Source organism: Staurois parvus, unplaced genomic scaffold, assembly GCF_062004578.1.
Source record: "Staurois parvus isolate SC_StPar_1 unplaced genomic scaffold, SC_StPar_1.0 ptg001275l, whole genome shotgun sequence".
Lineage (NCBI taxonomy): Eukaryota > Metazoa > Chordata > Amphibia > Anura > Ranidae > Staurois > Staurois parvus.
In genome coordinates, this window is record NW_028319071.1 from 310199 (window position 1) to 454377 (window position 144179).

Consider the following 144179-nt stretch of genomic DNA (forward strand, 5'->3'; position numbering starts at 1 on the left):
GGAAGACCCAGCCACGTTTCATCTTCAATGCCCTTGCTGATGGAAGAAGGTTTGCACTCAAAATCTCACGATACATGGCCCCATTCATTCTGTCCTGTACATGGATCAGTCATCCTGGTCCCTTTGCATAGAAACAGCCCCAAAGCATGATGTTGCCACCCCCATGCTTCACAGTAGGTATGGTGTTCTTTGGATGCAACTCAGCATTCTCTCTCCTCCAAACACGACGAGTTGTGTTTCTACCAAACAGTTCTATTTTGGTTTCATCTGACCATATGACATTCTCCCAGTCCTCTTCTGGATCATCCAAATGCTCTCTAGCAAACTTCAGACGGGCCCGGACATGTACTGGCTTAAGCAGGGGGACACGTCTGGCACTGCAGGAACTGAGTCCCTGGCGGCGTAGTGTGTTACTGATGGTAGCCTTTGTTACGTTCGTCCCAGCTCTCTGCAGGTCACTCACTAGGTCCCCCCGTGTGGTCCTGGGATTTTTGCTCACCGTTCTTGTGATCATTTTGACCCCACGGGGTGAGATCTTGCGTGGAGCCCCAGATCGAGGGAGATTATCAGTGGTCTTGTATGTCTTCCATTTTCTAATTATTGCTCCCACAGTTGATTTGTTCACACCAAGCTGCTTGCCTATTGCAGATTCAGTCTTCCCAGCCTGGTGCAGGTCTACAATTTTGTTTCTGGTGTCCTTCGACAGCTCTTTGGTCTTCACCATAGTGTAGTTTGGAGTGTGACTGTTTGAGGTTGTGGACAGGTGTCTTTTATACTGATAACAAATTCAAACATGTGCCATTGATACAGGTAATGAGTGCAGGACAGAGGAGCCTCTTAAAGAAGAAGGTACAGGTCTGTGAGAGCCAGAAATCTTGCTTGTTTGTAGGTGACCAAATACTTATTTTCCATCATAATTTGCAAATAAATTCTTTCCAAATCAGCCAATGTGATTGTCTGGATTTTTTTCTCATTTTGTCTCTCATAGTTGAGGTCTACCTATGATGCCAATTACAGGCCTCTCTCATCTTTTTAAGTGGGAGAACTTGCACAATTGGTGGCTGACTAAATACTTTTTTGCCCCACTGTATATACTGGAATATTATTTATTTAATATTTATTTATTCACACTTTTTATTATTGCAATTGGTAATGGAGCACGACACTATTTTTTATTTTATTCTCTATGACACAATGGTATGAGTATATGTAGAGTGTAAGCGAACCACATATTTTCTAAATTTTTACACAAAATGTTATTTTCACTATTGTATTAGTTTTTACACCATTTTTAGCATTGTTTATAATATTTCATTATTTATTAACACTATGTATACACCATAGTAGCTCACAAGACCCCACACTTTAGTAGTAGTTCATATAGGATGCTTTTAGCATTGCCTTAGAGTAGGAAAGTGTTCTTTACATTTCCAGCACTGGGAAACTCACACTCATATAGTCTTGAGGTCCCAGTGCTAGAAAAATAAGTACCACAGTCCTGTGCATTAGCATACCCATTGATATATTTTTACTCAGCCCACTGTATGGAGTCTTCAGAAATATGTGTGTCTTTTTTTGCAATGCCCATCCTCATTGTGAGCAGTACCACAGATATTCAGGCCCCATTCACACATAAGCGTTTTGTAGCTCAAAGCTCCAAAGACTTAGCATCCAAAATCTCATGTATTTCAAATGTGCCTGTTCACACATAGGAATAATTTGAGGTTTTTAGCTAGAATAAGAACATGATCTTCTTCTAAGCTACTTTCTTTAAATTTAAAACACTTTTGACCCCAGTAAATGGAAATGGAAACTGCTAACAAATTAGCAAACATGCACAAAAAATAGGTTAAAATGCACATATTGTGTGTTTCTCACCATAGTAACTAACTTACCAACCCTCAAGCCTCAGACGCCCACAAAACCGCCTGTGCAAATGTACAAAAAAAAAAAAAGCTGCAAAAGGACCAAAGATGTTTAGCTCAAGCATGATGCAGTTTAGGCATCTTGGGCATCTTTTTGTAAACATTTATAAAGTTGTAAAAAAACCTCATACTATCATTCTACATGTGAGAGATTGGATACAACAGCATTAGCATCTGTATACATCATAGAACACCATAGAAATAACTGACCTGCTAAAGTATGACCAAAGGTGAAGATAGAGTAGGAAATAGGTAACCTGTTTTAAGGCTTTTATTGCTATATGTGCCCCATCTAAGAGATTTCTCTTTACCCCCTGTCCTGTACACACAAATGGAAGTGAGAAAAAATGTTTCAAAAGTGAGAGAAATTCACTCCAAGAGAGTCATCACCAAAACATCTTTCCCCATTGGATGATTTCTACTCTATTCTTGTTCCGGTGACAAAAAAAAGTTTGGATTTCCCTGACTTTCAGTCCCGTGTCAATGGTCACCAAGAGAATTAGAAAGGGAAAAAAATCTCCCCTTTCAGACAGCTTTAAAAAAAACCCATGTGCTATTGTATCCAAAAACTGAAAAGGTTTTGCATTTAGTTACATTTTAAAGAATGCAAGTAGTTGTTGAATAATGCAATGGTAGGCATCTGGCAGCAGTAGCTTCAAAGCTATGGTGGTCAATGGAACACTGTTCAATGACCAACTGTAAATATTTCTTACAGGGATCTTCTCTAGAGTATCTCCAGTCCTCTGGAACTCCCTGCTCCGGTATATCCGGTCAGCTCCTACCATGTCCATCTTTAGGTGATCATTAAAAACTAATTTATGCAGGGAAGCCTACCACACCTCCACCTAAGAACTGTACTTGAGTCACCTTCCTCAGATCACCCCCTGCAGCAATTACCTTTTGTACCACCTCCCCCTCCCTTTAGATTGTAAGCTCCATGAGCAGGGTCCTCCTATTCTTTCTGTATTGAACTGTATTGTGCTTGTACTTCCCCCCTTATGTTGTAAAGCTGTGCGTAAACTGTTGGCTCTGTATAAATCCTGTATAATAATAATAATGATAGACACTTCAATAGCACCAAAGGTTTATTAGATCAAGACTGATAAAATCTACGAATTACAAATTTCAGTTTTTATTTGCTACAAAAGGGTAGTTTGGCTTTAAACTGTAACAATGTCTATCCTAGAATTTTTTTTATAGAGCTTTTGACATCCTTATTTCTCAGGCTGTAAATAAATGGGTTTATAGTCGGGTTAATGATGGTGAAGACTATACTGACGGTTCGATCATAGGTTGGTGAGTAGATGGACCGTGGCCGAAAGTACATGAATATTATTGTGCTGTAGAAGAGGATGACCATGGTGAGATGAGATGAACAAGTGGTGAAGGTCTTTCTACTTCCTTGGGTTGACTTTAGGGTCAACACTGCTTTGATGATAAGTACATAGGACCCAAGGATTAAAAGCACTGGAGTAAAGGTGACAATGGAACTTTCAATTAAGTCAGCTGTCTGCAAAATGATTGAAAAGTCAGAACAGGTTAAAGTGATTATGACGGGATAGTCACAAAAGAAGTGTTGGATTACCCAACCACAGAAGAGCTGAGAAGAAGCCAGCCAAATGCAGTATATAGAGTGGAGGCAAGCAATAATCCAAGAAAAAGACACAAAACAGATACATGCTGTCTTGTTCATCATCAAAGTGTACTGTAGGGGAAAACAAACTGCACAGTAGCGACCAAAGGCCATGATGGTCAACAAAAAACTATCCATGTTGGCCACTAATGTGAAGAGAAAAAGCTGGAAAAAACAGCTTTGGACAGAGATGTGGGTGTCTCCAGACAGGAGACCATACAAGGCCCTGGGGATGATAATGGAGGTAAAACATACATCCACAAAGGCAAGGTTCCTCATCAAGACATACTTTGGGGTGTGAAGTTGGTACTGTGACACAAAAAGCACAAAGATGAACAGATTTCCTGTAATGCAGAGGATATACGCAGTCAAGAAGAAGCAGAGGGCAGGCAAAAGAAGATGAGGCATATCAGAAAATCCCACCAGGACAAAACCAGAAAAAGTCTTATTTTCATGAAGCTCCATATGTATATTAACCAGTTATGTATATGATAAAAACACGTAGATTACTGGATGCAGCACATCTGAAGAAAGTGAAAATTTGTTTTAAAAAAACAAGTCAAATAGGCATAACACACAACTAACAAAATAAAGGGACTATGCAGACCAAAGCCGAATACAATGAAGGACAAGTCACACATATACAATACTTATTGGGCGACCCAATGGAGATAGCTATGTAAGCTATTGTGAGTGGCGTCACAATAGCCATAGCAATCCACATAGCTTTTATGGGGTCTGGGGGTGGATATGAGTCCCATTAAGGGAGCTGTATGGAAAAATTAAACATGGAAAATGTTTAAAAAGTACAAATCCAGTACTGTATTTTTAAGATTTGAAAAAGTTGCTGTTGACACTGACTCTGTACCTCTTGTGACTTTTCCAAACAAGGAGATCTGACATCAGACTTACAGGAGGAAACCGCAGAATCGTTGGCTCTAGTCACAAGTCCCCTTTATAGGCTATGCAGTAAGGGCAATGTGTTTAGCTGCCGCTGTAGTGTAGATTTATTGCCCTCTGATCAACTCGGCCAGCACTGAAATTAACTGCATATGTCTAAAGCAATCTTCTTCAGACTGTGAAAAGCCCAGTGACAAGATAGTTGTTTGCAGTTCTACAAAAAAAGAATTTTAGGAAGTTTTATTTTATTATGTAATAATATAAAATATTTTAAAAAATAAACTGCGCTAACAAAAAGTGAAGCAAATGTGGAAACATTTTTTTAAAAATGTGCTTTAATAGTTTTTCAAAAGCAAACATTATTCAAATATTGTATCCATATCTCCTAGGAGCGGGGCCCTCCGAACCCTCTTGTATTGAACAGTATTGTTGCTGTATTGTCTCCCGTTATATTGTAAAGCGCTGAGCAAACTGTTGGCGCTATATAAATCCTGTATAATAATAATAATAATAATAATAAATCCAGATAAATTAATAAAACGTCCAGGTGATAAGTCCTCTATAATATGTATAAATATAAAATCACAAGTCAGTTCTCCACCACCAAGACGTAGAGAGTGTAAGCTGGAACCACCACCAATGGAAAAGCCCTACCAACTATAAATGACCCTCTAAAAAGTAATTTATGATGAAACGCATAGGGAGGAGCTACATGCTGATGTCACCGCGTTCCAGTGATCCTGGAAATGAGGGTGGATTTGCAGTATATGCCGACCGGATAAAAATTTTTTTTATTGCGCAGCTATTTTAATGTTCATGTGAATGTAATACTTAGTTTAATGTTTTTAAGATTTTACACTCTGTGGGTTGTTTGCTTTCATATCTTCTCATGAGCACTGCTGATATGGTGATGGGAGGAGGATTTCTTTGAGGATACCTGATGTTTCAGAAGAGTACCAACAGGAGAGATGCATCCCTGGTGCTGTCTTTATCCATGAGCTCTATTGTATATTACTTATTTTTAGTTAGAGGGTCATTTATAGGTTGTAAGCCCGCATCTGTTCCATTGGTGGTGGTTCCAGCACGGACTTTCTACATCTTGGTGGTGGAGAACTGACTTTGGATTGTGCTTTTACGTTTATGCACATTACAGAGGACTTTATCACATGGACTTTTTGGTGAGTTATCTGAATTTTGGATACAATATTTGATTAACGTTTGTCTATTTTTGAAAGACTATTAGAGCGCATTTGAAAATAAAACAAATTTCCACATTTGCCCTACATTTTTTTGGCTCAGCTCATTTACTAACACTTATATTCTCTATGACAAATATCTGATAGTGGAGCTGTGGCTCTTTAATCATTTTAATTTCATACACAAACACAATTTTTTGTTTTGTTTCTGAATAATATAAAATATTGTGATGGTCATTATTATTATTATTGCTACTACAACTCTGCTGGACCACATCTTTCAGCACTTGCTTGGTGTGGGGTGGGAGAGCATAAAGTCCAGTAGTTTATCTGTGAGTAGTAGTTATCTGGAAAATGGCATTTATGATAAGATCATGACAGCAGGGAGGTTGCCTAGGAGGACCCCATCAAAATGTAGCCATTAGGCCCCATCAGCTGTATTCACACCCCTGGCTTCTGCATCTTATAAAGCGCTGAGCAAACTATTGGCGCTATATAAAGCCATAATAATAATATAAAGAACACTATGCAGCAATGGTTGAATACGGTATAGCATCTATTTACAGTGATGTGAAAAAGTATGTGCCCCGTACTGATTTTTTATTTTTTTGCATATTTGATGCACTTAAATGATTCTGTGCAATGTAGATGTAATGTGCAATGTAAAACATTCAGCAATTAATAAAGAATAATAAAAAAAGGCATAAATAAGAATAATAAAAAAAGGCATCAGGAAGTGGCAGTAGCATCTCCTAAAGGCCTATCAACCAACGCTATACCACCTTCTGAAGAGCAATCTACCACTGTTGTCCGTCTGAAAGAAACCTTTATGTTTTCATGTGGAAGCTTCATAATTCAGATGTTTACCTTTCATTGGCCTGGACAAAGTTCATATTGTCTGTAGCACTCTGTAATGTCAGTTCCCGTCCTCCAAGGACTGTACTGCAGTTGTATATGCAACATGTGGGAATGGGAACTGCTCAAAGCAATGTGTGAACCTCCACTGGTTTTATAGAACAGACGGGACACAGAGCTTCTTGTCACATCTGACAGTTGGAATCCTCAGAGACCTCAGCATCTCCCACATGGCACAATTATAGCTCAGAGCTGTCAGCTATGCAGGGAAGCTAAATCATTATTTGATTAGGAGAAGAGTGAGTCCTTGATCTAATACTCTCATATAAATCCTAGATTTAGGGATGAGGGTTGGGTTCATTGCTATCATGGGTCAAATTTCTTTGACCTAAACGTTTCAAAGTTTGCTGCCAGAAGTAATGAATAACCTGTAATGCAGCATATTGCCTTTGCCCCAGGTCATCTGAATTTCAAGAAGCAATATGTTGAAGGAGCGAATAACTCAGCCCCTTTTTTAAAAAATAACACTTGGGCTCATAGCAGCCTTATTGTCACGTACATTGGAACTATGAAGGGGGAACTGGCAATTCTGTTTAAGGAGAACATTTTTCTAATTTGAAATTGGTTCATGTCCCACATGGCAGTGCCCAGCTACCCATGCCTTTAATTGACAATAGCTGGATTAATAAACCTATAAATGGCCACAATTGCATAACAAGATGTGTCCCACATAGACTTCAATGGGGGGGTCACAAACCTCAAACTTAGAGCAAAATGATTTGTAACTTGAACTCCTGGCAGCTTCACTCATCCCTATTGATATTACCTAAGTGTAGCACTACTCCTGGAGGAGACACTTGTATTTTTGCCCAGGTTTCCCCTTACTTCACCCCGCAGCCAAGCACAGTGTATTTCTGCAACCAAATGCACACACATACTTGCTCGTTGTCTTCAATGACCAGTCTAGGACATGTTTGTTTTTGGAGTTTTGTTGTAACTGGGGATAGGCATAGGGGATTCAGAAGGATACTTCAAAATTAGAACTATTCACATTTTCCACCTGAACTCTCCTGCAGCTGAGCAGGCTCAGTTGCTCTTACAGGTTGTCCTAGCCCCTTGCCAGGCCCTCTGTTGGGGATTGGCCAGGATCCTCTAAGAGTACAGACCAGCCACTCCTCAAATCCACCCACTGCTTCTACATTTTTCTCCAAAGTTCTAGAACAGAGGGAAATTCCACAGGCCTGGTCTGCAGAGCCTCTCACCTCTGACCACAGTTTTACCCTGCTAGCTATTTCACCCAGGCTGCTACTCAGCCTTTATGACTAACAGTTGAGCTAGACCTCCCCCTAGCTAACTAGAAGAGTGCTACTCCTACATCCCTAAGCCTAACTCAGGCTATGTGCTGCCCTGGTACAATTGCAAAGGTAGAGTCCATGTAAATACAGAGCCTATCAGAAGTATTCTCCAGCAGTTGGTGTCTCCAGGGCAAGTTCTGATGACTTTACATCCAGGTAGCAGTGAACAACATTCTTCCGCTCCTCACGGGTGCTGTCCTCTGTCTGTCTACCTTATGGGCACTGGTCTGTTTGGGGACACTCTCAGCTCTCTCTCTGGCATATCACGGGCCCTAGGACCTCTCCATATGGAACAATGTCTGTCTGGATCACAGGATCAGTTGGTCAGACGCAGAGAAAAACCTGCCAACAGACCAAAGAACCGGTTAAGCACAGGGGCAGACTGACCATTTGGAAACTCGGGCATTGCCCGAGGCCCCGGGGTCAGAAGGGGGCCCCATGAGATGCCCCTGGTACCTTTTTCATAGGCTTTTTTGAGTTTGGGCAATGACACAGGGGCCCCATGATCCCTTATTGCCTGGGGGCCCCATGAGTTGTCAGTCCACCCCTGGTTAAGCATTAACTCCTAATGTAAATGGTATAAAGTGAGCGCTCCTAAGTAAGCAGCTATGGCACTAAAGGTAATCACAGTATACCCACAAGTAACAGATAAAAACAGAGTGCAGCGCTAAAAAATAATAAATACAAACGAAAAAAGTCCGTAATAATTAAATAGATGTATATATTAACGAATCCCAAGGAATAGCTGGTAAAGCCCGGAGACAATGGAAAGAGTGCGCACTCACCGGACGCGCATGGGAAATGCGCATATAATAAATATCCCCTGGAATCTTATGGAAATGAAGAGAATAAGCTCCAACTCTGTAAATCATTCAGCCTGGAGATGTATGAGAAAAGTCCGGAGATCCCCTTTACAGATGGTATGGTAATCAGCCAGGATCCAGAGCTCCGTCCCTCCGGTGGTGGTAAACACACACTACAGGAATCCTGCAAATGGATTTAGCTCCCAAACAGGAACCAAAAAACAGGTGCCCATAGTGTAGTAATTCAAACCAATTTTAATGAATAAAAAATCAGGGTAAAATACAGGGTAGTAGGCTGTGTACAATGAATATATTACAGCAGAGTACGCAGCAAAAGGTACTGACCCTAAGTTAAAATGGCCGCCGGGCTATCTCGTGGCTCCGGGCGGGAGATGACGTCATGCTCTGTCGGTTCCTCCTAAGGCCTTTCGTGCCCAAGCACATCATCAGAGGGGATACCAACATGTTGGCCATTTTAACTTAGGGTCAGTACCTTTTGCTGCGTACTCTGCTGTAATATATTCATTGTACACAGCCTACTACCCTGTATTTTACCCTGATTTTTTATTCATTAAAATTGGTTTGAATTACTACACTATGGGCACCTGTTTTTTGGTTCCTGTTTGGGAGCTAAATCCATTTGCAGGATTCCTGTAGTGTGTGTTTACCACCACCGGAGGGACGGAGCTCTGGATCCTGGCTGATTACCATACCATCTGTAAAGGGGATCTCCGGACTTTTCTCATACATCTCCAGGCTGAATGATTTACAGAGTTGGAGCTTATTCTCTTCATTTCCATAAGATTCCAGGGGATATTTATTATATGCGCATTTCCCATGCGCGTCCGGTGAGTGCGCACTCTTTCCATTGTCTCCGGGCTTTACCAGCTATTCCTTGGGATTCGTTAATATATACATCTATTTAATTATTACGGACTTTTTTCGTTTGTATTTATTATTTTTTAGCGCTGCACTCTGTTTTTATAAGCATTAACTCCTACTCTCCCTTCCAGGACAGCACCTAACTGGGTTTTTTCAACCTGTAAAAGAGTTATAAACGAGCGCCCCTATAGGAAAATGAATAGCCGCTGAACATAAGGTAACCAAACACCCTAGAAAACCAGTATATCATAAAAATGCAGCGCTATGAGTAAATGAGGAACTGATACATATATCAATACAGTAAGTAAAGAAATTAGTCCATGCAGCAGTTAATAATGTGACTTCAAGTGCTCTCCTTTAATTCGTATTATCCTGATATTCAGGCGTTGTGCGGAATGGTGCAGAAGAAATGTGCACTCACCAGAACGCACAGATAAATGAGCGTTTGTTAAACATAAGTTCCCCTCTGGAACGTTAGGAAAAGGTCTGTAAGGCGATAACCTCCCTTCAGGATTCCTGGGTGTTCCTGTTTGTTCCCTCAGTAGGTGGCTTGCGGACTTCTCCTTACAGCACGCCCCTTGTCCAGTAGATGGATGAGTGGCTGAAAATTGATGCTCCCCAGGGGAGTCAAGACAAGGACATACCCATAGTGTAGTAGGTGATATATAAAATTTATTAGCATACCAAGCTATTCGGTGGTGTACAGCAGTAAGTGTAAACGAATTATGGACTAACCGTCCAGATTGAAAGATGGCCGCCGGAGCTCCACGATGCTCCGACGGCGTGACGTCATGGCGTTCTTGGCTCCTCCTACGCGTTTCGTGCACACGCACGTCGTCTGGGGGGAATTGCCAATGAACGCCGAGCCGTGCGTCGTCCTTATATATGCTAGGCGCATGCGCAATGCAACGGCGCCATGTTTTGGAGGTCTGAGCTACAGACAGCTGGATACTAGAATGGGCGCCATTTTTCGTTAGTTCTACTCGTTACATCCACTGTCATAACAACAGTGTATGTAATCGGCCAGCTGTCATTGTTGAATGTGCAAATATGGTTCCATGACACCCTCTGCTAAGTGTCTTGGAACCCAAAGACCAATTAGTATATACTCTAGTTAATATGGGAAACTAATTAAACAGGGTATAATGTCTTATATGTGGCACTAGCATATAAAACGCGACTAAGGATATACATATGGTACAAAAAATAATATATATAAAATTATGCAAAGTACAATATGTTAATAAAACATCTATAATGTATCCCATGTTATGCAATTAAAAAACATATAAGAACATTTTTAATAAAAAGTTAAGAGTAGTGCCTATAAGTGTACGTATAACCGATCCACAATTGGTATTAGTCTGTCACAATATCTGGCATATAAGTCTTGTTGGTACCAAGTTGAATATATATAGATAGAATAGAATAACAACATCCTACTCCACTCTATCCAAGTAACGATCAAAGTATATATAGTTCATAGACTTTTAACTGTTGTTAATAAAGCAATTTAAGTCAATATCTATATTATGACCTTTAGGGTATAGGGTCTGGAGCTCATATATCCAGCGTGTTTCAAGTTGTGAAACCCCTCGAAGTCTATTTATCCCCCTCCAGTGGGGTTGTATTATGTCTATTCCAACAAACCGTAAAGATGAAGGATCATTATTGTGTTTCCTTTTAAAATGATAAGATAGAGAGTGGTCTTTATACCCCTTTTTAATATTACTAACATGCTCTCTCAATCTGTCTCGTAAACGTCTGGTAGTGCGTCCCACATACTGGAGCTTACAAGAGCATTCAAGAAGATAAACCACATTTTTGCTGTAACACGTAATACATTTATCTATCTTATATGTTCTTCCTGTAGTGCATGAGGAGAAATCATATATTTTCTGTTTCCGTACATTATTAGTTTTGCAGATAACACACCTATTACATGGAAAGAAGCCTTTGATGTTTGGTGCAATAGAGATATTATTTGGGGGATTGATAACATTTGGTGCTAGTCGGTGTCTCAGCGCCATAGCTTTTTTATAGATCACTTCAGGTCTTTCTGGAAGGATTTTGGATAAGACAGGGTCTGCCAACAAAACATTCCAATTTTTGTTAATGATATGTTTAATGGCCCCATGTTGAATAGAGTATGTGGTTAGGAAAGGGCAAGACAATGATTTATTAGTCATCCTTTTATCTTCTAATAAAACAGATCTATTTACATTGGCCACTTGCTGGATAGTTTCATTAATTCTATGTTGGGGGTATCCTTTTTCCACAAACTTAGTTTTTAAAAAATCGGCCTGTGCATAATAAGTATCAAGTTCTGTACAATTCCTTCGAATTCTCGTAAACTGACCTTTCGGAATATTTGCTAGCCACGCTGGGTGATGGCAACTCTCCAGTGGGATGAAACTATTCCTGTCAGTTTTTTTGAAAAAGGACTTAGTGATAATCCTCCCATTATCATTTAATAGGGTCAGGTCCAGGAAGTGTATATCTGTAGTACTAAATATGTAGCTCAATTCAATATTAAGCGTGTTATCGTTAAGAGTTTTAAAAAAGTTATGTAGGGAATCCTCCTCCCCATTCCATAATAAAAACATGTCATCGATAAATCTTTTGTAAAATACTAATTCCGGCCACTCTCTGGCATAGATTAAAAATTCCTCCCAATAGGCCATAAAAAGATTTGCTAGGCTGGGGGCAAACTTAGCCCCCATTGCTACGCCTTTGGTTTGCACAAAGTAGTTGCGATCAAACCAAAAGTAGTTATTCCGCATAGCAAACTGCAGTAATGTTAAAATAAAGTTAATGTGTGGGGGAGATAAAGTGCTATATGTATCCAAAAAATATTTGGCAGCCTCTGACCCATCTTCATGTGCAATATTACTGTACAGGGATGTGACATCCGCTGTGACTAGGAAGGTCTTAGATGATATTCTAACGTCTTTGATGTCATTTAAAATATGCTTCGTGTCTTTTAGAAAAGCCGGAGTCTGTGTGACCAGTGGCTGCAGGAAATAATCTATATATTCCCCTACTTTAGAGAACAGTGACCCTATTCCACTGATAATAGGTCGTCCTGGTGGTTTGGTCGGGTTCTTATGTACCTTAGGGAGTATATAGAACACTGGAAGCCTAGGCGCTGATGGACATAGAAAATTCTTTTCTTTTTTGTTTATTATTCCATTCTCAAATCCCTTATTTATTAAGTTTTTCAATTCTTTTTTCAAAGTTAGTACTGGATTGCCCAATAGGCGAGTGTAGGTGGTAGTATCATTAAGGATTCTATAGGCTTCCTCCAGGTAATCAGATTTATTCAATATGACAACCCCTCCACCCTTATCAGCTGGTCTAATGACCAGGTCTTTCCTTTCTAAAAGGAGATCAATAGCTTTCGTATTATTTGTATCACAAATTTTCTTGATTTTTAAATTTTCCAGATCTTTTAGTACCAATTCCTTAAAAATGTTAACATATGATCTGGATTGAGGTGGAGGATTAAAAGTAGAGGCATTCTTTAATGTTGAAAAATTGGTAATACTATTCTGATTATTATTTAATGGGTTTGAATAGAAATGTCGTTTTAAAGAAAGCTGTCGTGAAAACTTATGTATGTCAATATAAGTTTGGAACTTGTTTAATTTTTGTTTAGGGGCAAATTTCAACCCCTTATCTAGAAGTTTTAATTCAGGTTGCGTGAGTGTTGTGTTACTTAAATTGAAGATGCCTTGACCAGCTATGTTTTCCTTTTCTTGCCTGTTTCTGTTGATCCTTTTGCCCCCCCTCCTCCCTCTACGGAGCCACTTCTTTTCCGAGACACCCCTTCCCCTAAAAAATATCCAAATATTTTTTGGATACATATAGCACTTTATCTCCCCCACACATTAACTTTATTTTAACATTACTGCAGTTTGCTATGCGGAATAACTACTTTTGGTTTGATCGCAACTACTTTGTGCAAACCAAAGGCGTAGCAATGGGGGCTAAGTTTGCCCCCAGCCTAGCAAATCTTTTTATGGCCTATTGGGAGGAATTTTTAATCTATGCCAGAGAGTGGCCGGAATTAGTATTTTACAAAAGATTTATCGATGACGTGTTTTTATTATGGAATGGGGAGGAGGATTCCCTACATAACTTTTTTAAAACTCTTAACGATAACACGCTTAATATTGAATTGAGCTACATATTTAGTACTACAGATATACACTTCCTGGACCTGACCCTATTAAATGATAATGGGAGGATTATCACTAAGTCCTTTTTCAAAAAAACTGACAGGAATAGTTTCATCCCACTGGAGAGTTGCCATCACCCAGCGTGGCTAGCAAATATTCCGAAAGGTCAGTTTACGAGAATTCGAAGGAATTGTACAGAACTTGATACTTATTATGCACAGGCCGATTTTTTAAAAACTAAGTTTGTGGAAAAAGGATACCCCCAACATAGAATTAATGAAACTATCCAGCAAGTGGCCAATGTAAATAGATCTGTTTTATTAGAAGATAAAAGGATGACTAATAAATCATTGTCTTGCCCTTTCCTAACCACATACTCTATTCAACATGGGGCCATTAAACATATCATTAACAAAAATTGGAATGTTTTGTTGGCAGACCCTGTCTTATCCAAAATCCTTCCAGAAAGACCTGAAGTGATCTATAAAAAAGCTATGGCGCTGAGACACCGACTAGCACCAAATGTTATCAATCCCCCAAATAATATCTCTATTGCACCAAACATCAAAGGCTTCTTTCCATGTAATAGGTGTGTTATCTGCAAAACTAATAATGTACGGAAACAGAAAATATATGATTTCTCCTCATGCACTACAGGAAGAACATATAAGATAGATAAATGTATTACGTGTTACAGCAAAAATGTGGTTTATCTTCTTGAATGCTCTTGTAAGCTCCAGTATGTGGGACGCACTACCAGACGTTTACGAGACAGATTGAGAGAGCATGTTAGTAATATTAAAAAGGGGTATAAAGACCACTCTCTATCTTATCATTTTAAAAGGAAACACAATAATGATCCTTCATCTTTACGGTTTGTTGGAATAGACATAATACAACCCCACTGGAGGGGGATAAATAGACTTCGAGGGGTTTCACAACTTGAAACACGCTGGATATATGAGCTCCAGACCCTATACCCTAAAGGTCATAATATAGATATTGACTTAAATTGCTTTATTAACAACAGTTAAAAGTCTATGAACTATATATACTTTGATCGTTACTTGGATAGAGTGGAGTAGGATGTTGTTATTCTATTCTATCTATATATATTCAACTTGGTACCAACAAGACTTATATGCCAGATATTGTGACAGACTAATACCAATTGTGGATCGGTTATACGTACACTTATAGGCACTACTCTTAACTTTTTATTAAAAATGTTCTTATATGTTTTTTAATTGCATAACATGGGATACATTATAGATGTTTTATTAACATATTGTACTTTGCATAATTTTATATATATTATTTTTTGTACCATATGTATATCCTTAGTCGCGTTTTATATGCTAGTGCCACATATAAGACATTATACCCTGTTTAATTAGTTTCCCATATTAACTAGAGTATATACTAATTGGTCTTTGGGTTCCAAGACACTTAGCAGAGGGTGTCATGGAACCATATTTGCACATTCAACAATGACAGCTGGCCGATTACATACACTGTTGTTATGACAGTGGATGTAACGAGTAGAACTAACGAAAAATGGCGCCCATTCTAGTATCCAGCTGTCTGTAGCTCAGACCTCCAAAACATGGCGCCGTTGCATTGCGCATGCGCCTAGCATATATAAGGACGACGCACGGCTCGGCGTTCATTGGCAATTCCCCCCAGACGACGTGCGTGTGCACGAAACGCGTAGGAGGAGCCAAGAACGCCGTGACGTCACGCCGTCGGAGCATCGTGGAGCTCCGGCGGCCATCTTTCAATCTGGACGGTTAGTCCATAATTCGTTTACACTTACTGCTGTACACCACCGAATAGCTTGGTATGCTAATAAATTTTATATATCACCTACTACACTATGGGTATGTCCTTGTCTTGACTCCCCTGGGGAGCATCAATTTTCAGCCACTCATCCATCTACTGGACAAGGGGCGTGCTGTAAGGAGAAGTCCGCAAGCCACCTACTGAGGGAACAAACAGGAACACCCAGGAATCCTGAAGGGAGGTTATCGCCTTACAGACCTTTTCCTAACGTTCCAGAGGGGAACTTATGTTTAACAAACGCTCATTTATCTGTGCGTTCTGGTGAGTGCACATTTCTTCTGCACCATTCCGCACAACGCCTGAATATCAGGATAATACGAATTAAAGGAGAGCACTTGAAGTCACATTATTAACTGCTGCATGGACTAATTTCTTTACTTACTGTATTGATATATGTATCAGTTCCTCATTTACTCATAGCGCTGCATTTTTATGATATACTGGGTTTTTTCAACCTGCTAACAAACTGATAGATGTTGGTGACACTTGCATAGGAATAGAAAAAGAAAAAATGAGAAGGGTGTAAAAGGAGTATTAAACACACAAAATACATAAACTAGAAATGTATGCCAGATGTTATATGTTACAGTCTAAGAGATGCTAAAAAAAAGACCCATGCCAATAATAACTGGAGGGTGTAGCAGTAGAGAGTATAGCTCATCGTGCTGTCTAGTGTGGCTAAATGAATGTGTTACATGCAAAACCGGAATACACTGTTTAAAATGTTGGATCACATTAACAAATGACAAAAAGGTTAATTACATAGCAAACAAGATACTATAACGATGCAAGGTAAGGCGTCTAAGTGTGGTCGCCCATTTCATGAAAATATTACGTCCACCCAGACCAGAAATCTCAGAATGTATCCTGCTAACCTTGTGATGTAAGGATCCAACTCTCAGTCTCCATTATTCTTTTATCTTCCCTCTTCCAATCTAAAATTGTTGGGCATTTTTTTCCTACTTCCAAAACCTGAAAGGACTGTGTGTCATGGAAGAGGTAATGGAGAAGAGTAAGAGTAGTTGTTTGTATTCATGGCAAAATAGATTCCCAAAACTGTTGAATCTTATTCCTAGTTCACCATACATGGAGTAATGATGCTTCTTGTACACATCCCCTCCGGCACCTAGAGGTTGTTCCTGGGAAAATAATTGTGAGCCAAGAGGGAGGTTTATTGGGATAAAAATGTATAGCTTTTTTCCTGTTTTAGAACTGATAGAGGAGACATGGGAAAGTCTGATAATCATATGTAATTGAAAAGGTATAAATTAATGTCCCAACTCTTTCTTCTATTCTGTAATGACGTATGGGATCTGGCTGTATGACTTGATAAAAGTCTGTACATTTGGAAGAGATGTCCTGTATCTGAGTTTGTGGCACACATACAGTATATGTTAACACACTGCATTGGACCAGATAGGTCTGAATGGACCCTCATAGTTTTGATCTTTGCAGGAAGTGCATGAACAAGAACAAATACATGGTAGGATTACAACTACATTATTTTATTAATAAAAACTACAAATTTAAAAAGGCTGAATGTTATTTTTTAATTAACATTAACATGCGAAAACTTATATAAGATTTTGTTGACTTGATTTACATCTACTTTAAATCCACACAGATACTTGTCAAAGTGCATTAGATCTTTTGTCCAATATTAATTAAAGTCCCAAGAACTTTTCAAACAAATCAACATAGGGTACAATGTATTATATTGTTGTAAAGATCACATAGCTGTACATTAAATAATAACTAAAAGAAATCTGCAAGCAGCATGACAAATATATTAATCCATGTTTTACAGATCCGTAATGAGTTCTTCTGATGGTGTTTTAAGAAGAAACCTTGCAAAATGTGAGATATATAGTATGGTCTTCATATAGACCCAAAACATCAGATATTTAAACTCTATGCCTCACAAATACAGTAGGTAGAGGTTACAGCAAATATTTTATGTTAGGAATTTTATTACAGCAGTTTTTACCTTTTTGTTTCTCAGGCTGTAAATAAACGGGTTCAGCATTGGTATAATGACGCTCTACTCCACACTGATAATCTGATCGTTGGTTGGTGAGTAGATGGAGCCTGGCCAAAAGTACATAAATATGACTGTGCTGTAGAAGAGGATGACCATGGTGAGGTGAGATGAGCACGTGGAGAAGGTTTTCCATCTCCCTCGGGATGACTGTAAACTCAACACTGCTTTGATGATGGGTATGTAGGACCCAAGGATGAAGAGAACCGGGCCAAAGATGACAATGGGACCTTCAATGAAGAGAACCTTCTAAAGAGTGTCTGATACTCCTGAACAGGCTAACATCATTATTACAGGAAAAGTGCAGCTGAGAAGAAGTCAGCATGGTATATAAAGTAGAGTGGAGACACATGAGGATCCAAGAGATAGCCACCAGGCAGATACAAGTTCTCTTGTTCATAATTTTCAGATAACGTAGAGGTAAACAAACTGCACAATATTGATCAAAAGCCATGATGGCCAACAAAAAACTGTCCATGTTGCCCACTGCCAGAAACAAAAATAGCTGGGTGAAGCATCCAGTGATGGAAATGTGATTGTCTCTAAAAAGAAAGCCATATAAGGCTCTGGGGATGATAACGGAGGTAAAAAATACATCCACAGAGGCAAGGTTCCCCATCAAAAGGAACATGGGGGTGTGAAGCTGAAGCTGTGATGTAACAAGTGTGAGGATAAAAAGGTATTTCCTGCAATTGAAAAGACATAAACAACCAAGAATAAGGAGAAGAGAGAAAGGAAAGATGAGGTGTGTCAGGAAACCCCAACAGGACAAAGCCAGAAAGAGTCTTATTTTCAGAAGGTACCATGTTTTTATAGGTCAATTATGAATAAAATGGGAAGGAGATCACACGGTGCAACTTGAGATTTTGTTTAAAAAATTTAAATTTTAAGCCATGGCGTATAACAAATGGTACCCAGATAATGCAAACCAAGACAAGATAAACTGAAGAACTAGTTACATGTACATTTGTTGAGTAGCGGGTGTGATGAAAGAGCAAAATTAATCAATTAAGTATGTGTAAAATTTGTTTTTGTTTAATATTGCAAACATACAGCTTGCTAATAAAAACATATTTACATATATACAAAAATAAAATTAATTTATATATATATATATATATATATATATAAACAAAAATAATACAAACAAGCTTACATCACACCTTTGTCCAGACACCCAGCCGACACCTGTCCTTCTCAAGACGCTGAGTCTTCCCAACCTCACCCAGAATGTTGTATACCACCACCTCAACAGGAAGGACTTTTTTCCAAGTGGAAACCTGACACCGTGCATTCCACGTGAAGTAACGGACTACTAAGCTAACTAGAAAAAGTGTCCCAAAATCATAATTCCAGTGCGTTTGAAAGGCTCTGTAAGACCACCCTGCGTAACTCAAGCAGGAAAGAAAAGGGATACCCAGAGCCCCACCCACCCGCTTATAGACATCTATATTGAAGGGGCACTGAAGCAAGAAATGGTCCATCATCTCCTCCACCTCACCACACTCAACTCTTGGACAACCGCGGTTCTCCGCAGAGCGATGATGCTTCAGGTTGCTCTTCACATACAGTCTGCCATGGAACAATCACCAGGCCAAATCCCAAAACTTTAAAGGGATTCTCTCCGGATTTATCAAACGCAGACTCTCCCTCATAACAGGACCTGGGAAATCCCTCAAGGCCAGTGACTTGCTAAAGGCAGATTTAACAACCCTCCTCTCCAGTATCTTCCTAGGAAGAGACTTAATTTCCTCATCCATCACTCCCCACTACCGAAGCATTTTCAGACACGGGGAAACATAAGCTGGGAGCTTACCATGTCGGACCCTCAGACATTTCACTGGCCCACCATTCTCCTAGCTTTGAAGAAAAGGCCTAAACCAAGACTGAAAAATACCAACCATCCCAGGTGGCTCCTTTGCCAGCATACAACTGAAATTATGTTTCATAAACATCAGAGAAAAGAAAACCACTGGGTTGACCATACTTAGGCCACCCATTCGCTTGGGATGGTAGGTTACAGAACACTTAGCTGCTTACCCAACTTGCAAGGCCGTAATCACCAAATTTGATGCCTAAAACTTTAATTTCCTGTCGGGGCTCTGGGAGGTCTGGTAGCTCGAAGCCTTTGCCTTCCTCTCCCATGCAGAAGACTGCACTCTTATCCTGATCGATCTTTGAGTCAGATGCCTCAGCATACTGTTCCATCACCGAGATCACCTCCTCCGCCTCCTCTGTCCCAGAGATGAAAACAGACACATCATCAGCATAGGCCACAACCCTCAGTGGAGGCTCACAATTAAATATGTGTAAATCCTTTATCTGTATTTCAGTATGTTTGGCACTATGCCTCACTGTATAGTTTTCTTTTTTTTTTTCTGTGAATCTTTTGCAGTTTATTACTTAAGGATTTAGCCAGTAGCTGCAATTTATGTTAAGCAATAAGCCTGCAATAATTTCTCATTTGCTGCATGCCTACCTGACAACCCAACACCCAACTGAATCAGCATGCATGGCAGAAAGACACGTTTCTGCTAATTGTGAGGCAATGGCTTAAGTGAGCCATACATGGTTCATACATGGGCCAGCTGAATGAAAACAACTTAACCAATTCCCATATTCACACATTGAATGCGGAAGGGGTAATCCTCCCTGCTGTATCATTGTATTTTGGCATTGGGACTCCCCTGCCTTCAGAATTGGCTACATGCACTAATAGAGTGAAAATGTATCAACAAGCCAGTTCATGAGAAGTTGGATAGATCGAATGTTCAAAATTCCGATCTATGCATGGCCACCTTAAGAATTGTCAGCCTGAACCTGGAATTGCTGTTCCTAGTAGGATCTCCCAGTAAGAAACTTTGCCAGATTCACAAAAATAGTATATGCATAATAAAACTGTACATAGTGGGGATGATTGGAGATGAAAAAGATAATGAAAAAAGATTCTATGGAGTTTGGGTTTACCTGGTGTAGTGCACGCCTGAAGCAGCAGCAGTGTGAATAAGTCCTCTGAGACTAATCTGGGACAAAGACACCCAATATTTCTTCGTCAATCACTCTGACACACCCCTAACAAGGAATTGGACAACACCAAATTAAGTGAAGATTTGATTCTATTAATGTCTGACAGCTTGAACAATGATAAAGCAGCAAAATAAAAGAGCAATAGAATGCAATACCCCTAACACTTCACAGGGAGCTTCTACTCTAAATATGCCAGAGTTACAAAAGGCAAAGGATAACTGGACCCGGATTTAATAAATTACTTAGATCAGCTTAAACTGTAACAAGGGCACAAAAGGGATACAGCTATGGCTGCTGAACTGTTGTAACAAAACCACTTTAAACTACACCCCGATTAGGTCCCCTTAGAGTGACCCAGCTATGTTCAAGTCTTCCTGCAGTACTTCAGAAGGTATTCATTAACCAACTCTGCATAGAAGAGTAGGACTTAGGAGGTAAGGCCTGTGAAGATGAGTTAATGGTTATCAAGATTTTGAAGTGTCCAAAAAAACTGAAAAAAAACAAGGCCGGGTAAGCTTTACATCTTGCCGCGTTAGTTGGGGCCCTTAAGGTGGCGCACAATTGATGGAGCTCAATGATCTTCACCTGATTAGAGTCAATGGCCAGTTTTAGCAGATGGAACTTGATGGGGTTTATCCAGAAAACTTAAGTCAGTTGTAGAGATAAAACAAGTCCAGAAGGAAGAAAGGGGGCAGAGGAGAGGGTTATCAATATAATGGTCTGGAGTCAAGAAGGGGGGATAGTTTTGAGTTTTGCAAAAGGTGTGGTTAGGCTGAATGACTGCAGAAAGGGTGGTAGAGGTAAGCAGTAGTGGAATAAAGTGTCAATGTCTGCTGATCAGTGTAAGGTATAGATTAACAACCCTCTAACCAACTCCTACTCTTATGCAGTAGGGCCTGGTGATGGAGGGGCCCTGCATACGCTGATGTGATGACCTCTAGCTAACCCGTTTAGCTCTTCTGCATGGCCAGGGCTGACTGTGCCCAGTTCTGTGTCTCTGGAACACAGGGAGACAGGCTGGTAATTCCGCACAGTGCCTCTGGAACAACCAAAGATGTCTCTGAGCCACTGAGGAACAAGCTGTGCAGGCACACAAATGCTGCAAACTAATGTACTAGTGGCTACTCTGTCCCCACTTCTACAGTTGCAAGAAAAAGTATGTGAACCCCTTGGGATTACGTGAAGTTTTGCATGAATTGGGCATAAAATGTGCTCTGAACGTCATCTAAGTCACAAAAATAGAAGAACACAGTCTGCTGAACATAATACTACACAAACATTAGATGTTGCCATGGTTTAATTGCACATAACATGTAAACATTCACAGTGCAGGGAGGAAAAAGTATGTGAGGCCCTAGCTTAATGACTTCTCCCAGAGCTAAATGGAGCCAGGAGTGAGCCAACCTTGACTCCATTCAGTGTGATGATATTGGATGTGTTGCTGACAGCTGTCCTGCCTTTAAAAAACACACACCTGTTTTGGGTTTACTGGTTTCAAGAAGCACTGTCTGATGTGAACCATGCCTCGCAGAAAAGAGCTCTCAGAAGACCTACGATCAAGAATTGTTGACTTGCATGAAGCTGGAAAGGGTTACAAAAGTATCTCCAAAAGCCTTGATGTTCATTTGTCCACGGTAAGACACACTGTCTACAAATGGAGAAAGTTTAGCACTGTTGCTACTCTCCCTAGGCGTGGTCGTCCTGTAAAAATGACTGCAAGAGCACAGCACAGAATGCTGCATGAGGTAAAGAAGAATCCCAGAGTGTCAGCTAACGACCTACAGAAATCTCTGGCACATGCTAACATTTTTGTTGACACATCTACAATAAGGAAAACATTAAACAAGAATGGAGTACATGGGAGGACACCACGGAGGAAGCCATTGCTGTCCAAAAAGAATATTGCAGCACGTTTGAAGTTTGCAAAAGAGCACCTGGATGTTCCACAGCACTACTGGCAAAATATACTGTGGACGGATGAAACCAAGATTGAGTTGTTTGGGAAGAACACACAACACTATGTGTGGAGAAAAAAAAGGCACAGCACACCAACATCAAAACCTCATCCCCACTGTAAAACATGGCGGAGGGAGCATCATGGTTTGGGGCTGCTTTGCTGCCTCAGGGCCTGGACGGATTGTTGTCATTGATGGGAAAATGAATTCCAGAGTTTATCAAGACATTTTGCAGGAAAACGTACGACCATCTGTCCGCCAACTGAAGCTCCGCAGAGGATGGGTGATGCAACAGGACAATGACCCAAAGCATACAAGTAATTCAACAAAACAATGGCTGCAACAGCACAGAATACACCTTCTGGAGTGGCCCAGTCAGAGTCCTGACCTCAACCCGAAATGCTGTGGCATGACCTTAAGAGAGCGATTCACACCAGACATCCCAAGAATATTGCTACACTGAAACAGTTTTGTGAAGAGGAGTGGTCCAAAATTACTCCAGATCATTGTGCAGGTCTGATCTGCAACTACAGGAAACGTTTGGTTGAGGTTATTGCTGCCAAAGGAGGGTCAACCAGTTATTAAGTCCAAAGGTTCACATACTTTTTCCTCCCTGCACTGTGAATGTTTACATGTTATGTGCAATTAAACCATGGCAACATCTAATATTTGTGTAGTATTATGTTCAGCAGACTGTGTTCTTCTATTGTTGTGACTTAGATGACGTTCAGAGCACATTTTATGCCCAATTCATGCAAAACTCCACGTAATCCCAAGGGGTTCACATACTTTTTCTTGCAACTGTATGTGCTTATTTAGGTGCACTTTAAGGGTAATCGCCTACTCAACACTCCAGTCCCTACTCATCACTATCACACATAATAATTCTACTTCACATTGCATAATAGCCTACAGGCTATGTGTTCAGTATCTTCTCCATGCAACAGCCCTGTATTCAGAACTATAGTACATGCCTGTGCACCACATTTCTAGAGCAAGCAATGGTGCCGTTACTTCAGCTAAACACACTACATTTGTTTTTTTGTTTTTTTAAAGCTGCCTATTTATGATTTTTGCATATATGTGCCAGTAGCCAAACTGTGCACTTGCAGGTGTGCTAACAGAAAACAAGATTCAGAGATGCCCCGCAATCTATTGCAGTAGTAAGGCACTGTTCACATAGCCATACATTTGCTCCTGGATAGCAAGGCTCAGGCATATTGATATGGCAGCTAGGTCAAAAAAAAAGAAAAAAATTCTCAAAAAAGTAAAAATACACACTGCTGCGCCACAGGATAATCTCCAACCGAAGGTATGAGATGCTGCTGTGCACTAGTGTAAAACACCAAATAATAAAAACCAAAATAAACAGCGCAAAACAATACCCAAACCAAATTAATTACATATTATACATAATATTAAAATCATATAAAATATATGTTATAGTGTCCAAAACTATAAAAATAAAGTCCTTTCTCCCAAATTCCAGAGCGGTTCAAAAAAAAAAATATATATATTGGGTTATCCTTCTGTGATATGTGCTTCTACCGTCCACCAGTGCTAAACCAACATAAACCGCACTCACCAGATATTGGTGAATAGTAGGCCTTTTAGGACTTTGGTCTTGAGAATGCCAAGTGGGAGGGGCGAAACGTGTCTCCATCTCAAAGGAACCCTTGAAATTACTTTCTGGTCTCTGGGAACCCCTGCTAAAAATTACTGTAACTCTTGATAGATCAGTGTGGTGGTCAGTGGGAAGAATGCTCCTCACACATGTGGTCATTGGAAACAATAATCCCCATACAGATAACTAAAAAGATCAATGATGTCAGTGGGTACTTATCTGAGAGGCAGAAATTGCTTATTGCTCAATAAACCCCTAGAAACCTCTGAAGGAACCCTACAGTTCCATGGAACCCTGGTTGAGAAACCCTGGTCTAAACCATGAATTGGGGTTATTAGATAAAAGATTCTTAGTTGTGCGTGTTTTCCTGAATGTTTTCAAATATAATAAAATTCAATCACATGGCTATAAAATGTAGAGATAACCTTAAAAACTGCTAAATGGATTAATGTTATGTACTACCAAAAAGTCCAATCCATGAGACATTTGAAGTTGTTACAGGGAAGTTGACTTGGTCTAGTCAGTTATTTTTGCAATTGAAAAAATGGGTAAAGTTGCATGAAATCATTGGTGTTTTATGGCCAGCATTAATCCTCAGCATGTCAAAGATAAATACTTCTGAACCATCAGGACAAAAAAATTTGGCCCCATTATACAGTTAACCATTTGCCCTCCAGAGGATTTACCGCCCTTCATGACCAGGCCATTTTTGCTGTTCGGTACTGCGCTATTTCAGCTGGTAATTGCACGGTTGTGCAACGTTGTACCCAAAACGAAATGTATGTCCTTTTTTTCACACAAATAGAGCTTTCTTTTGGTTGTATTTGATCACCTCCAAATTTTTGTGCTATAAACAAAAAAAGAAAAATTTTATTAAAAAAAACCCAATAGTTTTCACTTTTGGCTATAAATAATATACAATAAACTCAAAGTTAGACATAAATTTAGGCCAAAATGTAATCTTCTACATGCTTTGGTAAAAAAAAATCTCAATACATGTATATTAATTGGTTTGTGTGAAAGTTATAGCGTCTACACACTATGGTGTATATATTGGCATTTATGTAGCTTTTACTTTCTGACTGCCTATCACATTTCTTGAGGTGCTAAAATGCCAGGGCAGTTCAACCCCCCCCCCAAAATGACCCCTTTTTGGAAAGTAGACACCCCAAGGATTTTGCAGAGAGGCATGTTGAGTTCATGGAGCATTTTATTTTTTTGCCACAAACGTTTTGAAAATGACAATTTTTTTTTTATATTTTTTTTTTTTTTACACAAAGTTGTCACTTTAATGATATATTGCTCATACATGCCATGGGTATATGTGGAATAACACCCCGAAACACATTCTGCTACTTCTCCCTAGTATGGGGATACTACATGTGAGAGACTTTTTGGCAGCCTAGCTACATACAAGCCCCCAAAATCCAATGACCACCTCCAGGATTTCAAAGGGCATATTTCCTCATATCACTTCTCCACTACCTAACACAGTTCCGGAGGCCCTAAAATGCGATGATAGTACATACATTTTTATTATCGATAGGCGACGCTTTAAAAGCCTTTACAGGTCACCAATTTATATTTACACAGGAGGTCTAGTGCTAGAATTACTGCCCTCGATCTGATGTTTGCGGCGATACTTCAAATGCATTGTGGAACTGCTGTTTACATACTGGAATGGGATCAACGCTTGAACACGCAGGTGCACACGCGCAGAGGGGCAAGGGTGCTTTTTTTTTTTTTTTTTTTTTTTTTTTTTTTTAGGTATTTTGATTTTTTTTAAATTATTTTTACACTGTCCCTTTCTCTTTTTTTTTTTTAACAACTTTTATTGCTAACACAGGGAATGTAAATATCCCCTTATCTCCTCTGACTGCAATAGGCATTTACAGGTATTTTTTTTTTGAGAAATTTGAGGTCTATTATATCTCCTCTGCCCGTACATCATCTGATCTCACCTAGATCGGTGTGATCAAATGCTTTCCCAATTTACAAATGGCGCTGTTTATATCCTGCAAAACTGAAGTGATGAAATGCTTGTATCTTCCAATTTCTTAGACTATAGAGATGATTGGAGCCATTCTGGTCTCTGATCAGCTCTATGGTCAGCCAGCGGATCTGCCGGCTGCATTCTCGGATTCCCCTGTGGGACAAGAGAGCCCAAGAAAACTGGAAGGTGGCAGGAGGGGAGGGATGTCCCTTCCCGCTGCTCGTAAAAACAATTCAGCAACTAATTGGCCACTAGGATTGCTTTTACATGAAAGCCAACGGCCAGCTGAAAAAAAACAATACCAGGATAATGCCTGTAACTGCAGGCATCATCCCGGTATAACCACTCAAAGTCCAGCGACGTACCAGTACATTGCTGGTCCATATTGGGTATATATGTAACAGCAGAGAACACGGGCATATGATGAATCGGGTCTGTGGAACAATATGATCGCAATTCATTCTTTTTTGTACTGTCCATGTTGAGGGTTAGGCCCAAAAAAGGTTTAAATTCAGAAACCGTGATAGGTTTCCATGCGAATTTTCTGGCAAGAGCTGAATTTGGGTGGGTTGTGATGTATTGTGCGTATAAATTGTTTTGGCCCACAATCAATTGGTACAAATATTCCGTGAAAAACAGCGGAGGGGCTAAATGCTAGTGCTGGCAGCGAACAGGGCTGATCCTGCTAACTCTGCGTTTTTGGGGACACTATACTAAGCAGGCACCAGTATAGTTCTGTTCATGATCATTATATTGATCCGTAAAAACACTATACTAGTAATGGCGGTGATCAGCAACCTATAGCGTGAGTGTGATAATGTGCGGGCAATCTAACGCTAGCTGACCCTGGCTGGGAGGGGCGCTAACTGACCCTGACGTTATCTGATGTCGCTAGTAGCAGGAGTGAAAAATTCTATATACTGACACTGTACTAATGGTACTGGCTGTGTGACAGGGCAATCACAGGGTTAATAGGGGTGATCAAAAGGTTAAATGTGCTAATTTAACATGTGTGTGTAAAATGTACAATCCACCATGTAAGCAATGACATTCATAGGTGTGCAGAGAATCCATCATATTTTATATCCACTTCAGAAAGAACAGACAGCAGATTCAGCTCTCAGCTATGCCTTGGATGTCAAACAAACAGGAAATGAGGAGAAATCTCTCCAGAAGGGAAACGCAATAAAAACAATTTTACCTGTTAAATGTTTTAGAAGGATCTAATTGACCTATACGTCCACAACCATAGGAGAGGAAACAATGAACATCAAACATCCATCTGGGTATAATAGGATAGACAGAGAGATCAGAAACTAATTTAATTTCAAAGAAGAGGTCAAAAGATGTTGAGTAAAAAAATTAAGCAATTTTACTTGTTGAAAATTGCAGAATGATATAAAGGTATATTCTGTCTAAAGATCTAATTGGCCTATAATGTCCAAAAAGGTTGAAGAAAATAATGGGCATCAGATATCCATATAGGCATAACGGAATGAACATAGGAAAATCAAAAATTAATTTAATTTCAAAAAGGGATATAAGGAAGAGGTTATAAGTTATTGAAGGGTTAAAAATTAACTAAAAACGGTTTTACCTGTTAAGTATTGCAATTCAAGTAGCAAGGACAGTGTGGGGGAAAAAAAAGATTTTAATTGAAGATTAATTTCCAATTCCACCACTAGGTGTCAGCAAAGGACATCAGTCCAGACTCCAGAGGATATTAGCTGAAATAAACAATTCACTACTATAAGAATGCATATAAAGCAAGAACTCAGGTGACAGAAGTCACCATTTACTTGAAGCCCACCCATTTGAATAGATCAATCAAAATACCTTCATTCAGATCCAAAACAGCTTCCAAGATACTCAGTGTGCACTGGTGATTAGCAGAAAGGTCATTTTAAAATTCTCACCCTCTTTTATATCTTCTACACCAGCCGGCATATTATTATTATTATACAGGATTTATATAGCGCCAACAGTTTGCTCAGCGGTTTACAATATAACAGGAGACAATACAGCAACAGTACAGTTCAATACAAGAGGGATAGGAGGGCCCTGCTCATTGGAGCTTATGACATCATCAGCTGGGTGCAGACGTCCAAGATACAACTGCGCATGTGCGAAGGCTCTAATGCACATGTGCGAACCAGGAATAGACTACCGCAATGAAAAGGCTGACAGGACATAGCTCATTAAGAGAGGGAGCATTACAGGTGGAACTTCAGCAGACCTGGCTTGAATAGACCAGACCTCTATTCTACTGCCGTCTTGTGGCTGAAAAGATAAGTTACAGCCAGAAGAAAATATACAAAGAATTGGTCAACATAAAACCATGAATCACTAAATAAAAAAAGGAAAAACATAATTAAGCAAATTAAAGATTGATCCAAATAAACCAGCCTTTTGCTCTATTGCCCCCTGAATACTAGAATCAAGAATGCAAAAAAAAAAAAGAGTGAATAAATAATTAAATGGCACCAATTCAATGGATAAATAAAAGTGAACCAGAAGGCGCACTTTATATATCCTGCACTTAAAGAGGTAGTAATAAAAGCCAGAGTTGTCAGTCCGCCCCTGGGACTGCCTCCCTGCCAGAACACACTGATCAGCACTTTCAGCCATTGGCTGCAAGTGCCAATCAGCTGCTGGTCAGATTCATGTTTTCCAGCAAACCATTCAACAGAAGGCGGTCGTGAGAATGGCTTCTGTCACACAAGCAGCTGTACACACTGTCTGAATGTCAGCCAGTTCCTGCATTGTTTCACTTGTTGATAAAATTGGTTACAAAATGCGAAGATTACACAAGAGATGTTTAACAAGTAAACATTCTGGAACTGTGCTACAAAGTAAATTAATCCAGAGAAGAGTCAAGGGGAAGTGAATTAGGTGTATTTCAATACAGTATTTTGAAATACATTCTATACAATATTTGATACTTTCGGGACACTTTTGGAAAGGACTTTAAAAGGTTAAATCACTCTTCAATTTATTTATATACAAGACATCATACTATACAAAAGAACTTAATCATGATAATAAGTCAGAGTCCTGTGTTGATAAACAACACCGGGCTCTGAACAGAGGGAAAAATCACTTTGTTTCTTTTCCCTGCAAAAGGGATAAGAAACAAATAGATCTGTAGTGAAAAGCAGCACATACTGCACACCCAGGGGCGGACTGACCATTCGAGCACTCGGCCATTGACAGAGTACAGCATAGGGGGTACAGTGTTGGCCAGCACTACAGAGGAAAAAGATTTGGGGGTACTTAATTCAGATGACTGCAAAATGAACAAAGTGTGGCCAGGCAGTGGGAATTCTAGAATGCATCACTAGAGGGGTTGCCAGCAGGAGGAAGGAGGTCCTGATTTCCCTGTATAGATCTTTAGTGAGACCTTATTTAGAATACTATATACAGTTCTGCAGACCTCACCTACAAAAAGATATTGATAAGATCAGAGCTTTTTTCTCAGAGAAAAGGTGCAGGAACTCACCCCCCTCCTTTAAGTCATGCTTGTCTCTGTCCCCAGCCTGCCCCCTAGAACCGCCCTAGAGCTATCCCCTTTAGAGAACAGGGAACAAAGTATATTTTGATATACAGGTAATTTTTTACTGAATTTGTTATTAAAAAGCAATGCAGTAAAATGCACAAAACATTACAATACATCTCTATATATCCAGCAAAGAGACAGCCCCATATATCCAGCAAAGGAATATCCCCATATATCCAATGTGGCACCCTCCTAGTAAGGTGATAGAAGTGAGGCACATTTAGTTTTTGGGCTCTGCTGTAGTAGTGCAGCTGTGATAGTGTTTTGCCTACTGCTGGTTCTACAGCCGCAGACTTACCTGTCTTTCCAGAAATATATAGAACATAGTGGGCAGAGAGGGTAAAGTCTGTGCTGGCCCTGTATACAGCCCCAGCCTTCAGAGAGCCTGGATCACAGTGAGTAGGCTGCAGAGAATCCTCAGAGAGACTGTTGCCTGTACACCTCTTCTAGATAAAGGGACTGTTCCAAACCTGCTGCCAGGGCTGTGCCTTAGAGGAAGCCCCCCTGTGCTAAAGCTGTTGCTACTTTTGTTCAGAAAACTCTGTTTTACTTCAGTTAACTGCTTCAAGATAGTGTCCTCATTAAAGCTCTGGGCATCCCAAAGCTTTTTCCAATCTCTATCCCAGTTCTACAAAACAACAAAAAAAAAGAACACTATCTGCCCGATTACTGTCTGACGACTGAGTGGGATTTAACACACCTAGTCAAAAATACTCTATGCCTGGCTGCTTGCTTCTCTAAGGCAGCCTTTCTCAACCAGGGTGCCCAGGCATCTTGGGGTGCCTTGAGGTTTCTTCAAGGGTGCCTTGGCAAAATGTCTAAAAATTGCCCAAAACTTGTATACAAGCCAATAGGTGGAACAAGCCTGCCTTTTAGTTACACAAAGCTATGGGTTTTAATTGTGCACCATTACGACCTTCTAGCCGCCGGCGTCCTGACAACCAATGACATCATCAGTTGATAAGAGGTATGTCAGCTGCCTGCACAGCATCCTAGTTTGACCCTCCCCTGCCACGTTCCATCAGTGCTGGGGTCACATTAGTGATGGAGAAAAACTGTGGGAGAAAAAAAAAACACTAGAATACTAGTCAGTACCAGTGTGTGAAAGTGTATTTGCTTTGGAAGAATAAATCACCTCTAATGTTGGGTGTCCTACATGTTTGGATGTTGCTGCGTTATATATAAAACTATTAGAATAATTTTTCACATTTTAGAATATGGTGCCCTTTTAAAATTATGGACTCTCTAGAGACACCCCATTTTAGAATGGGGTGCCTCAAGGCTGTCCATAATTTTAAAGAGTGCTTCGGGACTGTCCATAATTTTAACCACTTGCCGATCGCAGATAGCCGAATTACGGCTTCACTGGCCAGTTCTGGGAGGTCATCATATGACGTCCTACGGACACAGCTGATCACGTGAGGTGGTAAAAGGCCAATCACAGCGGCCTTTTACCACGTGATCAGCCGTGTCCAATGACACAGCAGATAACTGGTATATGCATTTGCCGGTTATCAGCTGCACTTTCCTCATGCTGTCACAGTATGAGGAAAGTACTGCCGATAACTGGCAATTGTCAGAGGAGGGATCGGCACTGGTGCTGAGTAGTATTCCAATGTTTCTCTTCTCCCTCATTTTTTCTCCATCACCGAGCTAATGTGACCCCAGCACTGATGGAAAGGGGCAAACAAGGATGCTGTGCAGGCAACCAACATCCTCCTTATCAACTGATGATGTCACTGGTTGTCAGGTTGCCAGCACCTAGAAGGTCGTAATGGTGCACAATGAAAACCTTTAGCTTTGTGGCTTGTTCCAGCCGCTGGCTTGTATACAAGTTATGGGCAATTTTTAGACATTTTGCCAAGGCACTCCTGAAGAATCATCGAGGCACCCCAGAGTGCCTGGGCACCCTGGTTGAAAAAGGCTATTTTATTATACTTTATTCTTTTCTCTTATTTTCTATTCTATTCATTTCTGTTCTAATTTTTTCTAAGTTATTCTATCCGAAATTCACATTTCAGAAGACGGTTATATTCTATTGTTTTTTCTATTCTGTTCAAATTCAAATTTATTCTATTCAAAATTCGAATTCTGAAAGAGAATTATATTCTTTTTTTATTCTATTCTATTGTTTTTTGTTATTCTTCTCTATTTTGTTTTTCTACTCTATTCTATTCTTTTCTATTCTATTCAAATTTATTCTATTTGAATTTCGGAAGACAGTTCTATTCTATTGTTTTTTTCTATTATTTTCAATTTGTTTCTATTATTTTCTATGCTATTCTTTTCTGTTCTATTCTTTTCTATTCAAATCTATTCTGTTTGAATTTTAAGTTATTCTATTTGAAATTTAAATTTGGGAAGACAGTTATATTCTATTTTATTGCTTATTCTATTCTGTTAGTTTCTATTCTATTATTTTCTATTCTATTCTAACCTACTCTATTTTATTATATTCTATTCTTTTCTATTCTATTCTACTCAAATTTGAATTTACTCTATTCGAAATTCGAATTTTGGAAGACAGTTATATTCTATTTGATTCTGTTCTATTGTTGTTTTCTATTCTATTCTAATCTACTCTATTCTTTATATTGTATTATGTTCAATTATGTTCTATTTTATTCTTTTATTTTCTATTCTATTCTTTCTATCTATCCTATTCTAAACTATTCTATTCTGTTCTTATATGTTCTATGCTATTCTTTTCATATTTGAATTTGATTCAAAGTTGATTTGAAATCAATTCAAATAATGGGGGCATTCTTTGTTATAATGGTAATAATATACAATATGTCACAATGGGGACATAGTGGAGCCTAATAGGGCCATCATAAAAAAATGCACCTCTCCATTGAAATCAATGAAAATTGTGGCAAAAAAACATCAAAAACGCACCAGCGTTGCATTTTTTGTGCGTTTCTGAGTCACATATCCTATAAAAATGCACCATAAATGTGGTAAAAACGTGTCAAAAACGCATATGTGCTTTTGACATGTTTTTGTCACAGATCAGTGGAAGACAGCTATAGCGTGGTTGTCCAGTTCTGGGAGGGCGTCATATGACGTCCTCCCAGAACTCACCCCCCACTGTCACAGCATGAGGAAAGTACTGCCAATAACTGGCAAATGTCACGGAGCAGAGCTGCACTGATAATCAGGGAACTGATTATCAGTGCTGCCCATCAGTGCCCAACAGTGCCACCCATCAGTGCTGCCCATCAGTGCTGTCCAGCAGTGCTGCCTATCAGTGCCCAGCAGTGACACCAATCAGTGCCCATCATTGCTACATATCATTGCAGCATCATCAGTGCCTCCTCATCAATGCCCACCAGTGCCGCTTCATCAGTGCTGATTCATCAGTGCAGCCTATCAGTGCTGCCTTATCAATGCCCATCAGTCTGCCTATCAGTGCAGCCTCATCCACACACATCAGTGAAAAAGAAAATTTACCTGTTTGCAAAATTTTATAATAGAAACAAAGAAAAACTTATTTTTTTTAATTTTTTTGCTCTTTTTTTTTATAGTGGCGATTAAATACCACCAAAAGAAAGCTCTATTTGTGTGAAAAAATTATAAAATTTAATTAGGGTACAATGCTGCATGACCGCGCAATTGTCATTCAAAGTGCAACAGCATTGAAAGCTGAAAATTGGCCTGGGCAGGAAGGGGGTAAAAGTGCCCCGTAGGCAAGTAGTTAAAAACAGAAGGTTTTGTTTGCACACATTTGCAAATGTATGTGTATGCTGCACTGCCCACATCCCTACCTCTGTATTACCTGTGATCCTAACTCTATAATTTGCAGAGCCTCCATAGTAGGAGCACATATAACAATGGACAGGTTAAGGGCAATGCTTACCTGAGACTCTTCGTGATCTAGCAATGTGCATGAGAGCCTAGGCTCTCTAGGGACTCTCCCTCCTCATTGGCTGAGACACAGCAGCCAGTGAGTCAATAAGGAGAGGGGACAGGGCCGAGCTGCTGCTTTATGTGCGAATGGACATGCAGAGAAGTGGCTCAGGAGCAAGCCTGCTTGGGTGCCCCAGAGCAAGCAGTCTGGCATGAGGGAGGGGCCAACAGCGCCAGCAGATGACCCAGGAAGAGAAGGATCAGGGCTCCTCTGTGTAAAACCACTGCACACAGCAGGTAAGTATAAAATGTTTGTTGTTTAAAACAAAAAAACACTTGCCTTTAATATCACTTTAACTGGTTCCCAACCACGCTAAAGCTGAAGGATGGCTACAGCGCGTTTGTGTAATCCTGGGATGACGTCCATGGACGTCATTCCAGGACACGCCCCCTGCGTACCCACAGCGGTGTGCACCTGGCACCGCCAGTGATCGCTATGTCCTACGGATCAGTGCCCAGCAGTGCCGCCCACCTGTGTTCCCCACCTGTGTCCAGCAGTGCTGCCCTCCTGTACCCATCAGTGTCACCCACCTCTATCAGTGCCACCCACCTCTATCAGTGCCACCCACCTCTATCAGTGCCACCCACCTGTGCCACTCAGCAGTGTCACCTACCTGTGCCCATCAGTGCCACCCATCTGTGCCCAGCAGTGCCACCCAGCAGTGCCGCCTATCCATGCCACCTCATCAGTGCCCATCAGTGCTGCCTATTAGTGCAGCCTCATCAACGCACATCAGTGAAGAAGAAAAATTACCTGTTTGCAAAATTTTATAATAAATACAAAGAAAAACTTTTTTTTTTCAAATTTTTTGATTTTTTTTTGTTCATAGCACAATAAATAAAACACCCAGCGGTGGCTGAATACCACCAAAAGAAAGCTCTATTTGTGTGAAAAAAACTGATGAAAATGTCATATGGGTACAGTGTTGCATGACTGCGCAATTGTCATTCAAAAAGCGACAGCGCTGAAAGCTGAAAATTGGCCTGGGCAGGAAGGGGGTATACGTGCCCTGTAGGCTTGTGGTTAAAGCAGTAGTTCTGTCAAAATAAAAAAATAAATAAAAGTCAGCAACTACAAAAACTGTAGCTGACTTTTAAAAAACAGCTACTTACCTGTCCCTCGATCCAGCGGTGTGTCCACATCAGCCAGGTTCACTGGCCGTCCTGTGTCACTGGTGCCGGCATCTTTAGTGTGGGCACCTGGCTGTGATAGCCTGCAGCTTCACATGTGGGTGTCCGCTGCACTTTGTGAATGGTCCTGTCGTTTTCTGGGACCTGTCGCTTGTCCCATAAGACAACGGGGAGGGAGGACAACTCCTAGGCGATCGCAGTGGAAGTGGGAGCAGGTACCTGTCAAATTCAGGCACCCCCGCTCCCCAAAGGTACCAATCCTTAACCCCTTGGCACCTCCGGGCCCTTTAAGGGTTTCTGAAGCCAGGAGGCGGGGTGTGGTTTAGGGTCATGTGACATGATCGGGAAAGGTCCCGATTGAGAGATCAGGACCTTTCCGTCAGTACTGGACATGTGTGCTGGGAGTGCGCGCTCTCAGCTAGGGTTTAATAGAAGGCAAATGTGCGGCCGCTAGGTGTCTAGGCCCAGACGCAGAGAAGCCGCACATTTGCGTTTGGCAGGCGTGAAGAGGTTAATGGGGAGTGTGGAACGAGGCTTTAAAGCAGAACTTCCCCTTTTGGGCGGAGTAAAGTAAAAGCAAACCTTTCTTTCATTTGTTTTTCATTAGTAGCTTTTATGTCATATTTAGTTTTTGATGGAGAACATGTTTAGTGCATTTTTGTATACTTTACAGTACTGGCTCCTTTCCCTGAGTCGTGACAAAAAAAAAACCACCGGAAGTATATAGTGTTCAGCAGAGATGACGGAAGTCATCGCTGTAAGGGCGTGACATACCCGCTATTGGTCACTGACATGGTAGAGGCGTTCCCTCACCACGTGGGGGAAGTGTTGTCACACTGCCGGCCTCATGTTCACACATGAGAGTACCAACATGGCGGATCCAGAACAGCTGGAGGAGAGGTGAGCAATTAGAAGTATAATCGGCGGGGTCAGAGTGTACAGCGGATGTTCGCATACATTATATGTGACGTGTACGAGTAATATATAAAGTCCTTGTGTTGTCACCCGATCATTGTACTATGTATGGCTTCTGTATACATGCTCTGTTTAGGGGGGGCAGGGCGAGATGTCAGTACTGGGGTACGTCTTACACTGCTCTATACAGATAGTAGGGAATACGGCAATGCCTCTTCATATCAAGTGATGTGTGGTGTACATGTTCTTTCTGCTCATTAGTAATTGAGATGGCTGGAAACTGTTAGGTTGTTTTCTAGTCATTCTGCAGAACCCTTTACTATCTAAGTGTATCCAGAATGTTTTTTGATTGAGCAATAAAGGGTTAAAGTGAGTAATAAAGGGTTAAAGTGTATCTGAACCCAGGGATAGAATGAGTTGTCATATATTAGAACCGTCCATTCCTTAAAGTGGAGTTCCAGCTGGAAATAAAAAAAAAAAATTGCAGTGAATATATAACATAGTTTGTAGGCACTATACCTTTCACACAGACCAATCAATATCCACGTATTGGAATTTTTTTCATCAAAAGACGTCGCAGAAAACATTTTGGTCAAAATTTATGAAGACTTGTTTTTTTTTTAATTGGATATGTTTCATAGCAGAGTAAAAAAATGTTTTATTTTTCAAAACGTTTGGTCTATTTTTTTGCTTTTGTTGTATCGCAAAAAGAAAATTTAAAAACCCAGTGGTGATCAAATACCACCAAAAGAAATCTATTTGTGTAAAAAAAAGAAAAAAAAAAAAAATTATATAGATTTTATTTGGGTATAGTGTTGCATGACCATGCAGTTATCAGTAAAAGTAGCACAGTGCCGAATAGCGAAAAATGGCTTGGTCATGAAGGGGGTAAAATCTTCAGGAACTTCAGTGGTTAATTAGCAGCTGCATACTTATGTAGCCCCAGCAAATCCCTGGGAGGCCTGGCTCAGTGGATTCTGGGAAAAGGCATAAATACCCGGACAGAGAGCAGCCTTGTTAAAATAAATATAAAATTTATATATATATATATATATATATATATATATATATATATGTGTGTGTGTACACATTTTATTTGGGTTCAGTGTTGCATGACCACGCAATTGCCAGTTAAAATAGCGCAGTGCCGTATATAAATGGCCTGGCCATGAAGGAGGTAAAACCTTCCGGAGCTGAGGTGGTTAAAGTATAACTAAAGAAAACTTTTTTTATTTGATGGAGTGCAGAGGGATTCGAGATTAGGACCTATTAGGTTGTTATTGCTGTCTGTGTCTGTTAGGGAGATTTACCCTCTAATTGTTCTGTTTACCGTTATCATTGAATGTGAAAGTAAGAAAACAAATCCAAAATTTTGGATTGTTCTCAGAAAAGCATTAGAGGAGAAATCTTTCAGTTCTGGTGAACTGGGGGTTTGCCAAAGAATTCCCTTAATTGGCAGGGATTTCTGCTCACTTTCTATTTGGCTATGGTACGGGAAGGGAAATCTCCTCAATGGGACACAGATGGTGAAAATTTTTTTTTAACTGGTTATAACTGCCTTACTCTATCCAAAATGGAAAAAAAAAAGTTTTGCCTATAGTTCTATTTTAAAATAATGTGGACTAGGTGTTTTTTTTAATTTTATTTTCCACTAGTGATCCTGCTAATCACACTCTTCCTGTCCTAGGGTGACAACACTCGCTCGCCATTAGAGGGGAGCTTGAGAGTACTCTGAACTTGTACTCCCCCTTTTTTTTTTTCTTTTCTTTTTTTTTTTACTTCAATGAGTTGTGCCCAGGTCATTCCCACTGGAGTAAAAAACGAGGGCGTATCACCCTAAAACAGGAAGTGTTTGGACTACAGACCAACGCCATCTTTCCACTTCTCCATAATAGGAGGGGGTTCTGTAGTTAGTGGAAGAAAAAACTAACCACATCTATTGTTAATAATGTTCCCTCCTCCCTACGTCACCTTTCTGTCCTAATACTGTCATGTCTAACCAATATAAAAAAGTTCTGTATACTTGCCAATTTTTAATCCTCTCTGGTCTGTGATCCTGCAGCTCTGTGTAAGGGAGTGCTTGACAACAGAGCTGAATTTTGGGAGCAGTTAAGTCACTCATAAGCTGTCATAGCCCAGGTGTTGTTTGTGCTCCCTCCTCTCCCCTGCAGCAGCCACTCACTGACTCAGGAGCCAAAGCTGCAGGATCACGTGACTGGACCAGAGCAGATTAACAATAGTAAGTACACAATCCTCCTTCCTTTTTTTTTTTTATGGATTAGGTAGTAGGGGAAGGGACCATTTTTAAGAATAGATCCCGCCAGGTAGCTGTCAAAGCCGACAGCCAATCATAGGCAGTGGAGACATTCCACACCCATAGCTGCATGTATGCAATGAGCATATATATATGTGTGGTTGCTGGCCTGGGAATACTTCTGCTGCCTATGATTATCTGTTGACTTTGACAGCTTTCCAGTGGGATAACTCAGGCGGGTTTGGATTTGTGTGCAAACATGCCTGAGCTTGTCACTGATGCAGAGTTCACAGGGTAGCCCTGGATTTGTGGCAGGATCAATGGGTATTTTTTGCACTCTTTGGCAAACACTTTCTAAAGCATTTTAAGGGAGCAAAAAAAGAGAAGAGGCAAGAAGTTCTCTGGGCTTTCTTACACTTTAAAGATCAAGTTCACCTATGAGAAATTAAAAAATGCACTTCTTTTTACAGGAAAAAATGTGAATTTTTTTTTCCTGATAAGCCTGCAGAGCATTGTACCCACAAACAGTAGATCATGGGTGCAATGTAAGGCTACTGCCGACACTGCCTCCAGTTTGCCTGCCCATATCTCTATACAGGCAGACAGTTACAAAGCTGGAGATAATGGCGATGAATTATGAGGGCACTCATTAGCGCCCTCACAGTTCATTGAGATCTACAAGCCGTCTACTGCACTGAATGAATGACACGGCTGTGTGGGGATTTTTGAAAAGGGACAGCGTATGTTGGGAGAGGATCCCTCGCCTACTGTCATGAGGTAGAGCAGACCTGGAGCATTTTACACATCACACCCTAAGTATGGGTGTAACATGCTGCAAAAGCATATGTTTTTGAGTTGTCACCAGAACAGGAATGGAGGAAAAATCTTCCCATGGGGACACTTTAGTGAAACTCTCCATGAGAGGATTTGTTCTGACTTCTTATTGTCTGCAGATGATTAGAAGCTGAATTTTTTGTGCAGTCCTGCGTTGGTGCCTAGGCAAGAATGAAGTGTCCGCCTCACTAGTAGCCTCCTAGGATATTGACATTGCATATTCCAGGAGACTGCAGACTACCCCAGAGAACAGGAAGATTAATTCAGGAAGAGAGAAGACAGATAAAACAAGCGCTAGGTGTCTACAAAAGAAGAAAGGCTGGCAGCTGACATAGGAAGTAAACCTCTGGGACTTCAAGTGGTAAATAGACAATAAAAATATGCAGCGCTCTGTGCCAAAATTAGACATAAATAAGTAAATTCAATGGTTATAGCTCAAATATGATGCAGAACTTGTAGGTTAACATAGTATGTAGATCATACAGGGTAAACGTGACTTCTGTGATGCATCAGCAAACGATAGACTAGAATGCTCGTGACTCTTGTGGTAATTGTACTGAGTATAGGTTGCACTAACCAGATGCATAAGCAGATGAAGCATGGAGTAATTAAGACCTACTCCTAGTACTCTGGATATAGGCCACTGGATAGGTGGTTGTCATCTTATATCTTGCCACTAGATGTCATATCTCCCTATAGGTGAGCACAGAGAAACACACATGTGAAAGAACAGCAAGGAGCTTCTGGCCTGGGGCTCTTTTGTATTGAGGGAGCCCGGGCTTTTTGAAGGTGTTCATCAAAATCCTGTCCATCTGCTGGCTGATGATCTGGATAATACCTCTATTGGCTGATGTTGATATCCATGGAACCTTGTCCTTTTTGGCCTGGGAGATATGACATCTAGTGGCAAGATATAAGATGACAACCACCTATCCAGTGGCACAGAGTGCTGCATATTTTTATTGACAATTCAGGAAGAGAGCTGGCTCAATAATGTTAGAGAAGATTGCAGCACTGGACCCAGCGTGCGGCAGCGGAGTCCAGCAAAACAATGCTGGATACACTGGGCATGTGAGTATGTTAATTATGGCTAGCTCAACACACAAGGTAAAATGGGATTTAAAAAAGGGTGTGGTTATGAAGTTCAATAGCCGCAAAGGATGTAAATCCACTTTATGTGCACCAAATGCCTTTGTAAACTTACCGTATTTTTAGCTCCATAAGACGCGCTTTTTTCCCCCCCAAAAAAGGGGGGGAAATGTCAGTGCGTCTTATGGAGCGGCCGGTCCAGTATTGCCGCCGTGTCAGAATACAGGGCCGATCGGCAGCTCAGCTCTGCAGCGGGACCTTACCTGTTCCTCTATCTAGCACCGGCTTCTGTAGTGTGGGCGCTTGGCTTGACAGCCAGGTGCCCAGTGCGCATGCGCGAGAAGCGGTGCGCTTTGTGAATGGTAAGGCGGCATCTGGGACACATGACAAGTCCCAGAAGCCGCCGGACCAATCACAAAGCGCAGCGCTTCTCGCTCATGCGCACTGGGCACCCGGCTGTCAAGCCGAGCGCCCACACTACAGAAGCCGGGAAGGCGGCGCTGGATAGAGGAACAGGTATGGTCCCACTGCAGAGCGGACACTAACCAAAGAACAACTCCGTGGAAGTAAGAGCGGGTACCTGTCAAATTCAGGTACCCGCTCCACCCTCTCCCCAAAGGTCAGCAGTCATCTCCTGTACGCTGTCAGCAGTCATCTCCTGTACGCTGTCAGCAGTCATCTCCTGTACGCTGTCAGCAGTCATCTCCTGTACGCTGTCAGCAGTCATCTCCTGTACGCTGTCAGCAGTCATCTCCTGTACGCTGTCAGCAGTCATCTCCTGTACGCTGTCAGCAGTCATCTCCTGTACGCTGTCAGCAGTCATCTCCTGTACGCTGTCAGCAGTCATCTCCTGTACGCTGTCAGCAGTCATCTCCTGTACGCTGTCAGCAGTCATCTCCTGTACGCTGTCAGCAGTCATCTCCTGTACGCTGTCAGCAGTCATCTCCTGTACGCTGTCAGCAGTCATCTCCTGTACGCTGTCAGCAGTCATCTCCTGTACGCTGTCAGCAGTCATCTCCTGTACGCTGTCAGCAGTCATCTCCTGTACGCTGTCAGCAGTCATCTCCTGTACGCTGTCAGCAGTCATCTCCTGTACGCTGTCCGCAGTCTCTGGTCATCTCCTGTACTGTGTCTGCAGTCCATTGGTTTAGAATATTTTTTTCCTGTTTTCTGCCTCTAAAACCTAGGTGCGTCTTATGGAGTGAAAAATATGGTAAATATTATCTTTAAAAATCAGTGAAATCTTCACTGTGCTTTACTTATTTTTAGCAAATAGCAGAGATGTGAGAGAGAGCCAGCTTGTCCACCCTTTGCAGGCTGCCTGCAAAAACCTACAGGGGGATGGTGACTAGTGGTGCACCGAAATTAAAATTCTGCTGCCAAAACTGAAAATCCAGGATGCATTTAACCGAAATGTCTGCACATGGGGGGGTGGGGAGGCTCTAATTTTATTTTCTTACTTTTAATATGTCTTAATTTTTTTTAACTTATGATTTTATTGCTATCACATAGGGGACCAATAGACCCCTCTGTGATCGCATATAAGTGACAGGTCCTCTTTGTAGGGGGGAGCAGTGTGTGCAAGGAAGGGGTAGGAGAGGAGTGGTATATGCAATGAGGGAGCAGTATGTACAGACAGGTTCCCTCACTTGCTGCCACTAAATGCTATTGCCAGTTTATAAATGCAATTTCCAGCAATGAGCTAGTCCAAGTTCTGGAGAGATCTCGACTTTAATGTCAGGATCCATCCAGATTCTTGGACCAGCAGCCGCTCCTGCCCCCTCCACAACCCGGCGCTGCAGTGAGCTCAGGAGGGGCAGAGCAGACAGACTGACAGTCACCGGCTCTCTGCTCACTGAAAATGAGACCTGAGCGATCGGCGGTCTTTGATCAATCAGTTCTCAGTCTTAGAGGCAGAAGGGGACAGATGCAGCATTGGATCGATCCACCTAACTGCGTATGATAGTTTGTTTTTTTTGTTTTTTTAATCCCGGACTTCTCTTTTAAAACCCTTATATAAATCTCCTGTTTAGTTTATATCTGAATGTCTTCTAATATGTACTATTGCAAATCAGGTATTTATAAATAGTTCTAACATTCATTTTGATCGCAATGCTGCCTGTTATTCTTTTGTAATAGTGATGATGGTTATGAGAAGTTTCTAGAGCAGAAAGCACAACTTGCTTCCCAGAAGAATTCTGGTAATGTGAGCGAAGAGGAAGTAGAAGATGATGACGACGATGATGGATGGTATTGGGAAGATGAGAGTACAAATCTTGTCAAACACCTATGCGGAAGAGGATCTAATCCTCAGGTATTGTGTTTATTTCTTTTGACCACTTGCAGCTCAGTCATAGTAGATTTACTGTGACCGAGCAACAGCTGCAGGCTCAGATATACTTTGCGTGCTTGCTTTCAGATTGGACACAGCGCTGTTTTGACAACAGGTCTCGGCCAATGTTTTATGGTTGAGACCTGCTTATTGGCTGTGTCCAATCACAGCACAGAGTCCCATGTTTACAAGCAACACAGAGCTGTGTACATTGAACAGCTATATGGCTGTTTCATCTCTCTGCAAAGCAGGTAGAAAAAACAGCCAGATCTGTTAGTAAAAGCAGCACATATTACACTTGTTAGGCACACAGTTAACACTTTGCCCCTAGATGTTAACCCCTTACCAGTTTAATTAGTACAGTGACAGTGTAGAGTTTTATATCTGTTCGCTGTATTAGTGTCACTATTGATGTCAGTTAGTGTACTTCCTAGCGAGGTCTGTTATTGCCAGATTGCCACAAAGTTGGGAGCATGAAATTGTCTAAAATGTCTTGGTATGATGATGCCTTAAGAGTTCCCTTCACTGAAACTAATGGGCAAAGTCCCTTTTTTTTTTTTTTTTTAAACCAAAGACGTAGCAGAATACGTTTTGGCCTAAATTTATGAAGAAATTTTATTTCACCACCGAAAGAAAGCTTATTTATGTGAAAAAATTATATAAATATCATTTGGGTAGAATGTTGCTTGACCGTGCAATTGCCAGTTAAAATAGCAGTGCTGATAGCAAAAAATGCCTTGGTCATGAAGGGAGTAAAACCTTGTGGAGCTCAAGTGGTTCAAGTACTATTCATATATTTCCTTTGTAATGCAATTGCTGCCATATGTTTACACATAGATTACAGCAATGTTTTTTAACCTTTTTACAGTCAAGACAATGTTTAGAATTCTGCACAATCTCTGGGCACACCAGTCTGAAGGCTTGCTCACACCATGTCGCATTTTTTAATGAGCTGCTTTTTGTGTGAAACGCACAAAATGGTGCTGGCACGATTTTTGAAATCAGCAGCACCAAAACCCATGCGTTTTTAGCAGGTGCGAACATATACACATTTGCGGGGGTGTCATTTGATTCTAAACCTGGAAGCACTCCGCTCTAAACACTTCAGTTCAGTGTTAGGCTGCTTCCACACGGATCAGTTTTTTTTTTTCCATTCTTGCGTTAATAAAGAAGCGTGAGAAAAAGGCATGACAATGAAATCCTATGGAACTCCTTGTACTGGTCAATTGTTGGACCGCTGCATTTTTTTTTTTTTTGGGCTTGTTTGGTGAGGTAAAAGAGAGCACCAAAAACGCACCTCCCCATTGAAATGAGAGCATCAAAAATGCACCCACAGTTGTGTTTTTGGTGTGTCTTATGAGTCACATGTCCCTTTTTCACAGGTGCAAAAAAACGCATCGCAAATGTATTTGCATTTTTTTCATGTTTTTGCAACAGAGCAGTGTGAAAATAGTCTTTAGTAGGAGGAGACCTGGGAGCAGAAACTTACTTGAAGCTTCCATTTATAACATAGAGCTGAATTGCTGAGTATGATCTTGGTGTTAAATATTTTGGGAGGCTGTCTGGTTATCAGGGGAGTTCCTTGCAGTAAGCCCCAGACCAAGGAAGGAGGTGAGGGGAAAATTATAGCCAGTTCTTTGTTTTAGCCCTTGGTTTACTGTGACTTACCCTTTAAGTCATTTGCTTGGACATGACATGCAGGACAATTCCTTGCCAGTTAATGGGAAATTGCACGCTTATCCTGTAGGTACATTACACTTACCCACGTATTCCAAATCCTGGACCTTGCTTCTTGAATATCCTGGTATCCACTTCTCCCAAACCCTGCAGGAGTCCCATCTTTTATATTATTGTAGAACTGCTCTTTAATTAAGTTTTATTTAGGCCAGTAATTTGATTCCAGCTTAAAAAAAAAAAAATTACCAGCATGATTACAAATCCCTCAAACACTCTCTGCTACCATACAACTAATTTATGTTTCTTACCAGTAAATGTTTTTATTTTAGGCCAACAGGCAAGATTTACAACACAGGTCATCTAAAGCATATACAGTGACAGACAAAGTCTTACAGAAGTATGAAAATAAAATTAATCTAGGTAAGTATATGTGATTTTATCATAAAAAAATAAAGAACTATGCTTATACAGAACACTCTGTTTATTGATAAAGCACTTAAAGCTGAACTTCAGACACATACAGTTTTGTTCAAAATAATAGCAGTCGGACATCACTAACCTGATCTATCACTGTTTGGTAGAAATGGTATTTCTTCATGGCAAATAATTTACTAGCAGGTGTAGTAGAGTAATAGAAATCCAACAGACCCAACAGTCATGACATGCATGCTGCTGATTCTGTGTAATTGAATCACTAATTGAAAGGGGCATGTTCAAAATAATAGCAGTGTGGAGTTCTATTAGTGAGGTCATTCATTCTTTGAAGAACAGGTGGCAATTATTGCCCTTATTTAAGGAAGGAAGGCAGCAAATGTTGTACATGCTGGTTACAGTGCATGTCTCTCTGAAATTCTGAGGAAAATGGGTCGTTTCAGACATTGTTCAGAAGAACAGCGTACCTTGATTAAAAAGTTGATCGGAGAGGGGAAAATTATCGCAAATGCTTTAAAATGAAAACCAAAACCTGAAAGGCATGGAAGAAAGCGAAAAACTACCATTAGAATGGATAGAAGAATAGCCAAAATGGCAAGGACTCAGTCAACAATCAGCATCAGGAAGATCAAAGAAGGTCTAAAGTTACCTGTGAGTACTGTTACAATTAGAAGACGCCTATGTGAAGCCAAGCTATCTGGAAGAAGCCCCCGCAAAGTCCCACTGTTGAAAAAAAGACGTGCTGAAGAGGTTACAATTTGCCAAAGAGCACATTGACTGGCCTAAAGACAAATGGCGCAACATTTTGTGGACTGATGAAAGTAAGATTGTTCTTTTTGGGTCTAGTGGCCGGAGACAGTTTGTCAGACGACCCCCAAACACTGAATTCAAGCCACAGTACACTGTGAAGACAGTGAAGCATGGTTGTGCAAGCATCATGATATGGGGATGTTTCTCATACTACGGTGTTGGGCCTATTTATCGCATACCAGGGATCATGGATCAGTTTGAATACATCAGAATACTTGAAGAGGTCATGCTGCCTTATGCTGAAGAGGAAATGCCCTTGAAATGGGTGTTCCAACAAGACAACGACCCCAAACACACCAGTAAACGTGCAACATCTTGGTTCCAGACCAACAAGATTGACATTATGGAGTGGCCAGCCCAATCCCCGGATCTTAATCCAATAGAAAACCTGTGGGGTGACATCAAAAATGCAGTTTCTGAGGCAAAACCAAGAAATGGAGAAGAACTGTGGAATGTAGTCCAATCATCCTGGGCTGGAATACCTGATCACAGGGGCCAGAAGTTGGTTGACTCCATGCAACACAGATGTACAGCAGTTCTCAGAAACAGTGCTTATACAACTAAATATTCATTAAGTGATTCAAAGGAAAGCAAAATCTTCAAACATTTTTCAGTTTATATAGTGAATGTTTGAGTTTGTAAAGAAGAATACAAACACTGCTATTTTTTTTTTAACAGTCTAATATTCACTTTTAAATTTTTTAGAGGAACAACATAAATTTGATATATTTTTCTTCATGTTTTGATTTGGAATAGAATGTGTAGTGTTCCCAATGCATTTGTGTGTATGGAAATAAAAGCTACTAGAAGGATTTTGAGCTTTATTCACTTTTTCCAACACACTGCTATTATTTTGAACACAACTGTATATAAGCCACACAAAGTATTACAGCTCTGTAATGCAATGCAAGTACATGTATTTGACTTAACGTCAGCCTCTTGTAGTCTACAGCAGAGCGGGAGGGAGAATCCGCACAAGGAGAGATTGTCCAGCCACTGGATATGGGTGGGGAAAAGATGTGGAAATAAAACTGCACCATTCTAGGCAGGACTGTGGTGTATGGCAGACTGGATAGACAGAAATGCAAAACCTTTGGCAATGAAAAAAAAAAAAAATAAAAAATATATATATATATATATATATATATATATATATATATATATATATATATGAACAACTTTATTTGTGTATTTAGCTGCTTGTGTGGAGTTCACGTTAACCTCCCTGGAGGTATCCCCAAGTGTAGCTCGGGGTAAAGTTGCAGCACCACAAGCTGTAACCCCGAGCTACACTCGGGATTACACTGCAGCATTACTCCAGGATCTCTTCTTCTTCATCTACCTTGTCCTGTGCTCCCGCAATGTCCCCCCTACAGCATCCCCGGCAATGTCCTCCGGCCGATGCCGGCATCTCTCTTCTGGGTTCCGTTCCCTGCGACGTCGGGATATACGGGGACGGAACTGGCGAGAAATTTGAAAATTGTTAAAGTGACATTCACTAGATTCACTAAAATCACATAGTAAAACATTACTGTATCAAACCATTTCACATACATTTTGTCCCTAGTGCTTTGTCCTGTGTCCTGCCTACATTTTTACTGTTCTTTCTGCCTGGAAACTGAGAAATGTCCATGGCGTCCAAAAAGCGTCCCTTTAGGTCAAACGCAGTTTTAGACCAGCTAGAGAACAGCGATAGTAAATTAGAACTACTTGCAGAATTGAGTGATAATGATTCGTGGGGAAATTCGGCATCAGACACTGAAAACGATTTTGCCACTTTGCTCAGTGATGTGTGAACTTGGTGCTATATTTCAAATTTCAGTGTTTTTGGTTTGATTACATTATTGAATTAAATTTATTATTATATTATGATTTATTATAATTTATAATTTTGTGTTTCAAATTTTATCATACCCGGGATGTTTACCAGACTCTTGTTCGGGCAGATTTCAGTGAGTTATTCCTAAAAATTACAGGGCTACAATAAAAAAATACATATTTCTATGCAAAAAAGTACAGTTTTGAGCACAGAAATATGGACATAATCAGACTGCTAGGGAGGTTAAAGAGGAACTTCTCCCTTCCTAACCCCTAAAAAAAAAAAAAAAAAAAAAAAAAAAAAAATTAAATCCCCAACACTTGCCCCTGACTCTAAAGCAAAAAAAAAAAATTTGTCTTGCTTGGAGCAATAGATCTCCAATAGCTGCTCCTCTCTAGCGCCACCATCTTTAATGGAAATGCAGTGCATGTACAGACATGTTGCAAGTCTTTGCCTTGTCTGCATGCACATCGTTCAGATCTGCCATTCCTCTATCAAACTCTGGAGTGACTAAACATGTATAAGATCTCACAGACTGATGCTCATACGCAGACACATTGCGGAATGTTTGCCAGAGAACTTGCAGAGCCTTCGGTATGTGTCTGTATGCATGGGAACCCACAATGTCATCCTCGTCTAGGTGAGGATGTAGCAAGTAAAAAAGAAAACATTTTGTATAATAGACAGGGGGTCCTTGCTAAAATGGGTGAAGTTCTGCTTTAAGTACAGGTGGAGGAATATGAGCTGCAGTATACAATAGTGGTGAACCTCCCAACCAGGCTGTGTTAATATCTAAGTTATGATGTGTGTAACTGCATGTGATGTGAACATTATGGGGGTGATGGGTGGAAATAGCCAAAGTGTAACAACCTAACAATTTTTAAAGCAATCTATCTGGATAGATATAAAAGTGAATCTATCAGCCCAATAATTATAATCCAACAGTATTCCATGTGCATAGGCATAGGTATGATCTCATGACTGCAACCCCATAACAAGGGTGGAGTTGCACTGTTTTGCAAACACAAAAATATGAGAGAACAAGCATTTAAAAATGTGAAACTCGCATCAGAAGTTACTTTTAAAGGCTTAGTTGACCTTTTTTTAAAAAAAAAAAATATATATATATATATATTCCTTGCAGGAGAAACATGCATTTATTTTTATTCCCTACAGAAGCCTGCAAAGCCTTGCACCAGAGTTTTTAGTAAATTGTAGGTGCAATGTCAGGCTCCTGCAGAAGTCTTCCTCCAGCTCCCTGCTTAACTGGTACAGACTTTTCAGTTGGAGAGCTGGAGGAAATGTCAGTGGACTACAAGTGCAGTGATTACTTCACTTGTATTCAATTGAGTGCTACAAGTCCATCTGCCAGGACTTCATGGTTCGTTCTTTCTTTCACAGCTCTCTGTGAATGAATGGCAGCCTGAGTCCTGTACAGCTGTAGCCATTTCCAACATGACAGTGACTGTGGGGGAGAAAACCCCCAGATTCTGTCACTGAGGAGGCATTGTGGGGGTTTTCTTAGCTACATGTTACCAGGTGGAGTTAGCCTTTTAATAAACACTACAGTAATAGATTAATATTCGTATTCATTTAAAATGTACTCTACTTACCTGTTTTATATTTAACCACTTGCCCTCCAGAGGATTTTCCCCCCTTCCTGACCAGGCCATTTTTTGTAGTACAGCGCTGCATTACTTTAACTGACAGTTGCGCGGTCATACAACGCTGCACCCAAATTAAATTCGTCCTTTTTTCCCACAAATAGAGCTTTCTTTCAGTGGTATTTAATCGCCTCTGCGTTTTTGAAATTTTTTTTGCTATTTAAAAAAAGTTCCAATTTTGAGAGAAAAAAACTATATTTTTGACTTTTTGCTATTAACCACTTCAGTACCGGGCACTTTTACCCCCTTCCTGCCCAGGCCAATTTTCAGGTTTCAGCGCTCTCACACTTTGAATGACAATTGCGCGGTCATACAACATTGTACCCAAACTAAATGTTTATCATTTTGATCACAAAACTAGAGCTTACTTTTGGTGGTATTTAATTACCACTGGGGTTTTTATGTTTTGCTAAATTAACAAAAAAGACTGAAAATTTTGAAAAAAACCCATGTTTTTCTTTTGCAAACTGTTATAACAGAAACAATGAATAATTGTTCTTCATAAATTTAGGCCAAGATGTATTCTGCTATTTCTTTGGTGAAAATAACCCAAATCAGTATTTATTATTCTGTAGGAAAGTTATAGAGCCCTCAAACTATGGGATATATCTGAAACTTGATCAATCCTGAAGTACTGACAGCCGATCTAATTTCTTGAGGGCCACAAATGTCAGAACAGTCAGATATCCCCCAAATGACCCCTTTTTGCAAAGCAGACAGTCTGACGTATTTCATAAGAGGCATGGCAAGTTTTTTGAAGTTGTACATTTTTTTCCCCATTTTTTTGGAAAATGAAGAAATTAAAAAAATTATTTTCACAATTTTTATTTATTTTTATTTTTTTACATACTGTCACCAGTGCAGTACAACGTCATCATATAACTGGTGTGGTGGTGATCAGGGACACTGGTGACAGTACTAAAAAAAAGTATTTTTTTTTTTTTTTTATTGTTACATTTTTCTCTTTTAAGATTTTATTTTCATATTGCACTATGACCAAAGTAGTAACATTGTACTACTTTGGGGAAGTGATCAGTATTTTTTTTTTTTTACACAATTTGCTTGTAGCAAAGAATTTCTTTGCTATAAGCAAGCATTTAACTGAATTAAATGGATTCATTCAGGTCTTTTTGTTGTGATTAGCTGTGATTGACCACAGCTAATCACATGACACAGATGGGTTGTGATTGGCCCAGCATGTTTATGTGATCACTGTGACCATTCACAGCTAGACACTTGTATACAATGGATGGCATGAAAGGAAAAGGAAGCCATCCATTGTTTTCAACTGTCATGTGACCTGCTGTGGTTGGTCACAGCAGGTCACATGGTACTGGCAATGGGCCCGTACACAGATCTGTCATCGGCTGTGTCCGGGGTACACAGCGAGTGACAGATCTCGCTGCAGTGTGGCCCTGAAGTCTTTTGTAAAAGAGAATGTTCCTGTTTATAACTGGAAACATGGCTGCATATTTTTAATGCAGAATTTAGGAATGCATTATCAAAATGTGTTTTAGTAAAATAATTTTAATATTTTTTTATTTTTTTTTTTAGGTAACCTTAATCTGTCTGATTCGGTTATGAATAAAGTTACAGAAAAATCCAGGCAAAGGGAAGCGGACACGTGAGTAAAAGCAAGAGTATTGGGGTTTGTTTGAGCTGAAATGTGATGTCAGTGCATCTACACAAGGGTCTTCTGAGACTTGGGGGGCCAATTTATACTGGGTGTGGTTTGAGCAGGACTCCTTCCCTTCCTGTGGACACAGAAACCCAGGACAACCTCTAGGACAGGTAAAAAGTCAGGGCGTTTTTTCTTAATGCTTGAGTTCATGCTTCTGGATTGCAATACCTAAGTGGTGTGCAAAGAACACTTCCTCCCTGCCTGACCAGCACTGAGACATGCAGAGTGCTTTGCCATGTTCCCATTAACATCGTTTGGACTGAAAGTGAAGAGAATGTTTGCTGTCTAACCCCAGCATGAACCATGAGAAAACTTGGAGTATTACGAAGGTTGCTTTTTGTTGCCTCTCTATACCTACAGAACCAACAAGGGGCCCTCTAGTGACTTTGTCCATCACTGTGGATGTAAAAATTACTAGTTATTTAAAAGCATCATTTGTTTTTGCGTTTGATTACAGAGATTGGTACCCACATTTTACTGATCTAGTTCTTAACCACTTGCCTACCGGGCACTTATACCCCCTTCCTTACCAGGCCAATTTTCAGCTTTCAGCGCTGTCGCACTTTGAATGACAATTGCGCTGTCATGCAACATTGTACCCATATGAAATTTTTATAATTTTTTTCACACAAATATAGCTTTGTTTTGGTGGTATTTATTTGCTGCTGGGTGTTTTATTTTTTGCGCTATAAACAAAAAAAGAGCAAAAAATTTCTATTATAAAATTTAGCAAACAGGTAATTTTTCTCCTTCACTGATGTGCATTGATGAGGTGGCACTGCTGGGCACTTGTGGACGGCACTGCTGGGCACAGGTGGGTGGAACTGCTAGGCACCGATCATCAGGGCACTGATCATCTGATCTGATGATCTGTGCTGATCCCTCCTCTGACAACTGCCGGTTCTCGGCAGTAGTTTCCTCATGCTGTGACAGCGTGAGGAAGGTGCAGCCGATAACCGGCAATTGCATTTCCCGGTGATCAGTGTGTCATTGGACACAGCTGATCACGTGATAAAAGGCCTCTGTGATTGGCCTTTTACCATATCCCGTGATCAGCTGTGTCCGTAGGGTACAGCGATCACGAAGATCATCGGGGGCGCGCACGAGAGCGCGTTCTGGGAGATGGCATATGTTGTCCTCCCAGAACTGGCCAGCCGCAGTGAAGCAGTCCTTCGGCTATCTGCGGCCGGCAAGTGGTTAATAGGCAGTTGTCAAAAGAGGAATATAGGAGCTGCCCATGTTGACTTGTTTTTAATGGAGTAAAAACTGCAGAACTTTCACCCTTGCTTCATTGCATATTGCTTTTGTGAGCACACATGATTTTAGGCAAAAAACAAAATGTCCCAATACATTAACTTTTTTTTAGTGAATTGCTTCAACCAAGAAATATCTAACCAGTTGATCTAGGCAAGTGTCTTTCTAGCAAAACAAGGAGGACATTGACAGCCCCTAAGCTTTACAGTGGCAGATTCCACATTTCTGTTCTGACAGGTTCTCTTTAAATTACTTGTAAGCAAAACATTGAACTGTAGAATTATAGAAATATATGCAAGAGCCATATGTTTTACACAAATATTTTCTTTAACAGGTATCGAGTTAAAGATAAATCTGATAGAGCTACAGTTGAACAGGTATTATATTTTCTTTTTAATTTGCCATAGAACTATATTCTACAAAAACAGTTGTTTTAAGAGCTGTATTCTTGTCACTAGCAGTGGACACAGCATCAAGATCATTCAGTATGGCTGAAGTAAATGGGTCATGGAGTTCAGTGTCAGAGGTTAAAATGAACCTGTGCTTTGCCCATCGGAAGCACAGGCTTGTTGGTTTCAGGGATTTTGTTTAACTTTTCAGATGAACCACTTGACCTCCAGCAATTTTTACCCCCTTCATGACAAGGGCATTTTTGCTGTTCACTACTTTAACTGGCATTTGTTCGGTCATGCAACACTATTAACCTAACTAAATTTTTATCATTTTTTCACACAATCAGTGCTTTCTCTTGGTATTCTATCACCACTGTGTTTTTATTTATTTTTTTTTTCTATATAAACAAAAAAATACTGACATTTTTTTAAAAATTTAAGTTTTTCGTCGTTCCTGTTTTAAAATTATCTTTCTTCACAAATTGTTCATAAATTTAGGCCAAACTTTTTTTTTATTACATTTATTTGGTAAAAATAAAAATCATATAGTTTATTATTTAGTCTGTGAACACAATATCAGGACAGTCAAGTACAAATACCCCCTAAATTACCCCTTTTTGGAAAGTAGACAGTCTGAGGCATGGCAAGTTTTTTGAAGTTGTAATTTTTTGTCACAATTTTTTTGAAAATGAAGAAATTTTAAATAAAATGTTTTTTTATTTTTTTTTCACAGTTTGTTTTTTGTTGTCTTTTACATACTGTCATCAGAATAGTTCAGTATTCCTATACTGACATTGTACTACTCTTGGAGGAGGGGGTGATCAGGGATTTTTAATTTTTTGTTTCGTCAGTGATGATCACAGTTATCAGCAAGAGTTAATTTTCATTAATGGCTTTCCATTCATGGCAGCTTACTTTCTGTTGATATGCTGTAATTTGGCTACAGCTAATCACATAGCATAGGGTGTCAGGTACCATGACTGTTTACATTGTCATTGGGCAGCACAGTGTCTAAATGGTTAGGGTCGTTGGTTCGAATCCCAACCATGGCACCACCTGCCTGTTGCATGTTCTCACTGTGCCTGCGACGGTTTCCTTCCACACTCCAAAGACATGCTGTAGGTTAATTGGATCCTATCTAAATTGGCCCTAGTATGGATATGTATGAATGTAAGTTAGGGACCTTAGATTGTACGCTCCTTGAGGGTTACGGACTAATGTGGGTGCACAATATATGTGTAAAGCGCTGCGTAAATTGACGGCACTATATATGTACCTGTAATAAATAATAATTTTGATTGCTTTGACCATCCATAGCGACCACATGATACCCTGGCCAGGTACTGAGCGCTGTGAACCGTTGACACAACGGTTACGGGATCACACCGCTGCAGATGTACTGTGAGCCAAGTGGCTAATGTTAGGATATAAGAGGAGTATTAAGAGTTAAAGCTGAGCTGCAGCCCATACGTTAGTAATTTTATTTTTATTTCGTGAAACCAATAGATTAAAGGGAAAAAAAGTACCCGGTTTCCCCATTCCACACACTCAATGTGGATAATAGAATCCTCTCTGCTGCGTTATTGTATTCTGACATTGGAGAGACTTCCCTGCTATCAGAATACACTGATCAGTGCTGCTGGCACATCGAGAAGAACCCAACAGGGTGCTTGTACAGAGGTTGATCAGTAGATCGACTCCTACGCAACCAGCCTGTCCATACACTGTTTGAAATTTGGCTGATCCCTGCTGAACTGGCTGAATTTTATACAGTTATGGCTGGTTTAAGTTTTTTGCACAGTTGTGCAGACTCCTCTGCTGTGCTAAAAGTGCTTGCTTTGATTTCATTATGAACAGTGAATTTCTTACAATGTGCATTAAAAGCTGTAACAAATAGAGCCTGTCTCATTTCCTCCTGGAGGATGTCCAACATCTAGCCTCACAAACCTGACTGTCCTTGGGGGGGGCCCCCCTTTCACTGTTTGTTCATCTCTATGCAATGCAGAACACATAATTCAGAGACGCAGTGATAACATCACACGGTCTAAAATAAGTATTTAATAAATACAGAAATGTTTTATTTAAAAATGTAATTTTCATCCTGGTAAAGGGGGTTTGAGAAACCAGTGAAAGGAAAAGTTAGGCAGATTAAACGTGGCCTTTAAGGGCATATTTTATGGAATATGCAAATTTGTTAAAAAGAAACAGCTGATCATTGCTCTTAGTGACATGTTAATCCTATCTGCTAGGTGCTAGACCCAAGGACACGGATGATTCTCTTTAAGATGCTTACAAGAGGGGTAATATCTGAAATAAATGGCTGCATCAGCACGGGTAAAGAAGTAAGTATACAATAAGTGCTTTATGAAGTCTTGGCTCAATTTCTTTTGTGGAATTGTGTGTACATTTATGTGAATTTTACAGGCAATAAAATCATTATAGGGTTTGGAAATTGGTTTGGTGAATAAACATTTGCTGAGATTCTATAGCAGTGATGGCGAACCTTTTTGAGCCTGAGTGCCCAAACTGCAACACAAAACCAACTTTTTTATTTCAAAGTGCCAATACTGGAATCAATCACTTGCCTACCGGGCATTTCTACCCCCTTCCTGCCCAGGACAATTTTCAGCTTTCAGTGCTGTTGCACTTAACAATGACAAGTGTGCTGTCATGCAACACTGTAACCATATGCAATTTTTATCATTTTTTCACACAAATAGAGCTTTTTTTGGTGGTATTTAATCACCACTGGGTGTTTTTATTTTTTGCACTATAAATGAAAAAAGAGCAAAAAATTAAAAACATAAAAGGTTTCCTTTGCTTCTATTCTAAAATTTTGCAAACAGGTAATATTTCTTCTTTGATGTGCGTTGGTGAGGCTGCACTGATAGGCAGCACTGATGGGCATTGATGAGGTGGCACAGATAGGTAGCACTGATGAGGCGGCACTGGTGAGCATTGATGAGGAGGCACTGATGATGCACTGATATGCAGGAAATGATGGGCACTGATAAGCGGCACTGACTGATAGCACGAACTGGAGGCACTGACAGACGGCACTGACCGGCGGCACTGCTGGGCATCATTGATGGGTGGCACTAATGGGCAGCACTAATGAGATGTCACAGATAGGTGGCACTGATATGCGGCACGGATTGGTGGCACTGATAGGCGACACTGATAATGGGTACTGATAGACAGCACTGATAGGTGGCACTGACTGACATCACTGCTGGGCACTGACTGGTGGCACCGCTGGGCACTGACTGGCACAACCGCTGGGCACTGACTGGCACAACCGCTGGGCACTGACTGGCAGCACTGCTGGGCTGCACTGATGGGCGGCACTAGTGGGCACAGGTGGGTGGCAGTGGTGGGCACAGGTGGGTTGGCACAGGTGGGTGGCACTACTGGGCACAGGTGGGTGGCACTACTGGGCACAGGTGGGTGGCACTACTGGGCACAGGTGGGCATAGGTGGGCGCACTGCTGGGCACAGGTGGGCGCACTGCTGGGCACAGGTGGGCGCACTGCTGGGCACAGGTGGGCGCACTGCTGGGCACAGGTGGGTGGAACTTGTGTGTGGCACTGCTGGGCACCGATCATCAGGGCACTGATGATCAGTGACCCTGATGATCGGTGCCGTTCCCTGCTCTGACAACTGCCGGTTTTCGGCAGTACTTTCCTCACGATCTGACAGCGTGAGGAAAGTGCAGCCGAGAACCGGCATTTGCATTTCCCGGTGATCAGCGTGTCATTGGACACGGCTGATCACATGGTAAAAGGCCGCTGTGATTGGCCTTATACCACGTCACGTGATCAGCTGTGTCCGTAGGACACAGCGATCACGGAGATCGCCCGGTGCGCGTCCCCGGGGGTGCGCAGGAGAGTGCGTTCTTCCTCTTCTTCCTGGCGTGCCCACTGAGATGGCTCTGCGTGCCAGCTCTGGCACGCGTGCCATAGGTTCGCCATCACTGTTCTATAGGGTTAAAATGCTAATAATTATATGTTGTCAAAATGTTGTGCTGAATGGTTCCCAGTGTGAAAGGTAGATATTCCCAAACTATTGGCATCTTCCTTTCCTGAAGTTAACCAACACAAAATGTCAGCCTGAACTGGCTAGAATAACTAGATTTAGGAAAAAAAATAGTCATTTCAAAATACTGATTACTTTGATTTATATTCTAAAATGTAAAAAAATCTATGGATATTGCAGTTATCATTTTGCTTTAATTGTAGTTGTATTCAAGAATACTCCTGTCAGTTTTTCTGTATCGGAGCTCTTCTTTCACGTTTTTATTGAATGTGGGCATTCTTTCTCTTTAGGCTAATGTCTACCATGCAAGTACTGCAGATGGACAAAGCAGAGCAATAAAGATTTACAAAACCTCCATCTTAATGTTTAAAGACCGTGATAAATATGTGAGTGGGGAATTCAGGTATGAAAATGCATGTGATTATCTTGTCAGGATGTTACTGTTTTACTGCATTATGGATCATAATATGCTGCCTAAGTAGAGACAGATTTAAAGCCCCGTACACATGATGAGAATATTGGACAAATGATCGTACGTTTTTTTTTTTTTTTTTTTTTGGTTTGCATGCTAGTCTCATCAGAAGTTGAAGAGGTTACTAAAGTTATGAAAATTCTTGTACGACAGAATAAAGATTCGGAAGTGATGTAATGTAGTTGTATTGCATTTTCGACGAAAACTATGCTGATTAAACAAAACTTATATGATCTGGTATACAAGAGAAATGTTTCTGCTTGTCCATTTGATCAATTTCAGACAAAAGCTGTGTACTAACAGATTATCGTACGATCGCTTTGAAAGCGGTATTTTTGTACAATTTTTTTTATCACGTGTACTAGGCTTAAGGCTAGGTCGCTTAGGCCGTGGCCTTGGGTGCCACATCTGCTAGGGATGGCCCTTTGCAGCCTAAGATGTTTTATCTTGCACCGCTATCTGCTACTGTCATTTATATGTTCATATAGAACCTACAAAAACGCAGTCAATTGCTGCCATCAAAGGCATTATTAGCGAGCCACCATTGCTAATAATTTCCCCAAGCACAGATCTTCTGGCATTTCCTAGAAAGCACCCCCTTCCTTCTCACCCCTAGGGTTTTGGTGGGGTATGTTGCCTGGGCAGGAGCCGACTTCAGACATAGTATGCACCTTTGCAAGCTGGCTTGCTAAGCTGCTTCACACTGTGCTGAGCTGAGCTTGTCTGTAATAACTTAAAATTGAGACCTGCTTTCCTGAGTATGACTGTAACACTCTGTTATGCACGTGATGATTGGTGGTAGCTTCTCTTTAAGGTGTAACAATTATATCACATTATATTGTATTTATTTTCTTAATATGATTTTCTTTAACTTAAAGTGTGTTTTTTTGACATGCTGACTTCATCTCCAATGCTGTTTAAAGTACCTTCAGGACTCACACCCATTTTTATTCAATGCAGTTTCATTATATGTTCATGTAACGCTAGTAATCTTGTCACGGGTTGAAATTTACCAGCAATAGCACAAGGTATCGGTATCTAGGAGTCTGTGTTGACTCGGTCGTTGGACTTGGGACTTTGGTCCCTCTGTGAGTCTATGGGTATACAAGCGCAGCTTGAAGGTGATGAAATGCATGCAGGTCAGAAGGAGGTCATCTGAGGGCTTTTTAATTAATTCAAAATCTAAGAAATGTCTCAGCTTGATGTCAAAATCAAACTGCATTTGCCCACCCACACAAGCCAATTGACACAGTCCCGTGAAATAAACTTGACCTTGACAAGCATTCTAAAGTAACAACAGTGTGACGTGGGAGCACCATAAGTCATTGTGCCTTCAAAATGATCACTTTATCCCTGATGGAAATAGACTGCCAAGAGAGAAGAAAATTATTGTGGGCAAATCATTCTCACCTAAATGTGCTCAAGGAACTGAGTTGATTATCAGCGAATTGGATAAGGAAATAAAGAGATGTTTGTAAACCACCTGCTATCTGTGCAGACACCCCAGACTAATCAGAACAAATAGGTAGCCCCGGCTCAATTTCATGACTTTTTTGCCAAGACTAGACCTAAAACCAAGGAGGATTGCATAGTGCTGACCGATGGTAGTGTGCATCATATATCGAATTTCTACACATTCCTATACATGCTGGGTACTAAGCAAATGTACAAATGCACCGATCAGCCATAACATTATGACCACTGATAGGTAAAGTGAATAATATTGATTATCTTGTGACAATGACATCTGAAGGTGGGTGGGATATATTAGGCAGGAAATGAACATGTTGTCCCTTAAGTTGATATGTTGAAAGCAGATAAAATGGGCAAGCGTAAGGATCTTAGCAACTTTGACGAGGGCCAGACTGTAATGGCTAGAAGACTGGGTCAGTCACTCCCAAACAGCAGCTGTTGTGAGATGTTCCTGGTCTGCAGCAGTCAAGACTTGCCAAATGTGGTCCAAGGAAGGAATGCCTGTGAAGTGGCAACAGGGTCCATGGCAGCCAAGGCTCATTCATGCACGTGGGGAGCAATGGCTAACCTGTGTAGTCTGATCCAATAGAAAAGCTATCATAGCTCAAATAGCGGAATTTCAAATGTCAGAACACACAGTGCATTGCAGTTTGTTGCATGTGGGAATAACTGCAGATTGATAAAGGTGCCCATGCTGACCCGTGTCCACAGCCAAAAGCACCTACAATGGGCATGTGAGCATCGCATCGGGACCACGGAACAATGGAAGAAGGTGGCCTAGTCTGATGAATTCCATAATAACTCAACAAGTTTGGGGGGCTGACTTGGCCTCCAAATTATTCAAATCTCAATCGAATCCAGCATTTGCAAAGCACGTTTAAAAACAAGTCCGATCCATGGAGGCCCCCACCTTGCAACTTACAGGACTTCAAGGACCTGCTACTGACAGATTGGTGCCAGATACCACAATATACCTTCAGAGGTCTAGTGGTGTCCAGGTCCCGGTTGGATTATATTGGTTGCTCATAATGGTATGGCTGAACAGTGTACACCGATCAGCCATAACATTATGACTACCCATCTAATATTGAGTAGGTCCCTTTTTGCTGCAAAAACAGCTCTGTACTGTCGAGGTGTGGACTCCACTTGACCTCTGCAGGTATGCTGTGGTGTCTGGAACCAAGCCATCAGTAGCAGATCACTGTCTCTACCAGCTTGACTTCTTCCCCATAGTGCATCCATCTGGACGGGGGTAACATGTTTCCTGGAACCAATGGAAAAGTTCTCGCCGGGGTTGACTAGAAGCTCTGTTGGGAGGTGACTTGCCCTGGGAATCCTTGTCTTCTGGCTTGGCAGCAATCCCCTTCATGTGATGATAATGGGGGAAGAAAGCTGTACAGTCCAGGCCTTTCCAGGGTCTGGGAGGGCCGTTGGATATGCCTTTGCCATGTTTTCCCTTGCTGGAGGTGGAATGGGGTCGCAATTGCTAGCGCAGTAGGGCTCTGTGGGCCGACCTCGACGTCCTCCTCGGTGGGGGGGAGCTTCTACACTCCACACTGGTCGCGGAAGTGACGCAACAACACTTTTGGGAGGCAAGTGACATCATCGCCGGGTGTCGGAGGAACATCAGTTCCGTTCCCCATTTACAGGCACAAGGGGGACTGTGAAGTGAAGCTGTCTTCAGCGGCAGCAGAGGCTGCTCTTGAAAGATTGGAACCCATGGATCCTTCTGTGGCTCCTGCTCTGATGGTCGACTCTGGGAATACAGGCATCAGCTCCTCAGAGGTATTTACGGCGGGAAGGGCTCCTGATTGTATACCTGTGTGGTTTTGCTTTATCAGGTGCAGCTCCTGGGGTGTTGGCTGTTTGCTGACAGGGCACTTTTTTCTTTTCTCTAGAACACAGGGTGTGTTTTTATAGCAGGAGGGTTGGAGCCTGAGGGTCTCTCTTTTTCTGTCATTGTTTACAGACTAAAACTCAGGACAAAGTTCCAGACCCTGGCTCCAAGAAGAAGAAATGTGCTGTTTGTGCGACTAAACTGGGATCTGCTTGTAACAAGCCCTTATGCTGCCCTAATAGTCTGGTTAAAGAAGACTCTACTTCAGCTTGTGTAAAATTGTTGTAATCGGTCAAAAAGGAACTTGTAACTACATTCAGCTCTGGGTGAGCCAGGCTTTTTCATAGCCAAGACCCCCTCACCCATAGAGGTCAGACCGGAAGTATCAGAAAGGGTTACAGGGATACTGTCTTCAGGCTCGTCGGGGAACGATGAAAAGGGGAATTCTTCAGAGGTAGGAGAGGAGGGGGTGGGGTCCGTGGCTAGGGTTTCTAGGTACAAACTTTCCTTAGAAAAAGTGGATGAGTTGTTGAAGGCCATTTACGAGGCTTTGGAAATAAAAGAAGACAAGGTCCAGCTCTCTAGACCTGACTTAATGTATGGGGGTCTACAGAGCAAAAAGCGCAGGGTTTTTCCTGTTCATAAATCTCTGAGGCTATTGAGTTGGAATAGAAGGAGCCAGTGCGTAAGCCTTTCTTTTCCAATTGTCTCAAAAGGAGGTTTCCCTTTTGAGGAGGGCGATGAACACCCTTGGAATAAATCCTAGATTGGATGCACCTTTTGTCGACGATTTCAAAGAAATCCAACCTGGCATTCAAGGACATGGGAGTCCTTAGGGACCCTATGGATAAAAAGGGGGGTGTCTTTCTTACAAGGGCCTGGGAGTCTACGGTGAATAGTTTCAAGCCAGCCCTTGCCTCTACCTGTGTAGCCAGGAATTTGGATTTTTTGCTATCCCAACTGAAATCCCACTTAGTGGGAGGTATGTCTAGGGAGGAGATTTTAACTTCTTTCTCTATGCTTTTCAGGGCAATGGGTTTTTTTTGCCAATTCTTCCACAGAGGCAGTAAGAATGGCCACTAGATCTTTGGCCCTGGTGAATTTGGCTAGGAGGTCTCTTTGGCTGAAGACCTGGTCGGGGATTCAACCCCCAAGGCTCGTTTATGCGCGTTGCCTTTTTCAGGGAACAATCTCTTTGGCCCTAGATTGCAAGAAGCATTCGAGTGTATGGCAGATAAGAAAGGCTTTCCCGGAAAAGAAAAAGACACCGGGTTTCAGAAAGTTTTTTTTTTTTTTTGTTGTTGTTCGCAGGATAGACCGCAGGCAGGCCAAAGTAAAGAGGCTAGACCAAAGAAACATTGGTCTGGCCACAAGAATAGGGGCAAGGGAGGAATCCTGTTTAATCCTTCTCAACCCTCCCTCATAACCCAATGACTCCTTTCTCCCGGTGGGGGGAAGATTGGGGCCTTCCTCCCAAGCTGGGAATCTGTCACCTCCAATCCTTTCATCCTTCGCCTGATAGTGCAGGGTTACAGGTTGGAGTTCTACTCATTGTCCCTCCAAGATTTTTGGTGACAAATCTGCCCCGGGATCAAGAAAAGGTGAGGGCACTATGCCTGCAAATAGGAGAGATGGTGGATCCAGAGAGTCTTGGTTTCTGTTCCAGAGGGAGAAAGGGGTTTTTATTTTCACGTTTTGTGGTAAAAAATCTCTCAGGCAAGTTCCGTCTGATTCTGAATTTACGACCCCTCAACAGATCGAAAAATACAAGCACTTTCGTATGGAATTGATATTCTCGCTCAGTTTTATCCTACGTCAGGGGTATTTTATGGTGTCCCTTGATCTGAAGGTTGCTTATCTTCACATACTCATGCATGCCTCCTTTCAGAAGTACTTGAGAATGGCTGTCAACTAGGGGGACAAGGTTCAGCATATTCAGTGCAAGGCACTCCCTTCCAGTCTATCCTCTGCTCCGAGGATTTTCACCAAAGTCCTGGGAGAAGCTCTGGCTCCTCCTGAGGCTGAAATGCATTCTGGTAGTGCCTTATTTAGACAACTTCCTATTAGCTGCCCCTTCCGAACAAAAGTTGCGGAGGGATCTCAAAATTACACAAAACCTTAATCTCCATCAGTACATCTAAAGGGCTTTCAGCATGGGTTCGCTGTTTTCCTCAGCCATCAGGAAGTTTGCCAGGAGGAATGGGCTCTTGCCGAGGAGGTTTTCTGTTGGTTCACAAGTGTTTGGGGCTAACCATAGGTGGACCTTTTTGCTTCTCAAGCAAATGCGAAAGTTCAGAGTTTTTTTTTTTTTTTACCATGAATCCAGGGGACACGACAGTAGCCATAGGTGCTCTGGTGAATCCATGGCACTACAGTCTAGCTTATGTCTTCCCACCAATCAGCATGATTCTGGCACTTGCGGAAATTTCAAATGGAGAAATTAGATCTCGCTTTGATAGCTCCATATTGGCCGAAACGTCCTTGGTTTGCTCTTCTGAAATCTTTGGCAGTGAGTCCGTCTGTATATCTTCCAAAGAGAAAAGACCTCTTATCCCAGGTACCTGTGAATTGTCCAGTATTGGACACCTTTAAACCTTTCAGTATGGTATCTGAGGAGCAGTTGTTAAAGCAAGACAGTTTTTTAGATAAAGTGGTACAAATATTAGTTAACTGCTGAAAACTGATTACGAGAGCTATCTATTCCAAAGTCTGGAAGAAATGTAATTCTTGGATAGTGGAAAAAAAGCGTTCTGAACCCTCTATTCAAACGATACTGGATTTTTTCCAAGAGGGTATAGACAAGGGGTTATCCCTCAGCACCATTAAGGTGCAAGCAGCAGCTTTAGGAGTTTTTCTGAGTTTTTCTCCTGGAAGATCCTATATAATTGTACGCTTCTTTAAATCCGTGGCGAGAATGCAACCGTTGCCGTTGAAGTCTTGTCCTTCCTGGAACCTCTTGCTAGTTTTACAAGTATTGACATCTAGTCCGTTTTGAACCTTTTGGAGCAGGCATCCGTTAAACTAGTTACTTGGACGACAGTATTTTTTGTGGCCATACCACGGCACGTAGGATTAGTGAACTACAATCTCTATCGATCAAAGAACCATTCCTTTTGATTTTTGATGACCGGCTAGTTCTCAAGATGAATCCCGTTTTTTTATTTTTATTTTTTTGCTTAAAGTAGCCATATCTTTTCATACATTAGGTCGCAGGATATTGTTCTGCCCTCCTTTTGTACCTCCCCCTCAAATGAAAAGGGGAAGTTCAGTTTACTTGACGTTAGGAGATGTCTCTTCCACTATTTGCGCAATTCACAAAATCCGATGCTCTATTGTCCTTTTTTTCTGGCAAACGTAGAGGATTTCTAAGCCAACTATTGTCAGATGGATCAAGCAGGCCATTTTACTCTATCAGGTTAAGGGCCAGTCAGTACCTTTTCATTAATGCACATTCAACTAGGGCCCTGTCTACGTCTTGGGCAGAGAGAGCTGGTGCCTCGCCGGATCAGATGTGTAAGACCACAACCTGGTCAAGTTTCTTAACTTTTGTCAGGCACTACCGTTTGGATCTCATGAGTAGTCAAGAGCAAGCTTTTGGGAGTAAAGTCCTCCAGGCAGTAGTCCCACCCTAAACTAGGAAGTTCTTGCTTATCTCGTGGGCTGTTCTGGAAGGTGACTTTGGGGAAAACCAGAGTTAGACTTACTGGTAACTCTATTTCCGGGAGTCTTCCAGGACAGCCAGATTCCCACCCTTTGCATTATGCTATTCTTATAATATATTTTTCAGGTCTGTCCTTCGGTTATTGTGGTTACTGAGGCTGGAGCCTGGAGGGCCACCTTTTAATCTGTGGAGGGTAACGTGTTTCCTGTCCCGTGGGAGGAGCTCTACGTCTCGTGGGCTGTCCTGGAAGACTCCTGGAAAGAGTTATTGGTAAATCTAACTCTGGTTTTTGTTCAGCAATTTGAGTTATGATAGTTCTTCTATTGGATCAGACTACATGGGACAACCTTTGCCCCCTAAGTGCATAAATGAGCCTTGGCTGGCCATGACCCTGTCGCCAGTTTACTGGTTTTCCTTTCTTGGCCATTTTTGGTATGTCAACATCAACTTTAGGGAAAAACATGTTCACTTGATACCCATCATATCCCACCCACTTACGGGTGCCATTGTAACAGGATAATTGATGTTCACTTTACATGTAAGTGGTCAGAATATTATGGCTGATCAGTGTATATTAACCAGTTAAGGAGAAGTTGTGCAAATGACAAGCAAGTTTGGATAGGGTCAGTCAATTTGCTTATTTGTTACTTTTTTCCTTTTTTCTATGCTTGAAAATTGTTTTTTTTTCCTTAAGATTTCGACATGGATATTGCAAAGGGAACCCTCGAAAAATGGTGAAGACCTGGGCAGAAAAAGAAATGAGAAATTTAATAAGGTAAATTAATCTGAACTGTGGGCATTTAAGAGACAGCTACTGAAAGGGTTGGTTTTTGGTTTTTTTTCTTTTTTGTGTTTTTTTAACAATGCATGGCATGGGAAAGTGAAGACAACAGTGATGGGCAGTGAAAAGCAATCGGTTGCTTTATAAAAAGTGCATTGAATTGTCCTGTTTAGTCCTATCAGTACAGTCTGCATGGATGTAACATTCCTACTGTGAAATACCACTATAACTAAAAATCTTTTCTTGACTATTAACACTTATTTCACTCAACAGTTAAGATGAAATGACAATACAAACCACGTTAATTTTCTGTTTTAATTGTTTAAGGTTAAACACTGCAGGAATTCCTTGTCCGGAGCCAATTTTACTAAAGAGTCATGTCCTCTTGATGGGGTTTATTGGGAAAAATGAGATGTGAGTAACTTTTAAAATTCCTTTTTCAGAGTGAACGTTAAGAGGATTGGGTCTCTAAATTTAATGAGCAGGTAGCAGTTAGTGAACTGCTTCTGTCATTACCAGTCTGTGCTTTTAAAGCTGTGTTTTTAACAAAGTGCCTGGAATACGTGCTGCCTTGTAGCAACACATCTGATTCAGTCCTTTTATTCTAAATGGCAGTTCAGTTATTAGGGGGAGCTCAGACAGCTCTTATTACGGTTTCAGACACACAAGTTAGGTTGTGTGTGTGTGTGTTCTCTCTGTTCTCAGTAATCTTTTTTTTCCTACATTTTAAGGCCAGCTCCTTTGTTGAAGAATGCCCAGTTATCAGATTCCAAAGCCCGAGAGCTTTACTTAGACATCATCCAGTATATGCGAAGGATGTACCAAGATGCCAGACTTGTGCATGCAGATCTCAGTGAATTTAACATGCTGTAAGTATTGCACATGGCCATATTCCAATTGTTATTTAGTGGAAGAAATATGTTCATTACTGAGGCATAAACTGTATCGAAACTACACCTAATAGAAGTTATATTATCTACAGTGGGATAAGCATGATCTCTGTGGAACTAGATCCAGGTCTGATTGCCAAGCAAGTGTGACTGGTGCTAAAATTAAATACAATTTATTGGCTAATGTATTTTGTAAAAAGCAATAGGTAATGCCAAGTAACTTAAATCACGTCATAGACAAAGTGTTTTTTTTTTTTTATTTTTTTTTTTTCTAATTGGTTATTAAAGCAGGACTTGAAATGTCAAAATAAACCAGTCTTAAAGCAAGATCCATACAAAAATAAAAAGAGAACTTTAATAAAGCCTAATACGATAATAAATCTGAATAAAGCTTTTATATTACTTTTAGGGTCATTTTGGCTGTGAATTATTCTTACATGAGAAAATACTTGGATTAGTTCACAGTGCCAAGGAAGTACTTTTATACTTGTGTGCTTCAAACTCAGCAGACTCTGCTCACCTAATCACTAATGTGCCCCTAGAACTGAGAACCAACATTGTTGCCACTGAATTGAAAGCTTGACTATTAATTTCACCAGTGTAAACTGAATCTAAAGAGAAGGCTTTGAGTATGCCCAGAAAATAAGGTACATGCATACATTCCCTTGGGCATGTACAAATTGTGGCTGTCCTAAGAGATGACTCGGATATGTTCAGCAGGAAAGCACTTTGAGAAAGAATGTGGCTTATTAGGTTTTAGTTCTATTATCTGCTGTGGGTGTAGTCTTTTCTATAGTGGTCTTCATGTATCCAGGCTGGTTGTATGTGCCATTACTAGCCTTCTAATAAGGTTAATGTATGTAGCAGTTAAACAGTAAAGTAATCACTATGCTAGAGTGCTGTTGACATTTCATTTTTTTTTTGTTTTGTTTTTTTTTGCAATGAATGGTAAAAAAGTTAAGTTAATCATGCAATGCTCATGGCTTTTCTGTAGGAAATACTCTTTGTGTAGCTCTAGCAGGAACTTAGCCAGACGGAGTTTTATAATTTCATACATCTTTTAGATATATTATGGGATTTTATAGAGGTGTATTTGGATAAACTAACTGATTTTTCTTCTACCCCCCCCCCCCACTATAAAAGCTATCATAATGGCCAGGCCTATATAATTGATGTATCTCAGTCAGTGGAGCATGATCACCCACATGCTTTGGAATTTCTTCGCAAGGACTGTGCCAATATAAATGGTGAGTTTTGATTTAACCCATTTGTTTGATGAGGATCTCTTGTTTCTCCCCAGATGGCATTCCAGAAGAAAGAAGCAGTTCCCATTGGTCAGTGCAGTCACTTGGCTATGCTGACCAATGACTACAAGGAGTTTTAAGCATTATGATTCTTCACAGCCACCCAGGCTGCCTAGTAAAGTTTTCATGTGCCTGGCCCATTTATACCAGCTGGCATGGACATAAGAGATTGTATTTGAAGCAGCTAAGTGCAGTTGGGAGGGTGTTCTTCTTTTTTTTTCTTAAGAGATCAACGTCTTTTAATTAATTTAAAAAACAAAGTACAATTAATTCATTATTGCTTTTCAGCCTGCAGAGCATTGCAGCAACACTTAGTGGATCACAGTAGCAATGCCCAGGCACCTGCATATTTTTTCCCTAGCTCCAGTTATAGGGCTGGAGGAAGTAAACAATGGTGGGCAGTGGTGTGCGTGCACTCCATTGACATCTATTAGTCCCTCTGCCGTGGTGGCAGACAGGACTAGTAGTCTCTCCATTCACAGATCAATGTGAATGGATTACATTTTTGTGTTGAGAAAGCTATGCACAGCTGTGTTAAATTAAAAACTAAACACAAGCCTGCAGAGAGAAGCACCTTGAGTTTTCAGGTAAGTGGTTTGGTGGTAGGGCCTGTTTCATGTTGCATCCTAAATATGATTTACATGAAACATGACCCCAAAGGTAAAATTAGCAATTCAGGGGTGCATTCAAGTCTGTATTAAAAAATGAATACAGTGACTAAAGTCCACCTCATGCACATATTCTTTAAAAATACATCCACTCCAGACTCTTCTATCTCTTGCCTACAGAAAGCCTGATGTAAAAAGACTGATCACAGCTAGGAGTGTTTCCACAGCCATCAGTCAGATGTAATGGTGCCTTATAAATATATAAATGTGTTTGGTTGCAAAACAGAGAGGAAAGAACATGGAACATATTTCAGAAATTACCCTCCATACTCATTGAATTAAAGAGAGATGCTGGTTATAACATTCATTTCAACACAATCTTTCTATTAAGTTTGTATTTAAAGAATATATAATGGTGTATGTTGTAGTCAGATGTGCTAGCAAGTGCATGGGCACACTACAGGTGAAAAAAATTGTTTATGCAAATGATAAAACACGGCAGCTAAGCATTGGAAAATACTTGATATTTTTTGTTCTTTTAAGTTGGTAATTGGGTCTGTTTAAGTTGAGGGACCCTTTTGAGAATTAGCTCACTGACTGGTATTTGTTGCCCAGATATCTAACTTCAGTGAGTTACTGTCCCAGAATTGTAAGTGAGAATTCTTTTTTATATATGTCTCAGGGACTTGGAAAGTATAGAAGCCAAAGTGTCAGCACAACAGATGGGTTTTTGCACCTTCTGAAGCAGTTTAGCAGTGGCGTTTAGCTACACAAAAAAGTGTTGATGCATTGGAGAAAGGAGGGTAAAGCATAGCATTTAGGCAACTAGCATTCTCAGAATAATCAGCAGCACCCCCTGCATCCTTCATTCATTGAACGCGTATTCTTTTCATGAATGTAAAGTGTTTTGTGATTGGAGAGATGGCACCCTGACATTCATCGGCTTATCCTCTATTCACAGAACGCTTTGTATTCTGCAAAAAATAAAAAGAGTTCTATGAATGGAAGAAGAGGATACAATGGGTGGGCCAGTGGTGTTTTCATACTTGCAGAGGTTGATGTTGACCTCAGCAGCATTTGGAAGATCAGAGCTGTAAAGAGTATTTCTAGAGTATTCAGAAGCCAGATGGACACTGGACAAACTTCATTAGAGGCAAGCTCTGTTCCTGCTGCTATATAGCACAAACCCAAAAAGCTTCATGTTAAAAAAAAAAAAAAAAAAAAAAAAAAAAAAAAAAAAAAAAAAACAAAACCATAGTGATATGAAGCCAGATTTCTGTAACAGTTGTTTGAATGAAAATGTGAATGAACAACATGTCTTGGAGAAAAAATAGATATCTTTATGATTTTTTTTCTACTGGACCATGTTTGTGTTCTGTAAGGAAAGTATCCACACAAACAGTATGCTATTTAAAAGCATATTTGGCTGAATTAAACAGATATTTGTCTTGTCTTGTTTTAGTAAATGTTTAGGTTATTTTTTTTTATTAGTAAAACTGAAGACTTTTTTGTGGTTGGCAGATTTCTTTGTGAAGTACAATGTTGCAGTAATGACGGTACGAGAACTGTTTGAATTCATCACAGATCCATCCATTACTCAGGATAACCTGGATGCCTATTTAGAAAAGGTACTTTGAACTTTCATTTTTTTTTTTTTTAAATCGCTTTATAGTGTATTTGCTTAAAGAAACCCTGTCACCAAATTAAAAACTGCAGGTAAAAGCACGACTAAACTGTAGTATTGTAAATGCTTACTTGCAGTGCTTTTCCTTTGCAGAATTTTATTATGAATTTGTAGTGTGCCTCTTGTACTTTCTAGCTCTCTATTTTTCTGGGTGTGTCCTAACAGTTGTCCATGCTGGCAAAGCTCTTCTGCCCCTCCTCTCATCTCCCTACATAACATTTTATTTTATGTAGATTCCAGGGGTGGGTCAAAGGGTGATACTATAGAGAAAGCATTCTCAACCAGGGTTCTATTAGTCCCTAGTATTCCTCCAGAGGTTGCCAGAGCTGTGGCATGTTGACCTGATGGTACCCTCATAATTCCAGGCCCTTCGGTATTTGCTGAAGCCGGTAGTATGCCACCAATGATCTTTTCAGCTGTGTGTAATGGTGACCATCACAGATTACCATTGGTTAACCTTCACAAGGGGGCATTCTTCCCACTGACCACCAATGTAAAGGGCATTTTTCAATTGACCCTCAATGGATTAATCTTCGCAAGCGTTCCCTGAGACCTGAAATAGTTTAAGGGTTGAGCGAGGCTGCTGAACAGCCATCTAGAGTGTCACTTCAGTAATGGCTCTAAACCTTTTAAAAATCACATCCAAGATGGCAATGCTCAGCAGCAGTCTTGGGGCTTTTGGTTGTCTTTACAATGGAGGCTTTTACTTTTAAGAAACCTTAATCAAAATATGTTAATGTGTTAAATGCACACATAATCCTATAGGTTATTGTTGAAATTAATGATCTGGTGACCAGATGTTTGTTACATTAAATATTTGATAGAGTTGCATTCCTCCGGGTGATATACAGTCCAAAGCATTTTATATCCCCTGTACTGCAATAATATAACATTTACTGAGCATTTCCATCCTCTCTACTGTGGTCTGATTCCAGCTCTAAACAAATGAGCCTTGCTAGCTCAGATGATCTAGAATAATTATATTAAGTTTAAGTAGTCAAATGTGCACAAACACACACTCCAGCGCTCAGAGGACCATCACTAAATCTAATGCCTATGTGAATTCTATGCTCTTCTACTGGAATGCTTCAACGATGCAGCCCTCCTCAGATAGGGGAATCCCAGACAGAACTGTAAAGCGAGCACACAGGAGGGCGCTAATGCCTAGTGCATTACCTAAGATTTATTCATACAAAAAGCCAGATGAAAACTCACAAAGACATGTTGCAAACATTATAACCTATCCAATCCTAAACCAGTGTGGCATCAAGTGACCTGATTGGTATGCAGCAGTCAGGTCATTTGATATAATTTAAAGTAGTTGTAAAGGAAAATTTAAAAAAAATAGCAAACATTTCTATACTTACCTGCTCTGTGCAATAGAATTGCACAGAGTGGGCCCCGATCCTCCTCTTTTTAGGTCTCCTGCCGGTGCACCCCCCGTCTATTCCCATGGGGGCACTTGTGCGCGTTCGCTCCTGAGTCCCGCTGCTGCTTCCATTGACACCCTCCTCGGCCCCCTCTCCCTTGTCACTGGAGTTGATTGACAGGAGCAGGATTCAACGGCTCCCATTGCTGTCAATCTGCCCATTGAGGAGGGACAAAGCGAGGAGAACTGCAGCTCTCATGCACAGTGATGGATCGCGATAGGCTCAGGTAAGTATAAGGGGGTGAGGGGGAGAGTCTGTGACTCAAGGTTTTTTTACCTTCATGCATAGAACAGATTAAGGTAAAACACCTTGAGGCTTTAGATCCACTTTAAGTGTAATTAGAGTGTATTTTCAGTGAGGACATGTGAATTTCATTTTTTACTCACTTGCTATGCCATATTTTCCTAATATGCAAATTTTTAGATCATTCCTCTGCTGACTGTCACTTGCTATTACTAACAGTTTTGCACAGTGACTAACAGAATGTGCAAAGTGACATTGTTTTTTGATGCACACCTATCATGCTGTTAAGCTACACCCCCTATAATTCAACTTCCGAATGCTAGAGCCTCTTAGTGGGCAGAAGAGGCCCTGGAATTTGATATGTGAAAGGCAGAGGGTGGGATTTCTCAACTTGGAGACAAATCTAAGCTGCATATACCGCTTGTGCCTAGAATCTAAGGAGTCCACTGAAACACAGGGATTTATTTGAAGACCTAAACATTTATTTGAAGACCCACACAAGTACTTACAGGTGCCACAATGTGCCTATATTTCAGCATTGTTACCTTTGGCACGTTTTCTGCAAGTTCAGGTTCACTTTAGAGCTCAACTCCAGATATAGATTGATTTTTAGTTACATGACTTTACACATTTGAAAATAAAATTAGCAGCAGATCTTTCTGTAATATTCACCTGGTCTCTGGAGCTGTTCCCTGCAGACTTGCCATGCTGCGATAAAACACCAGTTGTTTTCCAGGTTGAATGACACCCAGTGCCATTCTTCCCCCTTGTTTTGAGCCCAGGGCACAAAGGACCAACATACTGGTGGTGCATCATCAGACCACCCTAAAGTCAATGTTGCAGGGAATGGCTCCTTGTAATGACATGGTTCCAATTTCTGCATCACATAGGATCCACCAGGGGAAGTAGTGAAGAACCATGACATCATTCAGCTGGACCGAAGAAGATAGAAAAAAGATATGTATATAAAAGTTAACATAATATACAAAAAGATAGTAGAGTGAGTGCTAAATGCAGTATAAAATATTAAAATTATATGTATCAATATAAATAAAAGCAGCTAGCACTCAGGGTATAGGTAACAGTCCCAGAATAGCAATCTCTAAAATATTAGTGCAGCACTAAACATGCATGTCACAACTTCATAAACGCATGTGAATTAAACGTATATGTGACTAAAGAGCTGAGAGTGCAATATCAATATAAATGATTCAAAATGATATAAAAAGCAACAAAATAAGTTCATAAAATATTTATTAATATTAAAACGTCTCTTGTGCAAAGATCTCGGCTGAAGTAGTGCCTATGATTGGCACGTGAAGTTATCCGTGAAGAACGGTGCAAGAACTTGTGAAAGGAAATCCACCCTTGGGACGGATGTACACTCACCAGACCATAAATAATAATGCGCATGGGTTATAATACATCGCACATCTGGGGGTGCAGCGGTATGCTGACAGCTACAGGGTCTTCCTGGTGGGTTCTTCTGGTCCTTATGTATTTTTGGTAGCCAATAAAAAATTGGCAGTCTTGGCACTGTAGGGCAAAGGATCTCTTTCTTTCATAGAGATAATCCCCTGGGTATAACCTGAGTTTATTAATGTTTTTAATTCCTTTTTGTACATCAAAGTAGGGTTTTTTTAGGCCTTATCACTGAGTATTTTCATTGCTTCAATGATATACTGGGTCTTATCCATTACCACTACCCCAGCCTCCCTCATCTGCGGGTTGAATCACTAGGTCTTTGTTATTAAGTAAACGGGAAATCTCTTTCAAGATTGTCTCTGTTTGAATACGTTTTGTTAGGTTTTCCAAATCCTTTAACACCATGGTTTTTAAAGATAGTGATGTGTGGATTATTATTGGCTGGAGGGGTAAATAAAGAAGGGTTTCTGAGACCAGACTGTGTTCTACTTTGTAAAGATGCATGATCTCTTGTGATACGGTTTTGCAGGAAATATTTTTTGAGTGATACACTCCTCATGAATTTATGTATATCCACATACGCTTGAAATTTGTTTAACTTTGCTTGGGGTGCAAACTTAAGTCCTTTTATATAATAATGATATTTCTTCAGATGATAAAGTGGCTGTGCTGAGTTTGAATATTCCATTAGTGGTCACATTCTTCTCTTTTTTGAATGTGTTAATTCTTTTGCCTCCTCTTGACCCTCTTCTTGATGTCTCTTTCTGTTGGGGTGTTTTGGGCCTGATCCTAAAAAAACACTGTTTTGAGGGTATTGTTGATGTTGTTGGGGGTTCTAGAATTATCCTGGTATTCATATTCTGTTGTGTAGTATTGGTCCTGATAATTGTGATGTTGATAATGGTTATGGCTTTTAGGGGTCCTCTATAGTAAGGTCGTTGTTGAATGGGTCGTCTGAGAATCTCTATAGTTGTTATATGAAGGGCCATAAGGTTTATAGTGTGGTTTATTGTTCGATCCCCTCGGACCTGTGTTTCGTCCCCTGTAGTTAGGTGAGGTAAATTCTCCCCTGTGTAATGATTGAGAGCCTCGCCTTTTGGGGTTTGGAAACATTATAGAAGTGTTTCCCTTTAGGGTTTTTGGGGTTAGGGATGAATCTCATATCCCTACTCCCTATGTCATTGTCAGGTAAGTTACGGAGTGGTGGATATTTGTTATGTGTATCAATATTATATTCATCGTCCTCCATAGATGAAATACTACTACAAGGTTCTCTTCTGTAGTTGATGTTGGTGGTTATAACCCCTGGAGTCTGTACCAGATAGACTCCTATGTGTGGGTTTAGTAGGGCGAGGAATGAAGGTATTATCCTCAAAGTGGACCCCTTGTTGTATTGTGACATCTCCAATATTGGTATTTGAAGATTGCCATTTAAACACTCTGTTTTCCTTATAGTCACTGACATCCCATTTATACTTTTTTCTTCTTATTCAGTTCCTGTTCTTTTTCAGTGGACTCTAAGATCTGTTGAAGTCTGTCAGACTCAGTTTTGTAGACTTTGTTCCCTTCTTTGTTTAACCCTCCAGCCAGTAATAATCCACACATCACTATCTTTAAAAACCATGGTGTTAAAGGATTTGGAAAATCTAACAAAATGTACTCATTAAACAGAGACCATCTCGAAAGGGATTTCCAGTTTACTTAATAACAAAGACCTAGTGATTCGACCCGCAGATGAGGGAGGTTGGGGTAGTGGTAATGGATAAGACCCAGTATATCACTGAAGCAATGAAAATACTCAGTGATAAGGCAACTTATTTGAAAATTGGAAAAAACCTTACTTTGATGTACAAAAAGGAATTAAAAACATTTAATAAACTCAGGTTATACCCAGGGGATTATCTCTAAGAAAGAAAGAGAGTTCCTTTGCCCTACAGCGCTAAGACTGCCAATTTTTTATTGGCTACCAAAAATACATAAGGACCAGAAGAACCCACCAGGAAGACCCATTATAAGTGGGATAGATTCTTTATTGGCAAGGTCAGGTGAATATTTTGATATATACCAACAGCCACTTGAACAAACCACTCCCTCGTACCTGAAAGACACAAAGCAGGTACGTATAGACATTAACATGGAGCAGCTTCAGGAATGGCTGCATTCTAAGTCTGCTGCTCGGCTGCTGCTCGGCCGCCGGCACATCGGCCGATTTTTAGCCCTCGGTGGGGGTGGGGGGTGGTGTTTTGGCTTCCCTCCAACCTCTCCTGGCGCCCTGTCCCCTGGTGCCTCGATAGGTAAAAAAATCAGGGCCCCGGCCACGGGATCGTGTCTTCCGCCAGAGGCCGCAGTTGAAGCCCCGGCCTCGATTTTGGGTCCCCCGCCACCACTACCCGTGGGTGGGCCGGATCCCAGAGATGATGATGACCTGGCATCAGAGGCGTCACTGCGGTCTTCCACCGCTGGTCTGAGGGATGCTGAGCCCCTGCGCCACTTCAAGTCCATGCTGCAGTCGGAATTGTCCTCCGCTACCTCCAAGCTGGCCGACCGTCTTTCGCAAGAAATTCGGGAGTTGTCAAATCAGACGAACGATCTCGAGGATAAACTGGATGCTGCGGCCATGGTCATTGAAAGTCACAAACAGGATTTGTTTGACCTCAAGAAAGAATTGGCGAACGCGCTGCTCCGGCTTGAGGATTTTGAAAACTGTTCCCGCCGTGGCAATTTGCGATTAAGGGGTATCGCAGAAACGGTCACAGATCTCACATCCACCACTACTGCTCTGTTTCAGGAACTGACGCCCGCCATTCCCATTGACCGGCTTGAATTTGACCGCATTCACCATGCATTGGGCCCCAGACGACCGGATGGGCCACCGAGGGACATTACCATCAAGTTCACTTACTACCTCACTAAGGAAACTTGGCGGCCAGAAACAACCCAGACCTCAGATTCCAGGGGCATCGCTACCAGCTCTTCGCGGACCTCTCCCATACCACTGTTCAGAAGCGCTGCCAGTTGAAGCCCTTCATTTCAGTCCTAGTGAACCGCAGAATTAAATACGCTGGGGCTTTCTGTTCCGCCTCACCTACAACTACTAGGGCCGCAGTCACTCTGTTGTCACGCCAGAGGAGACCCATTCTCTCCTGGAATCTTTACACCTTCTTTCGCCGGAAGCCGCTACTCAGAGCCCAGCTAATTAATTTGGATCCCCGGCGAGGCCGCTTCCTCTGGGCCACCCCTGGGAGCTGTCGTCCAACAGAGGGCTCTCCCTCAGACCCCTCTACGATCAAGTCCGTCCTGCTCTTTATTGGGATGAAGATGTATCTTGGATCTCCTTTGTTGTGTTTCATCATTGGACTTTCCTGACGGGACCGTGAGTTTGGCCCTTAGGGCTTTTCCAGTTAGCGTTCCAGGTTGGGCCTGATTTGGCCTGTTCCCTTGGGTTCCATCCCTGAGTGGGGAGGGGGGGGTCTTCACCTGGTCTTGCAGATTATGACTTTTTGCTGTTTTGGCCTACCACGGGTCCGGTTGACGTTGTTCAGGTTCCCGTTGGTGGAATGGGGTGATGGTTCCCTCGGGCTCTGAGGTGGGAGGTTAGCCTGGTGGGCCCGGGTTGGGTGTCGGTCCTACTGGGAGGTGGATGGGGCACCACTTGGGCTGTGTTGTGGGGTACCACGGCGGCCTGTAGCCATCCTCCTGGAGGTGGTTGGCCCCCAGGTTTAGCTGGGTTTCTATGGGGAGGTTACCGCGGATGTTCTCACTTCTGGGACTCATATTTTATTACTTTGGTACCCCGTTTATATTGTGTTTATTGCCTTTTTGCCCCGAGGACTCCTGTTTTTTTATGTTTTCATTTGCAGCCATGTGTCCAGTGGTAGAGCCACCCCCAACTGGTATCCTTCAAGTGTAGGAGGATGCATGTCACCATTGGCGTGACACGTTTGTACTGTTTGTATATACTTTTTGTGTCATTTTTTCTTTTTTTTTGTTTTGTTTTCTTTTTCTCTGGTGTATTTTTTTTTTTTTTTTTTAATGCAGGGTTTTGGGACGCCATGGTCAGAACGCCATTGGGAGTGGAAATTGTTGGCTGACCTATGCTTTTTCTGCTGAGCATGCTGTGCTGATACCGCCATGGCCTCACCCTTTCTGAAAGAACACTCACAAAATGTTCAAGGCTTCAAATCGACTCAGAAGTGGGTAAAGTTTTTCATCACCTCAAATCGCAACAAATCGAAGTGGTATGTTTACAGGAGATCAGGTTTTCTCAGTCCTCCGCTCCACGGTATCTTTCGCCTCATTATCCCACCTTTTACACAGCCTCGGTTCCAGAGAAATGCCTGGGTGTACTGATAGCTTTCAAACGCAATCTTCCTTTTTTGTCTGTGCTCGGAATATAGCGGATCCCACGGGCAGGTATTTGCTTCTGCAGAGTACCCTCTGGGACCAGGAGGTTACTTTTGTCAATCGCTTTCAGCATAAATTCTTTTCTCATCTTTGCACCATTGTTTCCCGACACTCCAAGGGTCTTCTTCTTGGATAGGCGCTATGCCAGGGGGGTGGCCTCTTCTCACGACTTAGTGCTAGAGGAACGTATGCGCTCTCTTGCGGGTGGCGGACGTATGGAGGGAACTTCGCCCAACTGAGCACAACTTTACATTCTATTCCAACCCTCATGACCCTTGGTCAGGCGGATAGCTATTCCCTCCTCGCCCTGGTTGGACCATGATCCCCTGGTGGTACTCCTGGTCCTCTCTGGGTCGTTACGGCGCCCATTTCACTGTCGCATTAATGATTCTTTATTGAACACTCAAGTTACCTGCCAACAAATAGAATCTTTCTTACACACATACTTCACGGAAAACTCGGGATCTGTCTCTTTGGCAGTGCCCCTGTGGGAGGCGCATAAAGCCACGGTGTGGGGTCATGTTATATAGCTGGTGGCGGTTCGGAAGTGGGAGCAGGGGCGCCAACTTTTGGAGCTTCATTCTCTACTGGCCTCTGCGGATACTCGTTGGAAGCCATTCCCATCCATGGCCCATAAACGCGCACAGGACGCTCTGGCAGCAGAGTTGGACCTACTCCCCTCTTCGGGCCCTATGTTGGACCAAACACAAATTTTATTCCTGTGCTAATAAGCCGGGTCCAATGCTGGCCAGGAAACTCAATTCTGTGGGGAAACCCCACAAATCGATCCGCTTGCGACTTTCCGCAGGTGGCTGTACTTCTAATCCCCAGCAGATTGTCTCCCGTTTCGCAGACTTCCTTTCGCGCCTTTATGCTAAACCAGATCTCTTCCCTGTGGCTCAGGCAGAGGCATTCTTCCAAGATCTCCAACTTCCTGGATTATCTGGGGCAGCGCAGATGGCCCTCAACGCCGGAGTCACCGTATCGGAAGTGCTCCAAGCTATCAAATCTCTGCGGTCCACTGCAGCCCCAGGTCCTGGCGGCTTCTCCGGTCTCTATTATAAGAAATTTGCAACCCTGTTAGCGCCATTCCTGGCTGATTATTTTAATGAGTTACGACAGTTATCTCCATGATTCCTAAAACGACCAATGATGTGCAGGAACCGCAAGCCTTCCGGCCCATTCTCTTCTTAATGAAGACCTGAAGATATTGGGCAAGATTCTTAGTTTTCGTATCAATAAATATTTGCGTAGTCTGATCCACAGGGACCAAGTAGGTTTCGTGCCCGGGAGGCAGGCGGGTGATAACGTTCATAAGGTGGTCCATCTTATACATTTTCTACAACAGCGGAAAATCCCAGGATTCTTACTGTCAGTAGACATATATAAAGCCTTTGATTCTCTATCTTGGGAATATCTGCGGTTTGTGCTGTCTCGTTGGGGTTTTGGGGATTCTATTCTTTCTTGGATTCAAGCCTCGTATTCTTCCCCTTCGGCTTCCGTTAAGTACGCTGAGTATTTCTCAGATCCCTTTCCTATTTGGCGAGGTACGAGACAGGGATGCCCCCTGTCCCCGGTGCTCTTTGTCCTGGCACTTGAGCTGCTGGCTTTGGCGCTCCGGACCGATTGTATTGTATCGGGGGTTCCATACGCGGGACAGGAGTTCAACTTGAACTTTTTTGTGGACGATGCCCTCTTGACTCTCACTAATCCCCTGACGACGCTTCCAAATTTGCAACAGGTTCTTGAGCGCTTCTCTTTGATTTTGGGTCTCCGTATTAATTTGGATAAGACTGTCGCACTTAATATTACTTTGGCCTCAGATTTGGTTTCGCGCCTACAGTCCCACTTCCCTTTACAAATGGGCTTCTTCTCTTGAATACCTAGGCATTCGCTTGACCCCCACCTATGGCTCGCTGTTTGCTGCAAATTATTATCCATTGCTTCGCTCTGTGTCCTCTCTCCGTATGCATTCTTGGCAATTTCCACACCTGTCTTGGATAGGACGGGTTAATTCAGTGAAAATAACCATCTTGCTGAAATTGTTATACTATTTTCGCACCCTCCCAGTGCGGGTTCCTCCTCATTTTCTTTGGTTGATTCAGGCTGGAACTACCTAATTGTGCCACTATTGCGACATCGACTCTTCTATGGCTTCCCACTGCCCTGCGCCCTACGGCACTGAGTCCGATTTTGCTCCATGGCTTACAAGTGTGGGACTCGGTACGTTACTCCAGTGGCCTGATGTCACCTTTCTTTTCTTTGCTTCCAATTACTAACAACCCTTTCTTCCCACCGGGTTTAGATCAACCAAGGGCGTTCTCTTGGTGGGTGGCCAATAGTTTTTCTTGGTCCTTCCCTACCTGGAATTTTCTTCGTCAGTCACGGGATGTTTTTGTTACCTTCAATTGCGGCATTGGCTGCTCTCATTGCGGGACACTTCTGCTTTCCCGTACCAGAAATCTGCCTTTGAACTGCTTTGCCAACAGCGTCCGGGTGCCCAGGGCCTTATTTCCCTTCTTTATGCAGCTTTGAACAGGCGCACGACGCATACTTCTCTTTCATAATGTTGTTCAGTGGAAGCGCGAACCGCTGGGCAGTCGTGGATCTGGAGGGCTGGAATAGGGCCTGGTCGCTTATAGCTAAATGTTCATTTAATACAACCACGCTGGAGGCGGCATACAAAGTATTGTTTTGTTGGTATTGGGTTCCGGCTCGTTTGGCCCAAGCGGACCCTGCCTGCAGTGATCGATGCTTTCGGGGTTGTGGCCATCGTGGTGATGTATTGCATATGTGGTGGTCATGCCTGAGATTGCTTCATTTTTGGTCTTGTGGGTTTGGCCTCCTTTTCATGTTGTTCCATCTCTCTATACGACCGGATGCTCGGTATGCTTTGCTTCATTGTCCCATACCGGGCCTCTTGGCTCATCAGCAGAATTTGGCTTCCTATTTGTTTTGTCAGCCACTAGAACAATTGCTCAGGCCTGGAAGAGCCTGTTTGTCCCTCTTCAGGGGGTGCGGGACCGTATGACCACTATGATGCTCAATGAACAGATGTTGAGTATTTGCAACGACTCCCAACATAAATTCTTGAAAATATGGGAGCCGTGGTTGCAATATGCCTTTCCCACGCTTCCCACAGCTAGTCTGGAGATGTGATGTTGTTCGGCTTTGGCGTTCTTGGATCCCTGCTCTTGGTTTTATCTTTTTTTCTTTTGTACTCCTCCTTTCTTTCTTTTTTTTTTTTTTTTTTCTTTTTTTTGTTTTGGTGTGGTAGTATATAGCTGCTTTTAGTTTGTTACTATCAGTGTTATACTAATGTTTTGTTTAAGTGCCATTGATAGCCCCTGCGTGGGCGCAGCTTTTGCTCTGTTGGTGTTAGAGCACTGATTTTTTTAATTTTCTAATTTTTTTATGTGCAATTGATAGCCCCTGCATGGGCGTGATTTGTTGCTCCTGTGTTAACCTCCCTAGCGGTCTGATTATGTCCATATTTCTGTGCTCAAAGCGGTACAATTTTTTGCATGGAAATATGTATTTTTTTTTATTATAGGTCTGTAATTTTTAGGAATAACTCACTGAAATCTGTCCGAACAAGAGTCTAGTAAACATCCCGGGTATGTTACAATTTGAAACACGAAATCATAAATTATAATTTAATAAATAATCATAAAAATAATATTAATTTAATTCAATAATTTAATCAAACCAAAAACAATTAAATTTGAAATATAGCGCCAAGTTCGCACATCACTGAGCAAAGTCGCAAAATCGTTTTCAGTGTCTGATGACGAATTTCACCATGAATCATCACTTAATTCTGCAAGTAGTTCTAATTTACTATCGCTGTTCTCTAGCTGATCTAAAACCGATTTTGACCTAAAGGGACGCTTTTTGGACGCCATGGATGTTTCTCAGTTTCCAGGCAGAAAGAACAGTAAAAATGCAGGCAGGGCACAGGACAAAGCACTAGGGACAAAATGTATGTGAAATGCTTTGATACAGTAATGTTTTACTATGTTATTTTTAGTGAATGTCACTTTTTGTCATTTTCAAATTTCCCGCCGTTCCGTCCCCCGTACGTCCCGACGTCACAGGGGACAGAACCCAGAAGACATCGCGGGAGGACATTACAGGGGACACTGCAGGAGGGACATCGCGGGAGCGAAGGGCAAGGTAAGAGAAGAAGAGATCCTGGAGCAGCGCCGCATGGTAAGCCCGAATGTAGCTCGGGGTTACCGCTTGTGGTACTGAAACTTTGCCCCGAGCTACATTCGGAAATACCGCCAGGGAGGCTACACTGTTACAAATTAATAAAAAAACATTGAAATAAAAAGCATTAACATGACTTCTAACACCTACCTGGTCACCGCGGATGTTGAATCCTTATATACCAACATTAACCATAATGATGGAAAGGAGGCTGTTAACTATTTTTTACACAATGTTTCTGACTATAATAATGTTCACAAACCGTTTATTTCAAACTTACTGGACTTTGCGATAACGCACAATTATTTCTGGTTTGGCCAGCAACACTATTTGCAAATTAGAAGGGTGGCTATTGAAGCCAAACTTGCCCATAGTCTAGCCAATCTATTTATGGTTCAGTGGGAGGAGGATATCATCTATTAAGAGAACTATAATTCTCTTAATATCAAACTCACCCATACGTACAGCCAAAATGAAATTGACTTTCTGTATCTGATATTGATTAACGATAGAATGAAGATCATTACCAAGACGTTTTTTAAGAAAACAGACAGGAATAGTTTCATTGCGGCAGACAGTTGCCACCATCCATCCTGGCTGAATAATATTATCAAAGGACAATTCACGAGAACTTGTAGAAATTGTGACATGTACGATTTTTATCTTCAATCTAATGTTCTAAAGGATAGATTTCTGGAAAAAGGATACTCTAATGATTCTTTAAATGAAAATATCCAGTCGATGGCAGAGTTGGATAGAAACGTCTTGATTACTTATAACACCAATAAAACTAAAACTCAGATGGTGTGTCCATTTATAACCAATTATTCCATCCAGCACTATCAAGTCACACATATTTTTAACAAACACTGGAACATTTTAACCAATGACCCAGTTATAAAGCGCATTTTACCATCAAAACCAGAAATAGTTTTTAGAAGAGCACCCACAGTCAAAGACAAAATAGCCCGAAATATTATCAGCCCACCTAATCAGATTAAACGGTGTGGGAACCTTAAGGGATTTTACCCATGTAACAAGTGTCCTATCTGTGTTTTAAGCTGGAACAAACTGCCGAAAGTCACGTCCTTTACTTTGAATGTTACTATTCAGAGTTACCAAATTGACACGTTTATCACGTGCAATAGTAAATATGTGGTATATCTCCTCGAGTGCTCCTGTAATAAACAATATATCGGAAGAACCACAAGGAAAATGAGCTATAGATTGAGAGAACATGTGTACAATATTAAGATGGGGTACAAAGAACATTCGTTGTCCAAACATAGAGACGTGCACCACAGAGATCCACATAATCTGAAATTTGTGGGTATTGACATTCTTAGCCCACATTGGAGAGGGTGTAACAAACGCAGGAAAATATCCCAATTAGAAACAAAGTGGATATATGAGATGAAGTCACTTGCACCTTTAGGCCACCATGTTGAAATTGATATAAACTGTTTTATTGATAAAAGTTGAATATGAACATATTATTCATCATATCCGTACCATTGAATGTGACTGTATGACCGTAATTTTTTCTTAATAATATCATGTATCCTGTTAGTCGTCAACTCATTAGTGGATGAACATAATGATTGTTGAATATACATATTATGATCCCAATATAGATATATTCTATTTTATGTAATTTTATTCTGGGTTCATTTCCTTTTATACATATGTAATTTTATATAGACTGAATTGTCTTCTTATATATCTCGCAAGGCATGAATCCAAAACCAATATTACTATTGTTATTGTTTTTAGCAATTTTATATTGATCTCATCAATGTTATTAACGATTATTTGGGATTAAACATATTCTACTATTTATATTATTTTTATATGCACTTTATATATTTACAGTATTTTGATACCTTTTTTTTATCAGGAATTTTATCTCATACGGTCATATATATCCATTTTATGCAAACTTCGTTCTTCCCTATTTTATGCGTTTTTATGTGGATTCCACATATTTATTCTGTGCATCTGGTATATATTTTTTTATAGTTTACCTTTTCATATACATTATGAAGTTTTATAAGCTACAAGCCTAGTATATGGTCCTTATATTGTATTTATTCATCATGTGTCCTTATATTTATATCATCACTAGGTCAAACATGACATCGTTATCATACACATCTAAAACCCCCGACTAGGATAATATCCTAGTCTTTTATCACATTTTTACTAGTCACTATTTGCTTTTTAAGTCTATACTTCTGTTTTCCCCCCGTTTTCTGAACATTTATTCTGCTCCGTATAAATACAAACAACTTTGTCCCAGCTCTCGTGTACTCTCATAACCGTACACTAGCACCTCCAACAAAATGGCCTCTATCTAACCCGGCCCGGACTCCGGCAAGATGGCCGTGGTTGTCACATGACTGCGTGTTATTACACGAAATGTGTTGGGTGGTGCTCTAATGCTGACGGCTACCCGCCGCTGCAGAGGAGCGGCGGCCATCTTGGTACTTTATTTATTGAATTTTGTTACTCCATGTGGATACTACTTTTATGTTAATTGCTATCATTACTATAATACAATACTACACTATAAGCACCTTTTTGGCTCCTGTGGCTGAGCTGATTCCCCCCCAGGACCACCAGGCACCCACCCTGACGGATGGATGACCCTGTAGCTGTCAGCATACCGCTGCACCCCCAGATGTGCAATGTATTATAACCCATGCGCATTATTATTTATGGTCTGGTGAGTGTACATCCGTCCCAAGAGTGGATTTCCTTTCACAAGTTCTTGCACCTTTGTTCTTCTTTTTGCACCATTGTTCTTCTTGCACCGTTGTTCTTCTTTTTATATCATTTTGAATCATTTATATTGATATTGCACTTTCAGCCCTCTATTCACGTATACGTTTAATTCACATGCGTTTATGAAGTTGTGACAAGCATTTTTAGTGCTGCACTAATATTTTAGAAAAAAGCTAACATAAAATTACTTTGAAGCCTGTTTCAAAGACGGGTGATGGGAGTTGATGATGGGAGTTTGGCTTTGATATTCTTTGAAAAGATTGTTAAAGCTGAACGTGTGTGTGTGCGTGCGTGTGTGCGTGCGCATGAGGGGGCGTTCAAATCACACCGGGACTTTTGATTTTACAGGTATGAAGGGATGCTAGAGTGGTGGTACCACACGCAGTGGCAAGTGGTATCCTATTACTCATAGGCAGCACACATGTTGCGGGCCATTCCAGAGACTGTTGATCAAGATGGTAGCCAACAGTGTTAGGAAATGCATGGAACAGCATGTGGTGATGAAGCTTCTAAAATCCGCAAATATCTACAGAAGACTAAGCACAGTACGGTGATGAGACTTTCAGCCACAATAAGACAGTTGAATGGTGTAAATGTTTCATAGATGGACATATGTCCGTTAGTGACGATCCCAACCGTGGTGGCTCCCAGCGCACAGTGGTCATTCCTGTGAACATTCAGCTCGTGGAATGCCTGATCCTAGATAAGCAATGCGTAATCTGTCTTGAAATTGCACAAGAGACGAAATGCAGTTTCTACTCCTTTTACTATGTAAACTGAAAAGTCCCGGTTTGACATGAACACACCTCATATATAAACCTGTCACCAGAAAAACGAGGATTTTTTACCTGTGTTGTCAATAATCCTAGCTGATTTTCTTGAAATGCCCTTGTGCAGGACAATGGGTTTTGTAAAGTGCCGCACATTAAAACCTATGGCTCTGCAGTGCACCTCATAGAATAGCATGTCTCATGGATCTTTAGGTATGTAGTGACATTTGTGGTCTGTACCTGAACAGGTCTGTTCACCTCTGTCACCTCCCTCATAGCAGCAAGTTTTTTTGTTTTTTTTTTTCTGTTTTCTCACCACCCCCACAGACTGTTGCTGGCTAATAGGCTAAATTTGTCTGCCATTCAAATTATGTTGGTGTTGATAAACAGCGAATAATGCTAAGATGACTGGATCTAACCCTGGAGATGGCAGGTAGTTAGTTTTTCTTCTTTTTTGGGTCAGAATTCTATGTTTCGTATTCTATGGTGAATGGTATTATCCTGTGTTGACACACATAATTGTCCACTGGCACATTGTTTCATTCTTGTAAGGTCACTTCAGCTCAGACAAAATCACTTGCTCCAGAGGATTTACCCCCCCCCCCCTTCCCGACCACACCATGTTTTGCGATAGAATGCTGCGTTACTTTAACTGACAATTGCATGGTCATGCAACAATGCACCCAAATGAAATTTACATCTTTTTCCCCACAAATGGAGCTTTCTCTCAGTGGTATTTGGTTGCTTCTGCGCTTATTTTTTGCACTATAAACAATTATGAGAAAAAAAAACAATATTTTTTACGTTTTGCTATTAAACATGTCCAGTAAGAAATTTTAAATCAAATTTTGTCATAAATTTAAGCCAAAATGTAGTCGGCTACATGTGTTTGCTAAAACAAATCCCAATACATGTAAATTAATTGGTTTACCTGAAAGTTATAGCGTCTACGAATGACGGTGTATATATACTGGAATTTTTTTTTATACTAGTAATGGCGGCAATTCAGCGACTTATAGTGGGACTGTGGCGGGCATTCTGACACTCAGGGGAGGGGTGGAGAGTGGAGACTGTCACTGACATCCCCATTGACACTAATACAGTGATCAGTGCTAATAAAAAGCACTGACACTGTACTATTGATACTGGACAGGAAGGGGTAACATCTAGGGTGATCAAAGGGTTAACTGTGTGCTGTGTGTGTTTTACAGTGTAAGCACATTGCGTTGTTTTCCTCTGCTATGCAGAGCAATACAGAGCAGTGTGCTGTAACTGACAGGAAAGATCTGTATTGTTTACATACAGACCTCTCCCTCGTCAGTGATACCCTGCAATCGCCAGTGGGGAATCATGGGCTGGGATCCGGTGGTCAACAGCTGAAGCTGCCAATGGCGGCGCAGGTAGGGCACACGCCCCCTACCCGGAAATGCTAAATCACATATATGTGAGTGTGTGTATATGATTTTGCGCAGCAGTAGCACTACAGTATTTCTGCTATAGGGCAGCGGGGTAAGTGGTTAACCTACACTGTAAGTCTGTTATATCGGTATATAGTCAACGTATTATATAATGTTTACATATCTTCTGGATTGCTTAATTCACAAATCATTGTAAGCATAAAAACGTTATAGGGAATACAGAAATTTAGTTTTTTAAAAGATCAACCCAAAAGCATACATTTTAAAGAAGTACAGCTCTCTGGGCTGTACTTCACCTGTGGATTACAGGAGTGCAGTTTGTTCTGCACTCCTGTGACCCGTTTTCAGCTGACAATGGGCTGAAGTCACTCAGCTAGTCCAGGCTGGAGAAATATCCCGACTTTAAAGCCGGGATCCGCCCCAGAGTCCGAAGCAGCACCTCAGCGATCCACTCCAGTGAGCATGGGGGGGGGGGGCAGGGCAGACAGCGGTGATTGACAGTCACCACTGTCTACTCAGAGTGGCTGTCAGCGCTCTGCGGTCATGTGGTTGCTGAGTTTTCACACTTGGAGCCGGTGGGTGACGGATGTAACATCGCACCGATGCTGCTTCCACCTAGGTAAGTATAATTTTGAAAAAAACGAAATGCCATACTTCATTTAATATATTGCAGCTTACCAGTCCTTAGAGGTACTAAAAAAAAACCAAAAAAAAAAACGCAGCCACCACATCTAACACTCTCCTCCCCCAAGACTAAGAATGCTGCTGTTCAAAAAAGCCCATGTGCTCTTTCATCTGAAGTGGACACACTCTAATAGAGCAGGTATGTTCCTGACTAAATCGCCAGATGAAAACGGGGAAAAAAGCCTAAAAAAAGAAAATGAATGCATCCACCACACCGAATGGTTGCTAGGCTGCTATATATCACATTTTTGGGTTTAATGCCGCTTTTAATGATGAAGTTACACTTGCCCTGCAAGTAATTCTGTGTGAAGGCCTTCACTGCTAAGGGATTGCTATTAAATATCTGTATTTTATAGGCTATGGAGATCGGAGCTGAAAGAACAGAAGAAGAAAGATCAGGTCAAGATAAGGTTGATGAAGAGGTAAGTGCCCTACAGCATATGCTGTAACAACCAGTTAAATATCTACATTTACTAATATTGAAGGATTTTTACTTGCTTACTGCTCAGATATCAAATCAATTTTTGGGTTTCCTTTCACTTTCTTTCTCCCTGATGATGGACACCAGACAAATATAGGAGTGAATCTCCTCATTGGAGACAGAGAGCAGGATAAAAAAAAGAAAACACATGACATGGGGTCTAACCTTTCCTTACCCTTCCAAAAATTACAATTTGTTACTCAAACTTACAGCTAAATCAGTGCCTTTAACCACTTCATGTTCGGACACTTTTACCCCCTCCTGTCCAGGCCAATTTTCAGCTTTCAGCGCTGTCACACTTTTTGAATGACAATTGCGCAGTCATGCAACATTGTACCCATATGAATTTTTGTATCATATTTTTTTTGAGACAGATAAAACTTTATTTTGGTGGTATTTATTCACCCCTGGGATTTTTTTGTTTTGCTATATAAATGAAAAAGTCCAAAAATTTTGAAAAAGTTTCTTATAAAATTTTGCAAATAATCTTCCGTCATAAATCTTGGCCAAAATGTATGCAGTTATCTTTTTAGTAAAAAAAAATAACCCAAATTCGTTAATAACCAAAAATTATAATTTTTCAAAAAAAAAAAATTTTACATTTTAATTTTTTTGTTATACTATTTTTTTCTACTACTTTTTTTAACATACTGTCAGCCTAGCAGTACAGTGTCACCATAATGACACCGTATTACTTGTGGGGGGTGATGTTTTTTTTATTTTTTATTTTAACAATGATTGCTTTTACAACCATAAAAGCAATATAATTTCTCCTTCTCTCTGGCTGCATTCTTGCAGCCATTGAAAAATGGTGTGCGCTATGATTGGTCACAGCTTGTCACATGGTACAAGGCTGTTGTGAATAGCATTGTACCATGTGACCTCTGTGATCATTCACAGATTTCACAAGTGGTAAGTAATGATGTCTGAAGTGACATCTTGCTTACTACTATTCATGTGATCACTGATTGGCTAATCAGTGATCACATGATCGGGACCTCGTACAGAGGACCCGTACAGCGATCAGTGTTCCGCTGTGTCCTCCGGACACAGTGGGCACCGGATCGCAGTGCTGCGCGCTCCCAGGGAGTGTGCAGTGTCCAAAATGGCGGGCGCTGTTTATGAATGGCAACCTGCTCCTGCACTGCCTCCGTCCGTTTTTATATACATGGGCCAGACGGGAAGTGGTTAATGTGCAGTATCTGCCATATTTGTGACCTGCATAAGTTACCATTGTATACATGGTTCTGCCTGCACTTAATTCTGAATTTGTTGAATACACACCACTGTTTTGTGTATTTAATCCATTTGGTTTTTGTTTTTGTCATAGAGGTTACGTAAGTACACAGTATTGTTTGTACATCGCACAGTCTCATTTTGTTACGCTACCTTGACCACATCCTGTGACTCTGTAGATGCCACAAATGTATCTTATGATCATTTTCAGTCATTAAAATGAGTTGCACAGTTAAAACATTGTTAAAGCTATTGCCTTCACATCCTTTGTTTTCAGAAGGTGTTTTTTTTTTTTAGTCTTGAAAATGTATTGTGATATATTCACCTGTGCCAATAAATATTAGTAAATCTGTGTCACCAAACCAATGAGCTTAACTCAACCTTCTGGCTGTTATAATGCAGCAGGGCTCCCAGCTGGGCTCTTGTCGGCCCCATCCACTTGATTTTAAAAAAAAAAAAGTCAACACTGGATTCCTTGCATAATCTGCAGTTTCTCAAAAATTTAGTGATCCAAGCAGCCTACAAATGAGATCTCCATTGGCAACAGACTGGCTATGAGTAAGTCTTGGTAAGGTGAAAAGTTTCTGTTGTGTACTGGGCCATGCTGTTAATAAACTCTCCATATTATGTATAGATATCCCTGATGCTCACTTTTCTGTGAAGGTGTTGCATTCTCAGGATCTCGATGGCCACGTTGAAATTACTCATGAATATGGGTGGAGGGGGGGTGTTAGCAGTACTTGATCTGAGGGGCTACTAATTAACTCCTCAATTTACTTACATTGGAGAATGTTTCTGCAGTTGAACATCGCTGTCATAACAGTGGAGGTAGCTGTGTACATTGTATGAGAAGCTGGGACGGAGATAAATGTTTTATATAGAAGGGAGAGTCCGTCAAAAGAGGGGGCAGAGTTGATATTTGCAGGGGGAAAAGTATTTTATGTGTTCACAACAGCTTTCACATGCGTCTTTTAACCTGTCCCTCAACGCTCCTTTTATGGTTTAATCCGACCTTGAGGGAATTTTTTTAATTGGATCATGAATTCTTGTGAGCACAATATGGTACTAAATATGCACATCACCTGTTCTCAGGTAGCACCTTTGTTCCATTTGAGGAGTTGGAGTCCCAAAGGAAAGTGCCTAAGTCATGGGCCTATAAATATGTTCAACTTAGTGTTACTAAACCCAGGACCCTGCATTCACAATATCTGGTCTCCCACAGTACACAGAACATGGAAATGCAATTATTGAATTAAATATAAACTGCTAAATACCTTTTCCCATCAGTAGTTAAAGCAGCCTTGTGACTTCTATCAGTGTCCAGCAGAGCACTGTTTAAAGCTTGTAGGAGTTTTAATTCTCCCTTGATTGCCCTATTAGGCTGCATGACCCTTGACCCTCTGTTTGGACAGTGCTGGTTGGCCCTGTGCTGATTGCATACACCCTTCCAAAGAAAGAAAAAAAAACTTTCTAGCTATACACACTAAACTGAGCATTTGCAGAGTGACTCTTAGAGCTCTGTACTATGGATTGGGGACAGTAGAAGGGGAAAACCAGAGAAGACCGAATCAAACATCCTTTTTATACAATGCAGAGGAATAACCCCTTAGGTTCCACAGTGAGTATAACAAGCTTGCTTTACTGCATATACATATATATATATATTTTACTGTTGTGGGTTTAGTAACACTTTGAAAAAAAAAAACAAAATAAGGATTGCTGGATGTTAACTTTGCTGGACAATAATCTTTGTTTGAAATTGGATACAATTTTCAGAAATGTAATGAACATTTTCATGCTATGGTTATTCATGCCTGTGTCTGGATGAACTGTATGACAAGTGGTGGATGTAATATTTTTTGGATTCTGGAAAATTTCTTTATATTGCCAAATGAAATGCCTTCCGCATGCCTGGCAGTTTCTGTGAACGTAGATCTGTCACATATTTCATCACAAATCTTTTTATTTGTAGGTGTTTAAGAAGGCATATATTCCTCGAACCCTGAATGAGGTGAAAAACTATGAAAGGGACATTGAAGTAATGCAAAAGCTAAAAGAAGAGGACCTTTCACTGAACACCCAACATGATAATGTAAGCAACTTACCCTAGTGTGTATAGCAATATTTGTAAGTAACATGCATTTCATTTTAAATGAACATTGATGGGCAGCAGGTTAATGTAAATGCCAGCACTGTGGCTAAATGGTTAGCACTTCTGCCTGGCAGTACTAGAGTTGTTGATTTGAATCCCAACCGTGGCACTACCTGCCTGGAGTTTGCATGTTCTCCCTGTGCCTGCGTGGGTTTCCTCTGGGTACTCCGGTTTCCTCCCACACTCCAAAGACATGCTGGTAGGTTAATTGGCTCCTGTCTAAATTGGCCCTAGTGTGTGTATGTATGAATGTAAATTGTATACTCCTTGAGGGTTAGGGACTGATGTGAATGTACAGTGTGTGTATATGTAAAGTGCTGTGTAAATTGATGGCACTATATAAGTACCTGTAATAATAAATGTCAGTCCACCAAGCTGCAAGTCACTATAGATGGAGCTTGCATAGGGCTATGGACTTTCTCCATCCCTTACGGAGTGCATGGGCCTAATGATTGACTGCACAACCACCTGGTAGGAAGGACTAAATACTGCATGCTTGCCATACCCAGAAGTACTATATATTTCCCATCCCTCCAGGCAACCAAACAAGATGATGGAAATTAAAATAAAGTTGGTATATTCTGGGAAGAGAACCAGCGTTTCTCTCCCTAGTACCCAGAGTGCAGCCCTTTGGCACAAATTCAGATGTGAAAGCAGGCACATGTAGGCAAATGGATAGTCAAAACATCAGGAATTCAATCCAAAACAAAGGAGGACCGCAAAGGAACCAGAATATATATCAATCATTGTGAGGCTGTCATCTAAGGTGCAAAAGTACCCAAAAAGGTATATGGGATCTAAGAAGGGAGAAGAAATGTAAAAGTGGAAAAATTAGAGGCAGGTGAAAGAGGAAGGACCGAAGGGTTAAGGGGAGTACCACAATCTCTGGACCGGCACAGGCAACAATTATAAATGACTATAGCTAGCCAGAGGCATAGAGGGGAAGGAATAGGTGATCCAGGGTTCCCAAACCTTGAGGGACTTTAAATGTGAGTCCTTCAGGATACTAAACATCTGCTCACTAACCATCAGGGCAGTCATACGAGTTTTCACATCATGGAAGGCAACACTGTCCTCCAGGCATGAGCAATGGTTCGCTTTAGGTCCCCTATGTCAAGAAGGCTGACCACCACTAGTTTAACCCTTTTCACTTCTAGAGCTGGTTTTACTGTCATTCAAATCACTTCTAATTGATGACAGTCTTCACAGAAAATGTAAGCAACCTTCCGATTGCTATAGTAGCCGGTAATCAGTTTATAGGTCAGTGCTGTCACCAACTTATTCCTTATGTTGGTGGCAAAGATAGGGTCCATCAAACCAGTTGGTTTGCCCTGCATGGGCAAAAAACACAGGTTCACTTTTAATATACTGGTAGCAAACATAGCAGTCAGTATGCATTGATTTAAATTGAAGGGGGCGTGTCCAAGATGGCGACCGGACAAGTCGCATGACCTGGAGCTCCGGCGGCTCGCGCTGTAATCCACTGGCATCCAGGTCGTATAAGAGGGTAGGGTCGAGCGGGTTACTCACCCGTCCCTGCTACATTGCGGCCGGGCAGCCGGAGGCACTTTTGGAGCCGTCCTGGGGTGGCGATTTGGTGCGGCCTGTTGCGGCCGAGTGGAGCCGCGGAGCCCTTTGGCGCATGACGGGCCGGTCAGCGGTGGTGTGACAGTGGGTGCAGGATCTGGTAGGGGGAGGACTGATAACCCCTCTTCCCGCTCGTTCTGTGGTCTGTGGTCTGCTGCCTGTCATCCCTCCGAGCCGTTCTGGGGTGGCGATCTGGTGCGGCCTGTTGCGGCCGAGTGGAGCCGCGGAGCCCTCTGGCGCGCGACGGGCCGGTCAGCGGTGGTGTGACGGTGGGTGCAGGATCAGGAAGGGGGAGGACTGATAACCCCCCCTCCCGCTCGTTCTGTGGTCTGCTGCCTGTCATCCCTCCGTGCCTGTCAGGACGTCCTGGAGGAGCATCCTGATCACCTTCCCTCCCCCCCATTTGGGATACAGGGGTGGCGAGGATTAGTGCGGCCTAGTGGGCCCAGGACCTTTCCCACCCTACACAGGCTGGCTGCAATCACACCCTAAGGAGGATCACTTGCCAAGCTCACATAACTCATCCCTCAGACAACTACCAGCATTCCAGGGTCCATCGAGACATCCCCCACACAAACCCAGGGAACACAGGCTTATTGCGGAGACCTTGCTACAGCCCATAAAGAAGGCAGCTGTGCTGAGATTAGGCCTACGGTTGTTACATCACCCACAGATTCTTATACAGGGAAGGCAGCGATAGTCACTGCATTTCCACAGCAAAATAAGTGTCTTCCTTGTCTCGCCTTTAATCTCAAGCACGCGGAGACGTACAGTACAACTTAGGGCTTGTTTTCCACTATCTATCCCTATTTTCACTTTCCAGTTTTGGGGGACACAGTCTGACCCCAGAGAAAATGGTAATATAATTCCTTGAGCCTTGACACACGTAGGTGGGGCTACGCAATCAGAATCAAGACTCGCCGCCGACATGGGGAAAGCAGATAAGAAGGCTGTCACTCCTCGCTCCAGATCCCCTCGCCGTACAGGTGGTCCGGCTAATCGCAGCATTCCGGAATTATTTCGATCTCACACTCCGGATCACGCAGATTCATCCGCCCTTGCCTCCCCATTGCATTCGCCTGCAAAGGAGTCCTCTTCTCAGCCTTTGAGCTTGGCGGCAGCTGCCGCAGCGGGTCGTTCTGAACCTGCTCACCTCACCATAGGGGACTTGAAAGCAGTTGCGTCGGATATCAAAGAGTCTCTTTCCGCGGCAATAGCTGAGCTACACATTGACTTACAGGCAGTAGCCTATAGGCTGGACTTGGTAGAAGATAAAGTTAATTTGCAAGGCCTTGCTATCCATGATATGCGTAAGCAGGTTGACACACACACCATGCACCTAAGAGAACTCGATCGTCACATCGAAGATTTGGATAATAGGGGAAGAAGACACAATTTAAGGGTGCGCGGTGTACCAGAAGCAATTGAGCCTAGTCACCTTACCCAAGCTCTTCTCTCCATCTTTAATGATCTATTAGAAAGACCACATGAATCTCCAATTGAGTTTGAACGCCTCCACAGGGCTTTGCGTCCTAAAGGCAGAGATTCTGACCCACCGAGAGATATAGTTTGCTGTCTAGTCGACTTCCGACTTAAAGAGGACATATTACGCAGAGCTCGAGATAAACAACGCTTGTTGTATCAGGATTCCGAAATTAAACTATTCCAAGATCTTTCCCATCTTACTCTACAACGCAGGAAAGACCTACGCCCTTTACTAGATCTACTTCGCTCTAAAGGTATCGCCTACCGTTGGAAGTTCCCGTTTGGTCTCTCTGCAACACATTTGGGGAGATCAGCTCTCATGAGGTTTCCGGAGGATCTTGCACCATTCTGTGAAATCTTGAGTATCCCATTACCTGATATTCCAAATTGGTCCACTGAACCTTTTCTACAATCGCAGCCAGATGAAGGCCCTATGGAAGCACAATCTACTGGCCCCTCGAGCGGAGACAGACGACGCAAGTTAACACATCAAGCCTCAACTTCCCCGGTTGGTAGGAGGCTTATTACTGGAGACAGTCTACCAGCATCACCTGCACACCGCAAGGCGCGCCATGAATAACTTCTCCCCGTTACCATTTACTAAGGCGAAGGGGGATAAGCAACCCTGCACTTCGAGACTACTCCCCTAGTGGATCGAGTCTGCGCCTCTCTTTGTATTCTAGGTTCTGTTATATGTCCTATCTAACTTCTCTGGTATACCTGAAGTCTGGACTTAAGGGTATGTGTATCGCATCACGTTGTTAAAACTTTTACGTATATTATTTCTCAGTGATATATATTTGTCTTGCTGGCATATAATTGTTGTTGTACCCTCGGTTGTGATATTGCTGAGCTAGGTCAGGACAACCCTACTGATATTCTTGTGAATATCCCTACCAGTACTACAATTTACTAACGTGGTAAGTAAAGGCCCAACATAACACATGATGAACCCTGTCGGATATAGGAGCGAAAGACGCGGTTGGGATCCAGAGACGCGGGCTAAGCCCTTGTTTGGGCTGCGGCCTGCCTCTCTGGATCCCACTATATTGAGAGCATGTTACAGGTGGTTGGAGAGTCTTTCTGTTCCTACTATTTGCATCTTAATATTATGGTCTTTGAAAGTTCTCTGTCATGTCTATCTCTCTATAAACTGATTTGCCTTGGGCCTAGCCTCTACACATATAGTTACTGTATTGACAAAGGATAGCAGCCCATATGGCTTAATATTGCACGGAGAAGCGTATTTCGCTCCTACTGTATACTAAGACATGATGCTGTGATCTGGATTCCTGGGACTCCGGACCACCTTCATGTACCGTTATACATAAATTTCTCTGACCCTTATCTTTTAGTTTGATCATTGTAAACAATATTTTAATAGTATTCTCGCACATCCCCATCGCTCTCCTTAAATGGTTTGCGTACTGCATAGCAATTGGAAATGCCTCAATATGCATTTTGGGCCCTGGCTTATTACATACCTTCTACTTAGATATGATTAGGGTGGTATCTCAGCTATGGGAGTTGGGACCGTCATATTTGATATTTACGTTAACAGTCTATTCCGTGGTCAGGTCTAGTTTGGCCCCAAAAATTTCGCTGCTCTGATCAGTAAAGGGATCATTTTGGGCCACGGATTTTTGGACACTTCCCCCCCACCATCCTGTATCTGTTCGGTAAGCAACGGGGTGTTCAGCGATATATTACATCCCCGGATTGGGTCTCATATTTCTATTGTCTCTAGCATACGGTTTAAATAGAGGTTTGCTCTGAAGCCTACACGCAAGTTTACTCATAAGTGATATTGTTGCTACTGTCATGTAATGTTTCATGTGAAGTAGACTTCTTTATTCGCAATTGAGATGGCTTATGGAAATCTCTCGTTAGTTGACTTGATTGTTTTTTTTGGCTTGGTTTACAACATCTTCACGGAAAAGACAGATTATAGATTGCATTATGTTTTACCTGTGATAAAATAACATATTTACAGTTAATTTAAGCTATGCGCAAGTGATTTGTACTTTCTCAGTATCTGTCCAAATTCACAGGTAGTACACTCATAACTTGTTTTTTTTTTTTTTTTTTTTTTTTTTTTTTTCCTCTCTGGTACACATTCAATACCACTCCTATAGTTACACTTCACTGTTCTTGAGCTTTGATATGGTCCAAGTGGATGCATACACCATTTTGCTCAATATGCTTTGGCATATAATACTCTAGCCTTTATCCACCCCCTGCTACACATTATTTATCTCTCGTCTTCAATGAGCCATTTCCCACCTACGTTTATGTGTCAAGGACACCTCATGTTAGATTACTTCCCCTCTACACCTTTTACTCAGGAGAGTTAGGCCTCTTTCAGATTATTCTGTATTTTATCAAAATCGGCCGTCTCTGGGTTTGAATACCCTCCGACTCTAATTTCAGACTCCCAGATAACATTTTGCAAATAACCAATTCTTGGGAGCTGTACTATGAGATAGAGTAGCTGGTCTATTCTACCTCTGGAATATAATCTTTAAAGGAAGTGGAAGGGAAATAGCCTCATACATACATTTGGGTTTATGGGGCATACACCTAACACTCCCTTTCTTCTTCTTCAAATCTCTTGAATCTTTCCTGTATGATTCCGTCTCTATTTTAACTTTTCTGTTACTTCATATTAGTCTCTTTCCAGTCTTTATACTATTCTTTACTCCCCTTTTCATCACCCCTGCCCCCCTCTGCCCCCCCCCCCCCTTTTTTTTTTTTTTTTTTTTTCTCTTTCTCTTCTTTCCCTACCCGCGTGATACTCTTCTGGTACACATATTGCCCTTAAGCAACCCTTTTGGGTAGATTACACAATGACGAACAACCACACATCGAATCGGTCAATTCGCACACTTTCCGTGGCCTCTCTTAACGCGAGGGGCCTAAACGTACCTGAAAAACGCTCGCAACTTCTTACCTACATGAAAAGCCTTCGTGCTGATGTGCTCTTTATCCAAGAAACTCATTTCCGAGCAGACCAAGTCCCTAGATTCTCCAATGTTCATTATCCCACGGCATACCATTCGGTTAATGCGGAGGTGAAAGCCAAGGGGGTATCCATTTTACTTTCCAAGACTCTTCCGTTTGAACTTTCTGAATCGCTCGAGGATCCTGAGGGAAGATTCCTTTTTCTTAAAGGCACCCTCTTTAATAAACCACTTACCTTGGTCAACATTTATAGTCCCAATACAGCACAAGTAGGATTTTTTCGTAACATAGCTAAGTTACTTGCTACATTTCAATCGGGTATTGTGATTCTAGGCGGCGACTTTAATGTAGCATTGAACCCATTGGAAGATACATCTTCGGGGGTCTCATCCACCCCGTTCCAAGCACTTAAGCAAATTAAAATTGAATTGAAAGACCTTCTCCTACATGATGCTTGGCGTACTTTGCACCCTTCGGACAAAGATTACACCTTTTACTCTGCGCCTCACAAACGCCATTCCAGAATTGATTATTTCTTTCTTTCGCAACAAGATTTATACGCCTTGAAGTCAGCCTCGATCGAACCGAAGATCCTTTCAGACCATCACCCGATTATGATCACTTTGCAATTCCTGGATACACCAAGTACTTCCAAAATATGGAGACTGGACCCATTTCTCCTAACGGACGCATCAGTTATTCCTCAGATCCGTAGTTCTTTGACGAACTACTTTCAAGAAAATGCATCCTCGGACACATCCCCTCTCGTACGGTGGGAGGCGCACAAATGTGTGATACGTGGAATTCTAATATCTATCTCGTCTGAGCGAAAACGTATGGCGCAAGCATCATTCAACGCATTATTGCACAAAGTCCGCACACTTGAGTGCTCCCATAAACGATCTATGGCAATAAGATCTTTTAATGAGCTGGAGCAAGCACGTAAACAACTCAGCGAGGTAGTGGAAAAGAAATCTAAACGTAATTTTATTCTTCAACAAAAACTTTTCTACGAACATGGAAATAAGAGTGGCAAATTTCTTGCTCGGGCTTTACAATCCAAAAAGGCTGCTCGGCACGTATATCAGCTTCATTCCAAAAATAGACGCATACTGAAAACACCGTCGGATATTGCGGCGGAATTTGAGGAGTATTACTTTAATTTATATAATTTATCCCTACCGTCCAAACCAGCAGCGGATACTAGGCCACGTGAGGTCATTATACAGTCATTCCTCACACAATATCTTCCTAAACCGATCTCTAGATCGCAAGCAAAAGAATTAGAGAGTGCTCTGACGTTAGCGGAACTACAACAAGCTATTACGCAGTTGAAACCTGGTAAAAGTCCAGGACCTGACGGTTTTATTAATTCTTATTACAAATCTTTTCTTGACGTATTAGCACTCCCATTTCTCCAGGCTTTCAATTCATTAAACACTCCGGGGCAGTCCATGCGCAATCTTTCCGAGGCTCACATTACAGTTATACCCAAAGAGAATAAGGATCACACGTCCCCAGCGAACTACCGACCTATTTCCCTATTGAATGTTGACCTGAAGATCTTTGCCAAGATTTTGGCTAATCGTCTGCTACATGTTATAGACTCCATCGTATCTCCGGATCAGGTGGGTTTTGTTCCGGGAAGAGAAGCCAGAGATAACACAATAAGGGCCATAAATATACATCATTGGTTAACCCAAAATCAACAGTCCGGATTCTTTCTCTCTTTAGATGCCGAGAAGGCATTTGACAGACTAGCTTGGGATTACCTAGAGGCAGTTTTGATTGGCATTGGACTGCCTTTGCGCTTTTTGACCTATATTATGTCTCTATATAAAGCCCCCACAGCGCGAGTGCGAGTGAACGGACACCTATCAGACTCTTTTCTGATCAGCAACGGGACCAGACAGGGATGCCCACTGTCACCTCTCTTATTCATTCTTACACTGGAACCCTTATTGAATTGCATTAAAGATAATGCCAACATTAAAGGGATTGTGATCAATGGCAAAACGCATAAAGTGGCAGCCTTTGCTGACGACATACTGCTTTTCCTGACAGATCCTCATATCACGATACCTAATTTGTTACAGGATTTCAAATTATTTCAGTATTTGGCTAACTTCAAAATTAACTTTTCTAAATCCCAAGCGCTTAATGTATCATTAAAACCGGAGGTGGTTAAACAAGCGACATCGAATTTTCCCTTTACCTGGCAACGAGAAACTATCACTTATTTAGGTATCCAACTACCCTCCCATCTTACCGAACTATATGCAACAAATTTTCTACCCCTCTTGCGTAACATTTCCAAAGACCTTCAGACGTGGAATAAACCTTGGTTCTCTTGGTTTGGTAGAGCAGCTATACTTAAGATGAACGTGCTCCCCAGAATATTATATTTACTACAAACAATACCCATTCAATTACCAAATTCATTCTTTCAATCATATAAAACGCTCTGCTCCTCTTTTCTTTGGTATAATAAACGCCCAAGAATCAGCTTCACCCAACTCACTATGCCCAAGAAGAATGGAGGGATTGGATTACCGGATATTTCTCGTTACTACAGGTCTTGCCACCTAGCCAGATTAGTAGACTGGACCACGAATCGCATTCGTAAGATCTGGGTCGGTTTGGAGGCTGATTTTTCAAAGATACCACTTTCCACCTCCCCATGGCTGAAAACCGCCCATGTCCCTTCTGAATTTCGGATGCACCCACTTATAGGTCCTACTTTACGATGTAGCGCGCAAGTATTTCAGGAAAAAGTACTTTCTTCCTCTCCGAGCCCTTTCACTCCGATCAAATTGAACCCGGACTTTATTCCAGGGATGTCTACGACCTTTCTCGCTGGGTATAAACGGGAAGATAACCTAACAGTACGTCAATTTCTCAAAGATTCTAAGCTCCGATCTAGAGAAGACATTACAAAGGCGTGGCCAGCCCTTACCTTAACGCCTTGGATGTATAGACAAATCCACCATTTTCTACGTAACTCCCCACATCTAAAGGATTATTCAAGACCACTTACAGCTTTCGAAAAACTCTGCTTTACAGATCTCCCACAGAGGCATGTAATATCCAAATTATATTCCCTATTGGAAAGTTCCAATACATCTCACTCACTGAAGGCCTGTGCAGCCTGGCAGCATGATCTAGATATTTCCATCTCACCTGAGGAATGGAACCACATTTACGATCACATGCATAAAGGTTCCATATGTGTTTCTACACAAGAAAGCAACTACAAAGTTTTTTCCAGATGGTACAGAGTTCCATCTGTGATTCATAAATTTGATCCTAAAGTGCCAGATTTATGCTGGCGATGCTCCCAGGCAAAAGGTACTCTTCTCCATATATGGTGGGAATGCCTGCTGCTACAGCCCTTCTGGAGAAAAGTTTTGGACACCATTAGACAAGTAACCACTTACACCCTAGACTTTACACCAGCACAATGTCTACTCCATCACTCCTCTCTTCCGGTGAGGATTTACCGTAAGTCCCTTGCATTACACATGTTAAATGCGGCAAAGCAGTGTATCCCTGTTCATTGGCGATCAGCCTATATTCCCACCGTACGAGAGTGGATTCTTAGGATCCAGAGGATTGCTGAAATGGAGGAACTGATCTCAGTGGCAAAGGATCACCCCGAGCGATTCAGGAAGACTTGGGCTTGTTGGACCCATTTCCAATCTACTGATACTTACCTTGGCTTGCTGAAGGATTGAACGAGAAAGACTTGGAGACACAGAAGGCCTCTAGAACTTTCACCTCGGCAATAACTCCATTAACGGTCATTCACTGAATTATATCGCTAATTAAAAAGATGGAATTAGATACAGCCAGGCTGTTACTAATAGATGTAACTGGTTTGGTTGTGCTTATTTAAATATGAACCTCATCATCCAACCACTTCCCCCCCCCCCCCCCCCCTGTTGTTTTTTTGTTTTGTTTTTTTTTTGTTTTTTTTCTTTTCTCCCTCTTCTCTCCCTCTCTCTCTCCCCATTCCCCCCTTCTATTTGTCATGTGGGTCTCCTCCCACCTCATTTTGATATCTCATCTCATATTCTTCCTCCATCCCCACGCTCCTCTCTTTCTTTTCTTTTCCTTCTCACATTTACACCCGCTTTTCTCATAATCTAATTAGCTATTATTCTCATTAGGTACGGAACACTCATAGCTATACAGATGTAACAATATTCTACAACAGTAGCCCACATTTTTTAGAGATGGAAATATATGTCATAGATGCCTTGTGAGGATACTTTTGTCGACCACTTCAGAATCCGCTTATGTGTACTCTCCTTACATAGAGCCTAGTGTATAACATAATTATCTAAAGTACTTGCTGCTGTCAGTATTACTATGGTTACGTCTATCACTTTTGCCTTACTGTGGAACTCCGTCCTCTGATGTTCTACAAATTAATATATTGTCTTGATCCCGTCTGCGTTACGGGAGAACGTACGAGAAATTTTGCACGGACTGCGATCCGTATCTGTCTATCATTTGTTTACCTTTCATACTTCAATAAAACGTTTTTTTTGGAAAAAAAAAAAATAAAATAAATTGACAAATATATGTGTATATAGGTGTATTATGTTTTTTAATAACTGTTATTATATTTGACAATCACAGTATTAAACAGATGCACACTGCTATCAACAGGTTTCAGTCTCATCTGCAGGCTGAAAGTTTTTTTTCTTTTTATTGGGGGGGAAGATTAAGATTTCAGCCTGCATGCAATCACTGTCATAGCTGACATGATCACACGATCAGATGATCAGAAACCCCTGGGATCAAAGCTGTCAGTGACAGCTGGATTTCACAGCTTGCACCCGCACACAGTGTTGGCTGGTAACTGTTAAGGGGAACAAATGTGTTTTCCCTCAGTACTTACAGTAGCATCATGCAAGGGAACAATAAGTAAAATGGGAATTTTAGGCTTGAAGTGTTCTGAAATTGTGTGGTGCTGATTACTTTGTTGACTCGACTTCAGTGTTTCATTGAAGCACACAATGATTAACCATTAGTAGGAAAGTTAATATTTTAAATTAAGCCTTTTTATGTTTTGAGTTTTTCAAAAGTCAACTAGTTTGAAGGTATTAAAACTGTAGAGGTTACTTCAAAAGTGTTTATAATTCTGCCTTATTCAGCTTTTATGTATTTTTTTCCAAGCCTGAAACTTTACTTGCCAGGAAGTTAGCAAACCTGTGCTTTGTTCATGCAGGGTAATACAACAGGTCCACTTTAGGGCCTCATTCATACCATGTGCAGAGATGTGAGTCTTTCTGAACCTGTTTCTGCAAGGACACTAAAACAATGTCTCTATGTACCCAATTCACAACACAAAACTGGTATCATGTGAGTTTTATTTCTATGCAGAAAAAAAGCATATGACCTCAACATAGTGGTGTGAACAGGGCACATAGAGAACAATTGTTTTATTTGTGCCCTTGCAGACAATTTGTTTGAAATGTCTGCAGAGGAAAAAACTCACACGACAATTGTTTTTTCTTTGTGCCTTTGTAGAGACCTATGTTAGAAATACGCATGTTTCTGCACATGGTGTGAATAAGCTCAAAATATTTTGAGAGTCAAATCTGTACAACCCCCCCCCCCCCATCTTTTTTTTGCACATATATGGCTTAAGCGAGGTTTAATGGTGGCCCCACTAGTTGCTCACACTTAACATCTTTATTCTCCCCTGCTGATGCTTCTTCTGGCCACCAGGGAAAAAGGTCAGAACTTTGATCCTACACAGGACTGCTGACTTTCTCCTTGCTCCCATGTGACAGTGCTGTTTGACTGGTCTGTGCTTTTCTTCTGTTTACTTTCCTCCCTGCTGCAAAATAGGATATCCACCATCCCTCTCAAAAGGTTATTAGAGTAAAATGTTATCCAAACAATTGGTGATACTGATCAGTTGACTGATTTTGGCAAAGTTAAGGTTTCCTGTACCAAGATGCAAGTGTATATAAATAAGCAGCTCTATTTTTATTTCTTTTTAGATTCTCTATCAGACTGTCACTGGCCTAAAGAAGGACTTGTCGGGTGCTGAAATGGTAAAAAATGTGTTTATGGGAATTGATTTACAGTTATCAGTCAAGTTGTCTGTAAAGTCTGCCACACCTAAGCAGATCACGAGTTGTCCAAACAAGCCCGCCTGTCCATTTTTCAGACAGACTCAATTGGACTATCCATTCACCTCTATGGGCAGTTGAATGTAAACAGACTTGTGTCTGTTTACACTCGGCTACCTCTGATCTGGCAAAAGCAAACGGAAGTGGATCTGTTTCCCTCCGTATGGCTAGATCGGAGGGCAGTTGGATGTAAATGGACGTCTGGTTTGTTTACATCTGACTGCCCATAGAGCGTGTCTGCTCTTCCTGGGTGGAGCGGACATGGTCCTGTCATCTGGCCGCCTTGCTCAGATCAGCAGGGGATCAGCGGACAGATTCCATGCTGAGCAAAACTGGATCCGACCCATGTAAACGGGGCCTTAGGCCCCTTCAATTGAACTGATAATTGTTTTTCTATGTTGTGTTCCTCTTGGCTCCTTGTGAACTAAAGTAGAACTGTATAAATTGAATCTAATATAGGTTTGGGGCCAAGCAAGACAGGATTGTGCTGCTATAACTAACACTATTGCTATTTAAATACTGGGAAATGTTTTCATCATTGTAAAGATAGTTTTATGTACCATCTAAACCAGGGGTGGGCAAACTTTTTGACTTGAGGGCCGCAATGGGTTCATATATTGGACCCGGGGGCCGGACCAAGAGTAGATGAATGATGTGTATGTGTCATCCATAGTAAGTATAGTAATATTCCCCCATAGTAAGCATAGTAATTAATCCCCCATAGTAATTAATCCCCCATATAGTAATTCATCCCCCATATAGTAATTCATCCCCCATATAGTAATTCATCCCCCATATAGTAATTCATCCCCCATAGTAATTCATCCCCCATATAGTAATTCGTCCCCCATATAGTAATTCGTCCCCCATATAGTAATTCGTCCCCCATAGTAATTCATCCCCCCTATAGTAATTCATCCCCCATAGTAATTCATCCCCCATATAGTAATTCATCCCCCACATAGTAATTCATCCCCCACATAGTAATTCATCCCCCATATTAATTCATCCCCCATATTAATTCATCCCCCATATTAATTCATCCCCCATATTAATTCATCCCCCATATAGTAATTCATCCCCCATATAGTAAGTCCTCCATATAGTAATTCATTCCCCATATAGTAAGTCCTCCATATAGTAATTCATTCCCCATATAGTAAGTCCCCCATATAGTAATTCATTCCCCATATAGTAAGTCCCCCATATAGTAATTCATTCCCCATATAGTAAGTCCTCCATATAGTAATTAATTCCCCATATAGTAAGTCCCCCATATAGTAATTCATTCCCCATATAGTAAGTCCCCCATATAGTAATTCATTCCCCATATAGTAAGTCCCCCCTATAGTAATTCATCCCCCATATAGTAAGTCCCCCATATAGTAAGTCCCCCCCCCTGTGTCAATTCACTTACCTTTGGTCCGCGCGTTCCTCTCGTATTCCCGCGCCGTTCTGGTCTTCAGGGAGGACTGTGAGAGGAGTTCGTCACGCTGCCCCGCCTACATCCTGGCTGCCCCGCCTACATCCTGACAGCTGCAGAGTCCTGACGTCCGAGAGGAGGGAGGGGGGCGGCCATCCGAGAGGGGGGGCGGCCATCCGAGAGGAGAGGAGGGGAGAGGAGGGAGGGGAGCGGGCGCCCGGCACACAGGAGAGCCGCATCTAAATTTGTAAAGAGCCGCGGCTTGCCGACCACTGGCCTTGCGGGAGCCTAGCTCCGCGGGCCGGATTAAAAGGTCCGCCGGGCCGTATACGGCCCGCGGGCCGTAGTTTGCCCATTGCTGATCTAAACAATGAACATGACAATCTATATTAATAGATGTTTGTTTTATTATATGTTTGTAAGTGTGTGTTTTACCTGGTTTGTCTTTGTGTTCATGGGTTTTTAAGCCAATTGTTAAATGCAATGCAGGTATGTTTGATCGCCTCAGCAGTTGGCTTAATTTACAGCTTGAGTCCTCACTTGTTAAACCGCCCATGTCTTCTCTATAGTGATCCCTGTGTTGTATAAAGCAGATATTTTCATTAAACAAAAATAAACAGACAAGACATTTATTTTGCCATTAAACTGTTATTGTGGATAAGAAAAATCTATTAAATGGGTAAAAATATTGTAGCTCAGTGTTGAGTAGTGGCTGCATGTAGAACATTTGTAAGGTCCCCATTATGTGTGTGCAGATACCAGCTCTGCTGCAGAGCACTGATCATGGGCAGCAGGAAGACTCTGATTCAGATGGTCATAGTGGAGATGAGTCTGCTTCAGACTCTGAAGAAGAAGTTCACCGGAAAGATCAAACGCCTGACCTAGAGACGGATAAAAAAGTGAGTGCCTGAGTTCTTCTTATGATACAGTTTTATCAAACAAATCATGTTCAAAATTATCTTGTGACTGCCATTATTGGAGCCCAGAAATTGTATCGGTGCTATCAGTCCTAATGTTCTGCCTCACTCAGGTCTCTTAGTGATCTACACGATGACTCTGAAATGTGTGATCTTATGTCTGCAGTTTATAAGTCGTATTTTAGCAAGAAAGTCAGTTTTGATCATCCTCTCCCTACAGGTCTGGTTTAGAGTAAATTGCAAAACAAAGTTTGTGCTATTAACACATTTTAACCGCTTGCCGCCCTGCCACTGTGTATATACGTGTGCAGGGCAGCAGTGGAGCGCAAAACCACGTTTAAAAACGGGTTCCGCGCTCCCGACACTTTCGCCGGCAGGGGGCGCGCGTGCGCTCCCGCCGACCCGCGGGTGATCTGACTCGATCCAGGAGGGATCAATCATTAGATTTCAGCCAGTGATTTCTGGCTGAAATCACATGATCGGTCCCTGTCCTATCCTGTCCTGTGTTGACAAATACACAGGGCAGGATATGATGTCATTCTTCTCTGCCTGGACACATTCCATTCCAGACAGAGAAGAAGACATCCAAAAAGTGAGTACACAAGCACTACACTACAGTTAGAACACTCTAGGACACATTTAACCCCCTGATCGCCCCCCCCCCCCCCAGTTAACCCTTCACTGCCCTGTCACCAGTGTCACTGATCAGTGAAGCGATTTTTACTGATCAGTGTCGCTGGCGACTTCCGATAGAGTTAGCGCCCCTCCCAGATAGCGCCAGATTGCCCGCCAGTACACCAGTAATCCCGTTTAACCCCTTGATCGCCCCCCCCTCCAGTTAACCCCTTCACTGCCCTGTCACCAGTGTCACTGATCAGTGAACCAATTTTTACTGATCACTGTATCAGTGTCGCTGGCGACTTCCGATAGTTAGCGCCCCTCCCAGATAGCGCCAGTTTGCCCGCCAGTACACCAGTAATCCCGTTTAACCCCTTGATCGCCCCCCCCCCCCAGTTAACCCCTTCACTGCCCTGTCACCAGTGTCACTGATCAGTGAACCAATTTTTACTGATCACTGCATCAGTGTCGCTGGCGACTTCCGATAGTGTTAGCGCCCCTCCCAGATAGGGCCAGTTTGCCCGCCAGTACACCAGTAATCCTGTTTAACCCCTTGATCGCCCCCCCCCAGTTAACCCCTTCACTGCCCTGTCACCAGTGTCACTGATCAGTGAACCAATTTTTACTGATCACTGTATCAGTGTCGCTGGGAACTTCCGATAGTGTTAGCGCCCCTCCTAGATAGCGCCAGATTGCCTGCTAATACACCAATAATCCTGTCTAACCCCTTGATCGCCCCCCCCCCCCGAGTTGACCCCTTCACTGCCCTGTCACCAGTGTCATTGATCAGTGAACAGATTTTTACTGATCACTGTATCAGTGTCGCTGGCGACTTCCGATAGTGTTAGTGCCCCTCCCAGATAGCGCCAGTTTGCCCGCTAGTGCACCAGAAATCCCATTTAACCCCTTGATCGCGCCCTCCCCCCCCCCCCCCCCCCCCATCCCCCAGTTAACCCCTTCACTGCCCTGTCACCAGTGTCATTGATTACAGTGAACAGATTTTTACTGATCACTGTATTAGTGTCACTGGTGACTTCCGATAGTGTTAGCGCCTCTCCTAGATAGCGCCAGTTTGCCCGCTAATGCACGGGATTTTTTTTACCAAAAACATGTAGCAGAATACATTTTGGCTTAAATTTATGACTAACTTTGAGTTTACGATATATTTTTTATAGCTGAAAGTAGAAAATATTGTTTTTTTTCAAAATTTTCGTGGTTTTTTTGTTTATAGCGCAAAAAATAAAAAGCGCACAGGTGATCAAATACCACCAAAAGAAAGCTCTATTTGTGTGAAAAAAAGGACGTAAATTTGTTTGGGTACAGCATTGCATGACCGCGCAATTATCATTTGAATTAGTGCAGCGCCAAACAGCAAAAAAAGCCTGGTCATTAAGGGGGGTAAATCCTCTGGGGCTCAAGTGGTTAATGTAAGTGGAGGAGAAAGGGTAAAAACAATAAAGGGGCAAGTGATACAGAGACAAGAAAACATATTGTGCCTATGCTGCAGACATGGTATAGTTTTTAAAGCAGAAGAAAACAATAGGATATGGAAGACAACACATGAACACTCTAGTATTTTGCTTTATTGCTACTTTGAATTGTGCAATAGTAACTTTTTTGCTTAGGTCTGCAAATTGTAATTTTTATGTTTATTAAATTTTTTTCTTACAAATACCATGAAACAAGCTGTATTATGTTTACTATAATATCCCAAGAGTAAAGCCGGCCATAGATGGTTCGAATCTCAGCTGGTTCAGCGGGAAGTGGCAGAGATTCCAACCATGTATGGGCAGGCTGAATGTACCCAAGTGATCGATCAACTTGGGTACAACCAGCCTGCCGGATTTTACATGCAATTATTGCTAGCAGCAGGTATACACACTAGCAATAATCACTGTGTTCTTTTGACGGTGACAGCTAAGCCCCCTCCCGTCCCTTCTCTGCTGGGAGAACAAGATGGCTCCATGGGAGGGATTCCCATGTTAACACTGTGTTTACGGGGGAATCCTGGTTGCAGGAAAGAAATTGGCTCAGTCTTTGGCCAGCCTAAATTCACGTGTGACACATGTTTAGAACAACTGGCAACTGTCCCAGCCTTTTTTGCCTGTTGCTTTCTTTAACTGCTGAAGCATCTACTTTGTTTCCATTCATATTCTGTTTTGTCACATGAAGCCTCTCCTTTCTTAATCTTGTTTGTGTGAATTCTTGTGTGGCTCCCTGTAGCTTTTAATGGATCCACATGCTGCTTGATTTATGCAATGTTCCTCTTTTCAATAGGAAAGGAAAAAACAAGTGAAAGAAGCACAGAGAGAAAAGAGGAAAACCAAGGTCCCAAAACACGTGAAGAAAAGAAAAGAGAAGACAGCAAAGATGAAGAAAGGCAAATAATGTACAGCAAAGACTAAAGAACACTTAGTGTGCAATTTTTCCATCTTACAGATGAGCTGCCATTTATTAGTGTGCATGGACGCACAATTTATATAATTCCCCATAGACATTATACTTGTACTCTCCTAGGTTATGATGAATTTTAATCACCAGGTTGATGTCTATGGGACAGACAGTGTTTGATTTCTTCATGTTACCTGCTTCAGGAAAAAGCTGACTAAACTGGACAATTTTAACTGCTCTTGGTACGTGTGTGTCTGTGACTTGTTTGAGTCATTTTCTGGGAGTTCTTTTCCTAATTCCCAGGGCCATTTCTGTGTTTGTATAGCACTGTAGACACATAAACATTGACGGGCATTGGAAAAGATCAAACCGTGTTAACTATTCCCAAGGTAACACAACCATTTTTATCATGTTATTAAAGTAATATTTATGACCATATCTTAAGAGACATTTTAAAATGATGGTTATATCTTAAATGTGTAATGGCCCAACACAATCCAGTTGAATACTTATAAAGTGCAAATAAACTGAGCTATTATATAAAAGGATTTGCTAACCCTTACGACTATAGCTCAAAAAACAAGCAAAACATCTGCTTATTTGAGCTACTACCTAAACTCAGATTAGTTCCTGACTAACAGGGTGCTCCCTAATGGGTTCTCAAAAGTAAACAGGCAGCTTTTGTAACCTTTTTATGTTCAGTCGGCTTTTTCATCCTGCAGCAAGCTGTCACAGCAGAGAGAGCAAGAGTGCTAAGCCTCATTCAGCTCACATATATAAAGGCCTATAGACCTATGAGGCTAATAATGAGGTGTGGCTACCAGTTAAGATGTGCACCTTGGAATTCCACCAAAAGCTCTACAAATACCCTAGGCTCCAAGACCCAGAAAAAGACAAGATTTAGAGAAAACAAACCTTGGAGCCTCAGAGAAAACAAAACTCTGGAGCCTAGTTGCGAAACCTAGGTGACACCTATATCCTCTATCGTTCTAGACAGTGCCTCGCTATATACAAAGGTCAGGTCCCCTTTACATGTGACTGCATCCTACGAATTGCCTTTTCCTCCAATTTATTATTATACAGTATTTATATAGTGCTAAAAGGTTTGCTGAGCGCTGTACATTATAGATTATTTAACCTCCAGTTTAAGAAAAAAATTGAGGCCACACCCCAACTAAGAGTTTATTTTACCTGTAAGGCCTGCCTGAACTCCTCCTTATAATGCATTTCACTTGTAAATAGTTTTACAAACAAGCTCATTACGAGTGAATTGAATTAGAGGGAAGAGCCCAGGTGCGTGTTCCTGTGTCTTGAAGCATGCAGCAGTGAGGAGGTATTGTAATGCACACATACTCTAACTCACAGTATCTCACAGAAGTGAGTACACCCCTCACATTTTTGTAAATATTTTATACCTTTTCATGTGACAACACTGAAGAAATGACACTTGGCTACAATGTAAATTAATGAGTGTACAGCTGGCATAACAGTGTAAATTTGCTGTCCCCTCAAAATTACTCAACACACAGCCATTAATGTCTAAACTGCTGGCAACAAAAGTGACTACACCCCTAAGTGAAAATGTCTAAATTGGGCCCAATTAGCCATTTACCCTCCCTGGTGTCATGTGACTCGTTAGTGTTATGAGGTGTGAATGAGGAGCAGGTGTGTTAAATTTGGTGTTATCGCTCTCTCTCATACTGTTCACTGGAAGTTCAACATGGCACCTCATGGTAAAGAACTCTGAGGATCTGAAAAAAAAAATTGTTGCTCTACATAAATATGGCCTAGGCTATAAGAAGATTGCCAAGACCCTGAAACTGAGCTGCAGCATGATTGCCAAGGCCATGCAGTGGTTTACCAGGACAGGTTCTACTCAGAACAGGCCTCGCCATGGTCGACCAAAGAAGTTGAGTGCACGTGCTCAGTGTCATATCCAGAGGATGTCTTTGGAAAATAGACGTATGAGTGCTGCCAACATTACTGCAAAGGTTGAAGGGGTGGGGGGTCAGCCTGTCAGTGCTCAGACCATAAGCCGAACACTGAATCAAATTGGTCTGTATGGCTGTCATCCCAGAAAGAAGCCTCTTCTAAAGATGATGCACAAGAAAGGCCGCAAACCGTTTACTGAAGACAAGCAGCCTAAGGACATGGATTACTGGAACCATGTCCTGTGGTCTGATGAGACCAAGATAAACTTATTTGGTTGAGATGGTATCAAGCGTGTGTGGTGGCAACCAGGTGAGGAGTACAAAGACAAGTGTGTCTGGCCTACAGTCAAGCATGGTGGTGGGAGTGTCATGGTCTGGGACTGCATGAGTGCTGCCGGTACTGGGGAGCTACAGTTCATTGAGGGAACCATGAATGCCAACATGTACTGTGACATACTGAAGCAGAGCATGATCTCCTCCCTTCGGAGACTGGGCCACAGGGCAGTATTCCAACATAATGACCCCAAACGCACCTCCAAGATGACCACTGCCTTGCTCAAAAACTGAGGGTAAAGGTGATGGATTGGCCAAGCATGTCTCCAGACCTAAACCCTATTGAGCATCTGTAGGGCATCCTCAAACCAGCTCCGTGATGTCGTCATGGAGGAGTGAAAGAGGCACTCCAGTGGCAACCTGTGGCCATGGCTAGAAATGCTTGGTGGTGTTTTACATAATGATTTTTTTTTTTTTTTTTTTTTTAAACAAAGCGCATGGAGACATGAATGGATGGGTGAGTTTGTGTTTAATTTTAAAATTTTAGTAAATAGAATTTTCAGTTTGTGGTGCTCAAATTCAGTTTTAGTTCCGCTTGACCCCTTGCTACGTTACTCTAGAACAGGTGTAGGCAACCTTTGAGAGGTGGAGATCTACCTGAACTACATGAAAGATCAAAGATCACTGGGGTTCAGCGCCATTTAAAAAAAAAAAAAAATAGCAAGGCCTAACTAAATAGTTATGACAGTGTAGAAAAATATAATAAAAATATCACTATAAAAATTGAAACTTGGCCTACCTTAAAAATCAAAGGTGTCACGTCAGTAGGGCAGTGGCAGTAGTTTGTAAAAAATATAAAATACAATTGTAAAAAATAAAAATACAATTTTTATTTTAAGAGCCCTATTGAAGGGGGGGGGGGGGGGGACAAAAAAAAAGTATCAAGGACAGAAGGGTCAGCTGGCAGGCATTTTCTGGAACTGATCCCCTGGAGTTTCCTCCTGCAGCAGCTGCATGCTGGTGAGAGGGAGAGGAGGAGATGCTGGCTTTCAGCTGCTGCAGGAGGAAAATAAATGGGATTGTCATGTATTTAAAAAAAGAACTGAATTCCTAGCAAGTGGCTGGGAATTAAGATTTTACCACACTACCACACCCCCCCTGTGCCCTGGCACTTTCCCCAGTAGCGTCCTCTACCTTCCCCCCCCCCCCCCCCCCCCCTTCCATAGCAGTGACTTCTTGATCCCTTCCCTTCTATCACAGAGGCACTCAGCCATTCAGAGAAAGCGATCTATTCTATCAATGAATACAAAGCTTCCTCTGGCTGAGTCAGAGGTTGTTACATCATCTGCCTGCCTTTCTCACTCATTGATAGAATACATCACTTACTCTGGCTCAGCGCCACTGTGATAGACCCTACTGTGCTCCGGATATGAAACTGGAAGTCTTGGCTCGCACCTGGAATACAGTGCGGTAAGTAGTCATAGCTACATATAGTTTATACAGTACATCCAGCGGCCTCACAGGTTAGTGAGGGATATAATTCATGTGGGCCGTTCTGTCTCTCCAATCTAAGCATTGAAAGTGTGATCTCTGTAATTTACAGTTGTGATGAGATAGCGATAACTCCAATCTTAGTTGAATAACACAGGCAGTGACTCGATCCAGACAACACCTTGTAGATCTTGTGAAGTTTATTCCATAAACTGAGAGAATCTTACAACAGTGAACATCAGATAGGTCAAAAGATCATAATGTGATCTACTTCCATAAGATATGAGGCTTGAAGCTGAAGTACATTACTGGGAAATGAACAAAAGGGGTGGGGCTATCTATACAGCATTAACTAAACCAAAGGAAAAGGAGGAGCAAAGACAAAATACAAAGAACACTTAAAGGAATATGACGGTCATGTGAAACATGACATGGACCAAGCTGGTCAAAAGAACTATGTAAAGTATATCGAAAGGTGGAGATCAGCTTTAAAGCTGTATTAAACCCCAAAGCAAAAATATAATATATTCCAGGTTATCAATCCTTAGATGTGGCTGCATTTTTTTTTTTTTTTAAATTAGGCTTTTGCCCTTTATTTCACCTGGTGATCCAGCCAGTAACACATTTCCTCTCTTAGGATGTCTGCATTCTGAATGAAGTACAGTGTAGTAGACACCTTTTGGACTGTAGCATTATCAATCTGGGGAGAAGGCAATGTTAAACTAGCAGAGTTAGATGGATTTTTCTAACAAATTAAAGCCAAACTCCAGCTAACACTTTATAGGCAGTTACAGCAAAGAGTTTTTAACCTTTTGGGGTAAAGGTTTTACAGAAATCAATAAAATATTTGGGAGATTCCCACTTTCAGTCCTATGTGAATGGTTTTTCATTCAGCAATAGACAATTGGTTAATAGGCAATCTAGATATGTCATGTACATGTAATTCTGTGTATCACTTGTAGGGAACAATATGTTCTGAGGACCACAAAACATTTATGATGATGTTAAATACTGTCTTTTGAACATTACATTATAATGTTATGAACTGTACATTATTACAGAGATTGCATAGTGTTGCTAAACGTATGCTGGAAATTTGCTGACAGGAGAGAGCAGAAGTAAAGTATTAACTCCGTTGGGGGTACGTTGGTGACCAAGCTGTATTGTCTAACTGAAGTTACAAGAACAAGTGTCCCCATTGGAAGATTTCTCCTTTATTAATGTTCTGGGGACAACCCAATTTTGATATTTTATATTGCTCTCACTTTTGATGACAAAGGTGAACAGGACAAACAGAGAGAGGGTAAATACAGCCAATGGTGGTGGAGGTAGTAATTTAAACCGGTCTTCTACTCTATCTTCACTTTGTCCAAAAATAAAGTTTTGCCTTTAGTTATACTTCAAATAGTGCATTGTGATGGATCAGTTACCTTACTACTCAGTCTTGATTGTAAACACTTCTTCCTAAGCCATCCTGCAGTGTAATGGAGCAATCACAATTTCTACTATGAGCCAAGCATATTTTCTGCCCTGGGGACTGGGCAATTTTCCCTGCTTGTTAACTTCTTAGGCATTGGTCCCCTCACTGCCCCTTAAACCCTCCTGTCTTTGAAGCCTATGAGAGAGGTCCTGACCACTGGAAGTATTGCCTCCAACTATAGGAGGTGTCCACATCCTGCAATCCTGGAGTTGAGCTTTAACTGGCATGAATTCTTAGAATTACAAATGCTGTGGTGAAAAAACAGTATGGGGGGGATTTATTAAAACTGCTGCTCCAGTTTTTATAAGTCCCCTTTTATATACTGTATGCATGTTATCTGTGTATTAAGGTATTAGCTATCTGTCTTTAGTTCAACTTTAATGATGGGGAAAATAAAAATATCACAATGTATGTGTGTCAGTGGTGTATTTAGGTTTTGTGCTGCCCTAGGCAAATTGTCTGTACCCCACAGACATGGGCCAACACCACCCCCCTGTGGCAGGCACAGCACCATGTAGTGCCTTGTGCGCTGTGGCATTAGAAAAATTATGCAATTGCTGTTTCTTTGATTAGACTGCCTTTACTCTGTAATTCCTCCAATGCCGCTCTATGGATGCAGTAGGTTTAAAGAGCACACCGAATACTTTAGTTAACTTCTTTAATAACTTCAATCTTCTTCAAATAACACTGCTTACAATGGCTTGTTTCATTTATCTTACAGTGGCTTATTTCTTTCGTATTACAGTGACTTGATTCGGTGGATTATATCGATAACTTATTTCGTTCTGTATATTTTGGTGGAACTACAAGTAAACACATACAACAGATTTTACACACAGATCTACCTGCACTGTTAAACAACAGAGGAAAACACAAGTGCATTAAATACCTATTTGGCCTTCTCTGCTTCCATAGAGCTTCTCTGACTGGAACTTTGTCTGTTTCCTCTTCTGTCTGGTGAGCATGTGACTCTAGAAAAATCAGGCAGGGAGTTTTACACAGGCACAAATGTGAAACTGGCTGGGATTGGTTAAGGCTCTGTACAGTGTGAGGATGGCTGTGATTGGCTCACTTTGTACTGACTCTTAAAGGCATATTTTCCTTTTCTGCTTCTGCTAACACAATGAATATATAAATGTCATATAACATTCACAGACATAAATTACAGCAATGATTCTGATTTTGGCTTTAACATATGCACATATACACTGTACTGAGGTTATTGGTGGGTTTGGTATACACATATATGTGAACTATATTAGCAACCTAGGACCGGTCTTAGCTGGCCAGCTACACCCCCCCCAACCACTCCCCCCCTCCTGCGAACAGAGCCTGACATTGACCAACAACACTCCTTCCCCCTGCCCGGAAGAGTCTTCCACTAACCCCCCCCCCCGGCAACAGAGAGAAAGCCACTCATCTTCACAGCTCCAGACATCCCCAGGAACAAGAGTCAGGCTCTGCATACATCATCAAGCAGCCCACAGCCTCTCTTGGATCCCACCCGATTCCCATGACACACATGTCTCTTCTTTCATCCTTTCTTCCAGGGGGAGGTGCTGCCCCCCCTGAAAAATGCTGCGCTAGGCAAATGCCTTGTTTGCCTCGTGGTAAATACACCCCTGATGTGTGTTGTTATACAGTGTTCATGTATTCTGTGCAACAACTACATCAATGTTCAGTAGAGATATATTCTTCAACCAGTAGATGGCAGTGTTTATAGGTTTATAGCTGCATCTATGTCATTACTCTGAATAAAAATTTCCTGTTTCCTTGTTCCAGTGAAGCAGAAAGGCCATGTGAAATGTGCACTGTCTGTTCTGTAGGGCTATATGCAGAATTTCTAACAATGTGACAACCAATCATTCAACAAATGGCAGCTTACAAAATCATTGGATAGTAATTATCCTCGCTGTATTACTAGGGCAGAACAAAAATGCAGAGTTTTCATTTATACAAACTTTACAAGCCAACACAAAAATCTGTCTGTAAACGCATTATTTGCCACCTATGTCTTTTTGAAGCTGAACCACATTCTTTCATAGATGAGTCCGTAGCCCAGGGCATAACTATGACAAATCTACTTTCTACATTTTCATTTATACTTTTCAGGCCAGACATGACCAGATGCATATAAATGTGATTTACTATGAGGTGGCATTCGTAAACTGTATGTCTCACCATGACCTAGTGATTAGTTACTACTGTTTAGATTTCAATATTTTTTTTTTTAATTTTTGAACATCTAAGAAAAACCCAACTAACCAATAATGTAAAAAAATATATATAAATATGTGTATATTTACGTGTAGCTCTATTTGCATGGACTGCAACACTTTGTACAAGTTAAACCAGCAAATGTTGTTGCGTCTTCTGGGTTCAATATATTGAGTTAATAAACTACAGCAATTGGATAATACCATTTGGCTTTTGTGGTCTGCGTAATTGTTTTTCATAACTCGGGAACTTGGAATCAATGGGTCTGTTTTATCAAAGGAGTAATGTACAAGTATTGTGTTTGAAAAAAAAACTTGTACCATGAGCACATGCAGGTGCACACAACTGCTACTGAAAAGGCATCTGCTAATCACAAAAATTAAAACCTGCATATTTTTCACATGTTCTATGATAGAGAAAACACCAAATGTTTGTAAATGCCTTAGCAGTACAATGGTGTACTATATGTGTAATAGTTCTTGTTTCTAAATGGCATTTAAAATGCTTTACTTATATTAGAAGTAGAAGTGTATATTGTGCTTGTGTTCTGTATTCACATCATTGTGTTGAATAGGAAGCCGTCTACTGGGCATACAAACTCGTTTTTTTGTATTTTTGTCAATAAAGAACAGAAAGTGTCTCATACTTGTTAAGAATAAAGATTTTCCATCTACCACTGCACTTCCACTTTAGCTTCCAGAAGGCCTCCTTTCTCGCTTTGATACACATATTCCTGTAAGTTTATTTGTTAAAGTTTACTTTTTTTGTCAGAGAATTTTGGTTTTTGATGTATATAGTTTCTATGACTTCTCTCTCATTGGCAAAATATGGCACATTCCATGATTGATGGACACCTTGTCAATTGGCTTTAACATGTCATGTGATTGAGCTTTCCTCCTAAGGCCTCATTCACATAGAGTGATGCACGGGTGTGCTGTGCAGACCCATGCAAGCAACCTGTTCAAATCAATGATAGGCAGCCAGATTGTCTTTGTCCTGATCTGTGCATTGGACCTGCACAGATGTAAACTCGTAAATTCGTTTAGCAATCTTGTCATAAATTTGAACAGGCTTCTTGCATGGGTCTGCATGGAACACCTAAACACTCTGTGTGGGTGAAGGTGACCCTTCGCTCAGGCACAGGGATCAGTATGCCCAGGTGAATAAGGCCTAACAATGTGTTTATTTTTTTTTTTTTAATCTCTATTCATTATTTTGTTGCTCTACCAGATTTTGACTCCTGAAATCAGGGGAGGACAAATCCGCATTTTCCATCTGATTTTAAAATTCAGTCCACAGTGCTGAGCCTGTGTAGTCCCATTGGTTTCCCTCTACTTAAAGTGGAACTAAGCTCTCTCAATTTACATTAAATGATAAATAACATTACATGATAAGAAAAGAGAAAAGGAAAGATTATGGAAAAAAACAATAACATTCAATCCTTTGGGTTACAGTGACTAGTTTGGTCTAATGTTAGTACACAAATTGTAAAGATTATTGTGAAGGCTGAACAACTGGCTAGGTGCTGAAAACCCTCGAAACACTTGGTGGCCAACCTGTGGCCCATGGGCATTTACTGTGTGTTTTCATTACCTAAAGGACTATTCAAGGAAAAATATGCCTTAGTCTGGATTCCAGGAATTACTGTATATGGTTTGGTTTATTTCTTTCACACTAGCTTATTTTCCATCTGTGTTGCCTCCAGCGATTACATGGCAATATATCTGCATTTGTGTATACTTTCAGGTCCTTCAATTAAAGAAGAAATCTGGGATTTTTTTTCCAAATATGTAAATCTCAGGAGCTATATTCCACCTCCTGGATCTTTGCCTGTTCTTTACAATTAATAACTTAATTGATCACAGGAAGTATAGCCTTTGCACAGTGGTCATCCTGTTGTTTCTCTGCCCCTCCTCTCCCTTTATCCACTCACAGCACACTTTGTATTTTGTGAGTGGTTTATAGAATACAAAACATTCTGTAATTGGACAAAAGGAGAAGAGGCATGGGGAAAAGGACTGCTGTATAGACGAGCCCGAGTCTCCTGTGACAGCCCCAGAAATATTGAGGAAGCTGTACTACTAACGCTAACAAAGTGTAAATTGTATATAACAAATGAAGATCTAGGAGGTGGCTTACACATCCTGAGATTGACATATTTGCAACCCAACAAATGTTTAAAATAATTATTTTATTGCACTTATTTTCTGTGTATCCTTCCTTTTTGTATGATGAAATTTCCTGCTTCCTTGTTGAAAGTTCCTGCTACCCTTCTTGCAGGACATCTACTGATGTGAGAAAGGAAATATTTCTTTTGGCCACTGCAAATGACAACTACCTCATCATACGGTTTGCATGAACCCTTCTGTATGCAGTAAAGATATCAGTGGATGTAAAGTATTTGGTGAGTTCAGCAAGAAAGCGACAATAGGGTTGATTTACTAAAATTTGAGAGTGCAGAATCTGGTGTAGCTCTGCATAGAAACCAATCAGCTTTCAGGTTTTATTGTCAATGCTTAATTGAACAAGCTGAAGTTAGAAGCTGATTGGCTACTATGCATAGCTGCACCAAATTTTGCACTCTCAAGTTTTAGTAAATCAACTCCACTGTGTGATTAGGAGCCAAGTTAGAAGTATCCACAAATTTGGTACCATACAAAACTTTCAATCAAAGGAAGAACAAAAGAAAGCATAAGTAACCACACCAAAGCATAAATGTAGAACTATCTTGCTCAGAAAAAAATGGACTTTATATGTACCTCACAATGGGATAAATATACAACACAAAGCTATAAAAAATATAATATTTATTGGTCCATCCAGTTAAAATAGACATTTTACATAAAAACAATGAATATGATCTAGCTCCAGTATACAGTCTTTTAAGTTTGTGATGAACAAACAATAAGTGTATAGGATTGACGTGTTTCATTGCATTTGCTTCCTCAGGATCTCTGCTGGAGATGCAACACTAAGCTATATCAGATCATGTAGCATGAAAAGATTGAAACAGTATATATCCTTCCTTGTGGGGGAGAAGAGGATCACATACCCAAATGGAACCAAATGGGGGATATTAAGCAAAGGGCAGGATCAAACTCTGATCTGGCTCTGAACGAGGGAGAGCAGGGATCAGCTTGTAATTAGGTACATAACACTCCAGGCTGTTCCCATACAGCTCCTACCCTAGATCCAAACACACACTCCTCATACTCATATACCCATGGCTGTCCAAAACTCACTACCACAATGTTATCCACAAGTATAAGATCAACCAAATCAATAGCTGGTAACTGCCAAATCTCCATAGACCATCCAATGAAGGTTGCATTGACTGTCTCTGCTCCACTCAGACCAGGTGTAACGGTCTTAGAAAAGGAATGCATCACTATTACAATAACTCCAGTCAGGATAGGCAAAATGAATATAATTCCAATAGCCGTCTGTGTGTATATGCATGATCTGCAATTAAGTATCTGCCATTTTGAGGATTTCCTAGCAGAACTAAGACAGAAGCCCTAAGCCAGGTGTAGGCAAACTTTGGTCCTCCAGATGTTCTGGAACTACACTGCCTGTGGCTATCAGGGTCTTGCAATGCCTCATGGGACCTGTAATTCCCAAAAAGCTGAAGAGCCAAAGTTTGCCTACAACCAACTAAGAGATCTCTTGTACGGCGTTAGGGAAAGGAGACTCAAATGACAGTACAAGAGACAGAAATGTAGACTCAAAGCATTCCTCAAGCAGTGAGAGAACATATTGATCCAGACTGCCACCATGTGACTGTGGTCACTGTTCTATTAGACTCATTTTCTGTGTATTTCTTTATATTCTGTATGATGTAATTTCCTCCTTACTGCTATCCTTCTTCGAAGATAGACCAGGGGCGGACTGACCATTTGGAAACTCGAGCACTGCCCGAGGGCCCGGGGTCAATAGGGGGCCCCATGAGATGCCCCTGGTACCTTTTTCATAGGCTTTTTTGAGTTTGGGCAAGGACACAGGGGCCCCATGATCCCCTATTGCCCGGGGGCCCCATGAGTTGTCAGTCCACCCCTGAGACAGACCCAAAGATGAGGAAGGAAATGTTCCTTTTAACCAGTGTAAACACCAAGAACAACCACATCATGTTGTTATTTATGGATACCAAGCATGTAGTGAGTTCAGTTATCTGATAAAAATTGTCAGCAGCGAGTGTCTCTACTCTATTCAGGCTAAGAACAGAGGTCTCAGGATACGATAAGTTGCTATTGCAATCAGAATACCATCACTTTTCTCTCTCTTTTGTTTATTGGATTTTGTTAAATAGAAATCAACTGAGGAGCACAGTCCATCCTCTCTTTCTGGTAGAGGAGAGCAGCAGAGGCGTAGCTAGGGGGGGCAGAGGGGTACATATGTACCCGGGCGCCAAAATGAGGCTTAGAACCAGGGGCGTATTTGCTGCAAGGCAAACAAGGCGTTTGCCTAGGGCGTTACTTTTTAGGGGGGCGGCGTGGTGCCGCTGCCCCCCCTTCCAACGGAAGTGACACTTAGTACAGGGGCGGGCAGCGCTCTGCTGTGTCTTACCTGGCTCCGTGTCCCAGTCCCATGACGATCCAGTCCAGGAAGAGCTGCTGGAGGAGGGGTAGAGAGGTCCGCAGTTCCGGTGTCTTCTTTTCCCTGGACACGATGTGTCACACAGGCGGCCAATCACCTGCGAGGAGGCAGAGCTTGGAGAGGAGGAGCCGAGCGGCAGCCGGAAGATCGAGTGAGGGAGCGGCCGGTGCAAGTGAAGAAGACAGCTGACCAGTAAGTGTGCCGTGCAGAAGGTGCTGCTGCAACTAGATATGTTGGCTGTGGATGGGAGAGGGAAGGAGCCTAGGCTGGAGCAGGGGTCAGCAAGGTAAGTGTCATTGGTGTCAGTGGTAGGAATAGTGCCCCATCATTGGCGTCACTGATGTGATTAAACGGGGAGGGGGGCTGGGGCGCCAATTTTCTAGTTTGTTATAGCTACGCCTCTGGTGAGCAGGCACCATAACAGGTCCTCTTAGCTCCTCTCCTGATGGCTCTGGTCTGAGGCTGACAGCATAGACCACAACTATACATGTGCTCTCCTTTTACCCGGCTAGACTGACTCGCTCTCCGCAGATTTGCCCGGGAAAACGGTGAAGCTCTCCTCCTCACAAGGAATTGTGGCTCCTCTAGTTTTGAAGCCACTTTTGCAGTTAAATCTACATTTCCCAGCATCCTCTAGCGTCTACTCTCCCTGCCTAGGAGTAGCTCCAACTCTTAGAGATTGTTGAAATTCATTTTTATTACAAAATATATTGAAAATATACTGTATGCCTTTAAAAATACAAATCTACAGTTTTGGAATGCATTTACAAATATATATAAAAATATATCTTAAAATTACTTTTGTATATGTTAAAAAAAAACTGAAGAGTATATTTAAAATATATATATTTTTTAAAATATATATTGTTTAAATACATTCTTCAGATTTTTTTTAACATATAAAAAAAGTCATTTTAACATATATTTTTACATATATTTGTAAATGCAGTCCAAAAATGTAGATTTGTATTTTAAAAGACATGCAGTATATTTGAAAATTGTTTTTAAAAATATTTTTCATATTTTTTGTAATAAATACGCATTTGAACATGCAGTATAATATATATATATATATATATATATATATATATCGTGACAGTGTGGTGATCTGTCACGATATAAAAAGGATATATTTCACCTGGGATTCTCAGCAAGGCAGGTTGAGGAGCTCCAGGGTACTTGTTTGATGCAGAGGAAAGTGGCTTTTCACTTTCCTCATGTCTTTGTAAAGTCCATTTTGAAACCTGGAGCCTGGAGATTTCATAGTGATTTGGGAGGGATGAAATCTCCAATCCTGTGACCAGGTTTTGGGAATGGCCAGGAGATTGATTGGTGAGGTGTGCATGGCTCTTTTCTTGAGTCAGGACCAGGGTTCTGGGCTCCATCCTGGTAGACAGGAGGTCATTGCCCAGGAGGGCTCCACCTAGGAGAGGTGGAAGCCAGAGCAGCAAGGGGGCTGCTAGCTGTGTGCAAAAAAAACATTTTTTTGGAAGGCGGCTGTGTGAGTTCAAGGAGTCCAACGCTGTGTGCTGGGACTAGCCAGATTTCTGGAAGAGCCATATAAATAGAGGTACTGCTAACCAGCAGGGCTAATAAAGAGAGCCAGGAGGCTGAATATTTTTGTTTGTATTGATGGATACTCCTGTGTGGGAAACCTGTTATATGGAACTCTCTTTTAAATAAAATTGGGCAAAAACAGCCCTTAAAAAAGAAGCTAGTGAGTGTGCTTAAAAAGCTCTACCCTTGGTGCTAGTTCCCTATATATATATATATATATATATATATATATATATATATATATATATATATATATATATAGCCACAATTGTAGCATTTCAAATATATGGCAATATATTTGGGAAGAATATTTTTAAAATATATTTCACATATTTTTCTTCCATATGGGCATGTCTGCAGTTTTCTGTAGCACTACATTCACTGAATGTTGTGTGGCCCTTTGGCAATGTAAGGGGATGCACTTTAGATCTTCTAGATCAAGTAAGTTGACCATTTAATGTTTTAAGTGTTTGGGATGTTTTACACAAACAGATGGGATGGGAATTTAATTCTTTGTTAATGCCCTTAAAGTCCACAGTTTTTTTCCCCCTCGGTTAAAGAAGGGATGAAACGATAAATGTTTTGATAATAGGCTAAGGTTTTAATGAGTGTTTGTATAACTTGTTTATCTGAAAAATTAATAAATATTTACATTTAAAAAAAAAAAAAAGTAAGCTGACCACCACTTATCTAAATCACATTTATTAAGTTCCAATTTTCCATTTTAATATAATGCAAGTGGTGTATGCACAGCTTTAGGGTCTAGAGCACGGGTCTCCGAACTTTCTAAACACAGGGCCAGTTACTGTCCATTAGACTTTTGAGGGACCAGACTGTGGCCATTGGATGTAGAAATTGTCCCGGAATCAGTGGGATTAAACAATGCATCTTTGGTATTAGCTGGAGGAATTAATTCCTTTGTTGGTGTAAGTGGGAGGAGTAGTGCCCAATTGTTGGTGTCAGCAGAAGGAATAGTGCCTCATCGTTGGTGCCAGTGGGGGAAAATAGTGCCCCATCATTGGTGTCAGTGGGAGGAATAGTGCCCCATCATTGGTGTCAGTTTGAGGAACAGTGTCCTATTGTTGATGTCATTGGAGGGAAATAGTGCCCCATCTTTAGTGTTTGGTGGCAGGAATAGTGCCCCATCATTGGTGTCAGTGGGAGTAATAAAGTCCTATTGTTGGTGTCAGTGGGGGGAAATAGTGCCCCATCATTGTGTCAGTGGGAGGAATAGTGCCCCACCGTTGATGTCAGTGGGAGGAATAGTGCCCCATCATTGGTGTCAGTTTGAGAAATAGTGTCCTATTGTTGGTGTCATTGCGGGGAAATAGTGCCCCATCGTTAGTGTTGGTGGCAGGAATAGTGCCCCATCATTGGTGTCAGTGGGAGGAATAAAGTCCTCTTGTTGGTGTCAGTGGGGTGAAATAGTGCCCCAACAATGGTGTCAGTGGGAGGAATAGTTTCTCATCACTGGTGTCAATGGAAGGAATAGTGCCTCATTGTTGGTGTCAGTGGGAGAAATAGTGCCTGTCATTGTGATGTCATTGTTGACATCAGTAGCAGTAATTATGCCCCATTGTTGGTGGGAAGAAAGGAATAATGTCTTGTATCAGTGGGAAAAGTGCCCTGAGGGACAGATAAAGGCAAGCAAAGGGCCACATTCAGCCCCCGGGCCACAGTTTGGAGACCAACTGATATGTAGTAGTAAGTGTTTTATTGAATGCAGTGTTCTTTGTGGCATGACTGGTATGTTTTGGATGTAATAAATTGAAGTATGAGAATCGGTCCGTAAAGGCACCATGTCTACATTGCACTTACAAGAACATGGAAAATATACAGTGGCTAAATGGTTAGCACTTCTGCCTGGCAGTACCTGCCTGGAGTTTACATGTTCTTCCTGTGCCTGCGTGGGTTTCCTCCGGGTACTCCGGTTTCCTCCCACACTACAAAGACATGCTGGTAGGTGAATTGGCTCCTGTCTAAATTGTCCCTAGTATGTGTATGTATGAATGTGAGTTAGGGACCTTAGATTGTACACCCCTTGAGGGTTACGGACTGATGTGAATGTACAATATATATGTAAAGCGCTGTGTAAATTGATGGCGCTATACAAGTACCTGAAATTAACAAATAAATACTGGTGTGTGAAAAGGAAATTATCAGTATTCTGGCAGTACAAGATATACAAGGTAAGAAGTGAGTATATATTATGTTTAACAAATTACGATGACTAAGAAAATGTATCACGCTTCATAAGATCTATTCCCATTTGTTCACATAGACATGCTGAGACCTTCATCCACAATACCAGCCTTTCAATTAGTAATCAGTATACAGCAGCAGGTTGTGCAGGCAAACTTGCTTAGTTTCTGATTCAGACGGACATTTAGGTGTGGTAATTGCTTTGGCTAGAAAGTATGTAAAACCGGCTTTGCTTCAACATGGGTGTGTCTGCAATGGGTTCACAGTCGCTGACATGATACTATGCGTGAAGAATTTTCTATCAAGGTTGACTCGTGGAGAGAAATCCCCGTGAAACATAGGTTTGTTCTGTATGGGCTTCTGTGCTGCCACACCTGGGTGTGGAGGAGGCAGGGAAGGAGATGAGGAAGCTTTCAGGCTTGGTCTGTGACACAGGTAGCAGGAAAACACTGACATCTATGTAAACAATAATGTCAGAACATACTGTATTCATGAAACATCATTTCTTCATATACCGGAGTTTATTGATACAGTGAGCTATTAGTCAATACCATAGTGTACAACAATCAAGAATTGTATGGTCATCTATGTATGTAGGTATGACTAATAGAAACAAATTTCTGAACCACAAAAAAACTACTAATCAGACATTTCCACCATGATGGGATTTGTCTGTTTCAATCTAATATAAATCCTCTTGTACACTTATGTTGTATTGCAAGTATAAAGATCTGTTTGCATAAAAATTTGCTTTATGAATGACACAGCATTCACACAGCCACCCCAAATAATCCCTGTAATGTGTCTAATATGTTTATTATCTAATATGTTTATTATATAATTCTCTAATATGATCCTCAGCTCTAGCTAGTGGCCATAATACAGTATTTTGCTATAATACCTCAATCAAGAAACTACCACATAATGACCACTAGATGGAGCTGACCATCATAGGAAATAAACATACAGTGCTGCGTAAATCAAAATACAGTGCAAATAATATTTGCCCCCTTCCAGATTTTTTTTTTTTTTTCTTCATCTTCATCACACTTAAATGATTACAAAAGTAATTGCTAAATCATGAACTGTGATTAACCTTTTTTTTTGAAAAGCTGAGTTAAATTTCACTTGCCACACCCAGGCCTGATTACTGAGCAACCTGTTGAATCAAGAAATCACTTAAAGTGTCACTAAACCCAGGACCCTGCATTCACTATACCTGGTCTCCCACAGTACACACAACATGGAAATGCAATTATTTTTGTAAATATAAACTGCTAAATACCTTTTCTCACCAGCAGTTAGAGCGGTCTTGTGACTTCAGCAGAGCACTGGTTAAAGCTTGTAGGAGGAGTTTTCTTTCTGCTCTAGGAGGATGTGGAACCTTTGACCCTTTGTCTGAACAGTGCTGATTGGCCCTGTGCTGATCATATGCACCCTCCCAAGCAAAAAAACAAACCTCACTCGGAATACACACCAAACTGTGCATGTGACCACAGATTCAGTCTGTATCAGGTGGTCATTTCAACAAGGAGGGGCAGAGAAGAAAGGATCAAACAGCCTTTTTACACAATGCAGAGGATTAACCCCTTAGGGTCCACAGTGAGTATAACAAGCATGCTTTACTGCATATACAGACTGATTTTACTGTTGTGAGTTTAGTAACACTTTAAATAAAAGCTGTCTGACAAAGTGAAACACGCTAAAAGATCTCAAAAAGCAACACATCCTGCCGCATTCTAAAGAAATTCAAGAACAGGTGAGAAACAAAGTAATTGACATGTATCAGTCTGGGAAGGGTTACAAAGCCAATTCTAAGGCTTTGGGATTCCAGCAAACTGCAGTGAGAGCCATTTTCCACAAATGGAGAAAACGTGGAACAGTGGGGAACCTTGCCAGGAGAAGATTGGTCTACCAAAATTACTCCAAGAGCACAACTCATCCAGGAGGTCATAAAAGAGCCCAGAACAACATCTAAAGAACTGCAAGCTTCTCTTGCCTCAGTTTAGGTCAGTGTTCATGATTCAACAATAAAAAGACTGGGCAAAAATGGGAGAGTTTCAAGGTGAAAGCCATTGCTGACAAAAAAAAGAACACAAAGACTCATCTCATATTTGCCAAAAAACATCTTGATTATCCCCTTTTTGGGCAAATATTCTGTGGACCGATGAAAAAAAGTTGAACTTATTGGAAGGTGTGCGTCCTGTTACATCTGGTGTAAAACTAACACAGCATTTCATAAAAAGAACATACCAACAGTCAAACATGCTGGTGGTAGTGTGATGGCCTGGGGCTGCTTTGCAGCTTCAGGAACTGGATGACTTGCCATAATTGATGGAAACATGAATTCTGCACCATCATTTTGTGACTTCGAGCTCAAGCGCACTTGGGTTATGCAGCAGGACAACGATCCACAACACATCAGCAAGTCCACCCCTGAATGGCTCACTTTTTCACATAGGGCCAGGCAGGTTTGCTCAGCTTTTTTCCATTAATAAATACGAAATCATCATTTAAAAACTATATTTTGTATTTATTTCGGTTATCTTTGTTTTAATATTAGAATTTGATCTGAATCATTTGTGTGACAAATATGCAACAAGAAGAAAAAAAATCAGAAAGAGGGCAAATCCTTTCACAGCACTGTATTAGACACATTAGAGACTCTTTGTGACATCTGTGTGAATGCTATGGCATTTTTACAGTAAGTTTTGTTTTCATATAAATATACTCCATAGTGTGTAATATTTTCTACAGCCTACTGTTCCTATCTGATTTTGTACTTAAACTTTGCAAGCAAGCTAACCACAAGGGGATTATGAAGGAGAGTGTGGGCAGATCATTTACATAAGATGTGAAGGTTGCTGCAATGACTACAAATTTTGGACCAACACCCCTTTTGCAGGCACACTGTCTTTGAAGCCCAGGAACTTGTGCGTAAACATTTGCTTTCAATTACAAGATTTGCGAGTGTGGTGGCGTGTGACAATGCTTAGAACCCTCCTATACAACTTGATTATGTAGTGGTATAGTCAAAAGTGGCTACAGCTGCTGCACGGGTTCACAACACTGCAGTGATATCATTGCTAAAGGACTAGCATTGTCACTAATGGCCAGATCCAGAGGGGTGCTGGAGTGGGCTATACCTCCCCAGATTTTAGTTGTTCCCCCACCAAAGCCAATCCTAATCTGCCACTATACTGCTCTAACCTGCCAATATACTGCCACTATACTCAGTGATGTATTTAGGTTTTGTGCTGCCCTAGGCGACACAAAAATTGGCTCCCCCCCAATGGAGAGACCCTGGCACCGACCAACACCCCCTCCCCCACAAAGAGAGCCTGACATTGACCAACAGCACCCCAGCCCCCCCACCCAAGAGTCTTCCAGTACCACCTCTGCCCATACACTGGCAACCCCACTCCACCCCTGCGAGAGAGAAGACACACCTTCACAGCTCCGGACATCCCCGAAACAAAAGTCAGGCTCTGCATACACCATTAATCAGCCCACAGCCTCTCTCAGATCCCACCTGGTCCCCATGCTGCGTGTCCCTTCTTCCATCCCTTCTTTTGGGGGGGCGGTGCTGCCCCCCTGAGAAATGCTGCCCTAGGCAAATGCTTTCTTTGCCTTGTGATAAATATGCCCCTGATTATACTACCCTAACCTGCCACTATACTGCTATAATCTGCCACTATGCTGCCCTAAATTGACACTATACCACCCTAATCTGATACTTTACAACCCTAGTTTGACACTATACTGTCCTTGATTGACACTATACTGATCTCAGTTATGCATTGTTTTGGGAGGAGGAGCAGTGCCCCTGTCCTTCACCCTGCCAGCAATGACCCCTGACCTCTGCCCTGCCAGTAGTGCCCCTTGTCCCCTCCCATCCTCTGCCCCCTGCCATTTTTTACTGTACCCCAACATTGGACAGGCTAGATCTAGCCTGTCACTCCTTTTTTAAGAAAGTAATTTTACTTACATGATTACCTGATTTTTTTCATCATGTGTAAGAGGGACTTTGGGATTATAAGAGTGGTCTTGTGGTGACAGAGAGAGCCTTCAAAAGATATGTATTTGCCAACAGTTCCACTTTAAAAGCCCAAGGACTGGAATGATAATTACAAATTGCTGGAGCAGTTCCTTTACTCTGCAGATGCTATGCAGTAAGAACACAAAGCTATGAATTTTGTTGCATAAAAAGCAATAAGGGAAAACGTTTTGAGCCCATAGGAACTGACCACTGTATGGTATATAAATCAATGAACATGTCCAAATATTTATTGGTAGGAAAATGGCTTGAACAAAAATCATATTATACGTCTGCTTAGCTGTTTTTACAATTAATTTTATGTTGCATAATATAACTTATTTATAATCATTTGATTTATCCCGCAAGCCTGTATTGCACAAGACACTAGTCAAAGCCCTTTAACCTTTAATACTAAGGTTTTTAACATTTTAAATTAATTGTTTAAAATATTGGTTAAATTATTGAGATTTTATAGGTAACACATCAAAATGTTATAGTGACTTAGTATAGTAATAACATTGTTATAGCATCTGGAGGACAGTTGACTGAAGTATGTGGTTCTAAATAAATAAAACGCCAATCTTTTTTTTTTTTTTGATGCAGAGGCATGCTCAGAGGCATAATTTACACCAAGGGTAAAGGCGGTTGTGTAATATAAGCTATATAATAAATGGAGTTAAGTGATATAAAAAGATTAGATTATTGTATCATGTGCATACAAATGAACAAATCCCCCCCCCCCCCCATATAGAGTGACTCCTGCCTGCTGGCTGTAACCCAACGTATGGCTATCTGTCTTCAAACTTATCCAATAAACTGTAAATAACTGTCATAGCAAAGTAACAAATCATGAAATCTACAGACAGGTGTGAAACAGCCAAAGTAGTCCCACAAGGGGGCATTGCACTCTTAACAACAATGAATGCATAACCACATAGACAGATACACTATATTGCCAAAAGTTTTGGGACGTTTTACTTTACGCACAAATTAACTTTAATGGCATCCCAGTCTTAGTCCGTAGAGTTCAATATTGAGTTGGCCCACCCTTTGCCGCTATAACAGCTTCAACTCTTCTGGGAAGGCTGTCCACAAGGTTTAGAAGTGTGTCTATGGGAATGTTTGACCATTCTTCCAGAAGCGCATTTGTGAGGTCTGGCACTGATGTCGGATGAGAAAGCCTGGCACTCAGTCTCCACTTAAATTCATCCCAAATCTGTTTTATCGGGTTGAAGTCAGGACTTTGTACAGGCCAGTCAAGTTCCTCCACCTCAAACTCGCTCATCCATGTCTTTGTGAACCTTGCTGTAAGGGACCGCCTGACGGTACCACTAGCACTCCACTGATTAGTCGCACCCAGGGCACGGAGTCTAAGCCCCAGAGTACTTGTTCACCAGAGCCCCTGATGGTGGGGATGGACTTGGAGTACCCTGAGACCAGGTCGTGGCCCCTGAGTACGCCTGTCAGTGGGAGGGGTATTCGCCAGGGGCTCCCACGGGGAAGAGCCTGATGTGAGGAGGTCGGAAGACCCTGGTGGGATGGATGGATGGATGGATGAGCAGGTGCAAGGTCAGACAAGCCGGGTCGGTAACAGTGGGGACAGTGCGGTACAAAGCAGCGGGCAGAGAATAGTCGGGTCACACGCCAGGTCAGCAACAGGAGGTCAGATCTAGTAAGGGGCATCCAGGAGAGAGGTCAGGCAAGCCAGGGGTCAGGGTAGGAGAATGCAGCAAGGGTCAGGTCCAATCCGGGTCAGCAACTTACAGGAAACAGGATCACAGGTACAGGTATGCAGAAGAGACCAGAAGGCACTGAATGACAGCTCAGGGCCGTTTAAATATCGCGCCCTGCACTGTCATTGGTGCCCGGCGCGCGACCGCGGTTCCTACTGCGCATGCGCAAGCCCGAATGCCGCGGTCGGCCAGGAACTGATGCCCGCGTCCCTGCCGAGAGCGGAGCACTGCGCCTGCGCCGGGACCAGCGCCGCGGGGATCCCTGACATTGCCCCCCCCCTACGGGCAACCTCTGGGTGCCCACTTGATCTCTCCACCACGGGTGATCACGAAGAAACTCCCGGACAAGCCTAGGTGCATGGACATGTTGGATAGGTTCCCAGGAGTTGTCCTCCGGACCATAACCTTTCCATTTAATTAGGAACTGGGTCTGACCCCCCCTCCTTCGGCACTTCAGAATTGCTTCTACCTCGAATTCCTCTTGCTCTTCGATAGTTATGGCCTCCGGAGGTCTGGACTCTCGATCTGGAAAAGGGTCAGCGACAACTGGTTTCAGCAGGGATACGTGGAACACCGGATGGATCTTGAACGTCTCAGGGAGGATGAGCTCATATGCCACTCTGTTGATCATTCGCTTCACACAAAAAGGGCCTACAAACTTCGGTCCCAATTTTCTTGACGGACACAACATTTTCAAATTTGTTGTTGCCAACCAGACCTTATCCCCAGGCTGCAGCACCAGGTCCCCCCTTCGTTTCTTATAAAACGCCTTCTTGTTATCCTCCTGGGCCCTCGCGATGGCCTCCTGCAGTAGTTTGTTGTTGGAGGAAAAAAATGCAAGTGCGTCTTGTGTTGCTGGAACTGGGCATTCCGAGACCAGATCAGGGAGAAAGATAGGATGAAATCCGTAGTTTGAAAAAAACGGGGATTGCCCTGTTGCCGAATGGTTAGTGTTATTATAGGCAAATTCTGCCAGGGGTAAGAGCGATAGCCAGTCATCCTGTAGGAAGGAAGTGTAACAACGCAGGTATTGCTCCAGGGTCTGGTTCGTCCGCTCTGTTTGTCCGTTGGTCTGCGGGTGGAATGCGGAGGAGAGGGATAACTTGATATCCAATGCCTTGCATAGGGCTCTCCAAAACTTAGACGTAAATTGAACCCCTCGGTCGGATACAATGTCTTCTGGGACTCCATGTAGTCTTACAATTTCCTGAATAAAAACTCGTGCAGTTTCGGATGCTGACGGGGTATTCTTCAATGGCAAGAAGTGGGCCATCTTAGATAGTCGATCGATGACCACGAGGATGGCGGTGTGGCCTTGGGATGGAGGGAGCTTGACTATAAAGTCCATTGCGATCTTCTGCCATGGTCGTTCGGGGATCGGCAGAGGTCGCAGCAGTCCCCAAGCCTTGCTCCTTGAAGGTTTGTTCCTTTGGCAGAGAGTGCAGGAATTCACATAACGTTTGCAGTCCTTTGCCATGTTTGGCCACCAAAAAGAACGTTGAAGAAGCTCCAGGGTCTTTGCTGGGCCAAAGTGTCCCGCCATCGGGTGGTCGTGACAATGTCCCAAAACCTGGGTTCGGACCTCTTCCGGCACCACGATCAACCCCTCCTTCCATAGGAGTCCCCCCTTGTTCTGGAGGGACACCCCAGGAAGGGTTGACATAGCTGTGGATGCGTCCATCAGCTTTGACCGTAGATCTGTCTGGAGGGCCAAGAAGTTCCCTGAGGATAGAATGGTATCGGGAGTTGGTTCTTCCTTGGGGTCCTCGAACATGCGTGACAGCGCGTCGGGTTTTGTGTTCTTGGACCCCGGTCTGTAGGTAATATGAAATGTGAACCTGGAGAAAAACAGTGCCCATCTTGCCTGGCGTGGGCGTAACCGCTTGGCAGTTCTCAGATACTCGAGGTTCTTATGGTCGGTGAAGATCAAAATAGGGTGTGTGGCACCTTCCAGCAAGTACCTCCATTCTTCTAGTGCCGTCTTGATGGCCAACAATTCACGATCGCCAATATCATAATTCTTCTCGGCTGGAGTAAGCTTCCTGGAAAAGAACGCTACGGGATGTAGAAGTTCTTTGGGGCCTCTCCGCTGGGACAGGATGGAGCCCACTGCGTTCTCGGACGCATCTACTTCCAAGATGTATGACAGGGAAGCATCTGGATGGCCCAGAATGGGTGCCGTAGTAAACAGCTTCTTCAGGGCTTCAAAAGCTCCCTGGGCCTCCGGCGTCTATTGGAAACGGTTCCAAGCTTGGTTAACTGAGTTATGGGGGAGACCAGACCCGAGAAGTTCCTAATGAATTTCAGATAGAAATTTGCGAACCCAACAAAACGCTGGACGCCCTTTTTATCCGTGGGCGCAGGCCAATCCAAAATTGCAGAGACCTTCTGAGGGTGCATCGCGACCCCCGTGGTGGAGATAATCAGACCCAAAAACGTGATGCTAGACAGCTCAAAGCTGCACTTGTCAGCCTTGGCATACAACCCATGCTGGCGCAACCTCCTTAATACTTTTGCCACGTGTATCCTATGATCCTTCAATGTGGGTGAAAAGATCAGTATGTCATCTAGGTATACGATTACAAAAATGTCGAGGTAATCCCTGAACACATCGTTCACGAAATGCTGAAATGTGGCTGGGGCATTGCACAGCCCAAATGGCATGACCAGGTATTCAAAGTGCCCAAACCGGGTACGGAATGCCGTCTTCCACTCGTCCCCCTCTCTTATGCGGACCAGGTTATAGGCCCCCCTCAGATCCAATTTAGTAAATATGGCCGCAGACTTCAGGCTCTGAAATAGCTCTGGAACCAGGGGCAAAGGGTAACGATTTTTAATCGTGACTTTGTTTAACTCACGATAATCGATGCAGGGTCTTAGTGATTTGTCTTTTTTCTCCACAAAGAAGATTCCCGCCCCTGCTGGTGACGTGGAGGGGCGGATGAATCCCTTTTGGAGACTATCCTCAATATATTCCTTCAGGGTCCCCAATTCACGTTCAGATAGGGGGAAAATCCACCCAAAAGGAATCTCGGCCCCAGGCAACAGGTCGATGGGACAGTCATAGGGGCGGTGGGGGGGCAGGGTCTCTGCCCCTCGCTTACTGAAAACGTCCAAGAAATCATGATATACTGCGGGAATAACCTGTTTAAGGTCTGAGTCCCCTTCAGAGCATAGCAGGACCTGGGGGGTTGCTGGGCCCGATGTGCGACAGTGTCCCTGACAGTATGGAGAAGGGAACTGTATAGAGCCAGTTTCCCAGTCAATCTGGGGGTTATGAGCCCGCAACCAAGGGAGCCCCAGAATGACTGGGAAAAGGGGTGACGCAATGGCATCTAGGCGGAGGAACTCCTGGTGCTGATTGGCAATTGTGGTGGCGATAAGGGGGGTCTCCTGATTAACCATTCCAGATTTAATCTGGGAGCCATCTGCCAAAAATATGTTAAAACCCCTCTTTCTGGGCTGAAGGGGAATCCCCTGCCGGTGGGCGAAGTCTAAATCCAGAAAACAACTGCACGCCCCCGAGTCGACTATGGCTGTCACCTCCACAATCCTTTCTGGGAGCTGAAAGGAGAGGGGGACAACCAAGTACTGGGAGGGACTGATATTGCCAATAGAAAGGGAAGAAAAGGAGGTTGACTTACTCATTTTCAGAGGGCAGGATCGCACCATATGACCGGCTTCGCCACAGTAAAGGCAGAGGTTCAGGGATCTTCTCCGCTGGTGTTCCTCGGGTGATAATTTAGGCCGAGCCAGACCCAGCTGCATTGGTTCCTGAGTGTCTCCGGACGGTGGGCTCTGAGTATTCCGTCTGGCTAGTGGATCGGGCCCTTGGACCGGAGCCCATGCATTTCCGCGACCCTGACCGGCCCTCTCACATCTGCGTTCCCGCAGTCTCCGGTCGATTTGAATTGTCAGCGTAATAAGGTCTTCTAAGGACTCGGGTACCCCTACTCGGGCCAGCTCGTCTTTCAGAGAGTCCGAAAGACCCATACGGAACTGGTGTCGCAGAGCAACCTCGTTCCAGCGTGTGTCCCCCATCCAACGTCTAAATTCTGAGGCATACTCCTCCGCCGCCCTGCGGCCCTGTCTAAGCGTGTATAGCGTCGCTTCGGCGGAGGCTGCCCGCTGTGGGTCATCGTACAAGGTGGCCATTGCCCCAAAAAAGTCATTTACCGTCCCTAGGTGAGGGTCACGGTTTTCCCTTAACCGATGGGCCCAGTCCTGGGGTTCGTCCTGCAATAGGGAGATGATAAATCCCACCTTAACCGATTCAGTCACGAAGGTGCGGGGTTGTAACTCAAAAAATAGGAGGCATGAATCACGAAAAGACCGGAAGCGAGTGCGGTCTCCGCGAAAACGCTCCGGCAAGGGTACTCGGGGTTCTGCCATAGTAGGTGAAGCAGACACCCCCGTGGCCGGCTCAGCAGCCTCTCCAGCTGGAGGCGCAGAGTCAGATGCCTGTGGGGTAGGATCAGATACCGGGAGGGTCTGGAAGCTGTTTTCCAGATGCATGTACCTGTCCTGCAGGGCCGCTACACCCTGTGTCAGGGCCGACAGGTGCCTGCAAATCTCTTCCAGCGGGGCGGACCCTCCTCCAGGCTCAGTCATGGCCTTCTGGTACTGTAAGGGACCGCCTGACGGTACCACTAGCACTCCACTGATTAGTCGCACCCAGGGCACGGAGTCTAAGCCCCAGAGTACTTGTTCACCAGAGCCCCTGATGGTGGGGATGGACTTGGAGTACCCTGAGACCAGGTCGTGGCCCCTGAGTACGCCTGTCAGTGGGAGGGGTATTCGCCAGGGGCTCCCACGGGGAAGAGCCTGATGTGAGGAGGTCGGAAGACCCCGGTGGGATGGATGGATGGATGGATGGATGAGCAGGTGCAAGGTCAGACAAGCCGGGTCGGTAACAGTGGGGACAGTGCGGTACAAAGCAGCGGGCAGAGAATAGTCGGGTCACACGCCAGGTCAGCAACAGGAGGTCAGATCTAGTAAGCGGCATCCAGGAGAGAGGTCAGGCAAGCCAGGGGTCAGGGTAGGAGAATGCAGCAAGGGTCAGGTCCAATCCGGGTCAGCAACTTACAGGAAACAGGATCACAGGTACAGGTATGCAGAAGAGACCAGAAGGCACTGAATGACAGCTCCGCGGGGATCCCTGACACTTGCTTTGTGCACTGGTGCGCAGTCATGTTAGAACAGGAAGGGGCCATCCCCAAACTGTTCCCACAAAGTTTGCAGCATGAAACTGTCCAAAATGTCTTGGTATGCTGATGCTTTAAGAGTTCCCTTCACTGGAACTAAGGGGCCAAGCCCAACCCCTGAAAAACAACCCCACACCATAATCCCCCCTCCACCAAACGTTACACTTGGCACAATGCAGTCAGGCAAGCTCTGTTCTCCTGGCAACCGCCAAGCCCAGACACGTTCATTAGATTGCCAGACAGAGGAGCGTGATTCGTCACTCCAGAGAACACGTCTCCACTTCTCTAGAGTCCAGTGGCGTCATACTTTATACCACTGCATCCAACGCTTTGCATTACATTTGGTGATGTAAGACTTGGATGCAGCTCCTTAGCTATGGAAACCCATTCCATGAAGCTCTCTATGCACTGTTGTGCTAATCTGAAGGCCGTATGAAGTTTGGAGGTCTTTAGCTATTGAGTCTGCAGCCAGTTGGTGACTTCTGCGCACTGTGCGCTTCAGCATGTGCTGACCCCGCTCTGTCATTTTACGTGGCCTACCACTTCGTGGCTGAGTTGCTGTTGTTCCCAGTTGCTTCCACTCTGTTATAATACTACTAACAGTTGACCGTGGAATATTTAGTAGCAAGGAAATTTCACGGATGGACTTATTACACAGGTGACAACCTATCACTCTTGAATTCATGGAGCTCCCATTCTTTCACAAATGTTTGCATGCTTAGGTACTTGATTTTATACACCTGTGCCCATGGAGGTGATTGGAACACCAGAATCCAATGATTTGGAGGGGTGTCCCAATACTTTTGGCAATATAGTGTATATCATATATCAATTCATGAAAGATCTGCAGGAGTTTTCTTGCTGTTTTCTATGAATGCAACAAATTCAGGTAGTTATGTGTGACAATTTTACATTCTGGTATTATGGCTGTGACAGATTCATAAATAAATCTTGCCATGTAGGTGACAAAGTGGAGGTAAATAAGACTTGTTCCATGTTGGAGCAAATTGTGTAACATTTGTAAGTATTGTATTGCAGACAAAATTCTGCCTGTGGCATTTCTGCAGATTGATAAAACAGATTTATAAACTGACTCTTTATGAATTCCAGGATGGAGATTCAGTAAGGCATTTGTGACACATTTCTAGTGGTATACAATACATAATACAGTGCAGCGCTGTAAATAATCAACATAAAAATATATAACTTTTGTGCATAAAAAGAAACCATAATATAATGATGTGCTCTAGTGTCCTTCAAAAAATCAAACACGTAAAAATAAAAAAACCTAAAAGTCCAGATCTATGTTGGAAAAATGTCCTTTATGCTGGAAATCAATAATCATTCCACACTATTAAATAGAAATCCACCGCTGCTCACTTTAACCTTTACCATGTGATCACAATTGCACCCAGAGAGTGCTAACACCTTCTTTAACCACTAGCCTACAGGGCACTTATACCCCCTTCCTGCCCAGGCCAATTTCCAGCTTTCAGCGTTCTCACACTTTGAATGACAATTGCGCGGTCATGCAACACTGTACCCATATGAAATTTTTATACTTTTTTTGTGACAGAGCTTTATTTTGGTGGTATTGATCACCTCTGGTTTTTTATTTATTCTTAAACCAAAAACCACTGAAAATTTTGAAAAAAAAAAAGTTTTTTCTTAGTTTGTTATAAAATTTTGTAAATAAGTGATTTTTCTCCTTCACTGATGTGCACTAATGAGGCTGCAGTGATGGGCACTGATAGGCTGCACTGATGGACACTGATAGGTGGCACTAATGGGCACTGATGAGGAGGCACTGGTAGGTGGCACTGATGGGTATTGACAGGCATCACTGATGGGCACTGAAAGGCAGCACTGATATATGGCACTGATGCACACTGATAGGCGGCACTGATGCACACTGATAGATGGCACTGATAGGTGGGACTGATTGGCAGCACTGATAGGTGGCACTGATGGGTGACACTGAAAGACAGCTCAGATGGGCACTTATACGTGGCATTGATGTGGCACTGATGGACACTGGCACATGGCACTGTTCAGCACTGACAGCTGGCACTGATGGACACTGGCAGGTGGCACTTCTGGGGCCACACTGATCATCAGGGCACACTGATCATTCCCCTCCTCAGAATGCCGATTACCGGCTCTCCTCTCCTCTCGAGCTGTCAGCGTGACAGCTTGAGAGGAGAGAAATGCCGATAACTGGCATATACCTGTTTACATGTGATCAGCTGTGATTGGACACAGCTGATCACATGACCGAACCAACATCTTCGGCTCTTTCCATGGACACAGCGAACCGTCGATCGCCGCGCATGCGTGGTGAGAATGGGAGGATGTCATATGACGTCCTCCCAGAATGGGAGAACCACCTTGCGCCCATCATTGGACTATTTGGCAGGCAGGAGGTGGTTAAACCCATATGGAAGAAAAACATTTAAAATATATTTTAAAAATTTTCTTCCCAGATATATTGACATATATTTGAAATGCTACAATTTTGGCCATATTCAATATATATATATATATATCACACTGTATGTTGAAATGCGTTTCTTATTACAAAATATATTTAAAAATACATTTCAAATATACTGTATATCTTTAAAAACACAAATCTACATTTTTGGAATGCATTTACAAATATATTTTTTATATAATGAAAAAAATCTGAAGAGTATATTTAAAAAAATATATATTTTTAAAAAGCATTGTAGCATTTCAAATATGTCAATATATTTGGGAAGAATATTTTTAAAATATATTTTTCTTCCATGTGGGAATGACCTCTATATATTAAAGGCCATAGAACACTTTTCTTCCTCTATTAAAGAGGAGTTCGTCTCCTCCCAAAAAATTAAGTCAGCAGCTACAAATTTTAATATAAGGGCACTTATGTGTCCATGGATCCAGCGATGTCCTCACCCGAGCCAATTCTTCAATCGACTTTGGGTGCAGACACTAGCATCTTGGTGAAGTTGGTAAAGTTTTCCAGCTTCACAGCTGGTTTCCTACTACGTGTGCACAAGCCGCTCTGCACTTTGTGAATGGTCCTGTAGTCTTCTGGGACCTGTGTGACCCAGAAGGCTGTGGGGGGGGGGAGGAAATTCTTCACAGATTGCCATGGCGCTCTGACCCGGAAGTGGGAGCAGGTACCTGTCAAAACCAGGTACACACTCCCCCCCCCAAAAAAAGTGCCAAATGTGGAGGTGGGGAGGATGTAAACCAGTGGAACTTCCCCTCATGGGTGAAGTTCCGCATTAGGCATAGTACCAACCAGGGGCGGACTGACCATTTGGAATCTCGGGCACTGCCCGAGGGCCCAGGGTCAGTAGGGGGCCCCATGAGATGCCCCTGGTACCTTTTTTTTCATAGGCTTTTTTGAGTTTGGGCAAGGACACAGGGGCCCCATGATCCCCTATTGCCTGGGGGCCCCATGAATTGTCAGTCCGCCCCTGGTACCAACTTCTCTTTTCAACCTCTCCTCTCCTTCTCCTGGGGTATATCATTCAGAAAAAACATAGAGAACTTTCATAATGCTTTCTATAATATAAAATGTATTTATTAAAAGCATGAACCCATATACACTCACATGTAATAGTGCACTACAGCCCTTAGTGTACAGAAGTAAAGAACTCTCTTTTCCTCATAATATCCTCCATGTATACTGTATCTACACTGTCATCGCGCCATTACTGCATTCAAAAACAGAGTCATATATCACTCCAGTGGCTGTAAAGGTGAATTTTATGAGGAAAAGAATGCGCTTTACTTGTATGCAGTATTACATGTGAGTGTATATGGTTGTATGCTTGTAATAAATACATTTTATATTATGGAAAGCACTATGAGAGTTCTATATGTTTTTGTTCTTAGTGATATCACCAGGGCTGCCGATAAGGGGGTACCACCAGCTCTTCTATACAGAGATCCTGGACGGGGAGGGTGATTGGTATGGGGGGGTAATTACTGGTACTGATCTCCGTCTGTTTCTCCTGCAGCAGCTCCACTCCCTCCCACCAGCTTTCACCTGCTGCAAAAGAACCACAGAGGGATTGGTTCCATTAATCCCCCCCGCACTGAACACCTTCCCTGTCCATGATCTGATTCCCCCTGTTCACTGGGTCCCCTATGTGCCTCTTTTCCCCCGTAGCACTGCCAGCTTTTCCTCCTATCCCTCCAGCCAGCTGCTGTGGGCTCACAGGGGGATTGTATCGGGAGCATAAGTCCTGTCCCCCTTCTAACACTACCCCCCCTCCCCCAAATCTCCTCTCCCAGCACAAATCCTCCCCCCACTAGATGTGCACACCAAAAATTTTAGGTTAATTTTGTATGAATTAATTCACTGAAGAATTTGCTTTTGTCATATTTGTTATGTTGACCTGATTCATTTTCAGAATTTGTTTTGTATTTTTGGCATTCGTTTCATATACTCATTGGCCCTGGTGGATTTGAAAAATTTTGCAGTTTTTCTGGAAGATTGCTATATATTCGATACATTATCAAATTGGATGGATTGGATTTGGAAGGATTCAATATTTTTGGACACTAGTCCAACCCACCAACAAAAATGACGTGAGCTGGAATGAAATTCGGATCCATTCATTATCCTGATCCGAATTATCAAACAAATTTGAAAATTTTAATAATTTTCCTAATAGCCCAACTATCATATCATGTGATGTCACCTGAATGAAAGCAATGCATTAGTTAATTAAAACTTTTTTCGTATTTGTTGACATTCCTTACTATGTCATTCAGAGATTCGTATACATCCAAATCTCCATTAAAATAATTTTCATCCAAAAAACAAATTGAAAGGTACATTTCTACTCCCCACTTCTAGCATAAATTCTCCCCGCCAAATCTTCCTTCGAGTACAAATGCCCCCCCCTCCAAATCTCCCCTCCCAATCCCCCCTTCCAGCACAAATCCCCCTCCCCAACACAAATTCGTTCCCCCCCCCCCAGCACATATCTTCTTATCCCTCAACCACCAAATCACTCCTTCCAGCATAAATATTTAACTGCCACCCCCCAATGTTTGTTAACTGTAATCCTCCCAACACATGCATGCCAGAAATTTTAGTTTCATTTTAGATGCATTCATTCACTGAAGAATTTGCTATTCGTTATGTTGACCTGATTCATTTTCAGAATTTTTTTCGTTGGCATTCGTTTCGTGTATTCATTGGTCCTGGGTGGATTTGAAAAGTTTCACAGTTTTTCTGGAAGATTGCTATATATTCTATACATTATCAAATTGGATGGATTGGAATTGAAAGGATTCAATGTTTTTGGACACTAGTCCAACCCACCAGGAGAAATGACATGCTGGAACGAAATTCGGATCCATTCATTATCCTAATCCTAAATTATCAAACAAATTCGAAAATTGAATTCATTTTCGGCCCAAACTATTGCATCATGTGACTGAAAGGAATGCATTAGTTAATTTTGTTATAAATGTTTTCGTATTTGTTGACATTCGTTGCTATGTCCATTTCAGAGATTCGTATTTATCCAAATCTTCAGAAATGAAATTTTTGTCCAAAACACAAATTGCAAATGCACATTTCTACTCCCCACTTCTAGCATAAATCTGCTTCTCCAAATCTTCCTTCTAGTACAAATGCTCTTCCCCCCCCCCCTCCAAACACAAATCCCCCTCCCAAGACAAATCCTCTCCCCCTCCCCCCAGCACATATCTTCTTATCCCCCAACCACCAAATTACTCCTTCCAGCATAAATATTTAACTGCCACCCCCCCAGTCACCATGACCCCCACAGTAATTCTCCATCCAGACAGATTGTAATCCCTGCAGTGTAAATCTCCCAGTTTCCTTAAAGAGCTCAGATCAGCACTGCTCCATTAAAAGGGACATTCCTCCTCCTGTGAATGATAATGTTAGGGTAGAGGAGGAGACTAGAGAAAATATCCCTCGGCTCTGGCGCATATAATTATGACAGGTAGCTGGCATCTCTACACGTCTACTATGTCCCAATATTAGGAGCTCCCCAAAGAAATGTGGGGCAGGTTCTCTAGGTGCCTGATGCTAGCACACCCCTGTAAGGTGAATTAGTGGAGCCAATTGCCAGACTCCCACCTGGATCCATAGGATGCCAGGATTTCGTTAACATCCTGAGATGGTTCTGTGGAATCCAGGACGGTTGGAAGGTACATACACCATTTGTTGCACTATTGCAAGACAGATTTAGAAAGAAAATCTTTGATGCTTTTTATGAATTCCAGAGATTGTCTTATGAAAGAAAAATAATGTTTACAGGCAGTTTTATAAAGCACTGAATGCCACATTCACCAAATATTTACTGCAGGTCAATCAATCACTTTCATTTAAAACACATGCACCAGAAAGATTTGCCTACAGTGAATATTTTCTAAATGTCACATAAGCATGCCTCTAAGGCAGGGGTGTCAAACTGGTGGCCCTCCAGCTGTTACGAAACTACAAGCGCCATCATGCCTCAGCCTTTTGGAGTCATGCTTGTAATTGTCAATTTTGTAATGCCACATGGGGCTTGTAGTTTGGCAACAGCTGGAGGGCCACCAGTTTGACACCCGTGCTCTAATGCTAGACTCAAACTAGCCAACATGGTAAAATGCAATTTGTTACAGTGTAGGCCAGTGCCAGTGTTGGCTCCTGCGGAGAGCGTTGCTATGCTTACTTTTTTACTATTTGAAGTGTCCTAGGAAAACAGGGAAGCAGGAAAGGCAAGGAAACGGCACGGTGTTATTATGGCACCATAAAAGTTCTAAAAATGATAATACAGTTATGAATAGACCCTTTTTAGGTTAAATCACCAATCATTATTTCATAGCACTGGGAGGCTCCAGTGGAATCATTTTTTTCTGGGTTGGGGAAGAGCGACACCCAAGTGGCACACTGTTGTAAAAAAGTGGGTGTGATGTAATGGGTGTGGGTATATAGGTGTGATTTAGCTAAGGTGGCTTTCTCTTAATGAGAATTACAAAATACAAACAGGTTGAGGAGGCATGTTTTTCAGATTATTCAAGAGACTTCCAGGAATACTTTTAGAGCCTTCTGAAGTTACAGAAAACTCTTCGGGGCTGCCCGAATGAACCCTGATCTAATTAATGATGGAAATATATCTTTTAAAGCTTATTAAATGAAAATGTGCTTTTTGTATTCAGTACCTGCATGGAAAAATGCTACAATTGCCAAGAGAGAAGAAAGATGAGGAGTAGACCGGAAGTGGAAGAGCTCTGGGGGACAGTTAAGCTGTCCCTAACAAAGCAGTAAGCATGTACACCACTGCCATCTCCAGTATTTCATAAGACATGGGGAACTGAGGAGGCTAACACCATCATATATGGAAAGAATGTGTATCCCCTGTTAAGAATATCCAGTATCCCATACAACCAATACCTAAGGGTACACAGGCATAGCACTGCAAAACCAAAATTTGAACACAATGCTAAACTCATATGAGATAGGCTCCAGGAAAAGGGGTAAAATAAAAAGTGTTGGAAGAAATCTTGAATTTGGTGTACAGGTACAAAAGACTAAGGTGTTTAGACATACTGTATGTCTTTACTGGATAAACCAGGGTTCCTCCATAGGTTGCTAGGGGTTCCTTGAGCATATCTTGAGTTTTAGACATAGTAATTTTTTGCAGGGGTTCCCAGAGACCAGAAAGTTATTTCGGGGGTTCCTCTGTGATAAAAAGGTTGAGAGACTGGCATATACTATAGCTTTATGGGCAAAATATTGCTATGACGTTTATGTAGCCATTATTTCCTTAATACCCCTTTCATAGATATATATTCATATACAGTATATAGTGGAACCATGCTATTATGTATCAAGGATATCAATTTGTAGTTTGCACCTAGCCCTCGATGGATCACCAGGTTGTGCTGTTTATGAGCCCTATAGTGTGTTTCCTAAGGGAGCACATCTAGTATGGCAGGGGCATATTTACCAGGAGGTAAACAATGTGCTTGCCTAGGGAGACATTTTTCAGGGGGGCGGCGCCACCCCCTGGTAGAAGAGACACATGCAGCATGTGGACCAGCCAGGTGGGATCAGAGAGAGGCTACGGGCTGCTTGACGGTGTATGCAGAAACTTACTCGCATTTCCGGGGATGTCCGGAGCTCTGAAGGCAGGTGTATGGGGGGGGGGGGGGGGGGGGGCGATGTTAGCAGAAGGCTCTCTTGGCTGGGGGTCAGTTGGATTTTGCATCTATTCATCTGAGGTATAATAGTATAGATATGAGATACTGGGACAAATAAAATGAATTTCAGAGACGTTACTATTATGTATGTGCCCCCAGATGCACAAAGGTTTGCTCTCAGGGGCCTCCTTGTATTTTATGTCCTTTCTAGGTCCCCAGTGTTGGCTGGGAGGACTTTGCTGTTTTGCTCTTGAGCATATTGGAATCCAGACAAGTGTAAGACCTCATTCACACAGTCTTGCGCGTACCCAGATCAACCCCTCTAACACAGACTCCCCAGCACAGATCCCCCCTCCCCCACCAGCACAGACCCCTCAGCACAGACTCCTCAGCAAAGACAGACCCCTGAGCACAGACCCCTCAGTACAGAAGGACCCTCCCAGCATGGACCAACTCCCCCAGCACAGACTCGCCAATCTAAGTTTTAGTTATTTACCTAAATCAAAAACATTTTTCTCCTTTTGAGAAGCAAGAGAAAATCTAAAGGTAATTTTAATGCAAAAACATCCAGATGCCCTGGAGCAAATAAGATGAAAAATATTTTGCATTCCATGTAATCTCACTACCATCCCCCCATATCAAGTCAGCTTTACAACAACCAGTTGCTGAAATTACTTGGGTTTGTTGTGGTAGTGGTTCCTTGTTGGCTAAAAGAGACATTGAGTCTGCTTTCCATGTATTACATGTTCATCCACAGATCTTTCTCTTAAGCTGGTGCCTCCAAGGACCTAAACCCACCCTTCTTGTTATTTATTGTTAATTGTTATATAATTGGAATGGTTTTGTAATAAAGGACTGCTGTGGCCATTAAATCACATTTTTATGTGGTCTCAGACTATTCTGGGTGTTTACAAGCAGCAAAGGGGGATCTGGCCTAGTGGTACTCGTGCTGGGCTTTCTCTGAAACATCCTGGTCAAGAAGGGCCCAAAGCAAATAAAATGAAGGACATAGGCCTTGGGGGCCACATGATAGGGTTGAAGGGGTGCCATTGAGCTGTAAAGTTAAGGAAATAGAAAATAAGAATACATCTTCTAATCTGATTGGTGATTGGGGTCTAAAATAGGAGGGGTCTTCTGAGACAATCAGCAGGGAGGAGCAGGACAGTGGCATTCTCAGGCTGACCAACAACTTTAGAGCTTACAAGCTTCCCACATTGCACTTTGTTTTTGGTTATTTATGTAGCACTACCCCCTTGGGAGTTGCTGGGTTTTTGGGTTCCCTTATAGTCCTGCACAGCCAGGCAACACACATTTTCTTCAGACCTTGTACACTGGAGACAGTAAACAATCCTTGAGCTTGTTTTTTTTTTTTTTTTTGTTTTATTACGGGGTATTGAACTTGGATGGGGTTGAGGGGTGTATGGGATGCCCAAGGAACTGTGAACATGAGAACAAATCTCCTTTGCAATTATGTACAAGTCCATAGACAAATAGTTTCTCCTTGAAGAGCTCTCCAGCCCTTCTGGTGTACCTCCTCAGAACCCAGATGAATCCTCCTCTTCACCCAGCTGCCTGAGGGAATCCCTGAGCAAGGGGACACAGAAACTGTCACTGCAGTAGAGCAGCCCCAGATGCGGAGCTAATTGGGTTGCCACCTGACTACTCCCTGACCCAGAGGGGTGTAAGATTACTCACTCAGTCCACTCCTGTAAGCATGTTGGTTGGTGGCTGCCTTCAGGTCTTACGCTTGGCTGGCTCCTTCTCTGCTTCCCAGGCTGTCCTCTCTCAGGGGATGGTTGAGACTGAGAGATCCT

The 144179-nt window shown here is 42.0% G+C and overlaps 2 protein-coding genes across 2 annotated transcripts; one reads left to right on the forward strand and one right to left on the reverse strand.

Moving 5' to 3' along the window:
* Positions 1-3102: 3102 nt before the first annotated feature.
* Positions 3103-4055, reverse strand: LOC149437655 (olfactory receptor 1L4-like). The gene has a single exon (XM_089660798.1). The coding sequence runs from the start codon at positions 4021-4023 to the stop codon at positions 3103-3105; it is 921 nt and encodes a 306-aa protein (XP_089516924.1). The 5' UTR covers positions 4024-4055.
* Positions 4056-35579: 31524 nt separating this feature from the next.
* RIOK1 (RIO kinase 1) lies at positions 35580-107706 on the forward strand. Its single transcript, XM_089660796.1, has 17 exons — positions 35580-35705; positions 42037-42211; positions 44236-44326; positions 50186-50255; positions 51901-51943; positions 54208-54300; positions 56284-56396; positions 64131-64211; positions 64545-64631; positions 64949-65086; positions 66251-66354; positions 68541-68647; positions 86430-86495; positions 89763-89882; positions 101993-102046; positions 104303-104446; positions 107360-107706. The coding sequence occupies exons 1-17, from the start codon at positions 35653-35655 to the stop codon at positions 107468-107470; spliced, it is 1650 nt and encodes a 549-aa protein (XP_089516922.1). The 5' UTR covers positions 35580-35652; the 3' UTR covers positions 107471-107706.
* Positions 107707-144179: the final 36473 nt, after the last annotated feature.

What these genes read in the sequence shown, in the direction of transcription:
- RIOK1 (XM_089660796.1), top strand. Translation starts at nt 35,653, where the DNA reads ATGTTCACACATGAGAGTACCAACATGGCGGATCCAGAACAGCTGGAG. An exon ending in GCATCAGCACGGGTAAAGAA is followed by an intron (nt 54,301 to 56,283) that starts GTAAGTATACAA and finishes CTTTCTCTTTAG; the next exon opens with GCTAATGTCTACCATGCAAG. An exon ending in ACCTAGAGACGGATAAAAAA is followed by an intron (nt 104,447 to 107,359) that starts GTGAGTGCCTGA and finishes TCTTTTCAATAG; the next exon opens with GAAAGGAAAAAACAAGTGAA.
- LOC149437655 (XM_089660798.1), bottom strand. Translation starts at nt 4,023, where the DNA reads ATGGAGCTTCATGAAAATAAGACTTTTTCTGGTTTTGTCCTGGTGGGA.